A 103,958-nucleotide genomic window follows, 5' to 3' on the forward strand; every position below is an offset into this window, starting at 1 on the left:
ATGCATCCCCAAAATGAGATCCCCAGAAAAAGACAAAGACCCTTTTTAGCAAACCCTCCTCTCCCTAAAAGTTTCAATCAATCTGTCTGCTCTGAAGTCCCAGCACTTTATTTATCTATTTATTAAGAAGTTAGACAGCTTCACATAGATAGAGGACTGCGTACCAAGCGCCTTGCCTCCAGACACACACAGGAAAGATTTACAACACAAGAGAAGGAAATAACTCTCAGAGCACAGGCGGGAATCGAACCCACGATCTCCGGCGAAATGGGAAGATTGGGCGCCGACTATTGGGCGCCCGGAACGTTGGGCGCCGGGAACTTTGGGCGCCGAGCGTTTTGGGCGCCGGGAACTTTGGACGCCGAGCATTTTGGGCGCCGGGAACTTTGGCCGCCGAGCACTTTGGGCGCCGGGAACTTTGGGCGCCGAGCACTTTGGGCGCCAGGAACTTTGGGCGCCGGCAAGCGAATTTTGAAACCCTCTCAATTACAGTGCATTGGCGAAATTCGGAAGCTGCCAAAATGGTTGTCGAGAATTTCGCAGTGATAATTACAGACAAAGGGGTCCCCAAAAATATATTTCAATGGGCCTCTTAAACCCATAAATCAGCCACTGAAAACTAATCTTCTGGTAACTCTGAAGTAATTTGAAGTGAATATTTACCAAATACTTGAACTACCTATAATCTGTGAAAAGGTAATTGTTTCTTAGTCACAGTAATTATTACAATTGGCTAAAATCACATTGGTTTGCTCAAGACATGAATAAGTACAGAAATTCTTAATTTCTTAGTATTCCTGAACTGCTAATACTTCGTATAAGCAGGCTTGTCATTTTGAATTTTCCCAGGGTTTGAGGGGTGGGAGAGGGTGTTTACTCAATGCAAATTTTATTGAAGAAACTACAACCCCTTATATGTAACATTAATTTCTCAAAGCTAGGGGTGAGGCTTATGACCCTCCTAAATGACAGGCCTGCTTATAGAAAGTTTAAATTTTGACGGGGTCAACAAGAGGCCATGTCTGCCTGGTGTAAACCTAACCGGCAGCTCTGTAATGCTGTGATTAGGATTTGCGTAGCCTTCACAATATTCCCAGGTTAGATTTGCCCCAACTATAGTGGGCCTAGCTTGGAATCTAAGTGATATATTTATGGAGGGCTGGCAAGCCCTAGCTGACAAGGGGTCTACAGTGACTCCCAAAGGTCCCAGAATTTAAATAGTAAAACTTCATGCCATTTAAATTGAAATCTGTTTCTTAATTCAAAATTTTATATCATTGGCAACCTAATTGTAATAGAATCAAATTTATTAATTTTGAAAAAGGGCATAATGAGTTGTCAAAATTTTCAACTTAAAATGTATACTTTTTGTATAAGACATAGAAAAATAAGAATATTTTTGTACAAAAAAGATTCTTGGGCTCACAAAGGCCTGTTGAGTCAATGAAGTTTCAATGCCATCAGAATATAAATATGCAAGACCAAGACCTATATAAATTAAATAAATTAAATTGAATTGTGGTTTTCTACAAACTAAAGCTTTTGTAATCAAGGATTGTAGTGAGGTGATAGTGTTTCTAATGTTATCCTTATGCATAAAATTTAGGCCTCTTTTCAGAATTTTGCTACATAATACTAAATATCTTGCATAAAGACTTGGACACATCCAAATGGTATCGAGAATATTAGATGTGTCCCCTTTCAAAAATAAACATAAAAAGAACAAGGTATTTCTAAAAATTAATCGATTGATGGTTGTTTCGATTTCCAAGTTTTTACTGATGAGTTTAGCATTAGTAAAATTCAGTGCACCTTCAAACATTTATACTGCAGTGGGCAGGTAATTGACAGTATCTGCAGAAAGTAGTTTTCGAGATATTTGAAGCAACTTGTTTTGTATTCAATACTATCAATAGGGAAATGTTGGAATAAGACGTTTTTTTGCACTTTTTCTCAGCATGAAACAAATAAGCAAGCTTGTAAATTAAAGCTAACCTACAATAGGTGACAAAAATACAAAAACATTAAAAATCTTCAGATGTTACCCATAACTTGCCCACGGCAGTATACTTCTCCTTTGGGAGTTCATTGAAAAGGGAAAGTTAATGGTCTTTTGTTAAGTTGAAACTGCCATGGAAGTAACACAGGGTAATACAGCATCAAGAACACTTCTCTTTTGCAAACTCTCCACAAAAAAGTCATTTCTTTTGCAAAAGTGTGTTGTAACGAGACTTTTGTTTTGGGAAAAGTTTTACCAAACGTATATCTAGTGAAATCTAAATAATGAATAAAATTCTATATCATTCATATATTCTAACGATAGTTAATTTAATTGAGAAAGTAGCGCTTTAAGTGCTCCTCCTCATGAGCAAATGTAAAAAATGACATTTATTAAATTTAAAAAAAAGACCCAATTGGTACTATATCCCAGCGAAATCTAAAGAATAGATGAGTGTACTCATGCATGCACATTCAAATATATGCACCTATTAAATTAATATTTTTTGACACCTTTAAAATGTTTTACAGAAGTCTGGTACTTTCAAATTCAAAAATTTTGTATGTGATAGTTATTTAACATCTGTAGGGAACTCTGTATTGTTTTGAAACAAATGATGTTCGCAATAACTACAATAAAAATAAATACTGCAGTTAAAGCACTGAGGTGGTACAATTCTTCAAAAATAATACAGTAAACTTCTGATTATCAGCGGGTCGGTTGTCACAAGTGCCGCTGATAATAAAAATCGCGGATAAACCCCAAGAAGGCTAAAATGAGGGACAATAAGGTAAAAATTGTCCTCCCACAAAAATATAGTTGCATTGATGCGTCAATACTTTCTTCAAACTGAAAATTTATACAATAAAGTAAAAAAGTTTAGTATTTTTGCACAACGGAACTTGCATAAATAAAGAACAAGTGTTATGTACTATGTAGAAAGTATTGTCTGTCTTTCACGAGAAAAGTTCCCACCGTCAAGTCTGAGCCCGTCTACTGATATAGAATCAGACTTAGTTCATTTTCTGTAAGGGTTAGCAGGATGGCTTTCTGGGGCCATTTCGCCTCTCGTCTTCTCGCCTTTATGCAGTCATACGAGTTCTACATTAAGCTTCTCTTGGGAAAATGAGACGCACCTCGTTACTAGGGCAGTAGACAGGCGCAGACATTTCGGCAGTGGCTTTTCTCGTGATGGTCGGACAGTACAATAAATAAATGAAACAAAAATAAATGAGTTTATTTACAATTTTTAGACAAAAAACAGTCGTTGTTTCTACTTCTTACTGCAAAAACACGTTCCTGTTTGTTAAATGACTCGCAGATGATAGAGAGTTTATTGTAGTTTAATTTTTCTGCAAAAAATAGAAAAAAGTTAATAAAGCAAGTTTTGGAATAGTATTAGAAAAATTTCTGAATGGGTTTAAAACACTAAAAACCCACTCATTAGATATGACCCTGAACTAAACCCGCAGTGAGAATTTAGAAAGGAAAGGTTCCCCCAGGAGGGATGGTACATACCATTGCATTTTATAGAGAAAAAATTCAAAATCGATATTTCCAAAAGCTGGAGGGGAGCAATGACAAGCCCCCTGAATACACCCTTAAATAAACAAAATTAATTAATCATAATGCAGGGTCTTCCAAAAAGAATGATCTGCGAAAAATATTGAACGTCAACACTTCATATTAATTTTAAACTATGTAGATAATGAACCACTTTTTTAAAACCAAATTAAAGTGGTTGAAGTGTCCACGTTTTCGTTTTAAAAAACTAATGAAGCAAAATCAGGATTCTAAGATAATTTGATTTTTGCCATACTTTTTAATTAGTTTTTGAAAAGTTTTTAATGCACAGATATGTATTCAAAAAGTACTTTATTTCAGTGACTTTAATTACAGCACAACTTTTAAAGACAATTACATTGTTGAAGAAAAACATGTATGGAACAATTCAGCAGTAAGTTATCCAGGGCTAAGGTAGATATGCAATATACCGACAGCCTGGTTATGACATCTAGAGACTACAGTTTCGTCATTGTTATGGACTCATCAGTCTGGAACAGTCAATAACTAAGCTGGAGGCAGATGTCATCTCATTGATGCTTAGAGTGCCAACAGACTGGTAGCTAAATTAAAATTAACACACCAGCGAGAGTCCCCAGCAATGGTGCAGTTCAACTCGTCAATTGAAAGCAAAGCATGGGTAAAGCAGTTTACCACCTTTTAGCCAGGGCTAAGGTAGAACTACAGGCAACATACGGAAATCATCTCATTCAAGCTGAATGAGTCTCGTATCTGCCTCTCAACCTCGGTTCTTGAATATTTCAGACTGATGAGCCCATAACAAGGATGAAACTGCAGTCTCTGGATATCATGACTGGGATGTCAGTATATTGCATGTAGTTCTGCCCTAGCCCAGTCTTAAGGACGGTAACTTTCTGCTTTATACCCATGCATTGCCTTCGATTGTTTAGTTAAAGCACACCACTGCTGTGAACCCTTGTGATTTGCTCAATTAAATTTATTTACCGGTTTGTTGGCACTCTTAGCTTCAATGAGATGACATCTGCCTTCAGCTTGGTGATTGACCATTCCAGACTGATGAGTCCATAACAAGGATGAAATTGCAGTCTCTGGATGTCATACATGCAGAATTGACAAATGTGTAAAAAAAAATTTTTTTCTTCAAATCTTGCTCATAATCATCATTAACTTTCAAATTGGAAGCAGAAATCAAACAAAATGTTAAGTTCCTGTCTTGAATCTTGAAAGATATGCGGGCCTTTCTTGTAGTTTTCTCAATTTTTTTTTTGATGCCATATCACTTTGATCTGTTTGATTCTTATTTCACTGTTAATTAGCAATTGCAAAAACTTTTTGTTTCGAAGCAACTATCATTAAATGAAATACACTTACTAGCAGCAAGTTCACCAATAAGACAGGTAATTTAATTGATTTAATCTGCCATTACTAATAAGCCAGCTAGTGTCGAGAAAACAGGTGGTAACCAAGGCTGAGGATTTGGAGGAAAAATGACTCCGACTCTTTGACTTTGAAAAGATTAAGGTTTTGTCAAAATGTCTTCTGTTGAAAGGTTCTTCGTTCATAAGGGCGTAAGGATTGGTAGGGGCACCATGGGCTCTCACAACCCTTTGCATTGAATCTTATTCAGCTCCCTATTCTGCACAAAGTATGAAGTTGAGAAGACGATTGAATGTCATGGAGAAGCGTGCCATATCTTGCGCTCACTTAGGCTTCAGATCTGGCCCTTCCCCCAATTTTCCTTCCACTTCCACCGTGCCATGAATTCAAAATTAATTATAATGCAAGAATAATTAACTGCAAGCTCCTTCTGCAAACTTATATGGATTGCTTTGAACCTAAAAAAGAAAAACATGGGTGGCTCACATGTTGTAGGGTGCTTACTTTGGCTCAAGAGCCTCCCCCCCCTTTCCCCCGACTACCAATTACTTCTGAAGTGCTCCAAATTCAGAGTTAATTACAATACAATATGAATAGCAACCCCTTCTGCAAGTTTTCCGGATTGCTTCACATGCCATGAATGTAAGGGAAAAAAACGGAAACGAACAAGTTCAAAGGGTGCAAGAATGCACTAGCCAAGGCACTCACTTTGGCTCCCCTCCCCCCTCTAACTTAACTATCACAGGTGCTATGAATTCAAAGTCAATTATACAATATTTGCTGTAAACTCCTTTGATAGGGAATATTTTAATATAATTAAGATTTTGGTGCAATCTGCAAATTGTTATCAATTATCAGTTCATTCAGGCAAAATTAACAAGGCCGAAAAAAAAAAATTTTTTTTAGAGCTCTGAATATATTATTATCATTAGCATACAAATGAACTCACACCTATTAGACTATAATGATTTAGTACAGTTAAGGAGTGACACAAGCTCGGAGCATGAAACAATCGAAATGGAAAAGCTTACAGTTCCTGGGGCCAATGACTACTGATTGCGAGTAGTTGGTGGTAGCCAAACGTGTCATTTCAATTTTTTCTAGGAAATGGGGGGGAAGGAGTGTGCAAAGGCTAACACTGGTCGCTCAAATTCTCACGAGCCCCACAGAGCATATGAGCAGTGACTCAACATCTTTCCACCCATCCTTTCCCTTTTTATTTTTTCCTTTTTTTTATAAAACTAAAAACTGAGACAGATGAAGGTGAAATTACAAATTAAATGAAAAGGATTATATTCTTTCCTGGGATAAAATGTATTTCTTAAATCATTAAATGGTAGTATTTTTTACAGATTTTCTCACGACATTTTTATTGTTAAAAAACTTTTTGAACTAACTAAAATCTTCAACATTGTTCAGATAAAACTAATAAATTAAAACATCAACAACATAAGAGAAGTACACTCAGATCGTATTTCAGTTACTATTCTCAAAAATATAAAAAAAAAATCAACAGTCAAAGAAACTCATTTTGAAACAGCATGTATTATCTACCATGTTTAAATCTGTTCTGCGTCTCTTTCAATGTGAGTTTATTGCGAATGTTTACAGCAAGCAGAATTTTCCAAACATAACAACAATACAGACGTAAATTAAGATTCAGAAGAAACCCTACGAAAACGGAAATATTTCACAACACAAAAAACAGTAAATCGTGAAATTAAAACGAACTAAAACTTTAAACAGCAATATTTCGCATTGCAATTTCTACCTCACAATTTAAAGGGGCGGCTCTGTTTACATTTTACTCGGGGTTGCTTTAATGTATCCAGGTCACCATGCTGTTTAATAGAACGCGCTCGTTTTTATTTCTCATTTCCCCAATGTACTGTAATTGGTTTTGTTCGGCGATCCTAACCGGTCGACCACTGAGTAACCGGTTGCTAACCGCTGCGTGATCATTAGATGTCACGTGATCGATTAACCGGTAGCTACCAGTTGAGCTCGGCGAACGCAAGCATTCCTTGCGTTCTACAAACCTCACCGGTCGACCGGTTACTAACCGCAGCGTTCTATGATCAACCGGTTACCGTTCTAAGCAGTTGATTGGAGCACGTGATCATTAGCTGTCACGTGGTTAACTAACCGGTAGCTACCGTAACGTAAGCATTGAGAGCGTTTCAAAATTCGCCGCCGGGAACATTGGGCGCCGAGCAGTTTGGACGCCGGAAACATCGGGCGCCGAGCATTTTAGGCCCTGGGAACACTGGGCACAATATGCTCGGCGCCCAAAATGCTCGGCGCCCAAAGTTCCCGGCGCCCAAAGTGCTCGGCGCCCAAAGTGCTCGGCGCCCAAAGTTCTTGGCGCCCAAAATGCTCGGCGCCCAAAGATCCCGGCGCCCAATCTTCCCATTTCGCCAGTTAAAGCATTATTACGAGCAAAATTAGGACTTTGCAGCAGACATTAATAAAGTAACTGTCATGCAAGGTCTAAATTCAACTAGCATTGTGCTTTAAGTTTCCATGAAATCATTCATCTTCTCGCTATTCAGGATCAAACAATTGACATCTTCGTAAACTAACATGGAATCCTTCTGAAAAACAGATACATTAATAAACGAAAAATGTATTCATAATTCACAATACAAATTGGACCTTCAACTTTGGGCACATTGAAATAATTATTTTTATACTTATATCCACAGGAAGTTTGTGCATCAGATGAACTTTAAAACTGATTGCTGACTGCAAAGCATAGAGCCACCATTTCAAAGCTTCTAATGGTTGTTCTTGCTCATTGAAAGATCTAGTTAACGGTCTAGGAAGATTGGGCGCCGGTAACTTTGGGCGTCGAGCATTTTGGGCGCCGGTAACTTTGGCCGCCGAGCATTTTGGGCGCCGGGAACTTTGGGCGCCGAGCATTTTGGGCGCCGAGCACTTTGGGCGCCGGGAACTTTGGGCGCCGAGCATATTGTGCCCAGTATTCCCGGGGCCTAAAATGCTCGGCGCCCAATGTTTCCGGCGTCCAAAATGCTCGGCGCCCAATGTTCCCGGCGGCGAATATTGAAACGCTCTCAATGCTTACGTTACGGTAGCTACCGGTTAGTTAACCACGTGACAGCTAATGATCACGTGCTCTAATCAACTGCTTAGAATGGTAACCGGTTGATCATAGAACGCTGGGGTTAGTAACCGGTCGACCGGTGAGGTTCGTCGAACGCAAGGAATGCTTGCGTTCGCCGAGGTCAACTGGTAGCTACCGGTTAATCGATCACGTGACATCTAATGATCACGTGCTTAATATTAATACGAAAACCGGTTGATGATAGAACGCAGCGATTAGTAACCGGTTACTCAGTGGTCGACCGGTTAGGATCGCCGAACAAAACCAATTGCAGTACATTGGCGAAATGAGAAATAAAAACGAGCACGTTCTATTAAACAGCATGGTAACCTGGATACATTAAAGCAACCCCGAGTAAAATGTAAACAGAGCCGCCCCTTTAAATTGTGAGGTAGAAATTGCAATGCGAAATATTGCTGTTTAAAGTTTTAGTTCGTTTTAATTTCACGATTTACAGTTTTTTGTGTTGTGAAATATTTCCGTTTTCGTAGGGATTTTTCTGAATCTTAATTTACGTGTGTATTGTTGTTATGTTTGGAAAATTCTGCTTGCTGTAAACAATCGCAATAAACTCACATTGAAAGAGACGCAGAACAGATTTAAACATGGTAGATAATACATGCTGTTTCAAAATGAGTTTCTTTGTTGATTTTTTTTTTATATTCTTGAGAATAGTAACTGAAATACAATCTGAGTGCGCTTCTCTTACGTTGCTGATGTTTTAATTTATTGGTTTTCTCTGAACAATATGTTGAAGATTTTGGTTATTTCATAAAGTTTTTTAACAGTAAAAATGTCGTGAGAAAATTTGTAAAAAATACTACCATTTAATGATCTAAGAAATACATTTTATCTCAGGAAAGAATATAATCCTTTTCATTTAATTTAATTTCACCTTCATCTGTCTTAGTTTTTAGTTTTATTAAAAAAATAATAAAAAGGGGAAAGGATGAGTGGGAAGATGTTGAGTCACTGCTCCTATGCTCTGTGGGCCAGTTAAAGCATTATTACCAGCAAAATTAGGACTTTGCAGCAGACTTTAATAAAGTAACTGTCATGCAAGGTCTAAATTCAACTAGTATTGTGCTTTAAGTTTCCATGAAATCATTCATCTTCTCGCTATTCAGGATCAAACAATTGACATCTTCGTAAACTAACATGGAATCCTTCTGAAAAACAGATACATTAATAAACGAAAAATGTATTCATAATTCACAATACAAATTGAACATTAAACTTTGGGCACACTGAAATAAACATTTTTATCTGCATGTCCACAGGAATTTTGTGCATCAGATGAACTTGGAACTGATGACAGACCGGTGAAAACCCGCAATATCAAAGATTTAATTCATTGCTCCAACAGTGATGCTCACTGAAAGGTGAACTTATACTTCAGGTTTTATTGACAAATGTACCAGATACCCTACTAATTTAATAGAATAGTGTTTAATGCTTAAATAATTTAGCTCTCAGCAAACTACAAAAATCTTTCATTTGTTGCTGGACAAAGCTAACAGTTAAGTAGAGATTAAAAATGTGGCATATAATTTTAAGTAATTAATTAAACAGCTAAATAGTTTCAATTATTTAAGGATTAGGAAATAAGTATTTTACTCATAATAAACATTTATTTGTTACACCTCTATAATGCTGGATAAGAATAATACCTAAAATTCATGAATTTTGACAGTAAATTAAACAGCATACTGATTTCTGACACCAAGAATATGAAAATTAATAAATGTTCATTTTTAGCACATCCAGGAAGGCTAAAAGGGAGAATATTCAACAAGAAGAAAAGATATGATGGCTGAAGAAGTAATCTTAACAGGAAGAACCTTTATAGAGTTAATTTTTGAAAGAAATATTTTGCCAGGAAATTGAACAGCTAAATAGTTTCAACTATGCAATAGGAAAAGAAAATAAATGTCAGAATGAAGTCATTTGATGCTGAACTACACAGGAGACAGAAAGAATCCTTACTTAAGACTAGATATATCTGAAAGAAAGTTAATTTTGGCAGAAAATTAAATTTGCTTTAAATATTCCTAATTGTTCAAGGAATAAAAATGCTTAGTGCAATATACAATAGCGTTCATTAGAAGCACATCTTTGCACGCAAACGGGAGGAATCTGTCCTTAAGAATAGATGACAGGAATAAATCTAATTCTAGCAGTAATTAAATATAATTATACATCAAAATAGTTTTACTTAATCAAGGAAATTAAACAATTTACTCACGATAAGAGATTTCTAGTTGACGCAGATCTATACACGCTAAAGGCTGATAGGAACAATTCTGACAAAAGTCAACACGTCTGTTAATTTTGGATAATTAAGCAACTCAGTAGCTTCAATTATGCAAGGAAAAGGAAACAACTAAATGTTTCACAAAGGATAAACGTTTAATGATGTGAACATATTCATGCTTACAGGAAGAATCATTAAGGACGCCTGAAACAAATGAACGTTAATTTAGGCGGGAAATAAAAAGGAGCCTTACAGTTTCAATTATGCAAGGGGGGGGGGGGAAGCTAAAATCTCAATCACACGAGAAACGTTTATTTAATGTACACCTATGCAAGCTAACGTCTAACAACAATTTCCCAATATTAGATTAGATATCTGAAAAACGTCTAATTACGGCATAAATAAATATAAATTTTGCTCTGGATAGAAAGTACAGATGCACAGGATGGTAATCTAGAAAAAAACCCAAAGGCCTAGCCATAATAAATCTTAATACATGCTTTTAATTTCATGACCGTTGTAAGCATAAATAAAGGAACATGCTCTTTAAAAAAAAAAAAAAAAAACATACAACTTAATATATTCACATCACACAAAAAAATGTTTCACTTACTTTCATGCATATTTAATTGTAAAAATCTCATCATAATAAAAACAAATCACTCATTACTACATTCTTTCGAGCCATTTTTTAAACCACGCACGAGGTACAGGAAGAATCCTTGTCGCCAAGTCTGAGAATGGTATCATTTAGCGCCAAAGTATAGGGTTGCCTCCCGTTTATCTGTCAGGATCGTTCCTGCATTGACCGATTTCCTTCTCACACACCCTATTTGTTTACGTCATGTGTTTTACCGTTGCGGTCATAGTTAAGTTCACTCATGAGTTGTAGCTAGAGTGCCTTGAGAACAGAGTGGCGACGACAGCGGTGTGACTTCAGCTTCAGCATTTCGCAGAGGCTACTGAGTTTCTCTCCATTCTTTCTTTTCACTTATCCGCCAAAAACAATATCATACATATGATTTCTAAGAAAAACGAATTTGAAAATGATAAGCGACATCACCATTTTCTTTACATATTATGTGTTATGTGTGCGTGAATGAAAACAAAGTAAATGACAAATTTTAACTTTCACAAGAGAAACGAATCAGAGAACAAGACCATTACTTTTTTTCCCCTTCTACTAAGTGAGCTTTAGCCACAGCGCCCAAATAAGTGTCAAAAAACACCTGTTTTTTCATTAGTATTACAATATCTTAAAAATAGCTTTTAAAACGACCAAATAGATTGGCAAATTACTTGTAGAGTACAGAATTCTGAACAAAATGAGTACCTACAATCTGCATCTTTGTTAAATATTAAGCTCACAACTTGACTTCAAAATGTGGCTTAAATCACTAATCAAGCGCTTCCAGCCAGAACGCACCCTTCCAACTCCCACTAGCCATCCTCGAGACCTCGCGGACAGAAGACCGTGACGCTAAAATGCAGAGACGTGTCCAAGGGGAGGGTTTTAGGGTTAAACCCCTCCCATAGTGGAAACATAATAAAAACCAAAGAAATGTGTAAATTTGACTTAAAATTAACTTTAATGTTGAAGTTTGTTTATGGTATTTAAAAAAAACAAAACATTCTCATTGAAGTTTCCCAGCAATTTTTTCCTTTTTTCTAGTTTGTCTGAAAATAATACAATCTTCTTCAAAATGCTACTCCTCCACCCCCCCCCCCGTGCCAACAGCATTACGGAGTATTTCAAACTTTGGTTTCCAGATCTTCAGTTTCGCAAAATTTACCGAACAACATCGCTTATTCTATCAACATTGCATAAAATTGCATTAAAAAATCGCCGAAACTCAGGTTTGGTTTTGTTTCAGTTTTGAAAGGGCCCTAATTTTATTAAATATGGTTGTACAACTGCGTTTTTGAGACTCCAGTTTCAGAAAAAATGCGAGCAAGAGTCCTCGAATCACCTTCCTTTACTATTATCAAAAATTAGGTTCTTCAAACAAAACTTACTAAAAATTAAATTAGAATAACCTCTGAACTCCCCCTCCTAATATCTTAGAATACTGCTTAAAGTTTTAGAACTTTTTAGGAAAATCCAGGGGACAGCATCAGAATCCCCTCCTCGTAAAAATCTTCAAAGTTAATCTGCAATTACGTTTTTGGAACTTCAATTTCAAAAATTTGAAAGGGAGATTAAAAATAAATTTTATTCTATTTTTCAAGAAAAAAAACGATTAGGGAGAGTCTCTGAGCCGCATTCCTTGCCATAACGTCAATAAATATGGCCTATAATCGCGTGTTCTACGCCTTTAATTTCTACAAATTTCCGCGGAGCCAAAGACCGTCTAAAATTCCGTTTACAGTACTAAAAATTTCAAAATTTTCCGGGGGAGGACCCCCGGCACCCTTATCAGATTAGATTCTTTTTCAACATGTCTCCCTTAAAACTTATTTTCTAGTTGCACCACTATTTTGCACTCACAGTTTTAAATTATTATTTAAGTAAATATAACCGTATTTTTAACTGTACAAGTTTGATCCGGATAAACATGAGCCGAATAAAAACTAGGCATATCTACTGTATATAAAATATACATTAATAGAATTAGTAATATCACTTGTAAACACATCTTCTGAGAATTTGGACCCCTCCCCCCCCCCTTTTCCCACACACAGCATTATGCCCCTCATTGTAGGCGTTAAACAGAACTGCATTATTTTAGCCACTGTTGTGTTTTTCTGACAGTGCAGGTAAGAACGAAAAAACATTGCAACCAAAACCGCTCCCTTTAAGAAATTCTGGACACGGGCCTGCTAAAAAGCATGCCTGTTTCTTTCCTACCTACGGATGCAGCTGCTACAGATGCTAAGTGATCATCAAGTTGACATACTATACCATACCATAAACTGAAGAATTTAAAAATTACTATAAAAGCAAGTAAGTTAAGAAATGTAAAATTCGCTTCTTGGAATATGTATGGTGAAATTATACCCGATTCTTATTTAAGATATATTTTCGCTAGATCAACAGTATTCATAAAAAAAGCAATCATCTTTCTATCTAACTATTGACGGTAAATAAAAATTCAGACTTATTTCAATGGACACTCAACCTTTGCATTTCAGCGAGTGCAAAATGAAATATTGAACAAATTTATACACAGTTAAGTGTAATTGAAAAAGTACTAGACACTTAAATTTTAGAAAATATATGTAATTACGAAAATTTGAGGTAGCAAGGGCAACATTCTAGATTTCGAAACAGCTCTTATTTTCTTATGTTAAATAAAGAAAGACATTTGATATAAAAAGTTAAAAACAATATATACAGATGGGTCACCTAAAATGATACGCTGAGCATCGCTAAAACAATTGACAACATGTGAAAGTTTCACAATATGTGGAATGGTGATAAAAACTACATTAATTTTCTTGCTTAATTTAATTTAACAAAAACAATTTTGTTACACATAAAATAAACAATTAAATGAATTTAATTTTTTTTCTTGCTGCTAAAAGTGTGTTGCAAATGTCAGTGTCAGTTTGGTCATTGTCACTTTCATTATTTTGAAAATGATCATATTGCTCCTCCAATGAGACAACTTCTTCTGAAGTTTCCTCCAGCATATCAATTTCAGCTTCTAGGTTTAGTTAAGTTTCAAGAGCCGTCATCCTCCTCCGGAGAGTTGGTACATGTGTGCCCTCTGCAGCTGTAGCATATTGCAAAACAGTTGATGTACGCTTTTCTACCGCTACAGGCCAGAGTACAGCCTTTTTTGCACTTACACGAAATCTTGGAGAGCAATTCTAAAAGAGCTGGTTCTTTGCGGGTTGTAACTGGGAATAACCCATGCTTTTTTGTTTGTTTTCCAACCCCAATCTAAGGGACTTTTCGTGAATCCACTTCTATTTTGAATTTGCAAATATGTACGGAAGGAGTGTTCACGTGCTGCTGCTGCAGTGGGAGGAAGAGTAGCTAAATTGAAAGTACTTTTCATTAGGAATTTTTTGAAAAGTTTAAATCTCAAGGAATTTAATTTCTCTTCACTGTCCTTTCCCTCATATAAGGCTATCAAAGATTTCTGCCCTGCTTCATCAATGCTATCAGGGGATGCATTTTCATCATAGAAAACCTTCATAGTTTGTTGCAACACTGTACAGTTCAAGAATTTGACAAATTTCTTCTTCCCTTGTCGCCCACTATGGAGTACCTAGAGTCCCTATATGAAAACGTAGTTTTCAGAGTTGCGACAACAGCTACGCTCGGAGAGCGCAACCGGTTTCCAGGGGAAGATAGGGTTGCCCCCGAGCTGCAAGATTGGCTCCTTGTTCGCTTTCGAGTTTCATTAAAAAAAATAGTCACAAGCGGGGGCGGGAAGAGTGGCTGAAACGGGTTCTGAAGGATGTAAGCACGCGGATTCGAAAATGCATGCTGTCAATAAATGAAACGCTCGATTTTGATTCAAACATTAGAAAAAGACAAAATGGCCCTGTGTTAGTAGAATTAAAAGCAGATTTTTTTTCTTTAACCTTATTCTCTTTAATACAATTAATTTTAAATTAATCAAAAGATTCTGAGACAACGAAAATTATATTATAGTTTGAATTGATTCAAAATGAATGAATAAAAACTGATTAAGAAAATGAAAATAAATAAATAAGCAACAAATAACGAACATAAAAAATTGCTTGTTTTTGCTACATTAATTAAGTTTTATAAAGATTTTTGAACATCGAAATATTTCTTGAATTGATATCAAAAGCATTACTTATATATTTTTTTTCTATAAAAGGAAGAAAAATACAATTTTCTGATTTAAATGGAAAAGTTTAGCATTAGCTTAAAAATTCCGAAAGGAAATATATGCCTGGGATGTTCACCTACGGGGGGGGGGGGGCACCCATGTATATGCAAAGGAAAGTTTGAAAGAGTAATACTAGAAACATGCAGAAGCTTAAAACAAGGTATCCTATCCAGGCCCGGATCTATATGTTTTGGGCCTCCCTGCAACAAAATCTCTATAGTCCCTCCCCAGAGGCCATCAGTGTATATTTGTAACATTAAATAAGTCTTCGTGCTAGGTTTTTTTCAATTTTTTTTCTTCAATTTCATAGGCCGTTGGACCCCTTATGACCTGGGACACCCCACACTGCAGGGATCCTATCTCGCTCCCCCCCCCACTCCAAAAAAAAAAAAAAAAAAATTAAGAACCTCTGAATATTTCAATGGTTTAGTGGACACACCTAGTTAATAGATTAATTTGTATTTAGTTGAAAACGAAATTATATTAATCAGAGGTCATTTTTATTTGAAACTAGATGCAGATAGAAATATTCAGAAATGAATTGGGAAGTTAAGGGGGGGGGGCGTGTATTTTGACATATATTTTTTTTAAAATTCGTATATGCATAAGAAACAGATGTCTCCATTGTTTTACATTTATTTCTTGAAAGTACACTATCTATTATTTAAAATTTTCAACAACATTTTTATACCAAAAAAATACTAGAATGAAAGGTAGTTAGGTAGTAGACATTTTTTTAATGAAACAAAATTAAAACAATTCAGAGCACCAAAAAAGGACTTGTACTTATTTTGAATTTTTATGAGAAAACAAAAACTAAAAATTAAAAACAATTTAGCATGAGGAAAACTCATTTATTTCATGCTAAGTTTTCAGATCAATAGCATGATCTTATTGTTGTAATCTAGTTGTTGTTGTAAACAACATACATCTCTGTTGTTCAATTTATTTTTTGGTGTTATTGTATCTATAAACTTTATTTAAAACACAAAATTTCCAGCATTTTCATCCGAAAAAGAAAACATTAGTTCAATTAAAAACTTCAGTCACTAATGGGCTAATCTTCAAAAAGTGCAACTTTGCTGTCACATGCCTTTTACAGTTAAAACTAAGGAATAGTTTATTATTTTTTAATTTCAGCAAAAATACATCCATTTAAATCTGCCGACAGTTTTTTTTTTTTTTTTTGTAATAATTTTTATCTATTTATTTATTTATTTTTGATAGTTCGCAGCATGTGAATTCTTACCTCCATGTATTAGAATTTAATTAATTCAAAATAAATGAAGTGATAAAAAAAAAGGTAAGAAAATGAAAATAAATAAATGAACGACAGATAATGCACATTAGAAATTGCTTGTTTTTGTTTCGGAAAGGCAAGCGTTATAAAGAGTTTTAAATCTAAAAGTATTTCCTGTAACCATCTAAAAAGCAATATTACTAATAAAAATGGTTTGCTATTAAAAAAATTGCATGTTTAAGTTTACCCTGTACAATTTTCTGATTTAAATGTGATTAAGTTAAACATTAAATTAAAAACTTGAAGGGTAAATATGCAAAGGAAAATTTGAAAGCTTAATACTAAAAATAGGTAGATGGTTAAAACGAGGTAACCCCTCCCCCCCCCCCTCCAAAAAAAAGAAAGAAAACCTACCAAGAAAAAATACCAAGAACCTCTAAATATTTTAGTGGTTCAGTAGGTAATCATGGTTAAAATATTAATTTGAATAAAATTTAAAATTATTACTTTAATTTGATGTAGATAGAAATATTCAGAAATAAATTGAGGAGTTGAGGGGGTGTAATTTTAAACATTACTTATTTTCAACTCATATGAATAAGAAACAAATGTATCTATTGTTATTTATTTATTTCTCTGCATCATACATCTATTACTTAAATTTTGAACAATATTTTCACATCAAAACAATATTACAAAGAAAAAATCATTCACAGCACCAGTAGAGGACTTGTACTTATTTTCAATTTTCGTGGAAAAGCAATGTTTACATTTAATTTTGACAGATATTTTAAATACAACTTAGCATGAAGAAAACTCATTAATTCCATACTAAGTCTTCAGGTCATTACCACATAAAAATTACAACCAAAGTCTCTAATGTTCAATTTATTTTTTGATTTCAAACACAGAATTTCCAACATTTTTACACAAGGAAAAAAAAAGAAACAAAGACATTTTTCTCAACTAGGCAATCAAACTCAAATTCAGGGTACCGAAACAGGATTTGTAGTTTTATAGATTTTGGGACAAACTATTACAGTAAAACCTGTAAAGTTGACCACCCTTGTAAGTTGACCACCTGTATAAGTTGACCGCTCTTTTCAGGCACATAATTAGATCTGCATTATATTATTCAACCTCTATAACTTGACCACCTCTTTAAGTTGACCACTAAAGTAGGGCACCGCAAGTGGTCAACTTACACAGATTTCACTGTATTATCAATAACTGCTTAAGTTATTCAAATTCTGTCCTGTAGTTTAAGTGGGGAGAAAAATCTTTTTTTGAGTGGGGGGGGGGGGGTCTGGATAATTACAGGAACAGAATAAGCAGAAATAAACTGTTCATTTAATGCTGAAATAAGGTATAACAATAAACAAACCTAAATACACCTTTCATAATTTAATGTATACCTAAATTTTTTAGCCTTGCCTTAAATACCAAAAAATTTATTATAAGTCTGATTTGAAAACAATATTTTTACATGACAAACAAGCATAAACCTAAAGAAAGCACTTGATTTACAAAACAAATTCAAAGCTCTAAATTTAGAGAATCAAAACAGAATTCCAGCTACTATTTCAAAATTTCGGTTGCAGAAGTATTGTTTGTTTAACCTCTTTACATTTCAATATTATTATACAAATGAATGATAATAAATTTGATAATAAGCGTAACAAACCAGAAATACAGCATTGTCTGTATGAAGAAGATCAAAATTTCATTTAATTACACTATTTAGCATTTAAACACAAAATTTTCGTTGGTTTGTATGTCGTTGTTGAAAGTCCAAAGACCATTTCGGCAACAAATTTCCTGAAGTTTTCAACATAACAAACATGAATGGCATATTATACATGGATTTTTTTTTTTTTTAAACAACTTCATTAAAATTAGTTTTGATAAAGCTGTCAAGCTAAGAAAACTTCGTAAATGATTTCTGGACATCCTTGTAAAATTAATACTGGAGATCATTCTATTATACAATTTTTTAAGCAAACAGTACAATATTATCATGAGTTTTCTAGAACATCTGCATCAGGGCTACAATTCAATTAGTAGTTGAGCTTTCTTTAAGTTGCAGAATATCTGGAAGAAACTTAAAAAACATTAAGGGCAAATAACTTTAAAAACTGAAGTAAAACTCTTCAAATGTGCGAAATCATCAATACGACTGATGTTTTGAATTGGCAGGAATGTTTTTTAAAGTAGTTCATAAAATTATAAATGGAAAATAAATAAACACACTTTAATTGAAATAGAGCTGTATTTCAACAACTTTGCATTAAGTGTGTTGTAAAGTTTGATTTCAAATAACAGGGTGTTCTAAAAACACATGTAAAAGTAAAACACATATTACAGGGAATATTTTAATTCATCAATCTCTTATGACTAGCATAGATTGTGTTTTTCATTCATTTATGTACATAATATTATGTACATATTTTTTAGTGTGCATCATCTTTGCTCTTAAGAAGAGAAATCATCAGTTTATGATGACTAAAATAAGTAATGATTGTTCGTGATTCCAAATTTTATAGGAACTGTGAGAAAACTTGCTTGTTTTTTCTGCATTTCACTTAGGAATATCCACAGCAAAATTGTAGGGGTAGGTGGGGTATGTTGGACAGTGGGGCACGTTGTTCAAGTCCCAATTATTTTAATTATATTAATATTTTTTATTTTATTTTCTGACCAACAAATAGCTCCTATGGTCCTACAAATCCTAACACGAAATCACATGACACAGTTATATTGAACAAATTTTTTTCCAGAAAGTGTTATTCCAGCAGTCCTGAGTAATTTTCAGAAAACTATAAATTAATTTTTTTAATGGTTTCAGTCAAGATTGAGGAGAAAAAAATTAAACTCCTGTCTTAAACTTTTACGTGAATGCTACTACCTCATCAAAGAGCTTACTTCTGCTTGTGATTGAAAAAATGTGAGTGCATACTGTAGAAACTATTTATAAACTGTTCTTGTTTGGCTTTAACATATAAATTTAAGTGAAGTAAAAATATAGAGAATGCAATATAACTGATGCTTAAATTTAGATTCTTTAAAATAAAGCCACATTTTTCAGTAAATTCATTTATCTATACCAGATATTTCAGCTGGCCACATGAATCAGTTTTGAAAGCCGTATGTTGGGCACCATTGTTTTAGAGCATTTGAATCCCCTTTTATTTCAATGTTCTATTTCCTGACAAAAGTATTAATTATCTAAAGCCTTTAACAAATTAAGATAATCTCTGATAAATTGAATATTTGTTTATTTATACATTTATTTTTATGAGTGGTTGAAATGAACTCAGATGCAATTGAATTACCTTCTGAGTGGGTGAGGCGAAATCACGAACATGTAATAAATGAATATAAGTAATGAAAGAAACATTACTTTTAAAGTGGATGCATTATAATAATAATAATATAAGAGAAATAAACAACTCTGATTTAAGGAAGCAGTTACTAAAGAATTTATTTTGCATTGATTGAAAACATCGGATAAATATCAAAATATCCAATATATATCAACATATCGGATATTTTCTAACCCTGATCTTTATGGATAATCTCAAAAACCTATTATGACAGCCTTTATTTTAAAATGCTACAATAGTTAAAATTTAACTCCACATTAATCCAGATAGGATTATTTAAAAACCTTTTTTGTACCAAATATTGAAATTTTTAAAAATTGATGTGGGCGAAATTGAGAGTTTCGTGTACTTTATTTTTCTGCTGATCTAGAAGAGTAGAATTCTTCTAAAGTTTGATTCCAAGAAACGGGTTGTGTCATAATGACACACGATAGACGCGAAACATGTTAATTGTTCATCAAACACTTTTGAATAGATTGTATTTCTTATTCATTTTCTTATATAAAATTATATACATGTGTCCACTTATAATGATCATCTTCTTCCTTCTTAAGAAGAGAAATGATCTGTTTACGATAACTAAAGTAAGTAATTACAAATGTACATATTGATCTCCGCGCTGCCTAAATGTAGTACATGCAACCATACAAAATGAGAAAGAAAGCGAGAAGAGCGCAAGGTCTCACTTTCCTCCAATATCTGAAGGCAAGCAAGCCACTATTTTCCTTCTAACCGACATTGCTTATCCCCACCACTTTTCATCACACAAAAAGTTTGGATATAACTTCAAAGCCCTTGCATAAAAAGTTTCACTTCGAAAATTCTTTGATTCAGCATTTTATTATAAAAGTATTGATATTTCAACCCGCAAAACTTAAAATGTACCTAATTTCTGACAAACAAGAGCTTTGTGGCTGGGAGGACTTTTACAATCTCAAAAACCCATGATAACAGTCCTTACCTCAAAGGTAATTCAAAACTTGTTAAAACTTAAGTATGTATCAATAATGGCATAATTATTTAAAAATCATTTTCTCAATAAAAATAGAAATTTTTACGAACCTGAAGTGGGGTGATAGCATGCACTTGATTCTTCAGGTGATAAAGAAATAGCAGGTAAAGGAAATAACAAGGCAACCTAAAAATTAGTAAACCCTAATTAGAGCATAATAAAATGTACCAACACACTACTTGAACCGAACTTAGAACACCTCAGTTTTCTGTTTGTGATGGAACACACAGCGACTGGCATGCTTGTTGAATAAAAAAGAGTAAATTACCAAAATAACCAAAACTACCTACAATTCATTAAATTTTTAATAAAATAATACATTTTAAATTGGCTCGCTCAACCTAAAAAATTGATAAAAACTGTACTGTGTGTCAAGCAAGTGTTGTACTTCATATCCACCACAAACGCTTTGACAAATTCATGTGGTCACATTAGTTTCATAATCGAATTGACATTTTTTTAAACAAATTTTAACTAATAAACATTTAGCAGAATATCATAACAAAACGTTTCCATAAATCAAAATGTTTTTAAAAGATACTGCCAGCAAGCACTGAAAGTCCTATAATTTATAAGCATTTTATTTCCTCTGCATCTCCTTTCAAAAAACAAAAATTTGACACTGCAAATACTTACGTTGCATAAAGTGAAGATTGCTTGAAGGAACATGAAAAACGATACATTAGTCAATTTTTGTCTAAGAAATGATCAGGAAAAATAAAAACCTTAACATTAAAACATAAGTTAAAATGGGTTTTAATATCAAGTCACATTCATTTAAAATAAAAATTTCCGCAGCATAAAGCATTTATAATACAAATCACAAGTTAAGATTTCTTCACATCACAAGTATATGTTTTGTTTACTTTCACTCGTCGCCAAGCACGAAATTGATCGCGCCAAACTGAATACAGGGATCTATCGTTAAAAAAATTAATTTACACAATTTTAACATTTGCCTTGTCTTAAAGTGTTGTTTTTCAATAACGTTGTGATTGGAATCATCGATTTCACAGAAAAAATAACTATAAAAGACCCAAATAAAGTGTCAGGATGGAATTTTAGCACACCGGAACACATGTTCTTGATATAATTACGCAATAGTTAAAGAAATAGGAATGGACTCACTCAAGTAAAGCTACACACGTATAATTTGAACATTGTAGAACAGTAATATGAGCATTAAAATCCTGGACTCACCTTTAATTTTTCATATTCTGGGTTTTTCCACAGCACTGTCATACGCTCCATGTTAATCCTACGGGAGAAGAAGAAACCTTGCTTCAGGCGGTCTTCGACCAATAGGAAAATGATACCGCGTTGTCGCAACTCTGAAAACTACGTTTTCATATAGGGACTCTAGGAGTACCTAGTAATGAGATTGCAGATTACCTGGCCAAAAAGGGCCCTCTGGTCACGCAAAGTATTCCCCGACCAATGCCTTTCTGCGGTATTAAAAAACTTGTTAAAGATGCAGTTAGGGCCCGTGCACGAGACGAACTTATTACTCGCGTACTCCATAAAAACTGGAGAGATGCTGTTCTGATGTTGCGTAATGGCCCAAGACGCAGAGCAGTTTCGGAATTCCGCCTGGCCACCGACCTTTGACTGCCTGCGAAAACAACTTTTCAGAATCGGAATTGCTCCTTTTCCTTCTGGTAATCTGTGTGGCTCTGGAGAGGACATGGACCGCGCCCAACAACTGCAATATACCGCACTTCGCAAGACCTCCCTCGCTGAGCGTTATTGGGAAGCTAGAGACAATATGGATTAATGAATTTTGTTGCAATATTTTCTGTTCTCTGCTCCTATTTTCTTTTTTGTTTCATGCTTTTATCATATTGTAACTGTTCACACTCTGCCATTGGAAATAAAAAATAAATAAATAAATCATCTTCCCTTGTCTGAAAAGAGCAGATGTAATATCACAACCACTGAAAGCTTGTAGAAATAAAATATTGTTTCTTATTATGGAGCTATGTTCAGAGTTGCTGCACAATATAAGGTGTCTTTTACGTTACCTCTGCCTGGCTTCAAGAAAAAAATATTTCTCGAAGTAGAGGATGCTGCCATTATTACTAAAAGGTCAAAGTCTTCACCCACAACTATGACACATTCAGACTCATTTTCAATTTCTTTAGCAGTTTTAATTACTAGGCAGTCGGCATCTTCATCCGCTTGCTTCACAACAAAACCCTCTTTTTTAAATTTCACACACAACATATTAATAAGCTGTTGCTTGTTTTTATCATTTGATAGAAATTTTTCTTGTGGCATAGTTGCTGACATCGATTCATCAAATATAACGTAAGCAGTATTGTGTTTCTTGTTCGTCTATTGCGTTCTACCGACTTGGTACTTTTGCAACACAATCATCAGGGACCATTAAAAACTATAGGGGGCCGTGCACTGAAGTGCCTTTTGATGTAATCAACATATTTTTGCAGAATGGAGGAAAATGAATCCCCTTTTTGCCACATTAACTTATGTAAAAGAAACCCACCATTGACCACATGACGTGCTGAATTCAGTGGAACAACATCAGTACCCACTCAGCATAATGCCGTCGCCCAGGTGTCACTGGAACGTCATCTGCTGACGATAGAGGCGTCCTGGCAACGTCACTCCCCGGCGTCCTAAGTCTGCCCCCATGTCCGGGTTCAATAACGGTCTGCAGACGTCCCCAGAAGGGCACCGTCTGCCGTCCGGGAGACGAACTGCGACTATTAAGCGACGACGCAGAGACATCTCAGGATCGCCTGAGGGCGGACTAACCCACATTAAAGCGACGGTCTCACGGCGCCCTAGGGTCGTCCACAGACACACCCTTCGGCGTCGGGTGACCGTTTATAGTGCTTTATATTGTGTAGAGTGAGCTTTATTTGATTATTTTATTTTTTATTTCAACTTATTATTTTTTTTAAATTCAGTTTACTTCATTTTGTAGCTCATTTAGTTACGAAAATTTTTATTATTACAATTATTTTTTTTTCCCTTAAAAATTCATCAGGTTTGCAGCCCCAATGTTATTTGACAAAATGAAGCAAACTAATTTTTAAAAAATATAAATTAAATTAAAAAATAAAAAAGCCAATTAAAGCAATTTTAGTTCAGTATATTTATCATCACTATAAAATACATATATTGAACGCCTTTCAGTTTTTTTTTTTCAGATCAATTTCACTCTCAGATAATTTAAAAAGTTGTCATTCATTGTTTTGGTGCATTGTATTCTATTGATTATTTCTTCCAAACTCTTTGGAGAATGGAAAGTCCAACAATCTTTTCCTAAAGCAGCTTGAAAAACACAAAAATACAACTTAGGCATATTGCATTCCTTGAATGAAAATTTTTATTATCATTTTATGTACCTTCTTACTTGTCTATTTATGTTTATGACTTTCCATTTTTAAAAAAAAATTATTAATATAAGAATTTAATATAGCTATTATAAGAATTTAAAATGCAAAATTTTAGTTCACTGTGATAAAACTTTAAAGAGGTAGCCCTTTCATTAAACATATAATTGGAGATTTTCAAGTTTTAAGCAACAGCTTTGAATTTTCTTATAGCAAGTGGCTTGAAAAAATCCTCTTAGTAATGCAATTTAAAACTACTTGAACTAGCTGTTAATAAAATATCTTACCTACAATGGAGCAGCCCCTGCATTGCTTATACATTTTCACATGTATTTTATTTATTCCTTTCAATAACTTTCCAAAACCTGAATATACATAGTACAACTTCTAGCCCAGTACATAATATTAAGATTGCAATCAAATTTTGTTTCCAATTGAAAAACAATTCAAAATTCATATTCGCGATATAAAAAGTTGTCTAAATGAACATGTACATTTAAACAAGTTATTCTCAATTTATTCCCTGCATGTAAGCAATCAATATTAAACTGAAATACAGTCCCCCCCCCCCAAGTTGATAAAACTAGTGCACAATTGGTTCTTATCAATACACAATGAAATTCTAACTGAAAATAATTAAATACATTAAGCCAGGACTTAGTTTTGCAAAAGAAAAAAAGAAGTACAAGTAGCACAACATTCTTATATAATTTACCTGAATTTCATTTAATGGATTCCATGAAGTTTGATACAAAGAGCAGTACTAAAATAATACAATGAAACACCTTTATTGACAAATTTTGTACAATAGATTTCTTTAATTGTTGGCTGTTTCCCTTATCAGCTAGTCTGCTGAATGCTTCAGCCAGGATTTCATTTTCCCTTGGTCATCTGCTACCTTCATTTTTTTCCAATACCATCTGAAAAAGAATTAATGAAGAGAAAAAATAAGAATATTTTCAAAAACCACAAAAAAGGACAGCACAATATTAATGGGTTGGGGGGGGGGGAGAGAAAGAAAAACATTACTTGCTCAATACAGGAAAAAGTCATGCGATTTTATAAGCTATTGTACAAAGAAAATTCTTATTCCTGGCTTGTCAAAATATTGTCCTATTCCTTTAGTCCCCACTGTAAAATGAGTAATCAAAAGATTCATCCCCCTTCTCACAGGGGCGGATCCAGAAATTGTTGTAAAGGGAGTCATGTTTCAATGTCGAACGTTGTACCACCTACGTAAAAAAGTATTAGTTATGTCCATCCCCCAAGGATGATGGCGCACCCCCTCACATGCTACAAGGCACCCCCCTCCCCTAACCCAATGAGATCAAAATCCTTTCAATTATGCCCTACCAACCCCCTATTTTTTTCAATTTCGCAACCTGCACCATAGATCATAATTTTTCAAATTTTCATCATAAAAGTCATATTTCTTTTGGCAGATAGGCTGATCATGCTACCACAAGCTTTGAATATATGGCATTAAATTTATAAAATATCAGAAAAGCATAGACACACATGTGGTTTGAGGTGGAAAAGTGCTCTGAAAAAAACGTTGAACTCATTAGTCATGATTGTTATTTTGAAAATGAACAATTAGAAAACTCAAAATAGCAATAACCCCAGTAAACGAGCCCAGTCACTCCTTTGAATTATGAGGCCCTGAGAAGAAATACCTTACAGAACGGGGACACACACACGTTAATATTCATTCCATGTACTATTTTTCACATCGAAAAAAATGAAGTAATAATAATCACAACAAATTACTGTCACACGGACCCCTCCTGAATCTGCCCTCCCCCCTCCCACGCCATTAACATTGCAAAAACCTAACAGGCACCATCATCAATGTTAAACTCAAAATCAAATCAAGAATGTCTTCCAGTTTAAAGCAAAGGCAATACTTACTACTACAGGGGGGGGGGGGAAACAACGCTTAGAAATTTCTAGCTTAATAGCCACTTTAGAAATAAATCCGCACCAAAAATTTTCAAAACTACTTCTTCAAAAGATGGTTTTTATACACTTTTCTTGTTGAAAACATTTCTATTACTATTTTATTTTTTATTTTTTTATTTATTTCGCAATTTCATTTGAAAAATGAAATTATTATTATTGAATAAGAATGTAAATAAGGTGTTTTATCTGCAGTATTTATTTTTATTGCATTTATTGTAAACATTTCTACAGAACAATGCAACATTTTCCTTTGAATTTTGAATACCAAACAAAAATACCAAAGTTCTTTAAATTTGAAAGTACCAAACTCTTTTTACACATTTTATAAATGTCATAAAATAGAAATGTTAGAAGTATTACTTCATATGTGCTTCAGTGGCGTGGCGAAGGGGGAAAGGGGCTGAAAACAACCCTCAGAAGCATTGGTTTTAATGAAAATGCAAATTATAATACAGTAGTTTGTGCATATGAAAAGGCTGTTTTGATGGGGAAAAAAACCCCTTCAGAAGGTATTTTTGATCAAAAAAACCCTCCAGAAGGTATTTCTGGCTGCGCTAGTCATCTGCTTAGATGAGTAAAGAGTAAATACATCTATCCTTTTGAGCGATTAGAAAACTTAGATCAGATTTTTTTTTTCTTTCATTGAAAGAAATACATTGTATTTTCACTTTTCATGTTAATGCTCTTTAAGTATCTATTGTAACAAAAAGCAACAGAACACAAAATACGAAGTCAAACTTCATTGATCATATCGAATCTGCACAAGAAATATGTTTGGTAAAATTCTCCTTGAAACAAAAGTCTGGGTACAGCCCTAGCACATTGTGTACAACACGCAAATTATTTCTTATTTAAAAGATGATTTTTATGGTTACAAAAAATATATATATACATAAAAATAAGCAATCAAAGTCGGATGAAATGTCAATGTCTAAATAAAAAATAATCCATAAATAACCAATAATAAATAAATAACATTTACACAAATAAATGCAAAATTAAGTTAGGAAAAAAAGAAAAAAACAATCACTATTTCAAAAAATTAGTTATTGGAGGGGGGAGGCGAGTGGGCGGTTAGGGGTTTTGACGACTTTTTGCAGGGAAGTAACAATTTCAACATTAAAAATAAAAAAAAGGCGAGAAAAGTAGTACAGAAAGCAAGTACAACTCAACAACACTCTGTTCAATCAAACATATACATCTTGAAAATAATAATTGGTGTAAACTGTAGAAAAATTCTGTAATGCATTGAAGGGGGTCCTGACCGAATGGGAATGGTATTATTGAAACTGAAACAAACTACATCTTTGAATGCTTTTTTTTTTGGGGGGGGGGGGTCGCAGCTTAGGAGGCAATGCACCATTTCCCTTAAGGGATGGTCACCCCTTGAATATTCACTCAGTTTTATATAATAACTGCTTTCTGAGTGTAAGCTATTCAGAGTGAATGATATGGAATGCATTATTGTCAGTTTGTTCACCAAACCCCAGCCCTCTCATACTTTCCAACTAAGTCGACAGACTCTTGTCAGCCCTTCATTTAAACCTGAGAACCCCCCTCCCCCAACAGTAAGATCTCTAGTAATTCCTCAGAATTTATTCATTGAAACCAAGCTTAACCCAGACATGAGCATGCACTTGATTGACAACATAGTTGCTTTTGTGAGAGCATTAATTCAAAGTCATGGAAAAATATAAGTAGCAGATTTGCTACACTCACAATTATGTGCTAATAAATATTAAAAAAAATACAGTATAACCCCGATTGAATAATTGTCAAAGGACTGGAGAAAGTTTTCGTTAAATAAAGATATCTTCAAATCAAGGAGCTTATACATTCAATGCAGTTAAATTCGGACCAGTGAAATGTATCGCTAAATTCAGGAAATCATTAAATCGGGTATCGTTAAAATCAAAGTTACACTGTATTTAAAATGATTTTTAAATATTCATTTTGGAACATTTTATACGATACTTATGACTAAAAAACAGCTCTAAACTGAACTATAGGAAACTTAAAAAATAATAAAACAATCAAAGGACTTAATTAAAAATTCAGTTGCATGAAAAGGGAGAGATATGGGGGAGGGGGGAGCAAAATTAGAATTGTAACTCCCTTAGTTAAAATTTCAGTATGCATACATTAAAACATTTGTCACAATTTGATCTTCAAGAAAAGTAGCTCAACACATTAGCAAAACATAAGTCAATCGATGGAAATAAAAGGTGAAAAGTGAGGTTAGATTTATATAATCTGACAAATAAAAACAAATATTATTTGCATTTGAAAGAAAGAAAATGCATGAAAATTCAATACAAAAAGATATTACCTTTTAGACTTTAAAGTTAAAGTAGAAGCATTTCCATTCTGCTCCTCGATCCCTTTAAGTTTTCTTCCTTAAAAAAGGGAAGAAAATAATATGTAATGACAAAAAGTACAATAGTATGTTAATATGTATTTGGTACTTCATTATAGTACCCCTTGAATCTTCTATATATGCTGCGTTGATATCACAATGTAGACAATTTTACATAGTTTATGAAAACTGAAAACAGGCCATCACTCATGCAGTGCTACCTACTGCTTACATATGGGTTAGAAAAATAATTCACTGGTTCAAGGGACCAGTAGGCAGAGCTTTATTTGGTTTAAACCACTGTAAAAAGCCGGCTTTTTAAAGAAAAATAATTTTTATGGTATTTTATTGTAATTTAATCAAAATGAAAATTGTCTTTGTATCTTTAATGCAGTTACGACTGTATTATATCAAGTTCCATTAAAAACTAATAAAATATTTGGTAGTTGTTAAATAAAGTCGTTCACAAAAACAAAACCTCGCTCTAATATTAAGAATATAGTCTAGTTCAATGGAATTTAAACGTTTATAAATAAATTTTAGTAAAATTCAAAAAATCACATGACACTGCTGCTGTCATACCAATCATTTGGTTCAGACTTTAAATAACAATGCATTACAATTTTGTAATAAAAAGGAGAAGAAAAAGTTTAATTTCATACACTATATCATGCATATGAATGCAAGGGCCACCGAGACCCAAAGGCCTTGTTAGCTTGGGACAGGCATCCCCATAAAAATCGCAACATGACTCTGATTCCGAACCATGCCCAGTCAACCAGTTTTCGATTAGGGTGGCATGGAATCTTGTCAGCGCTGGTCAAGTCCATAAGAACGATGGCAAGCCTCCCTCTTCTCCTAAAAAGAGCAGACTAAGACTCCTAAAATTTCAATGGCTCTTGGTGACCTCGCAGACAAACTTTATGTAAATACTACTGGAGAAATTCTCCAGAAAAAGAGCATGATCATTGCATTAGTAAATTAAAAACTATACATGATTTTTTTTTGCGAATGACAAAAATAAAAAGGAAGTAAATCATCCTGAAAAATTTAAAACAGTTGAATGCAATAAAGTAATAAAACGATGCATAACAGCAAAATCTTTTCAGGTTTATTTACTCTTAAAAATTTGGTGTAATACTTTAAGGGAGTAAAATTACAGAATCATGACATAAACAACTTTAAGGAGAAAACCAAGCATGAGATAAAGAAAAATAATTTTAAGCTTTGAAAAACAATAAAATCATTATTTTTATACATCATCTGCTTGCATTATAATACAGAGTATACGAATTTGCTTGCAATAAAACACATTATATTAATGTTAATCACAACTGTCTAATTTCATACCATAAAAAAAAATATCGTTGTTAAATTTAGTATCAACAGAATCTGCAACAGTCGAAGTATAGGCATGATTGTGTATTTACATTACGTAACGAGCATCCTTTTTTCTTTTTCTTTTTTTTTTTTTTTTTTTTTCACATGCTGCAGGGACACGCAGAAAACAAAACAAAAAAACATAATGCTTTTCAATACTTCAAGAACGTATTCCTGTAAACATTTACACTAAACTGCCACAAACACAACGGAAAAACAATGGAACACATCATATAGTTAACACTACATTTTAAGTAAAAACGCACACGAATATACATTAAAAGTTTGCTTTTTTTCTTTCGGTGACGTTAAGGATTACTCTTAAACAAACATCTTTAAGAAAAGATGCACAAAACGTTCTTATTGCATTTCTATACGTAATAAACAAAAAAATATTTTTACTTACCTTTCATGCTTGCAAAAACATGGCCGAACGGCGAGCGGGAGCTCAGAGAGACAACGCTGGTTTAGAATGCCGCGCATGAATATCTCAAAATAGAATCAAAAATAAAATTACCGTTGGAAGCTTAAATTTTTTCTTAATTTTATTCATGTTTCTTCGTTACAATGTGTTTCGAAACAAAAAGACGCGATTTTAAACCTTTGAATAATTTATTTATTTATTTATTGCTAAGGAGTATATTTTTACGCGGAATATCTTGATGAAGTGTAAGTGTAAAAAGGTTCGGCGTCGCATAGACGGCATGAAGTCCGTCGCCAGGACGACCCAGGGACCAGGGTAGAGGGCTGGAACCCGGGTTGAGTAAAAGGGTCCTCAAATGGTCACTGTTATGTCGTCCCAGGGACTGACTAAACTGACGCTATAAGACCAATCTGAAAAAACACGGTTTTAATTAGTAATTAAACTTTTTTGAAGTAAAATATACGTTTTTCATCTATTTTCGACAATTTTATCATCTTTTGACTCATTTTCTGCGCTAAATTTTACTAAAAATAAAATTAGAGGCGTCCTGTGGACATCATATTGAAGCGCCCTCCAGACGTCAAACATACGACCAGTATGGGACGTCTCGCCGACCAGTTCTGCTGAGTGGGTAGTAGCAGAAAACAAATCATAAAATACTGATTTGCTTGTCTTAAGTAGTCCTTCTTCATCAAATACTGACAATGGGAAAGGTGCCAATTCAAATGCAAAATAGTTTTGCAACTCTTCATCAGACTTTTTTGGGAAGGAATTCTTCTAAAAATAGTGTCAGGATTTACAGGAATAAATTCATTATGAACTTTTACCTTACAGCTGGAACCACGAATAGGCATTACTCGGTTTTCCCGTTTAAGTTCAACATCGGCAAAGTTATTACTAACAACTTTTTGACAATGAATCAATTCCAATTTCGTAAGCGTTGTGGCAATTTATGCTTTCATCTGCCACAGTACCGTTTGATATTGACATGAGATGTCCAGTGTTTGGAAATGGGTCATGGGATGAGAACCAGTTTCTGTACATCTGCTTCATCTCTTGCGATTCTTGAATCCCTAGCATCCGCATGCTGTTCAGTCGAGACGAATGATAAGTTACAAAACTCCTCAACTTTCTGAGCAACTTCTACAAGAATTGGCATGGAGAGAATCCATTTGGCCATTGTACTGTCAGAAATACCTCGTCCTCGAGTCAACCCTCCGGTAGACTTCATGGATCTCATTAGTGTTTGCTCTATCGTCATATCTGTCCAATGACCGCACCAAAATTTATCCGAGCGTCTAACTGTGAAAAACCCTTCAGTAAAAAAACTTATTGTAGTCATTCTGATCAAATCTGACTTTTAGATCGATCATATCTTGCAAATGAAGGTGGCAGGATTTTGCATATAACAAATGTCCACTCGAATGAAAATAGAGGAGCATCATTTGTATGGATTTTAGATGCAAATCCCAGTTTCCACTTCTTTTTGCAAATATAAATTGTTTCATTATGGAAACTATGCGGTGGTACTGAACCCATAGTTTAGAAGTAGGTCCATTTTTCTCAAGCTCACTCAATTTTTGTGTGCACTTTCCAATCAAACTTGCGATAGTTGGGTCTGATGTGTGAATCGTTTCAATATTGCAGAGAACTTTCTCAATTGATGCATGCTCGTCTGTTGTTATAATCATTTGAAAGAGAATTAATTTGGTCATTGCCAGATGAACCGATATAAGAGCCCTAACAGCTCTTGAATAGGCGTGCCCTGGCAGCATTTTGTCAGTAGATCCAGCTGCATATATGATGTTGAATACCATCCATTACATAATCAATGGTGCCCAAAAGACATGATGAGATGGAAACCACCAAGCCTCAGTACAACTGAACTAAACTCAAGATTTGAAGCAACAATTTCTCGACCTTTCATGCATGGACGGACTGGGACCCCTAAAAGGGCGGTGGATAAGCAACCCAAGAGCGCAGTTTCTAAAAAAAAAAAAAAAAAAAAACAAAGAAAAAAAAAGGTTTATATGCATATATATATATATATATATATATATATATATATATATATATATATATATATATATATATACTTTTTTTAAATAAAGCTATATTTAAAAAATAAAAAAAGCTTTTTCATATGCATTTTTGGGATGGTTTCCACCTGGAACATAAGGTGTTAATACCCCACATGGAGAACTCTGGAGCCCCTTTCTGCCGCAGAAGAACAAGCACCGTAACGTGGTACGTCTGAAATGTTTACACCAAAATCTTATTTTAAAACATTTTTTGAAGTGGCGAAAAAAATAGTCACCAAATATAATTTATCCTGTTAACGTCTATCTCATCAAAAACAACCCTGTTGTAAAATTTTCCCCCGCCAAGAAAACCTTTAACACTTCCCTACAAAAAAGAAGGCCTTCACACACACACACACAAACATCCTAAACCCAAACACCTTCAGCCTTAAAAAGTTATGATATCTAGTTTTCCCGCCAAGTATCTGCCAAACTACCATCCTCCCTGTTTTCTTCTTTCATCACAACTATTTTCGCTAGAACCTGCCCCATCACGAACTCCTTACCAGTGAGGATAGATCCTTTAAATTGTTTTCAATCATGTTTAACGGGTAGCTTTTTGCTCTCGAAAGAGCTACCTGAGTTAACAAAGTTCATTCAGCCCCGCCAAACAGCATTGAAAACAATTTAAAGGATCTATCCTCACTGGTAAGGAGTCCGTGATGGGGGCAGGTTCTAGCGAAAATAGTTGTGATGAGAAAGAAAAACAGGAGGATGGTAGTTTGGCAGATACTTAGCGGAAAAACTAGATATCATAATTTTTTAAGGTTGGGGGTGTTTGAGTTTAGGATGTATGTGTGTGTGGAGTGTGTGTGTGAAGGCCTTCTTTTTTGTAGGGAAGAGTTAAGGGTTTTCTTGGCGGGGAAATTTTTACAACAGTGTTGTTTTTGATGAGATATCACATCTTTTTGCATAGATATTATTACTTTGTCTGTATTTTTAGAATTAAGAATTGTAAGTCATAAATTTTCAATTGAAACAACGTATTTTGTGTTTTTAAGGAACAATAATGGCAAGCTTAATTTTACTTCACGATATCTTCTGACCTGTAAGATTCTATGTTCGTTTGGCGAGAATTGGGTCGTTTAAATTTTATTGCAATCTTTGTATCCTCTATGTAGCAAAGAAAACTGCTTGGATAACAAAATACTATGTTTTAAATTATTTTGTTTTCGAGTGTTTTATAATTTGGTAATAAATTCTATTAGAGTTTCTTTATTTGACGGGTTATTTTTATGAAGTTTTATTTTTAATGTTTTACAGCTTGCGGGCTATTTTAATCTAGCTTTTTCACTTTAATGACTTATTTTCTTAAATGAGAGATTATTTTGCATTTTATAGGCTAATTTCAATTGTTTGGTGATTTATCTTTCTTTTTAATGCAGCTCTCAGTCTTGTCTAACGTATGTTTTTGTTCCTTAGTTCAAGACAAAATAACGTATGGTATCGCTAAACAAGTAATGGTGGCAATGAATAAAACAAAAATATAATCTTCGAAAGGTTAAAAATAAGCCAAATCACGAACCTGTAGCGGAAAAGTACAAAGCACGGTACGGCAAAAGTATGGCGGGGTTACTTTAATCGAGATTTTCACTTCACTTAATGGCTTCTTTTCTTACATGGCGGATTATTTTACATTTTAACTGTGGTGAATCATTTTTCATTTTAATAGAACTCTTTGTCTTGTTCAATACCTTGTTTTGTTTAAAAGTTCATTAAGACGACGAAATAACGTATGGTATCGCAAAAAAAAAAAAAAAAAAAAAAAAAAAAAAAAAAAAAAAAACCCTCTAAGCCATTAAATATATTAAAATTGGATGCGTCAGAAGATCTATGCAACTGTTGGACCTGTTTTAGTCTTGATTGAATTTCCTTTTTCTAAGACAACTTTTGAATAACTATTAGATATATTTTAGCCTTGTAATTTCAGTCAGAGATGAACAAACCTTATGAGCTGTAAGTAAGTAAAAAGAATTTAGGGGTAATTAGTGCTTTTCAAACTTGAATCACTCTGGCCCATGATGTCCCCGGGGACTGAATTTTTGTATATGGCCTCAATGATCCCTCAATAATATTAATACAAAAAATCATTAACAAAGATCTCCGGGGGGCTGTTACAGACCCCCGCGAAGATTGGGGAATAGAAACGAAGGGGGAGGGGGTCAGATGGCACAAAAGGCACATCAGTAGGGCACAAGGAATGTGTGTGCGAAATTTAAGCTCGATCACTTTTCGTCTAGCTGTAGCCCAGTCAAAGAACACGAAAAAGTTTTCGACTAGCGATTTTCTAATTTGAATTCCTCCTCCCCTGATGGCCCTGGGGGATTGTATTTTGGTATACCTCATCAGGGGCCACACGATATGGAGTATACCAAAAACCAACTTCGGGGGTCTTCATGGGGCTAACTATCAAACGGCACGACTTTGACGGTCACAAATCTGGACGAAATTCTAGATTTAAATCAATTTGCACTAGATATGAACCCAGCTAAAGCGGTTTGACTGCATAGGCCCTAGTTTGGCAGCAATGAAAGTCCAAATTTGCTAACCGAGTCCAGAAAAGCAATGGCTTTTCCTTTGAAACTTAACTTTGCTTACCCTTCTCTTGCAAGTACATTGCAGTATCAGCCAACAGAATGCATTCACAAAAAAGAATCCCCCCCCCCTTACGTTGCACTGACAAGAGACGCTAAATATGTTGGGGAAAGCAAATACTGTGCCAGAGTTTCAAATTTCAATGAAAGTGGCATTGCATTTCAGGAGTCCTGGTTGGCCGTCTGGTTCAGACGGCAAAACTTGAAGGTCACGAATCTGAATAAACTTCTGGATTTAAGTCAATTCGTACTAGATATGAGCCCAGGTAAAATAGTTTGAGTGAATAGCCTCTAGTTCGGTTCCAAGCGTTAAATCGAGGTTATTCGTAATATCGAGTGTGAAATGTTTTTTAAAAATTACAATTACCTTATCTAAAACCCAACTAAGCAGCTGCGCAAAAATACCCATAATTAGAAGGAGTTCACTTTTTATTCAGCATTCAACGACTTATTACACACTAGTCAATTTGAAATTTTAAACTACTGCCTAATAGATGTTTCACAATTTACTTGATACTTGACTCGAAATAGTTACCTTTCGACTTCATGGAAAGAAGAAAGTACTGTATCATTTGCAGTCTGCTGCATTAGATATGTTTTTAGATTCCAGGGAATGTAAAGCTTTTGACAAGGTAAGTTTTGATGGGAGTTTCATTATCGCTTTCTGCAGCAGAATCACTATTCGTTGGTTGCCCCTTGTCCATTAAAAGTGGCTGATTCCAAGAAAAGTCTTTTTCTGCCTCGGACAATATGGAAAACAATCTAATATTTCTTAAATTGAAAAAAAAAAAAAAAAAAAAGTAAAATCTGTGACCTACTTCCCCCAATTAATTCTAATTTGAATTCTGAAACTTTGAATTCAAATTATGTTTTTCGCAATCACGAGTTGCGACAAGACCCTACTGATTAGAGTTATTGTTTCTAGAAACGGCTCCCCCCCCCCCCAAGCATGTCCATGCTCCTGGGTGGGTTACGTGTGTATAGTTGTGTGTGTAGGCTTACGTGTGTGCACGTAGGCGTGTGCATGTGTGTAAAGGTGTGCGCACGTAGGGGAGTGTATATGACCATGCGTGTGTAGGACATGGACGCCACCGCCCAGCAAAAGTGGATTCCAGTGGACAGTGGTCAGGACCAGCCGCGCCGTCGCCGGTGGACGGTGGTGCTGCAGCCCTGGTCCAAGCTGAAAAAGGAACCGTAACGTCAAGGACAGTCAAATGAAAGCAATAAGCAATCGTGATTGCTCAAAAAAAAATTCGGCTGTTGAAATAATTCGGTAAATAGGGGTTTTGTGATTTTCTTTTTATAACAATAAGGTTTAACCTTGTTTATTTTTGTTAATATACTGTGTTCTTCTCCTTTCTCATACCTTCTCTGCACTTGCTACCATCCCTTTTGCAACTCCAATTTTGGACAAATCAATTTTCTCAATAGCTGATTTTAGTCATTGGTCTGCTAATTTCTGATCAAGGTTCGAGTATTAACAAGCAGCCCAACGGGCTTTAAACAGCTGTCTGTGGATATCTGTGCTGGTTGTAAACATGTGATGACAACATTAACATGTTACAGCTTCTGTGTAAAGAGATTATTATGTGCAAACGTCAAGTCTTTGAATTTCGCACCATGAAGCAGCACCACAGCTAGCAACATAGAAAATCCACCTGAAGTATTTTAGTAGATATTTAAGATCATGACTTAAATAATTTAAAATGCAGCATTTTAAATGCAAATGTAAAATTTAAATAAAACATTATGTGTATGATTGCTTAAATCAAATATCCTTCGAAAAAATCAGTAACAATTGGATAACCTAATCTATACATATAATAAAATAAGATGCTTGTTCGTTTGTGTGTGTGTGCGGCGCGGTTTCCGGGAAAGCGGTAAGGCCTAGAGAAATGAAATTTGGTATACAAGTGCAATTTTTACCAACGTTGTGCACCTCGGGCTTCGATTTAAATAAAAGTTTTTTAATGTTTTATGTGATTTTTAGCATTTTACAGCGCTTTTTACCTCACAGACCGCGAGCCAATCATGGCAGACATATTTTTTGTAACTATAGTGAAGAAAATTTAATTTTAAATATGATGAACAGAAAAACTTTGAAGAAAGGGCGGTTTATGTATAATTTATGAATTTTTGAAGGAGTCCATGTTTTGCATTTTTTCCTTGGGTTTATTTTTTTTTTCTAAACTCATCCCGCGAAAAGTATATAAGCATTTCGTCTCTTCAGAAAAAAAAATTAAAAAATACGCATTAGTTTTTTTTAACAATATTTTTAATGCAGAAAACGACGCGAGCTGTACGCTTTGCCGGCTGATTCCAAACTTACCTCACGAGGTCAGATCACGTGATCTAACTGAAATCGTTTGCTTTCTCTTTACTTCATTTCTCCCTACGCTCATGGATTTCATTTTTTTATTTTTCCAACTTTGTTTTCTTTCAGGATGTTTTGCTATACTTATTTTTTGTCAAATATTTGCGCGCATTTTCATTCAATGGGGCATGCTTGGGACAAACTTGGTCACTAGGTGGCGCAACATGTACAATTGGTATTCTTTACTTCCGGTTATTCCGTTAACGTGCTTGAGCGTAAGCGAGGAAGAAATCTAATTTTTTCCAGTGTTAAATACGCGATTTTCCGTACGCGAGGAAGCTAAATAAATTTTGAATTTAGTGTATAAAAAATAAAAAGACTGCTCTGTTTCAATTTTGAGAGAAAAACTAAAAGTTATGGACGTTAAAACAGAGGTCTAAAGCTGAATTAAGTACCAGGAAGTATGGATAGTATTTAAATGATGGTATCAATTAAAAAAAGATGATCTTTCACTAATTCTGCTGATAACATAAAATTTTAGCTAAATATTTTCTCATTTAGCTAAATATTTTTATTTATATTTTAGCTAAATATTTTCTCACATTTTAGCTAAATATTTTCTCATTGTAAAGAACAACTATTTAGTAATTATTTATTTGAAAAAATATTTATATCTTTATTTCGACGTTCAAAACTGCAATCACTAGAATAAATTTTTATATGCTGCTGTCTAATTCTTTTGCAGAATGTACGTTTCTCTAGTTGACGGTCAAAATGTAACGTGTAAAAAAACCTGAAACGTTACCGTTCTCGTATTTTTCAAAAATTTCATTTCTTTTCTTTCTTTTTTTTACATTCACACATCGAACTACATAACTTCCTAACAATTAATCGTTTTTATCCAAATTATAATTCTATTCTCCCATGAAATATGCAAAATTTGACAATAGAAGATAGAATGACAGTTTTATTGTTATATCAGATTGAAAAAGAATTAGATATGAAAGCTATGTTAGATTTTAATACCTTATCAAAGACTCTTGTTTTTACTTTTAAAATTTGACAAAAAATAAATTATTCAAAGCAGGTATGCTGAAGAATATCAAGCAAAGGGGTAGCTCTACCGAAGCACATTCAAATTAAATACAAAGGTCACGTGCTTTAAAGAAAAAACGTATTAATGACAGTAGCTAAGTATAATAACATTGCAACCATTTTATAAGGATAAATTTCATATATTTTAGTTAAAACACAAAATATATTTAAAGGTTATGCAAACACTTATACAGACGTGAAATATGTACCAGAAGTATACTAACAATATAATACATAAATAATTTTATGCACTGTAGCAGACATAAATTACTTTTTTTTTGGGGGGGGGGGGGGGTCTAACAGGCCTCACATGCAAAGAAAAAAAAACTACCGTACTGGTATTGGCCATGTATGCTAAGATGAAAAGCTCTGTATTGTTGACCCTCAAATTCACAACTCGGTGTGCAACTAATATTATGTATTTAATTTTTTTTAAGTTCGGTGGAAAAGAATTTTTAGCACCCGCTCCCAAAGATGGCTAATTTATTCATTAATTTATAACTAAGACTATAAACTAAAGACAGACAAAAAGTAGTTTTAACTGCTAAAAATTTATTGGTATTATTATGCATATGATTCTGATTTCAGATGATTAAGAAAAAGAACTTAATATGTACGTAACTAAAATAGAACATTTTCAAATACTAATATAAATGCTAAATACTTTCTTTAAAGTTTAAATTTCAAATTAAGTAATACAAATATTCAGATATTAATTCAAAATATTGATAAAAACAACTAGGCAAGACACCTTTATCTTCAAACTAAATAATGCAAATGAAAAAAAAAAAAAAAATAACATAATAATAATAATAATACATTATTAAGATTTCAAACATATGTACACTTCTGTCCGTAAGGTGTGGTATAAATGGTATTGCTATTCATTTCATCTGCATGCTATATAAAACAATAATATTTCTTTCCAATCCTAAGAATTTCGATTTACATTCAGTAGAAAACTATAAAACGATATGGACCTTGTAAGAAATATGCCCTTACATACCCCCCGATTATTAATAATATGCCCATCATATTATCAATAATCAGTTTTTATTTTTGTTCGATGCATTTTTTTTTTCTTAAAATGTCAAACATCGAAAAAGCATGAAATGCAAAACATCGATGTTAATCTTTTCGAACCTGAATTTTTAACTTACTTCACCTCTAACAGCAAAAAAAAAAAAAAAAAAAAAAAAAAAAAACAACATTAGGTATAAAATTATTAAGTTTCCTAATATGTATGCATATTTATCTGTACATAGAAAAATGCACATTTCTTCCAGAGTAGAAATTCTTATGCTATTCCTTATTTGTTTGTTAATAAGCGATTCACGCTCAAAGCTTATTGTACTTAGTGATACTTTCAGCTATTTCAATCGGAATTGCGACAGGAAGGGTATTACGTCTATGGTAAAAATATATTGATGTTTTGAGAAAACATTCACATAACTCTTTTTGCGAAAAAACAAATTTCGTCGGAAAAAAAAAAAAAAAAAAAAAAAAAAAAAGAGCATCGTAACATTGAAGACGCAGCGAAACTCCTCACAGCTTCTATGGCAAGACGAGCCGGCGGAATAGCCGGAAGTAATTCATACCAACATCCGCCCGTGCGCGCTAGGAACTATGGGAGTTTTAGCATGCCCCATAAGAGCAGTGACTTTTTTTTTCCTGCACACATTAACGTTATATATTTGCGCATTCAATTTCATAACAGCAGTGAATTTTTTATCTTTTGCAAGCCCTACTTTTTGCACACTACGGGGTACGTAGAGCTTTTTTGTTTTTTGTTTTTTTTTTTAGGTTTGTTTTTTTGCGAGCTATTTTAATCAAATAAAGACCGCGGGTTTTTGCATTATCTTTGTTTTTGTTAGGGATTGGCGGTTAGGTTACGTAGATTGATATTGAAGGGTCAAATTTGTTTTTTTTTCAAATCGATACCTATATACAGAGAAAAAGATTATTAATTACCGTCAGAGGTAGATATACATATAGAGCGTATAGATAGATAGATAAATAAATAAATACAGAGGTCGATAAACAGTACGAAACAGACAGGCCTGTCACTTAAGGAACTTTAACGGGAGTTCAAAGCCCCCCTCCCCACCTATAATGCTTTCACATAAAAGTGGCAGTGCTTTTCGTATTTTCCGACAAAATTTGCATTGAGTACGCCCTTTGCCCTCCTCCCCCTCTTTTAGAAAAACTCTTTTCAAATGACGGAACTGGAGATAGGATTTAGAAAATATCTTATTCAAATTAATATTGATAAAGATAGATTTTGATCGATTAATACCGCCGCCAACATATTTAAGCAGCCACCGAAGGTGGCAACCTTGGCGTAAAAAGCGAATGACAAGTAAGTCAAACAGCCACCCGGTGGCTGCTTGCATAAAAGGAGAATGGCGCTTAAAGTCGAACCAGATGGTCGCCGCAGGCGGCTAGGGATTAATAAAATCAAGATTGTAAATAAATATATAAATACAAACTAAAAATTACTAATTTATTAGTTATCAAAATAAACAACAAAAACAAGACAGCATATGTCAAACTATCGCGCAAATGTCAAAAGTAGTAAAATATTTACAACATGCAAGAGGAATGAAATCTGAAACGTGGGAAGAACAGTTCGTGACGTAAGTGAAAAGTGTTCGCATGATTCCAAAAATAAATTTTATCATTTATAAAAAAATAATCATAAAATAAGTTAATCAAAGACAGCATATGCCAAAATAATTTCCGATTGTCAAATATATAAAATATTTACAAGATGCTAAAGGATTGAAATCTAAAACTTAGGAGAATATAATAACAATGATGAACTGTCGCGGCGAAAAGTTTACCAAAAACATTCGGCTTTAAAGGGCTTTAACAGTGATGTTAGCTTAGAAATGATAGCGTTAATGCTGTGTTTAATGGTGAATATTCTCTACTCATTATTTCTAATCATGATTACATCTTTGATCCTTGACTAAATTTGCTGAGCCCATAGCATATCATATAGCAGGGTTTGTTTCCAGAAAGTTGTCCCGTACTCTAAAAGTGGTTGTTATATGCTGATGCTGTTACTTCCACTGATCCCTATTTTGTTAAGTCTTTAATTTCTTTCAAAGCTAGAGGTGGATTGCTGCATCTATCTGTTGATGTGTTCAGAATTTGTAGAACTACAGAATCAGTTTTTAGGAAAAATATCCAAGCAGATGGAGGGACATTTTGCTTAAGAAACGTGGTATTTTGGAGACTGAAGCCAAGGTATTGCGCTCAGTTAAATGCATCTTTGTTTCAAAATCTAAATAGTCATTTTTTTGATCAAGGTTCATTTGAAAACCCCGCTGCCCATTTAATTCGTGCATCAATAGAATAATATTCAAATGTAAGGTTTAAGTATTGGCGGGAAAATTTTGAAGAGAAAAAAAAAACGCAAAAGGCATTTTTGCCAGTAAAAGTGAACAAAATGGCAGAAACAAAATTAAAGAAAGTTGAATTGAATTCTGTTAATTAAAGAAAAGGAATGATATAAACACAATGTAAATAAAATATTTTAGCTGTCAGTATTATTAATTATATTTACTTATAAAATTCAAAGTTCGGATTTAGTAATATAAAATCAATACTTTTAAATCTTCTCTACAACATGCTGCAAAACAACCTAGTAAAAAATTTTATAAGTCTAATTCTTTTAATAATAAAAATTGAGATAAGTAAATTTTTTAAAAATTTGGTTTGCATATTTTTGCTACAATTAGGAAAAAAAGGTAAAAACTTATCTAGCAAAAATATTCTGCCCATATTTGCCTTAGTGGCAAAACTAGATGTGCTTTTGTTATGGGGATAGGATGTAACTAGTTTAATATTATAGTAATTTCAACTGTATTCTAATAATTTTTATGCCTAAAATATGAAATTGCATTTGTGAAACTAATCCACCCCTTAAAAGCTCAGAAATAAAGAGTAAATATATGCGTAAAAATTTCTCTTTGCAAATGGCTTGAGCAGCATATAAATCTTGAACTAAAAGGCAGATTATTTTTGAACAAAACTTTTCGAAGGGAGCTCTTGACGAAAAAAATGTAAAAGAAAAAGTTGAATTTGGTTATTTTAAGGGAATTTTTTGAGAACTCAAAATTTTTGTCATACATTTGTTTTACTTTCAGTACATCAACATTTATTGTGTATAATAAAGATATTTTCTGTATTTTGTGCATTCTGTAGTTCTTTCAAACAACGTTCAAAATTTAAGATTAAAAGAATCCACATTTTAAAGTATAATTTATGTGTTGTGTTAAAACACTATTTAAAAAAGACTGTGCCTAATTCTAACTAAACACTCTTTTAGACAAACGTTTTCATAAATGAAGTTCATTTAAGCTTCTGAAATCGTGTGATATTCTGAAATGGGGGGGGGGGGGAGAATAACTACTCTGTATTCCAAAAATGCATTCACTAGCAATAAAAACGAATAAAAATAAGAACCCCCTCCCTTAAGTATATAGTTGTATATAATTAACAGGGTTCATACACATTTATAAAAGTGAAAGTTAAGGACTTTTTAAGGACTCTCAAATATTTATAAGGACTCATCGGAAATAATTAGACAACTTTATGAACACCATTTCAAAGCTTTCGGGGGGGGGGGGGGGGCAAAGTACTTAATACATATTAATATACACGTACACAAATGCTGTGATGCCACATTATCAGAGATTTATATTTTTGAATTTCATACATCACAGGGATTAGAGTGGTCAGAGAGCAAAAAGGAGGAAATTAAAAATTAAAAAAAAAAAAGAATTTTTAAAATCACGCAGAAAAGGAAAGATCAAAATAGTTCCTGGAGTCCATGACATTCCAAAATTCAACAAAAAATGGCTAATTTACCAGTTTCAAACATAATACGAAATTGTTTCCCTGTTGATTAGGTTTGAAATAATTGGGTAGTAATTAATACAATACATGGCACATATTGTTCTTAAAGCATAGTATTTATTTTCAAAATTTAGTTGTAAAAAATATCAGGAAAATGGGGATAGTTAGAAAATTACTTGTATATTAAAGTATTATTTTTTAAAAAAATTTTTAAGCATACATTATTGGGGTGAGAGGCAAATTGAAGGAAAAGAACTAAAATCTCTTTTCTTCAAGATATTTAATCTAAGGTCTTCTTATTATTGCTTTTCATTTGTTATTGTTACCAACATCCTATTTCGTATACATTTGCAGCATTGCGCCATTTCTTGCAAGTTTGTTTATTTCCATATAAGTTTAAATTTTTAAAGAAAGAATTTCTACCCCCCCCCCCGAAGTCCTTGAATAAAGGGTTGAGGAACCAGAGTTCAATCTTGGCTGCATCACTCAATAATATCAATTTTTCATATTTATTAGACAATTTTTTATACTTTTTTAAAATTAAAAACATTTGATTTTAAGATATTGAAAATGAGAACGTAAATTTTAAATTAGGTTTATTTGTAAGATAAAAATTTACAACAGAGTGAAAAATCCAAGTTTTCCTCATGTGGTAGAACATACTTCTCACAGCGAAAATTGAAAAAATATATATATATATATATACATAAATAATTAGTTATCCATTCCTTGCATTGGAACTCAAAGTTTGGCTTAAAAAATTTCATAATACTATTTCAGGATCAAAAGAACAACTTGACGTTGCTTCATTAAATCATGCAATTCCAAAAAAAAAAAAATTACAGGCTGTAAAGCCAAAACAATTAAGAGATTCACCACAAAAATTTTGAACGCTTTCTTAAATACATAAAAAAAGTAACCATGCCAAGTTTCAATACAATCCGAGACTGGGAAAACTTTTTAAAGTTTTTTAGGGACCTTAATTTTGCTTGATGAAATTAAAGGTTTTTTAAGGGTTTAAGGAAGTACGAACCCTGGATAAGTACTGCATATTTTTTACGCTCCGACAATAAAAATTATGGTAGTTCCGATACATTTATTTCTTTTTCTGAAAGTTTCCCCTAGTGCTCCACACACATTGCACACTTTGGTAGACTTTTTCCCTCCCTTACCCGCCTCTGTCCACGGCAACAAGTTTACGGCTTTCGGCATCTCCTCTCCCTTCTATCGTCCTTGGTGGGAACGCTATTGGCCGAAAAATACATAACGCAATTTTCGTGATATGAATATTTCAACTAATGAGTTCAAAATCTTTTTTTCAACTACTATCCCAGATGGCAACAGTACTTATGAACCATCACACTTCCGAGATTATGAAGGCTAAAAAGGGAGTTTTAAATTATAAAAGCTAAAAAATGCTATCTTGCACAAGGAAAAATTAACTTTAAACGAACAAATTCTCAATATTTTGATTCCAAACTTTAGTACAGTATACCCCAATTTAATGATTGTCAAGGAATGGAAAAAGTTATTGTCACATCGAGAAGCATAGACATTCAATGTAGTCAAATCTGGACCAGTGGAATGTATCACTGAATTGAGGGAATCGTTAAATCGAAATTATACTGTATTATTTTTCTTTGCTTGCTGTTAAATTTTCTGAAAGTTGGTTTTGGGGACTGAAAACTGCATTTTATGAGAAAAAAACTTTTGGTATTTTTGAAAGAAATGCATGTATCTTCATGAATTATGTAATACTTTCACGAAAACATAATTCGTTGTACACAGTAAATTAACTTATTTCTGAAATTTATAGTTTTTTCCCAGCAATTTCCGATGAAAGATGATCAAAAACTTTGTCTCTTCAATATGTTGCTGGTCCCCTAAATAAATAGGCAAGTCTATATTTACAGGAAAATGAGAGCTAGAGCATATCGTTTATATGAAAAAAGTTACAGAACAATTGGTACCTCGTTTCTCGAAAAAAACGGTAAAAATGTGAAATTTTGAAAGTTTCACAATACTTTTTGTTGTAGTGTATATGGATACATTATATATTTAAGACTAAGAATGCATGTTGATGACCATATTTCTGAGCACTCTGCTGATGTATTTTTAGTAAGGATCCAAGTGTGTAATCGTGGCTGCATTGCTCAATAGTATCCATTTTTCATACTTCTAGATCAAAGTATCTGTATTTTAATTACGAGCAAATTTATTATGGTGTCGAGAATAAAAACATATTATTTTTCTTCGTGAAGTATAACTTTGCATGAGTGAAAAAGTAGGGGTTTTTGTTTGTTTATTTTTTTGAACTTGGAGGAACATCTCTTGGAGCAATAATAATGGGGAAAAGAAATACACATAAAGCTTAGTTATTTTTTTTTTCATTCTCAGTTATATTCCACTCGGCGAAGAGCGCAAAGTTAGATTTTAAAATTTTTTCCATAATTAAAGGATAATTTCTTGACTTAGTGCAGGCACTTTAACAGGCTGTGAAACCTATGCTGCTTGAGGCTCATCAAATGAGTGTTAAATCACATTTTCATGCTTAATTTCACTCAACAACTAAATTCAAGTTAATAAATAAATAAATTACTGAAACAAAGAATAAAGTAAGCTTATTTTTGGCAGCATATCTTAGTGTTGTTCCTGGGATTAGATGTCTTAGTGTTGCTCTGAGGCAACGATATGTTGAAATACCAACTAATAGGATGCAAAAGGTGTGAAGTATGTGTTAGTGTTGGCTTGTTTCCAAACATACGTTGTGTTTTTTTTTTTTTTGCAGTGCTTGTGGTGGCGCTAGAGAGGGGAGGAATAGGAGGAGCAAGGAAAAGGAGACCACAAAATGTAGGAACAATAGGAATTTCTCAGAATTTTGAAGTCAAAAATCCAAACCTGCACAGCAGTTGCATTGTTATTTTTTTGGATGGATGTTGAATTATTGCTTTTTTTTAAAAATCTTCAATCATAAAAATATGCGCAGTTAAAATTATCAAAATTGCAAGCATCAGCATACACTGTTAAAAAAAATTCAATTTTATTATTTTCAATTTAAGGCATGTACAGTGGAATAGAACAGCAGCTTTTATTGCTCTTTTATTGTAAGCATTCCACATTTGCTGACTGGAAATTCATTAATTTGAAATGATAAAGTATGCCTATAAAATTATTCGGTTAAAAAAATTGACTCATTTTAACATGGAACTGTGCAGCAAGTCATTTTTTAATCAGGAGAGAAAAAATAATGGCTGGCATAATTGAAAATATTAAGCTTATAGAAAGAGACATATATACATATATATGTGTGTGTGTGTGTGTGTGTGTGTGTGAAATTGTGTGTGCAGTTGACTTGTATCATAGGACATTCACTACAAAATCCATTTGTAAACTTATAGGGAATAATGAATGGCAATATACATAGCGAGCATATGCTCACACATAAATACAATACAAAGGGGGGGGGGGGGAAAACAAGCTCACTCAGTAGGTCATTTGTCTCCTGCATTCTGTTGTGGGCAGGTAGAGGGCAGTACCGTATATACTCGCGTATAGGTCGATCTCGCGTATAAGTCGACCCCCCCTTTTTCAGAGAAAAAATCCAGAAAAAATCTAAAACCCGCGTATAAGTCGACCCCTATACTTTCCAAAAACATCGGGAATTATTTTCAAAGAAATTTCAAAATAATGAACACATTTATTTACAAATAAAATAGGAATTAAATAGGAAAACATTTCTAAAAGCCTTCGAACTCGGATTCCGAGTCGGACGCAAAAAAAAAGTTCACTAAAGTCCGCTTCCGTCATCGTATACATCGGCGGCTGCAGAATCGTCAATGATATCACAACCTCAATGATCACAACCAGGCAGAAGTGCGCACGTGCTTTGAAAAGATATGATTAAGCAAGTATGTTGCCACTCTTAAAGCAAAAAGTATAGCAGTTAGTTATTTGAATGGCGTGACTGTTGACGATAAGTATTTTCATACGTTTCACGATATTTGTTAATCGCTGATTTGATCCTTAATAAAGAGGAATAAAATTATCTTTATTTATGTGTATTATTTAGGTTTTTTTATTTATTATTTTTTAATAAGTTTACTTTTTCACACGATCAACTTATAAGCAACTACCTGTAACCGCACATCGGCATTTCTCGTAGCTTCCCAGCTCTCGTTGATCGGAAAAAAAATTTCGGAAAATTTGACCCGCGTATAAGTCGACTCCCCTTCCTTTGATCTCATTTTTTGGACAAAATTTCTCGACTTATACGCGAGTATATACGGTAACAGTTAATTTTTCATTTTTGTCATCTGTTGTATGTTAGCTGTATTTTACAAGCTTGCTTATCTGATTCCTGCTAACAAAAAAGTGCGAAAAAAGTTTAATTCCAACATTTCCCTATTGTTTGTATTGAACCCAAAACATGTTTCTTCAAATATCTCGTAAACTCATTCTGCAGATACTGCCGTTTACCTGCATATGGCAGTATTGTACTAATGCGTAGAATTTCATTTCTACTGGTGGGATAATTGCATAGAACAGGCTTTGAATTTTATTAAACAAAATGTACATCTTTGATAGCTCACTAAAGATTAAAATCAAAATGTGGGGATTAAGTTTTAAATAAAATAACGAATATGTCAATAATTACTCAAAATATTCTTCTTTCAGAAGAAATTTAAAAACTTAGTGTGGGTATCCACACTGTCCAATGACAAATAGCAGCTGGTGAAATGATCAAGATGATAGATTTACTTTGTGGTTCGTCTTGATGGCTCCGAAGCTGTTGGTGGTGGTGGTGGACCTTTTCTGTCCAATGTATCTATGTAAGACATAAGAAGTTCACGTCGTTCATTTTCTATACACTGCAAAACTAAATATCTTTTGTCATTCTGCAATATTTTTTCGATATCATGAAGATGATCCGATTCCTCAATCAGTTTTTTCGATTTGTATGTAATAATTTTTGTTTCTTTCAAAAGTTCCCTGAAATCGGCTTTGGCGGCAACCATTCGATCTTTTAAATACTCTTTAAATTCCTTCTCACATTTTCGATCACTAGAAGAAAATTTAGAGCACCTAGGATCATCTTTAATTAATTTCTTTACTTCTTTCCAACTTGAAGTAAGTGTAATTTCAGGTGTTTCATCTAATAGTTCACGAAATTTCTCTTTTTTCTTGCGATACAAAAAGCCTATATGCTCATCGAATACTCTTTCCCTTTCTTCCCTGTCTAAAGAACCAACAGTTTCCCAACGGTGATCTTTCCTAAGTGTTTTCTTTACTTCATACCAAGATACATCAGGAGTTCTCACTAAATCAGTTAACAAGGCTTTAAAATGCTGAACAGCTTCTTCGTGCTTATGGAGTTCTCTTTCTTTATCTCGCTCCCTAAGATGTGTAGATAAAGTGCGTTGCACTTCTTTTTCTCGTTCCCGAATACTAGCTTCAACTCTTTCTTGTTTTTCACGCTCCTTCATAACCTCATCTTCCACATCACGAGACAATTTGCTAAAAAATTCTTTGAACCATTCTTCACGCAATGAGCTGCTCTCAACAGCTTTATAACGAGCATCATCCATAATAAGTTTTTTAACATCTCCCCACCTGCTATATTTATCAACAGTTTTCTGTTCTTTCAAAAGATCAACAAAATCTTTCTTGCTCTTTTCTCTTTGATTTGAACGTTCATCTCGCTCTTTTTTTCTAATATCTTGCAAGAAGTCATTAAACATACTTTCGCGCTCTCTCATTTTTTCAATCACCCTGAATCGTTCATCTTTAGCATATTTCTGAGCAAAGTCACTGAAAGTTGATTTGGCTGATAAATTGGCTTCCTCAAGAAGTTTTCGATAATCATCTTTACGCTCTCTCATTTTTTTCCTTTTTTCATTGCGTTCTTCTTCAGCTCTCTCTTTAACATATTTTTCAAACACTTGCTTTCGCTCTCTTGATGTAAGTAACAAATATCGAGAATCAAAAACAATTTTATGCAGCTCTTTTTCCCACGTAGAAAAGGCAGAGACATCTTTTTCTACAAGCATGTCACGAAATCTTTTCATACGTATTTCTAGTTGAATCTGAGCCCTTTCTTTTGCAGCACGTAATTCAGCTTCAATTGCAGATTCCTTACCAGGGTTTATACTATTTTTTAATGTTGCAGTATCATTTTCAGTCTTAACTTTAGACTTTTCAGTATCATCCATTTCTTCAAGTTTAACTTTCTTTGTTTCAGGACCATTTTCACCATCTGATTTTTCAACTTCTTTGCTTCCTGCTTCATTACTTTGTGTTGGAGGAACCTGAATAAGTTTTTCAACATCAGCACGACCCTTTAATTCATCTGGCTTTTCCCAAACTGATGTTCTAGAACTTGGATTAAAAAAGAAGACCCTATTATCACCTGTCCATACAACGCACCATGGTGTACCAGGTATAGGCGTGCTTGATATTGGACGAGACTTGTCCACCTGTTTTGGAGGACTTTCTTCTAGAAGTTCAACTGTACACTGCTCTTTGCTTTCATTAACCTCTGCTGGTTCATCTGTGACAATCTTTTCACTATCAATATCTGTGCCATTTTCCTGAATTTCAGGGATATTTGTTTCTAACACTTCGTCTGCTTCTAGTGGTTCAGATTTTGTTTCAACAGACTCTTCCACTTCCATCGAAGTTGTCTCTGAATCTGCTGCAGAAGCTGATACATCTGTTGATGAATCAGGGACTTCTGTTTCAGTTATTTGTACAGGCTTACTTTCTGAAGCATTTGCTGAATTTTCATCATCAAGTAATGCTTGTGGTTTTTCCCATACTGATTGATTTGTCAATTTATTATAATAGTACACTCTTCCGTCAGCTGCTTTATATTCTGCCCAATCATCTTTTTTGGCTTCAACAGAAGCATTTTCTTCTGTTTCTTTTTTAATTTCTGAAGAACTAGATGTGGTAGCAGCTGAGGTACTAGTTAGTGCTTCCGCAGTTGTAGCAATTGATGTTGGTGTTGTAACATTCATTGTTCCCCCTGGTGGAAATCCAGGAGGTGGCATTGCAAATGGAGGATAACCAGGAGCTGTCATCATTGCAGGAGGAGGCATTGCAAAAGGAGGAGGAGGCAAGCCAAATGCAGGTGGAGGGAGCATTCCCATGTTGGGAGTGGGCATAGCTCCAATTCCTGGAACTGGTCCCATAGGAACAAAAGGAAATTGATTTGGTGCATTTCCAGCAGGAGGTATCTGAGTATTGTTTTTTGGTCGCTCATTCTTTTGTGAAACAGCAGCATCAGGCGGTCCCGTGGCTGCAGCTGCCATAGCTTCAATTTGTTCTTGATTTAAAATTTTTACATTTTCAGGCTTACTCCAAGCAGATTCTCTAGTCCTTGCATTATAATAATAAGATTTGCCTTCTGCAGTCTTTGTTTCAACCCATAACTCTCCACTGAGATCTATATTGGATAAATTTGGGAGCGGTGAATTAGAATTATGCTGAACATGATTGCCTGATGGAGGGCCAGGATGATGTGGTCTATTTTGCGATCCACCTCCTCCAGAGAACCCTGGTGGAGGAACTCCGAATGGAGGAATCATGGGAGGCCTTTGATTAAAATGACCTTTACCAGGAATACCAGGTTGAGTAGGGCGATTGCTACCATACTGACCTCCACTCATGTGTTGAGGTGAATTTCCTGAAAAATGCGGTCCAGGAGGGCCTCTTGGCATAGATTGTGGACCACCCATTCCAACAGGAGGCATTCCATGGGGCTGAGAATACTCATTATCAAACATTGGTTCACGAGGACGAGGTCCCCTAAAATTTGGTGGTGGAGGTCCATTATCAGGCATCATTCTTCTTCTCATCCCTCCTGGAGGGCCTCTCATGTGTCCAGGATGGCCAGGTGGACCACCACGATTAGGTGGTCCATCAAACCGTGGTTTTTCAAACCGCATGTTCCGCTGCGGCTCCGGAAAGTAATCAAAGTCTTCATTGAACATTTTCAATGATGTTGAAAAACCACAGGTTTTGGCCTAGTCTTGAAAACTAATTTTTTCTTTACTAGTGCTAAAACTGTATACTCTGTACGTACTGCTTTTTTGTCAGTACTTGTTTCAGATTCAACATTAGTTGGTCTCCTTTTCTTCAAAACAGCAACATATGGATCTGATTCAATAACTTTTCCATATAAAATATTGCATCCAATAACAAGTATTGGTCGAACCTAAAAAGAAAGAAAAGCAAATAAGATTAACTGGACGAGAAAAAAAATGGGGGGGGGGGGGGGGTCTCGAATTATTATAGGAGTGGGGCAGAGAGAGAACAATTACAAATTAATATGTCCTCGATAACTTACGATTTTTCATTCAATACACTGTGGTAAACATGTAGTAAAAAGATAGAAAGGTACATACAATTCAACTGAGGAATCATTCAAAATTATTTCAAATACTGATAAAATCTACAATAATTACAATAACATTTAGACATATTCTGATTCCACTTTCACCCACATGACTCGCTCGCTCTATACCCAGCAGGATTCATGGGACGAACCATTTCCATTGATCCTGACAGTTAAGTTTTTTGAAACACCTTTTGAAGCAGAAAAATTGCTATTTTCGAAACATACAAATGTGTTTTAGCAGCATCTTTGCAAATATCAATTATATAAACCAATCAGGGTTTGAAATAATGGTCGGCAAAAATCAGGGATTGAAAAGCTCAGGATGCATGGTTTTTTTTGGTGTGTTTTCTGCGACCTCTCCCCAGCCAGTTTTTTCTGTGGTTTTTTCAAGAAATAGGTGGAGAATTTTTTTAAGTGAAAATGGAAAGGGCATTTATTTAACAAAAATGTCAGTACCATTTTATTTTTCAGGAAAAAGTAAATTTAGTATCTTCCATAGCTCAGATTTTGTAATTTCTTCTACGATTACTAACGATTTACACATTAAATTACTTCTAAAGAAGTAAAATCTACTTTCTTGTTTTAACCAGTGAGCTTTAAGTTGCTTTTTCAAACTAAGCAAGTACTTATTTTAAAACTTAACAATGTCTCACTCTCAACTGAAGTATATACAGGGTGAGCCTTAACTGTTCAGCACAACTTTAAGGGGGTGATAAAGATGCATCAAGACAAATAACATTAAATAAAAACTAAGGGTCTCAAACGTCTTCCGAAGTAGATGGGCGACATTACAGTTCAGGGTCCAAAATTCAAAATGATTGTAAAAACCAGTAAAAAATGTCAGATCCTTTTGCAGTTTCCGATAAAATGATTTTTTTGTCTTTTAAGCTCAAAATCTGAATAATACAGAACCCAGGCTCCCAAACAGAATGCATCAAAAGTAGAGAAATGGTAAAAATAAAAGTTTGTTGAAATAAAAAAATTTTAGAATCTCATTGCAACATGTTTACAAAATGAGTATTATTAATAATCACTGGCATATTCAATACAAATTTGGAGTAAAGAAAAAAAAAGAGAGATTTACCAAAATGCCGCAAAGTATCCATGATATCAATAATGTAAGGGGTGTGCGCCAAATAAGGTCATGTAGTTTGTAGTAAGTTACCGCCCTAAAGCCAGGGATAAGGCAGAAATACTTCAAATACACCGCCAGCTCAGTTATTCCATCCGAGGACTGCAGTTTCGTGCTTTTTAGCACTCATCAGCCCGGAATGGGAATCACATTACCTGGAAGCGATAAATCTCTTAAGGGAGCCAAGAGAGCCAAACAAACTGGTAGCTAATGCAGAATCAGCAAACCAGATGAGCGACCGCAATAATGGTGCAGTTCAACACAAAGATTAATGGCAAGGCTAAGGTATTTTGTAGTAAGTTACCGCCCTAAAGTCAGGGCCTAAGGCAGAAATACTTAAAATACACCGGCAGCTCAGTTATTCCATCCGAGGACTGCAGTTTCGTGCTTTTTAGCACTCATCAGCCCGGAATAGGAATTCAACCTTTAGTTGAACAGCACCATTGTTGCGGTTGCTCATCTGGTTTGCTAATTCTGCATTAGCTACCAGTTTGTTTGGCTCTCTTGGCTCCCTTAAGAGATTTTTCGTCTCCAGCTCAAGTGATTCCGATTCCGGGCTGACGAGTGCTAAAAAGCACGAAACTGCAGTCCTCGGATAGAATAACTGAGCTGGCGGTGTATTTTAAGTATTTCTGCCTTAGGCCCTGACTTTAGGGCGGTATCTTAATACAAAATACCTTAGCGTTGCCATTAATTTTTGTGTTGAACCGCACCATTGTTGCGGTCGCTCATCTGGTTTGCTAATTCTGCATTAGCTACCAGTTTGTTTGGCTCTCTTGGCTCCCTTAAGAGATTTTTCGTCTCCAGCTCATGTGATTCCTATTCCGGGCTGACGAGTGCTAAAAAGCACGAAACCGCAACAGTGGTGCGGTTCAACTCAAAGATTGATGGCAAGGCTAAGGTATTTTGTAGTAAATTACCGCCCTATTATGATTATTCTTATTATGATTAAATTACAATATTAAATCATAATAAGAATATTTTTGTACTTATTTAAAATTTATGAATGGAAAAGTTTACATTTTTCATAAAAGCTATAACAGTGACATAAATTTTGCAGAAAAAAAGAAATAGCCATGAAAAGAGCGAGGTTCTTAAAACGCAGCTACAATAAACAAACTCAATATTTACACCAAGTTAATAACTGAATACATATACTACTTGATCTGACGTTTGCGCACTTAATTTTAAACAATTTGATTGTTTACTCTTTTATGAAGCACTACAAACAAGTTCAAATTAAAATTTTCAATTTAACAATAATTTTCTGAAATTTAAAAAATTGCATAATAGAAAATCCTTGAGACTTTTTTATAACATATTATTAAAAATATGATGAAAACAAAAATAACTTATTAATTGATTTTATTTAAATACATAAAAATAGTTACTTACAACAGAAAAAAAATCAATCGCTATTAATGTTGCAAAAAAGATGGCGCATTACGAAATATATGCGAAACAAGTACAAGAAATACGCAAAATGACATTTCTTAACCAAAATAAATAATTGCTAAATATTTAAGAAATGGTTGAAACAACAAGGGTAGGTTACGGGGGTCACCCTCTGATTTTGGAGTAACTCACAACATAAAAACTTCGGCCCCCAACCTGGGCCTCATTTTTTTAGTACAGAGCCGCTAACACCAAAGCCTCTAAAGAGTTTCTAAATCTACTTCAGAACTTCCGAAGAAAAATTCAAAAGTCCTTTTGATTTCCGAATTATGTCGCCATTCAAAACGTCTTTAATCAGTTTCTTACATTAATGCTCTAAATACTTTGACGTGCAGTGGCAGGTTTAAAATATTGCAAATCTTGCAATTGCGCGAGAGGCCCCATAACCATAGGGGCACCATTGGAGTTACAAAAATGCTTATGATAAATGTTTTATAACTTCTGTGATAGAGAAATAGGGCCCAAAAATGTATTTCGACGGGCCTCAAACTCGTAGCTCCGTCAAAGGGGTACACAAAAAACTGCATTACTGTGATTCATATTACAAATATCGAAAAATTAAAAATTACCATCGGTTCAATGGGGATCTAACAAAATGAAACAAAACCAGTTTCACCATCTCATAGTTGTTTTCATGGTCTCCAATTGGCAATATATCACCAAATGATCATCAGTCTGAGACGCTATATTAGTTTTCTATTGAAATAAGTAATAGCCACAAAAAATGAGTAAATAGGCTTTTTAGAGCACCCGATCGAAAACAAAAGGGAGGTGCACAACTGGAACGTATGCACACCCCACATACAAAAATTAGCCTTCTACAGCTTGCCATATTTGAGTTATGACTTATGAGAGATGCGTACATCTAGCCTCAAGAAACAACGCAATAATTAACTTGTTTGGTACCTGAATGCAGTATTAAAAACTCTTTCAGGGGCTTTTCGATGTTTTTAAGGCCGATCGGCTGATGTTTCCTGCAAGTTAGCATCGGCCGCCGATGCCGATGGTTTGTTGAACCATAAATTGTTGAACCATCGGCGCTGATGCATTGGTCGAGTCTTAATAATTTTCTCTGAAAATAACGTTTATGTTGGCTAAAGCCATTAGTTTTATGTTCTTGGAGAGATTCAAAAAAAGCTAGGATGTATTTTAATATTGGAAAACTTACTTGTGAATTCAAACTATTTGAGAGAAATAGATTCCCGGTTTTAAAAGATGTAAATACCCGGCGAGCGTGTGTGCGGAAATCCCCAACGTCTAAACACCCAACAAGTCAATCACGTGTTTTGCCCATCGGCGGACGTGACGTCAGGCCTCAAGAGTTGAGAATCTTTCTGCTGATAGCAGTGCAGAAAAAAATTTAAAAATAGCAACAGTTAAAAGATTAACTGAGTTGAGTTGCTATGAGATGCAACATATGCAAATTTAGACCACGTCATCTCATTGTTTAGGGGAAATGGAAACTGCTTAAACAGCAAGTCAATCAATCCATCTCTTATGATTTGGTTCCATTCTGCAGACGGTTTGTTTAGAAGTGAGCATGTGAGCTCGGATTGATTTATCCACGCAGGGGATGTGGAAGTTTTATTAGAGAAATGTAAAATTGAAAATCATTTTGCATCCTAGAAGAGCAGGAGGTATTCTAAAACAGTACCCAATGTTTGGAAGGCGGTTTTTGTTAAAAGGAATTTAGAAATACAGAGTTGGAAGTATTGAGAATTAGGTTTAACAGGGCCGGAAGATCCGATATGGCTCATATTAGGTTTCCGAGCTGGTCGGACCGCACGGGATTCAGTTTGGGGTGAGGCATCTCTCATAGACTGTGTGTCCTCTAATAGGTGAGGTGACCTTTCATAGACTGTGTGTCCTCTACTACTGAATGTTTTCCTGTTTTGCTTGGAAACCAGGTAAATTTCCTGTGCTGTATACGGTGAGGAATTCTCTGCCGTGGCATGGGTGTGCCGGGAATGGAGTGACCATTGACAGGGTAATGTTCTGTCGTCCACGAGTGGACGTGTTTTTCCAACTCAACAGTACAATCTTATAGGCGGATGTAGCCTTCATGTTTTTGTGTGTGGACTCCCAGTGGTATGAACTTTTTCCTAGACAGTACCAACAATGTCGCATTGTGTTTAGGGTCATTTTATTAAGGACGTTTTAGAACTGAAATTTAGAGAAAACGAATATGTGATATTTCTTGGTGATGTATGTATGTTTGGGGGGGGATGTTGTTTAATTTGTATATGGGGATTTGATTTTATAAATGTTTGATTGTCTTTTCCTATTTACACTTATACATTTGCTTCGAATAAATTTTTATTCAAATTGAAATTTAGTTTCCATTGCTCATTTCTCACGGACCGACCATTCTACATCAGTTGGTCATTTTTTACGGGTCAACAGTTTAAACATCGCACCATAAAAGTGCAAATATTGCAAAGTTGATAAAATGATAGCTGCTCAAAAGTATGCTAAAGATAAAGCGGTGTAGTCTAATCAATTCACTCTTTCAAAGTCCTAAACTTATGATATACAATCTTTAGTACAATCTTAAGTCAAGTAGCTCCAGATTTTATGACTGTTTAATGGTGATACTTCGGTTACAACGACACTTTGAGCCGCTTACACAGAATTGAATTTTTCTTTGCAGTTGAAATATTTTCAGTAAAATGATGAAAACATTTGAAAAAGTTTATTGTAGGAATTTCAGTCTTTGACAAGAGATAAGGGACATGTGTTTTATCATAGACCATCACACATGCCACCTCAAGAAATGTGGGTGCAAGTAAGATACGTTCTGAAAGCTGCAGATTTCAGAATTTGACAAGAAGGACAATCAAAGGGAATGCAAAGCAGGTGGATTTTAATAATGGACTAGGGAAGCAGCAGGAGAAGAGAAAGGCCATAGCTGTAGGTGGTCACTATAAGCTTCTCCAATGAAAGGAAAAGAAATGAGAGCTCATCAATAGATTGAAAAGGAACCCATAGCTTTAAAGTGAGAAAAAGAATTAGAAAGGGTTTTTCCACTTTCGAAAGGTGGGGTTTAGCTGTTAAAATCTAAACAAATTGTGACCAAAAGTGCAGATTCTTCTTTGCTTATTTCTTGCTGATAATTACAGGAAACCCTTTTCTATTTACTTAATAATCAACTTCGTGGAAAGTAAGAGTGTTAAAAACATTATTCTAAAACAAAGCAAACCTTTGGAAAGCATTTTAAAATTAAAAAAAAAGGTATGTATTTTCTTTTCTTGTAATTTTAGTTGAACCCACCAATAATTCAAAACTACATTAGTTAAATCAAATTAAAAACATAAAAATACTAAATTTTTTCATTAAATCTGATATTCTATTATAAACTAATGTTTAATTACGAATTTTCAAATTATTCTGGTTATAACATCGCTCTGGCTATGACGACACTTTGTTGACAGTCCCAAAGGTGACGTGATAACGTGGTTCGATTGCAGCAATTTTTCAGTTTTATTTTATACAAGAAAGTTCACTGTTTCTGAGTATATGCGTGCAGTAATTTTCTGCATTCTTCTAATAGTTTTATTTTTAAAATTACAAAACCTGTCCAGAAATTAATTTGTCCTCTCTGTTACATATTTTTAAATAAGTTCACTTTATGCAAAATATTAAAGATTCCCAATTTTAGATACACAATTTCAATTGTTTCCCGGGGGGGGGGGGGAGTTCTTGATACATATTATATATACACAAACACAAGTGCATAACATTGTTTCCAAAATCCAGGGAGAGGCACAATCGATTGCGATGACTCATTAACAGTGAATTATATTTGTAAACTTTTTATACATCACAGGGACGATAGTGGTAGACAACAAAGAGGAGAAAATTTAAAAAAAAAAAAAAAAAATTAAATCATGCAGAAAAGGGATGAGATCAGAATGACTCTAGAGTCCATGAAATTCCAAAATTCAACAAAAAATGGCTAGTTTACCAGTTTCAAAGATAATACAAAAGTTTTCCCCTATTCACTATGTTTGAAATAATTGGGTAGTAATTAATACAATACATGGCACATATTGTTCTTAAATCATAGTATTTATTTCTCAAATTTCAGTTATAAAAAGATCCGGAAGATGGGGATAACTGTAGAAAATTATTTGTATATTTAAAGCATCATTTTTTTAGTTTTTTTTAGCACACATTATTGGAGTGAGAGGCGAATTGAAAGAAAAGAACTAAAATCTCTTTTCTCAAGATATTTAAACTATGGTTTTGTTACTAACATTTTATTTTGTACAAATTTGCTGCATTGCACCATTTCTTGCAAGTTTGTTTATTTCTATGTAAATTTAAATTTTGAAAGACAGGCAGGCAATTCTAACTCTTGAGTCCTCAATAAAGGGGTGAGGGGGACAGAGTTCAATCTTGGCTGCATCACTCAATAGTGTTGAAGACGGAAAATATTTCTGCCCCCCCCCCACAACCATGCGTTCTTAAGGAAAAATTTAGGTGCATAAATGTTTTAGAATTTAACTATGCCAGTTTTGGGATGTGTGTTTGAATTGAATTTTAAATTTTTGATTTTCCCAACAGCATGAACTTGGTTTAAATTGTAATATTTAAGCGTTTTGACATCGTAATTCCAAAAACCGCCAACAGCCGGGTTTCTGGGGGTTCTCCCCCAGAATTTTTTTTAAATTGAATTCCAAAAAGCGCAATAGTAGGCCATTTTGGTTAAAGTTCAGGGAAAGGAGGGGTTCAGGGATTCTCTTACATCAATTCTTTCAAAATGATAGTCCCAGAATCACAACATTGGGCGACCTTCAAAAATATTAGAGAAAGAGGGGATCGCTCTGGACTCCCCCCGAAATTGAAGCTTTAAAAACGAGATTGTACTCCATCTTTCATAACGTTTATACGCTTTTTGAATGCTTTTTTGAAGGGATGGAGTTCAGGAACTCTCCTTCGGCAATATTTCGAAATAAAAGTTCCAAAAAACGCAATTCCAGACGATGTTGGATAATGTTAGGGGTAAAAGCGTTCGGGGTTCCCCACCATTAGTGTTTCGCTGATCGTAAACATTTTTATTGCAGCAATAAATCGCTTGGGACATAAGATTTTCACTTTGGCAACTTAAATCAGTTCTGATTAGAAAGTCTACCCAAGGTAGCGCCAACAAACCAGAAAAGAAGGAAAAGTGGGGTAAAGGTATGGGCGACTAATGATTATGAACTGGCACCATTCCCCCACACAGTCTTCATTTGAAAAATAATTCTTTTATAAGAGAGCAGGTGGTGAAATTAGCCATAAAAACCCCCACTTCAGTGAAGTAGATACCTTTTTTAAACAAGGTACACTTTCCAATATTCATTAATTTAAAAAAAAAAAAGCAATAGCAGAACTGAATCCTCACCCCCTCGAATCACATCCCTCTTAAGGCACTCAAATATAGCGTAAAGTGGTGTTTTAAATATTTCAGCATCGAAAAAGTTTCGGAAGAGAACCCCTTCCTCTGAGTTCACCACAAGTATCCTAAATTTGAGTTTTAAGGCTTGAGTTTCTAAATTTTTTTCCAAAAAACAGTGCCCCTCCTCCTGACTTATGACTGCCTAGAAGTTTTAATATTTTAATTTCGGAAACTTTTTGAAAGAAGTTGAAAGAAGCTTCCTACTCCTTTCCCCCTTAGGTCATCGAAAGATACTCTTAAAATTTCAGAAACGGAAATGTTTCGGGCTCGCCCGGCGAAAAATACCCCCTTCCTCCCCTCATCGTGTTCATTAAAGGCAGTGTAAGTTTGTGTTTAAGATTCATTTTTCTGTTGAAAGAAGAACTCCCCTCCCCACATCGCCAAAGACAAGCCAAAGTTTTAAGACTTCCATTTCGAAAATGTTCCGAGAAAACCCCCCGAATTCCGCAACTCTTAACTCACTCAAAAATATCCAAAATAGCATTTCAATACTTCAGCACGAAGAAATTTTCGGAGGAAACCCCCCCCTCCCCCGCTCTTCAAACTTCTTCCCCTAATTTTACGAAATTTGACTTAGATTTGCGGTTCCCCCTTTTCATCACCGAAGTTTTAAGAATTTAAATTCTAAAATTTATTGAGAGAAAGTCTTCGAATTCCCTCTTCTTAAGTCCCTCAAAGATACCTAAAGATGAGTTCTGAATAATTCAGCTTTGAATATTTTTCGGGGAAGGAGCCCCGAACCCCAAAACGGTCTAAAGTTGCGCTTTTAAGACTTTTTATTTTCGCCTGAAGAGAGCCCCCCCCCCCTCTTGACATTGCCAAAGACAGTCTAAAAGTTTTAAGACTTCAATTATAAACACTTTTCCGGAGAGGGTCCCAAATTCCCTTTCTCTTCAGAAGTATAGCCTCAAATAGTTTTTAATACATCAGCTACAAAATATTTTCAGGTTAGAACACCAAAACCATCTCTCATCAAATTCACCAAAGATTGCCTAAATAAGTGTTTTTAAGACTCCTGTTTGTGATTATTTTTTTTTTAATCTCCCCCTCCCTATTTTTACATCATTAAAGACAGCATAAACATTTTTGACTTTTTTCACAGGAAAAGTCCCAAACCACACCTAGCTTTAAAATTGACTTTCAATTCAGTTTTTCGATATTTTATTCTGGAGTTTCGAGTAGTCCCCCCCTCCCCTCTTAGATTGTCCAAAATACAAACGTTTTAAGACCTCAGTATCGTGGGTTAATTTGCGTACTTACCCACTTTGCAAGAACAGCGTTTTTTCTCAAATTCGTGCTGCCGTTATTTTTCTCGTTTCCTTCTTTCTCTCCCCTCCCCATATTTCCATTCTAGCGAGTGTTAGATTAAAAGACATTGGAATTTGGTGATTGCTCAAGTCTTAGAATATTTTACCAGAAACATGACAAAAATGCAGGAACTTACCCATCGGTGTTTCAAACCAGCTTGAAAATTTTCCCGATTCTTTCCAAAATTCCCATTTTCAATAAAATCTTTAAAGTACCTGATAGTTCCCATTTTGCCTTGTATGTGGTCGCCCTTTGCTGTGGCATAAACATTTCATCTCGTCAGCAATCACTCTCAGTCGGTGATTCAACTCTAAGACAGTTTAAGAGCGCACATTTAATTTTCATTTATGCGTGTAAAGTTTGCAAAAATAAAAAAATTAAAAAAAACCCGCAAATGAAAAAAAAAAGGGAAAGAATGATCGAAAGTAGAAAAAGAAAAGGCTAAATTTTCAAATAGAGACAATTAGTTAAATCAGGGAGAATAGTGAGAAACTCCGCGGTCTGCAATGCAGTGAGTTGGAAATAGCATAGCAACCTAAAAAAGTCAAATGGCTCGAGTGTAAAAGACTCTTAACAGGGGTCTGGCCAGAGGATAGTGGGGTCCGTTAACGGACCCTTAACAAAAATCCGATCAACCAAAACGGACCTTTCACAAAATCCCAATCAAACAAAACGGACCTTTCACAAAATCCCGATCAAACAAAACGGACCCCTTCACAAAATTCTGATAAACAAGATCGGATCTGTCACAAATTGTTTATTGAAAGTGCAAATCTGAAAGCAAAATAACGCATATTTCTGTGTATTAAACCGATAATTTTTGGAACCTTTTTTTAAGTCAGATTAGAGGGATCAGCTTATACAAAATCAGCTAATTTTGAAAAAAAAAAAAAAAAAAAAATCGGCACTCTTGCGATAATGTTCCTGCAAGCGATAAATAATTGCTACTGCCAAATAAATATAATGGTTGTTTGCTTTATCACAGCTAATTAGCAGCGGTGTTGTTGTAAACTTTTCTGAAAAGGCATTGGTAAGCACTTTTCTCCGCTTATGATTTAATAAACAATAATAATATATATCTGCGAAATGAACTTAGAACTGCAAAGGGATACTAAGGGTGAGGAAAAAATATGATCGCTTCAGATAGGGTTACCAACTTCAAAATTTTCACCACTTAGTGTCTGGCGTTGAACCTTTATAATGACTTGATTAGAAAATATTCTCATCATTTTGTCGACTTGTCAATATTTGCGTTTTTACGGTGCAGTGCGAAGCGATGTTTAATTGTTATTTTGGGGAGAAAATTATATGGGTTTTGATTTTTCGATGCTAACAAGGATGATTAACTTTAAATAAACTCTTTTAATTACCGTTTTTTTTTCTTTAGATGTCTACATTTTGAAAAATGCAATCTTTTAACATCCGATATGAGAATCATATTTTGTTCTTTTTTCAAGCTAACTTCGCTTTATTAGGATTCAAATAAATAAAAAAAAGTCTCTTTATTTCAGTTAGAACTCTCATTTCAAGTTTTTAAAGCAAAATTCCATTTTCTGTTATGAGTCAAAAATTAAAATGCTGAATAGATGGTTTATTTTATTTTATTATTATTATTATTTTTTTTTGGGGGGGTCAACTGTGTTCACAGATATTGATGATATGTTATCATAGGACTCTAAAATGCAATTTTAAAATAATTTTATCAAAAATATTTCTTTTACAAGCCGTTTTTATACTTTTGATGCCTTCACTTTGAGAATTGCGATCTCTCTGCATCCGCTATGGGAATCCGATTTTTCGAAGTTTTGATGATTATTGCGCTTTGTTAAGAGGTAAACAATTGAAATATCTTTTTATTTTTGTTAAAATCACGGAATTTATAAGTTTTAAACGAAATTCTGTGCTTTTTAAGAGTGTCTTGGGTCAAAAAGTTGAATGCTGAACCCTATGCTGAATTTTGTTTTATTTATTTATATTTTTGTTACAATTATTTTAAATACTATACAGAAATATATCTAGTATAATTTAACATAATTCAGAATGGTAGATAAATATTGATACTTGAAAGAACGATGCCCCCCCCCCCCGCGCCAAATATCAGAAAAAAAATCCAGAATGATTTTCTCGTCATAGAAGAGGAAAACAATCAACTTAAAGTTTAATTGATGCAGTTTGTGCCATCTCTAAATTCTAAAATTTCGTTTTAACAAAAAAAAAAAAAAAAAAATTTTTTTTGCGAAATTCTTTGATTTTTCACAAAATTAATTCATTTTTCACAAAATTATTTGATTTTTCACAAAAAACGGACCCTGTGAAAAATCCTGAACAGACCCCTGCTTAAAGCACGTTGCAGACAAAACAAGTGCATGGCGGAAAATCGAGATTGTTGATGTAAATTCATGGTTATAGAACGCTCCAGTAATTAAAGCATATTTTTCACTGTTTTGTCTTTTTCTTTCCGTCCCGACTTCCGTCTCGAAAATTTTGTCCAAGACGGAAATCCGTCCTGAGACGGAAGGTCTTGCACCCATGCTCAATATCAATTTTTAATATTTTTTAGAGAAAAATATCTTTTTTCAATTAAAAACATTTGAATGTAAGGTATTGAAAATGAGAACGTACACGTGAAAGTTATTCCTTATGTGGTAGAACACACTTTTGAGAGGAAGAATATAATATATATATATATATATATATATATATATATATATATATATAATTGATTATCCCTTTCTCTTGCATTGGAACTCAAAATTTAGTTTAATACACTTCATAATACTATTTGAGGATCAAAATAACTTGAAGTTGCTTCATTTCATCATGAAATTCCAAAACATTTTACAGGTTGTAAAGCCTAAACCATTAAAAATTCGCTTTAAATATTTTAAAAGTTTTCTTCAATGAATAAAAAAAGTAACCATGCCAAGTTTCAATACAATCTGAGATTTTGGGAGTTAGACTACATTTTTTGACTGACTTTTGCATTTTTTCTAAAATAAACTTAAGAAATAAAAAAGATTTGAAATAATGAAATATGATTGAAATATTTGCAGGATGCAAAAAGATTGAAATCTCACACAAGGCATGCAAGTTTTCGCGAAACACGGTTTGACATCATTGGCATGTTTAATAAACATACGTTTTCGGCAAATATCGCGGAGGATGAAGATTTGAGAGGGAAAAACAGAAAAAATAAGAAAACGTTGACCAAACTTAATATACAGTTGACTCCCGCTACAATGCGCTCCTACTTACACAAAATGGCTATAACGCGAGATTTTCAGGAGCAACGAATTTTAGAGCTAAAACGAATTTCTCGCTCTCAACACGAAAATATTGATTACTGAACATTGACTTTGTGAATGTACTTTCATCCTACTAATTGCACAAGTTCCCACCCACTGCACTATAAATATAGCTTTATTAGTTTGTATATATCATCACTCCTCATGTTTTATTTACTTATTCTAAATATGAAGGTGATGAAATATTGTGGCACCTCTAGGCACACTGTTTCATCTTAAGCTTGAAGATGGAAACAAAAAGCGAAAGTCTACAACAATTTAAGAAAAGGTAAAGAATCTTGATAATCTTGAACAACTAGAAAGTGGGTCGAAGGTAGCACAACAATTAGGTATGGGGGGAGCGAATCTTTCATCCGCATAATTTAAAGTCAAGAGAAGGCAATTCGTATAAGTAAAGACCTTAGTTTTAATATGAAACTCACTGAGTAGTGTTTAAGCAAAATGCAAACAATATGAAATTGGAGTTCGCTCGTGTTGTAGATTATAGACCCTGAAAAAGGGGTGTTACCATAGATGTAAACGTTATAAAAGTCAATGCAAAACTACTGTATTTAAAAATATATTAGAATGACACAGTAATTGCACAGCATAAATCATCATCTTCAATTTTTTAGTTATTAATGTAACTTATTGTATATTCTGTATAGTACTCTTACAGTGCAGTGCTTTATTATTACTACATACTGTACGTACCATATTTTCTTTTTTACGTCTCTCCTATTGATGATTGATTTTTTGCATCGTAACAGTATTTTATGTTGAATAATGCAGCTTTTTTAAAAATACGGTAAAAATTCAGCTCTTTATGTAATAAATGGTAATATATAGTTAAAATATGGTCTAAAATGATTGGGAACGTTAATAAAAAAAAATCATATACATACCCTTTCCACAACGCAAAATTTCGACTTACGCAAGGAGTCTTGGAATGCATCCCTCGTGTAAGTCGAGATCCGACTGTAGTTCAAAAAAATTAACAAAATTTTCAGAAAATGAAGGATTTTTTAAAGTTTTTTTTAGGGACCTTAATTTTGCTTGATGAAATAAAAGGTTTCTTAAGGAGTTTTTAAAAAAAAGGAATTTTTGATTTGCTGTGCTACAACACTGTTTATTATCCCCATTTTGTAAGATTCTTTGAGTATTAAGTTTATATGATTTGTTTGCTGTTCTTACTAAAACTTTGAAGTTCAAAAATGGGTATGAAACATTTTTGCTGTCATTCTCCAGGACAAAATTTTCTGTGTCAAATAAAAGAAAAATAATAATTCTACTCAAAGTGTCTTCAATACATTAATCAAGTATGTAATTACATTTTATTTATAAACTCTATGGCTGTACTGAAAGTTAGGAGACTCATAGGGGTATTCTCTTGTAAAATAGTTCAAAAATAACCTAAAACAATTGTCTTTTTACTGCTTTTTAAACTTATTTTTCTGTGCGAAACAGGAGTATCCGAGTCACTCCTGTGAGTCCCATGCCCGAAAACGTTTTAATGCAGTAAAAAAAAATCTTGGAAGCATTGCACGTTGTATCGGAGTCGTCCAGCAGATCTTCAATAAAGAAACTTTCGTATTATTTATATTTTCTCAAGTCTCATTCACAGATATAATTAAGATTAAAAACGTAATTCAGTATGCTGACAATGTAATATTTATTTATACTTATACTTAGGGAATGCACTGCCCAATTGTTAAATCAATTTCAAAATCACTGGCCTTTATTGCGATGGTCGGTTGGTTGTTGTAATGCATTTGTTGGCCACAAAGTTCAATAAATGCATCAAACCTCTTTTAAAAATTAAAATCTTTTGTAATGTCGTCTGTAGTTATTAGTCCTGTTAATGTTGTCTTTGTGCTAAAAATTAACAACATATTTCAAATTTGTCAATTTGTGACTATGAGCGCATGTAGCACGTCAGCATTGTTTTTGCGACCCTATGTCTCTGTGTGATTCTTTCTTGTTATCGCCCCTTCTCACCCCGTTCAAAATTTGGCCTCACATTTTCTGATCCCTCTCCTACATTTAATTCAGGATTTAACACAGATATTTACAAAGCTGTTTTTTTAACCAATTATGTGGTTAACAACTTCTGCCGAAAACTATCAAGATTTGAATATAGTTGCAAAAAAAAAAAAATGTTGCTTGCTGTTAATATGCTTTATATTTTGGTGTGAAAGTAACACATCTGACAGGGTTTTGTTTCATAAATTCAATTAGTAAAAATTTGCTTATGGAAAAATAAATGTATTTGCTCACTAGAGGATGTATTTTGTTTAAAGCATATTTTTTAAAAAAAGCATTTTCCGCCAATGCTTTTAATATAACTCTAACGAAGGATTAATATCACAAAAAAATTATATTTGTGCCATATTCTTAAACCATATTAATGATCAGTGTAGAATTTTTAAGAAGGCAGATTAAGCAGCCGCCAAAAGCTTTAAAAAGCACTAAAAAAATCAAGATATCAGGACTATCACCAAGGAACTCAATTTTGCAACCTTTCGGCCACAGGCGTTTCTAAACAGCATTAATAAGATGTAATGCCAATGGTTAAAAAAAGTTCCACTGGTTTTGATTAATCGATGTTCACATGAATTTTGTTTTTAATTTTATCCAATTCATGGCGGAACCCCTACCTTTTTTCGGCGGAACCCCACGGTTCCGCGGAACACACTTTGGGAAACGCTGAGTTAGATGATGCTACGTAAACCGAAGCATAAGATGACGGTACATGCGCACACGCGTTTTTTTATGCCACGCTCGCTATAAAGCTGGATTTCCATGCACCAGAGATGTGAGACATTCATCACTGCCCGAGGTCGTAATTTCGAACACCTACTTTGATGACGATTGTTGACCCCTTAATGCTCTTTTTTCTTAGTTTTTAGCTGTACTAAGGATAATAAACATGTATTCTTCTCTTATTCGTGTCATCTTTTTGGCGATTTATGTCGTCACTACTGCACCAGGAAAGCATTTCTGACTATGCATTGCTATGTGATTTTCCATCGTGTAGGTGTACTCTATCTGCTCTGAAAGTCTGTAAATGCTGTACTGATGCATCTTTTATAGTAAGTATACATAACCAATTTGCTGCATTGCACCATTTCTTGAAAGTTTGTTTATTTCTATATAAATTTAAATTTTGAAAGAGAGGCAGCAATTTCCAACCTCCGAGTTCTCAAATAAAAGGTTGAGGAAGTTCGAGTTCAATCTTGGTTGCATGACGTAATAATATCAATTTTTCATATTTTTAAGAGAAAAACATTTTTTTTTTTTGATTAAAAACATTTTAATTTAAGGTATTAAAAATGAGAACATAAATTTTGAAATTAGATTTGTTTGTAAAGTAAAAATTTACAACAGAGTGATAATTCTAGGGTTTCCTTGTGTGGAGGTAGAAAATACTTTTCACAGAGAGAATTGAATATATAAATAATTGGTCGTCCTTTTTCTTTGCATTAGAACTCAAAATTTGGTTTAAAAAACTTCATAATACTACATCAGGATCAGAAGAACAACTTGAAGTAGCATCATTTAAAAATGAAATTCCCTAAACATTTTACAGGCTTGTGAAACCTAAACCGCTAAAGACTCATGATATGTATTTTGAACTCTTTAAATAATTGAAATATTTGCAGAATGCAAAAACAAATGCAGTTTTGGGCGAAACTCGTGTTTGACATCGTAGGCATGTTTCTTAAACACACGTTTTTGGCATATATTGTGGAGAACGAAGATTTGAGGGGGGGGGAAAACAGAAAAAATAAGAACTGGGACCAAACTTCAAATAGTTTTTAAAAAATTAAGGAAATTTTCAGAAAATTAAGAGCTTTTTAGGGACCTTAATCTTGCTTGCCTAAAATTAAGGGTTTTTTTAAGGACCTTAATCTTGCTTGCTAAAATTAAGAGTTTCTTAAGCATTTTTTAAGGGAAGTACAAAACCCTGAACAGTCAATGCGTGATCTGAAGACTAATTTCTTTTAATATCTTTCTCTATTTAGTACAATACACAACTTTTTTTTTTTGTTATATTAGAACTTTCTATTCAAAAATTCTTCTTTTGGCCCATCCTAATGTTGACTGCTGCCCTCTAATCCAAACTTAACAAATAGTTGTGCTATGGAGAGATGGCATTAAGCAGAAACTGAGCACTACATTTTGCAGTGCGTAGGAAGTGAGAACACGCAAACAACAGATATTTGGTTCTCATATAAAAGCTTTCAGTCGTAATCTAAAAAAAAATTTCAGTAGTGTTTGGTGCTTATCAGTAGTCCATAATACCTGACAAATGCAGACCATTTCATTTCATACTTAAAAAAAATACTTAGCATCTTATTATTTGAATTTAATTAAGACTCATAAATATTAAAATGGGTACACTTATACTGTCCAAACGTACCCCATAGCTGGATGTTTATAATTTTGTTAAAATCAACGGTAGTTGAGTACCTTTTTCTCAAATCTGAATATTAAATCATTATATTCATTAAACAAGTATTTTTTCTTTCTTTTTTTTTAAACTTATAATTTTCACATTTTTTCAAGTTTGGGAAAGTTCAGTTCATAGGTGCCTCCCTCTCCCTTACTTGTTTGAAAGAAATAAATAAATATAATACGGCTACAAGAAAATAAAAGGCAAAACTTTATTGAAATTCATTCAAAATAAAAATAAGTTAACAAAAGCGAATTTTGGATGCTTATTATTTCAAGCAATCATGTACAATATTATTCCATGAACTCGGGAATTTAACACAGATTTTCATCACATGATACAAAATAATTGTACACTCATTTTAAATCTTAACATCAGAACAATCAATACTGATGAAGTTTCAGTTGAATAGCTAAATATTTATGAAACAAAATTTTCTTCCAAAGATCATTCAAAATTTTTAGATGTTATTACAATTGAGATAGCATAGCCTTCAGAAAAATATCCTGTTTAAGTTCCATACCATTAAAAATCCATACATATATGAGGGATTAGTCCAGGATTTTTCAGGGGTCTTTTTTTCTTTTCCTTTTTTTTGTTAAAAAGCAAATAATTTTGCAAATTTTGTAGGAATGAAATTTCAAAATTTATAGTTATGGGCAAAATTATCTCAAATTAAACTTTTTCTCAAAAATTCAAATTTGCTTTAAAAAATTGAATGATACCTCATTTTAAAGGTGAAAGCTTGCAGATTTTGAAAATGTGTTGATAATGCTTATACTAGCAAGAAATTTTTGGTTTTGAGTTCATGTTTAGGCATCTATCAATTGGTTAGAAACAGTAGTATGCAATGGTAATAAGTTAGACTACAGTGTATTCAAAAAGGAAAATATCAAATATATTTTTTCTTCTCACCAGTCGTATTTGTATAATATTCAAAGGTTCTGAATGATTTCAAAAAGCTTTTTTAACAATAGATTTAATGTGTCTAAAAATGCTTAGGTATTTTTTTCTAAATTACTTTGGTACATCAGTTACTAATTTCAGTTTAAAAGTATGGTATTAAATTATTTTTTAGCAGAAAACTCCCAATTTGTATGTTTACTCTTTGTTTCAATAGATCAACATTATACAAAAAAAATAATTGATGAAAATAATTGGGTAAATCAATGGTAACGGACGTAACAGTACGTGCAACCAAATTTAAATTTTCTACAGCATACCGTTTTTGAGTTACGCGAGAGGCATACGCACATATGGAAGTCACGAGAAAACTTGTGTAATCAACTCGGGGATCTTCAAAATGGATATTTCGGGCGTCGGTCTTACTGGTTTATCCGAGGAAAGCATTTGATTACGTGGGGATTATTATCATTGTGTCAACGCATAAATATTCGGTTCCAAACGGTTTTATTCTTTAAAGTGGGGTATTTCTTAATCCGTTGCCCGACTATGCGAGGGCCGACAGTAACATGAAAAAAATATGGTTTAGAAATCAAAAAGTGCAGCGGGGGACATGAGTTTTTAACTAGGTAAAATTTCAATAATCGTACTTAAAAAGGAAAATATGTGCTTTTTGTAAATTTTTTGAAATTTTTTTAAAGAAAAATGTGTGAACTATCATTTGATGTTTACATTAAAATTTGGAATGACCCGTATATTTGATAAAACTGAATTTGAAACGTGATTGACTTATGATTACATTTTAAATATTTCAGGAATTGAAAAAACAAAACAGTATAGGCCCCATTTTCCTTCTCTTTTAAGCTATATTGATTTGTATAGAGGCCTTTTAAATCTATTTTCAAGTTACCATAAAATGAGTTCAAGTTTAATGCTTTGAGAATGTTTTAATAGAATAAACAAGAGCAACAATTGTATTCTGGAGATGGGTGTAGTTTTAAAATAAGAGGCAGATTGTTAAGTTAACGCAACTTTCTTGGAGGCTTTGCCCTTAACATTGCTAGTAAATTTGCCCCCTCTCCCTGCAGATGACATTAACAGTTGCTGAAAAGCAGTGTCATTATAGGAAACATGGGAAACTAAGTTTCTCACACACAAAAAATAAATTAATAAAAACGATGATAATATTATGGGAAATAATTTATTTCAATTAAAAGTCAAAACAATTTAGTAACAAATTAAGTAGAACTGCTTGACTCTGTCTGAGCAGCTTTTAAATTTTTTATTAACAGCGTCTTTTATGGCTTGCCCAGCCTTAACCCTAGAGAAGTCGCGCTTCAGTCGATTCCTCGCCCCATTGTCAGATATTTCGCCTCTATCCCACCTAGTGATGTAAAATACCTGGGTATTTATTTTTAGGGGTAAATACCCAGGGTATATACCCGGGTATTTATTTCAAAAATTTATATTCAACTAAAATACTTTTCTGTCTGTATTCCACTATCTATGTATATATATAACCAACCATATACAAAACAATAAATTTTTGCCCAAAAATTGTATTTTGATCACATATTTAAAAGAATTATTGCGTGAAACAACTTAGCAATCTAATATGCTATTCACATTAAATGTGTTGGATATGCCTAATCAATGTCCCCATCTTTCTTTTTTGTTTTTCACTTTTCAAAGCAAAATTTAAAGTTTTACCAATACAAATACAAAGTGAGTGACAAACTAACGCCTCCTAATACTAAATGCCTATCGCGTTCTTCCTTTTAACATAGAGCAAAATGATCCCAGTAGGCATATTTTCGGTCTTCTGGCTACTGCCAACTATCGCAGGTCAAAATCATTAGAAATTAAAAGCTGAGAAAACAGTTGGTTAACCTCTAAATTTAAATTTTAAAATTAACCAATTAATGATTTGAATTGTTTGGATCCATCGTCATAGCAACACCATCCATGTATTGCTGTCAGGTAGTAGCTTTGTTTGTGTACCGGCGGAGGATCACTTTTAAAGCAAATGTGATAGGCATTTAGTATTTAGGAGGCTTTGGACAAACTGATTACAACTCAAAGCCAAAACTAACTAGTAGCATGATATTATGAAAAATCAATGAAAAGTTGTGCTAGTGCCATCTATGTGTCAAAATTAAACTTAAATCCCTTTGCTTTACCCCATAAATATATATATATATATATATATATATATATATATATATATATATATATATATATATATATATATATTGCTTATTAATGTGAAAACTGTTTCTATATTTGCCATGTTATCACTTAAACAGCAATAAAATAAATAAATAACATCATAGACTTAATAACTTCTCAGTAAATTCTTCCAAGCATCCCTCATGCTTCCTTTTTTTTTTCATTTTGGATATGACTAACCTAGATTGTGATTTTGAAATCCTAAATTTCATCATTGAATTGCTTATTACTTGTCCAACTATGACATTGAAAAGAAAGATTCTTTGGTTCACGATATGCTTCTTCCATAATTTCATCAAGTCTTCCAATAAAAAAATATTATAAACTGTATAATACATATGTATGTATCAGTTTTACCAATTATTTCATACTTAGATTTAAAAAAAAAATCAGACTCACTTTTTGCTTTTTTTTTGTAAAATACCCAGTTTTTGGGCATTTACCCAGACCTTGGGTAAATACCCCAAAAATATTTACCTACCCACTGGGTATTTACCCGATCCACATCACTAATCTCACCACTCCTTATCCTAATAATGGGGCCCATCTGTGTAGCTGAAGGTCAGACTCTCCCCAGCCCACACTTAAGTTCAGAGCATTTTCTTCGGTATTTGAAGGTTACATAGCTTTTGGAAACGTATGTTGGTCATTATTGTTATGTCAATTGCGCGTGATCCTAGCCAGGCGTTATTTTCTCCCTGGCACTTCCTTTCTTCTGCTTTCGTCTCACGGATTTCTACGGCAGGGAAAAGACCGAAGCGTGAGCACTAGCGTAACAAAAGGAAACGCAACTTCTCTAGGGTTAACATCAATAATGCATTTACATTTGAATCGTAGTTTTTAATTTCATATTCCCCCTTATCTATCCTTGCCTCAGCTGAATTAAAGCTTTCCTTAAATATTTTCAGGGTTTATCCTAAAAAGATATTTCTGTTACAGCATTTGATTTAAGTTTTATATTTTTCCTTCTTATTTCTTCCAGATTGTTTTTCTTTCTGCTCCTTATATTTCAAGTGTGTTGCTTTGCACAACTGAATTTTATTTAATTTACATCAACATTTTCCACGGTCTTTCCCCGAGTCTTTTATCACTCTGAGAGCAACAATTGTGTCTAAACTTATGTTTGGTTTGTCACTAGTCGATTCTTTTGTAGTCTCTCTCCTCAGAAGTTTGGCCATGAGAGAAAGTCAGGATAGCCTGAATAAGTTTGGTCAAATTAGGGTAGTGCAGCTTTTCATCTTTCAGGTCAAAGATGAAATTCTAATACTTATTGACGGGTTAGCTGCTACATTCTTAGGAATATCTTTGTCATTGGTGTACATTAGGATATATCAAAAAAAAAAAAATCGTTTTTTCAAGTTGCACACCCTCTAATATCTTTCCTTTTATGTCAAAACAACTGTAAAAAATTTTCATATTATTTGACGCCAAACCCAGCGGACTTGCATCTGAAATTTTGAACCAGTGCTTATGGGTTATTCTCCTGCAATGTGGAATTTTGCATCCTGAATTTTTAATTCTTGAACTTTTCAGGAAGGATGCAGTTTGGTATTTTTTAGAAAGACAAAATATGTGTCTTGGTAATACTACAATAGTTCATGAAACATGTACATTTATTTTGCAGACAATGATGCTTTAGTTTGTAAAAAGGACAAAAAGTGCCATTACTATCCCATGTTAAAAAATCATGTAGAAATTTGAAGGAAAAAAAATAGTGGTTTTAAGTTTTACAATAAAGTACTAGTAATAGCCGGACAGAAAATAAAAACAAATATACCATTCTAAGTCTTGGTAAATTTAAAAAAAATTGATTTTTTTTAATATACTGAATGCATTACATCATTCATTATCACTCGTTCAAATTAAGTCTTATAACCCAAAGCAGATATGCTTTCTAAAACACTAATAGGACTAACTATTTAAAATAAATTTAAGAGCTTCATTTTTGATGAAGCAGGGCATAACTTTCTATGAAAGGTCACAATTCGTTATGCATAAGGTGTAGAATTCCTCGGGTACCAAAAATATAAGCTTCTTTTTGACCTTTTTTGAAAAAATATAGGATTTATAGGAAATGTAGGATGACTTTGATACCTGAATAAGCTAAACTAAGGCAAAACTTGAAAAATAATTATTTCCTTCAAGTGACGTGATAAACAACCACGGTTGCAGCGGAAGGAAAAAAAATGATAGAACAAAACTCCATACAAATAACTCAAATTTTAAAATAGAAAAATAAAAATTTATACCAAAAGTAGAAAAATTAAAATGAAAAAAAAAAAAAAAAAAAAAAACAAGTAAATATAGAAAGGTCATATCCAATAAAAATATAGATATCAATTTGACTCCTTGTTCAAAAAACCGCACACTTTAAGTTACAATCCACTATGTTGGTTCAATGTCTCCTACATCACCAGGAGACAGTGAAAAGCAAAGAGATGTATACAGATATACATAAAATAACGTTTTCACTGAAAATCATTCCTCTAACACCAGCAATAATTGAATTCTTAACTTTTATGAAAAAGTTGCCACTTGCAGTTATTAAATAACAGTACAGCATGACTTTGATTTAACGAGACCTGATTTAAAGATTTCCTCAATTTATTAACATGTTTCACTGGTCCGGATTCGACTGCTTTGAATGTCTATGTTCCTCGATTAAACGATATCCTTGATTTAACGATAATTTTTTCCAGTCCCTTGGCAATAATTAGATCGGGGTAATACTGTATGTGTGTGAAATTATTATCAACTTAACATTTAAAATTTTGAGTCTATAAATTAAGTTTGAAAGATATGAATATAGCAGCAAAGAATTTAAATACTATAATTTCAAACAAGCTTAGTATTTTAAATAACAAAATAGTAGGGTTTGTTAATTTAAATTATCATAAAGTAATGAACGAATGAGTAAATGAATAAATTTTTATATATATATATATATATTTCTTCCTACTATAGGGGGCTAGACCTCTCTGATCTGTTCCAAATTTGGAACATGGGTCCTTTATGAATACTACCCTATATCGATTTCCGAGCATTTGGAGAAGATCGTACGAAAACTGGATTTTTATAAGGAAAAAACCCCAATTGTGTTTGTGTGTCCTCCATAGCCAGAAAATGTTATTAAATAACCATACTATGGCGGGAGTTTCATCGTTGGTGACATCAGCGTTACTCAATCAGTGAATTGGCTATTATATATATGAGGATAGTGAATTTTCATATAGGTTTACTTTATACATGAAGGTACATTGCATCTGAGTATATGTGCTGGGATTTTCTTCACTCAATGATATATACAAGGGGGAACATAAAAGAAACCAGACTAATGGCACGCTGACAATTCTAGATGGAGTGTTCTCCACCTAGATGGTTCAAGTGGAGAGCTTCATAAAACAGCTGTGAAGGTGGCATCAGTGCAGTTGATAATGTCTGATCATAGTGTTGGTTTTTTCCAGTGTTATTGCTTTCCGCCTCCAAACTCATTATGGCACATTTGAAAGATCAAAGTTAGCTTGATTTTTTGTTTCTTGCGTGAAACCTTGGCAACGAAATAGCTTACTCAATGCTTCAACAAGCTTTCAAGAACGATGCTATGAGCCGTACACAAGTTTTCGAGCCGTTTGAGCGATTTAAACGAGGCGAGATGAGTGTTGAAGATCATGCTCGTTCTGTGCGCCTTTCAACGTCTTGAAATGATGAAAACATTGAAATAATCTGCCAAAAATCAACGAGAATCCTCGTTTTACGTTTGATGAAATTTCAGGAGAAACAGGAGTGAGCTGAAACACGTGCGGGCAATCAGAAGAATGGTTCCTTCACCACAATAACGCTCCAGCACACTCAGCCCTTCGAAAATAAAACCAGGAGATTCCGCAAGAGGTATATAGGTGATTCAACAGTGACATATCTTTACAACAGAATTATTAAATTATGCTTTTAAATAACATGGATTTTTTGTAGATGTAAGCTAACTGGTAGCAGCAAGAAAAACATACTGCAAAGGAAAAACCACATAATAAGGAGTGATGCTTAAAGGTTTGTACATTCCCCAGTCTCTACCAAAAAAGTAGCTACAAAAGTTTAATTACTAAAATTCGGAAAAAAAATCAATATATAATGAAAATAAAATGTAAAATAAGTAGGTATAGAGTAGCACATGTTAAAATAATTTCAAACTCACAAAATCATTGAAATACTTCCAAGATGCAAAAAGATTGAAATCTGCAGCAATTTTCCGCAAAGCACGTGCTTCGTTGAACATGCAATGTAGAAAGCTTCCAAAAAATTAATTTTTACTAACTGAGTTATTAATTGAAAATTTCTTATTCCCTGAGATTGGTAGACTAGAAAAGGGCGCCATCTATTGAGAAGAGAGTGAACCTTTTTGATGATTCACTGAAAAAATTGCAAAAAGGGGAGAAAATCGTAAAAAAACGGGAATTTAGGAGATGGAAGCAAAAAACAGGAGTCTCCCATTAAAAACAGTAGAGTTGGCAAGTACACACTATTACCCGCTACTTGGCCTCTCAGGGGTGGCCAGTCGTTCCTTGACCCCCATATTCACCAGACCTAGCCCCCTGTGATCTTTTTCTGTTCCCGAGGATGAAAAAAATTCTGAAAGTCAAGTGTTTTGATGATATAGAGGCTGTCAAAACTGCTTCGCAGAGGGCAATGAATGTGATCAAAGTTGAAGAGCTCCAGAGGAGCTTCGAACAGGGGGGAAAAGAAATTGACAAGTGTCTTGCGTCCAATGGCGAATAATTTGAAGGAGACTAATGAAATTTGGTCAATAAATATTTTAGAATAAAAATCTGAGGGGTTTTTTTTTTTTTGGGTCCTCCCTTGTATATACATTTTTGAATTAAAAAGCTGCCTAGAAATTTATTTGTGTGTGCCTTCTGCTACAAATTTTTAAATAAGTTTAGTTCATTCAAAATGTTAAAGACTCTCTCACTTAAAAATAGGTAGAAGGAAGGTGGGCACAGTTAAACAGGATATACATTAAACATATAAACATGGCATGTTTTACTAGGATAAAGTCAAGCAAAATATCTTGAAACTTTCAAGTAATGGCATTACCAGTCCTACTTCTTGGCCAAACTTTTAGAGCAAGGAGACAATTATTGTTCCTGTGGTGACAGCTTCTTTGTTTTAGCAAATTCTGATATAATTTTATCCCCTTCTTCTTCACGTAAAAAGATCGACGACGCTCATTATAACGACCACACATTATAAAGACCGTCCCATTGTAACGACCAGTCCCAACTTTGTTCCTATAAACTCTATGTTAATTTGCTTTCGTTATAACGACCGTTCTGTATCGTCTAATCCAATACAGCGACCGAATCAGCGGATGCTATTTCTTGTGTTCTTTCCAATAAAACAAATTTGTAGCTTGGAATGACATTATTGTTTACGGACATCTGCCTGAAGTTTCCAATGTCAAATCCAACTTTAAGAGGGGTTGGGGGGGGGGGGGATTACCATTCACCACAGCTAGCACAGAAAAAATAATGGGAGGAAAAATCGAGAAATTTCCAGATTCCTAAGAAAAGGGAGTTGACAGATGTATTGGTAGTTTGGTGTTTGAATTTAGTGGTTTTAAAGATTTGGGGTTCTCGAGGGACTTTTAAATGTTTCTTTGGAAAGCAAGAGAAACACAATTTATCACCTATATCTGAAACAGAAAATAATGTTTTGCAAACATCACGTCTGCTAAAAAGGCAGACCTCTGTTTCTGGTTTTATCTTCAGAAATTGTTGTAGTAGTAGTAGCAGATTTAAAAGTGTGTAACATTTTCCTCCCTTTATTTTCCACTTTAAAACTTGTTTAATATTCTGTCATAATATTTTGCACACGACTTTTCTAAAAAATTCCTATGATAAAAAAATTTGGGCATTTACTTGGGCATGCATGATGACGGTGTATATTTTTTAAATTTATACCTCTTATAACGACCACTCGTTATAAAGACCTTTTTCTCTGGGACAGAGATGGTCGTTATATCGAGCGTCGACTGTATAAGCTAACTAATAAGCTAAACTTAATTATTGCAAAGTATTATACAGGGTAGGGCGTAAAGATCTCCCTAAATTAATGCTGTCGCTGCGGATATTATCTTTCCATAGTCATGCCATTTCAGTTCACAGTATGTCTTGGACTACTGAACATTGTCTGTTGTAAATTATATTAAAAATGCGGATTTCATCATTCAAACACAACGATTATTTTATACGCACTTTAGAGTAAGCAGGCATGGAAAAACCTGACAGGAAGAGAATATCCTAATGGGTTGCTAATTTTAGAGAAACAGGTTCATGTTTGAAACGAAAGTCGCATGGTAGACCATGTCATGTTCGTCCGTAGAACGTGTCGCCAGCAGTAAGAGAGACGCTAATGCAGTCACCACGATGTTGAGCTCGTAAACAAGCTAGTGCCCAGAGCTAGATAATGTAGACACGTCACACTCCGTGCGGAAACATTCCCCACGGAGTTGCATGTCGTCCGATGCAAAGTTCTTAAACAAAAGATAAAGATTAGATTAATCTGAAATGAATAAGAAGTAAAGATAATATCTTTACTTCTAATTCGTTTTAAATTGATATTGATATTATTTATTTAGATTGTGAAAATTATTACAAGATAGTACATACATCCGCGTCTTCGGTGCATGTATTCGCTGTGTGCACGCTCATCTCGTGATAATCTTTCAAATTACTACTGTTTACTTCTAATTTGTTTTAAACTGATATTATTTAATTAATTTGTAAAAGTTATAAATAGACCCGCCTTTTTTTCCTTCTGTTAAAAAATTACTAAAATGTTAATCCTCCCTATTCTCCTATGCATCAAGTGTTGACAACTGAGCAATTCTTTTCATGTGGCTTTGGTTTGTATTTCGTTTTCTCCTCTTTTTTTTCTGTTTGCTCACATTAAATCACAAAAGCACCTCTGTGGCTTTAAAGCTTATTATATGGGGCCAGCAAGTTTGCAAAACGCCTGGCGTAAGCGCCGTGCTTTCAATTTAACAAACAACGTAAAAGAAAAGTTGTTTCTATTAGTTTTTTTTTTTTTTGTAGATATCTGGAACGTAATTTAAGGATTAAATATTTCAAAAAAAGAATTTTCTTAACTACTTACTGATAGTTAATTACCCCAAATTCGCGAACCACGGACTTTGCCAAAAATTTTTACATTGTGCATGAAAAAACTTTGAACGATTGCCTTTATGGATGTTTAAAAAAGTTATGAACTTACTTTGACATAATTACAGGATAAATTTGCTTAAATTTCAGCACCTGAGTCCAAAAAACGATGCTTAAAGCAGGGGATTGACTTACCACGAAATAAGAATTCCGCAAATTTTCCCGATCTTTACTCAAAATTTTGGACATTTTTCGGATTTTACCTCAATCCTTTTAACTAAAAACTAAAGACTTAAAACTCATTCTGGCATAATTTTATATTATCTTCTTGTTAATTAAAAAAGACTTAAATTACAGTAGAAGCTAAATTGCGAATAAGGCGGGACATGCTGATTATTAATTCATCAATTTTTTGCATAGTTGATTTTTTGGGGAAGCGGGGGGGGGGGGGGGGGGGGGGGGAGCGTGAATAATGCTACCGGTAATTCAAAAGGAAAATTTTGTTATTTTTTATTCAAAACACATTTTGAACACATTTCCAATCATTTCGAAGAAAAATCCAAACATTTCATTTTCCTTCTTTTCAAAATAGCTTATTTTCCGTAAAATGTTGTAAATTGGAATCCTTGTGTGCATTGGACTATTTAGGGACCAAAGGCATATGGGGGACTTGCTCCTAGTGGGTATCTCTCATCTTCATAAATAACACATTTGCTACTAGATTTATTGCACTTGTTTTTGTGCCCTCCCTCAACAGAGCATTTCCAAAAAGCAGCGAATTGCTAGTTTTTCTTTCCTTTCCAGAAATTTGGGTACCCTATTAGGTACCTACATAATTCTAAAAAATATGTGAGCTTACGAATGCAAAGATATCTGTTAACAGAAGCTTAGTTTTAAAATTTGAAATTTAGCTTAGGTCTTTGCATCCATAGGTTCACATAATTGGCATGAAAATTAGTTCCTTGTAACTTCAAAGCATATACCTGCAAGTACTTATTTCTTATGAGTAGTGATGTAAAATACCCAGGTATTTATTTTTAGGGGTAAATACCCAGGGTATATACCCGGGTATTTATTTCAAAAATTTATATTCAACTAAAATACTTTTCTGTATGTATTCCCATTATGTATATATACAACCAATCATATACAAAACAATAAATTTTTGCCCAAAAATTGTATTTTGATCACATATTTAAAGAATTATTGTGTGAAACAGCTTAGCAATCTAATATGATATTCACATTAAATGTGTTGGATATGCCTAATCAACGTTGATAGCCAAATTTCAGATATAAAAAGCCATTCTACAAAAAAGAAAAAAAGCTTAATTGGTTACAAAAAAAAAAGCAAACATCAATTTTTTAAGGTCCTAGTCTTTTATAACCCAGTAATATATCCCTGCATGACATCAAAATGTATTGATTTACCTATATCTTATGCAGAAATTTCCTCCAAACTTAGTTCAATTGTTCAGGTGTAGTCTGTATCACACACACACACACACACACACACACACATACATACATATATATATATATATATATATATATATACACATACACACACATAACATACATAAACATTTAAAATTTTTAATCTTTTATTTTGAGGTTTATGTTTAAAAAAGAAAATAGTCACCTTTTAATACTACCTAAAAATTTTTTGCAAAATGCACAATTACTAGGGGATTTACCCTGCCCTCGGATAAATACCCAAAAAAATATTTACCTTCCCACCATACAGGGGAACAAATGCAAATGAGCAAAGCAACAGAAAATTTTGCTTTTTTTTGCTCATTAATGTGAAAACTGTTTCTATATTTTCCATGTTATCACTTAAATATCAATAAAAAAAATAACACCATCCTGAAGTTCATAATGAATTGCTTATACTTCTCCAATTATGACATTGAAAAGAAAGATTCTTTGGTTCACGATATGTTTCTTTCATGATTTCATCAAGTCTTTCAATAAAAAATATTATAAACTGTGTAATACGTATGTATATATCAGTTTTACCAATTATTTCATATTTAGATTTTTAAAAAAAATTCTCATTCACTTTTTTGCATTTTTTATAAAATACCCAGTTTTTGGGTATTTACCCAGGCCTTGGGTAAATACCCGGGTAAATACCCAAAAAATATTTACCTACCCGCTGGGTATTTACCCGATCCACATCACTACTTATGAGTAAAAATGTTTTTTTTCTTTTTTACGTGATAGACAATGCTTGCAGATACTTTTGAGTTGCGTGTGCAGATACTTAATTTTATCTGACTCTGCTAGTGCCCTTGGACTATACTGGCGCTTATCAAGGAGAATTATTTTACACGAAGATCTGCAGGGCCATCCACACAAAATGATACACAAAAAGATCTTTCTTTTCCTGTACCCACCTAATGTGACTGGCAAAATCAAAAGAATTGTTACAAGATGCACTTTTTCGTACAGGCAAACTTTGTAATTAGATAATAGCAAAAATTGTTACAGATTGTAACTCATCAATGGCATACATTATTCTTTCTGAATGTAAAAATAAGGTACGTTTTTAATATATATATTTATTGACCTTTTAAAAAGGAGAGATCTTTATGCTCAGAACCTGTATGAACATGCAAACAAACAATGGTTATTTTCCTAATTAAATTAAGAATTCTTTATTGTTGAAAGTAAGTTCTAAAGTAGATGGGGCACTTGCGAATACAACATCTAGAGGCACAGGGCTCGAAATTAACAGTGGTCCACTGGCCTGAGACGACAAAAATATTGATTGGACCCGTAAAAAAATAAATTTAGTGGTCCATGGGACAGGTGAAGCTTAATATTCTTTTCCTTTCAAAAAATTGTAAGCATGATTTTTTGAATCTTGTTGAAAGTTTGTACCTTTATTTACAATGTGTAGGTTTTCGTTGTAAAAAAAGATATAGTTTAATAAAATTATTTGACTGTTAAAATATAAGTATTTAATCCCCCCCCCCCCGGGCAGATCACTACAATTTTTTGTTGGCTTGCGTCAACCAGTTATTAGTTCCTTGAACTTTGGGTAGTTTTATCTGCATATTGTGGGCAAGACCAACAAAACTTTTGGTGAGGTCCTTTTCAGGCTTTTGGAGCAGGCAGGCACAATTTGGCCAAAAAATTATACTATTGGAGCCATGGTTCGCCGATATATATATATATCAGTCCATATATGGATGCTTCACTTGCTTAATCAATCGACTCCAAAAAACAAGAAGTCGAGAAAATTGATGAAGAAGGAGTGAATGGGCAATCGAATTTTTTGCCACTGCAGGATCAGAAATGTACTGAACCAAAAGTTTAACATAAATTCACATTCTAAGCATTGATTAAGCACTTTTAAAGCAGAAATGAGGATTTTTTTAAAAAGTGGAGTTAATCGATTTGGTAACTGAGGCATCCATATATCATGATATATATCCGATATTTATTTTGAAAATATATTTTGATATTTTTTTTTCAACCATATTTCAATATTTTCAATATAAAAAATTTTATTTACCATAGTAATAGTGTTCAATTATTATTGAAAATAACCAAAATTTATGTAGGATATTTTTATGATGTATTTACACATCTTTAATATAACAAAGTAATATAATATTTGTTTTTTACTTTATTTTAATTCATATTAAAAGTGCCTAATATTGAACATTGGTCAGAGAAAAAGAAAATGGCTAATGACTGTGCCACAACTAATGCATATTTTTTATTTCTGAATCATATAACTGTGTAAAAGTAGCTAATAGAAGAAAAATGAGTAAAACAGCTAATGCTAAATTAACTTCATTTAAACTGATAAAAATGTAAGATGAAATATTAGGTATGAATAATGAAAGAAACCTTAATTTTTAGTCTACATATTGTAATAATAATGTAAGAAATAAAGAATAATTTGAGGATTCATTTACTACTTTGAAGACTTTAGTTTGTGCTGATTGAAAATATCAAGATACATATCAAAATATCCAATATATATCAAAATATTGAATATTTTCAAACACTTGTTGTAGCAGGATCGCACAATGATCCCATTTTAGCACAATAGGGAAGTTGCAACCTATTAAATGTTCATATTTTGGCTATTGGATATTGTTAATTGACCCTCAAAACCAAAAAATTCACCATTGCCGAATTTTAAAACACCGCGATTGATTTTTAATGAATTTTTAAAAATCCACACGCAAAAGTGCGCTCTTCTGAAACGTCACGAGCCTACGTCACAGGGCGCTAATGGGCAGCCTTCCGCCAAAGACCCCTTGTTTTTGCTAGGGACATTTTGAAGGCACTGATATTTTTATTTTTTAGAAATTCAATAATCCTTTTGAACACACTATGGAGGCTGGATTCGTTAAAGCACAATCCAAATAATTTTCCTCAATTAACATCAATGATGATATTCGAGTATTTACGAGAGGATGAGAGGTTTAATGTTCCAGCAACGCGAGGAGATAAGCCTTTTACGTTTCGTCTTCGAAGTCGAATGCACGTCCTTCAGCTTCTCCCTTATCGGAAGAGCGCATGACGTCACAAGCGCTTGAACTTTAAAAATTAATTAAAAAAAACTATTTATCGTATCGCAAAAATTTTTTCACCTATGATGTTCATACATGTTACTCTATCATATAAAAATATAATTGAAAAATCGAAAACTTCCCTATTGGCACACCCCAGCAATTAATACCATATACCTGAAGTAAAACATTACAAAAATACTCTAGCTGAAAAAACAAAGAAGGACAATGGTTTATCTGCACCTTAAAAAAAAATTCTATCCTTACCTCTGGAATTAAAAACTGATCTCACATATCCAGGTGGGTAAACACAGAACATGTTCTCATTAATTATTAACATTCTCTAATGCTAAATGTATAAGGGTATGGAAAAACAAGTTACCTTTGAGTAAATTAAATGGCCAATAAACTGTCCCTCTATTGAATCTCCAGAGTTAGTCTCTATATGTCCTTGTAATTCTAAGATCGCCCATTCTTTTTGGTTGCTTGGCTCGCCATTTCTAAATAAAAGTGTTCAATATCAACTAACAGAAAACTTAACAAAAATTGGGCTACATTTACAACCAAGATATTGAAGAAAAAAAAACAAAAAAGTTTTGTTGAAACAAAAGTATAGAAATCTATATATTTTTTTAAAAAGAATAATCTAATTTAAAATGCAATTATTTAACTTTTTCTAAGTAATAATAATCTTATTGCTACTTTCCATTTTATTTATATTTAATTCATTCAGATCCTGTAATTATTATCATTACTTACTTGTACTATTCATAACTGTCTTACAATTTTTTCTTATGTTTAACCCATGAAATACATTTTACAGGACAGGATTCATAGATATTCAGGGTGTATCAGTACAGCGTTTACAGACTTCCAGGGTAGATCGTGTACAACCTATACAATGGGAAATCACATAGCAATTCATGATCGGAAATGCTTTCCTGATGCTATAGTGTCGAAACTAAGCACAAGAAAGACAGGAATTTGTTTTTCCCCTTTAGCACAACGCTTTGCTTATCAGCTTGTGTGAGGGGGATAATGTATTTACAAGTGTTTCTTAATGCAAGTCATGTTGCAAGATTATATGAGAAATCGCCTGTTGGGCTCTTTTTTGGCAATAAAATTTTATTGCTGGCACTACTTTGAGAGACTTAAAATATTGGCAAAAAAAATGTAATGCAATAAAAAATGTATGCAGTCAAAAATAACTCCCTTTTTTAAAGTATCTTAATAAATATTCTTTTCTGCAAAGATATTTTTACGTAGTATTATTCAATTTTGTCCAAACCATATGTGTTTTAGTTTGGAGACAAGTCTAATCTGGCAGCAACTGTGAAGCGTCACACGGCTCGACAAAGCAGCATCATGGTTTGGGGCGCTATTGCGTATGATAGAGGTGGAAAATCAAAAATTCATTTCTGTATCAGCTTTGTATCAGCTAATTTTGCAGAACGAACAGATTTGTATCAATAAAAACAGTTTAGTATAAAAATGATCAGCTTAATATCGAATGGATTCACGATTTCGTAACAAAATCTTTAATTTTTTACACTACTGTCCAGGGTTGGCGAGTTTCTGCCGAGGTGGTTAAAACCACTGGTAGAAACCGGTTAAAACCGGCATGGCAAAAACTCTTTCGTATGCTGATTTTTTATCCTTTGTTAAATTAATCCAAATACTATGAGCCTCTGTAATTGAAAAGTTAAAGAAAACTAAATCAAGGGCACTAGCATTGAATTTTATGTTTTAAAATGATAAAATGATGTTTAATTTTTTAGTTGACTTAAACAAATATTATTTGCTAATTACTTGAGTTATTAAAGACACTTTTAAGTTTTTGCCAGTTTCGGCCGGTTTTTACTGGTTCTAACCAGTTTCTGCCGGCAAAAAGTCAACCCTGCTACTGTCGCTACACAGTTTGAAGCAAATACAAAACATTTGTAGCAAAAAACCCAATTTGGTAGCAATTTTTAAAAAGTGTGCCATAACTACTTTTACTAAATGTACAATTATTCATAAAACTAATCAAATTCATACTTAACTAGAATCTAAATTTAGTTCAGCGGTTATGTGTCAAAAGTTGATCTGTCAAATTTGACCATGTTCTACTTTACAGATCATGATATGCGTTTAGAGTGGTATTTTTCTATGCCAGAATTTGTTGAGTAGAAAAAATATGAACTACCAAACATGGTATAATAAAAACTTTCATATAACTCAGCACCAAAATTTGATAACTCTACATATCATGTTTTGTTTTCACTCTCCTGAAAAGATGACAAATTCGACAAATCAACTTTTGGTAACCAACCACAGAGTTGTTTCTTAGCAGTTATTGCAAACATTTGTCATACATTTTTTTATAGCAAGACAAGGACAATAACTAAAGGATTTTCCAACTTAAAAATGCCTTTTGTATATTTATTACACACAAAGCTAAAGAGAGAGAGAGAGAGAGAAGAAAAAACATATTTATAAACAGTTTCTAATTGCTACAAAAAAAAAAAAACGGGCGGGGGGGGGGGGGAGGAGGAAGGAGATACTAGTATAAAGATGGGAGATTCTTTTTTACTTTGGTATAAAAGAAAAAAAAACTTTTTTTGGAATTGATTAGCTGACTTGAAATAAAGTTTTGGGTACAAAACACATCTTCAACAGAAAGATTTGAAAATAAAATTAAATTTAAAAAATCACATGAATTAAAGATTTACTTAGAAGAAATAAAAGTTTTTATGCCTCAACATGTCATGAATTTAATTTAGAAACCATTACATGGATAAGTTACTCACACATACATAACCAAACTTATACACCTGTTTAAATTTTATCATCTTGCATCAATATCTGAAATTTTACTTTTAATACTTGAATTAATAGGTCCCCCTTGCACTGACAAAAAAAAAAAAAAAAAAAAAAAAAAAGAAAGAAAGAAAGAAAAAGGAAAAAAAATGAATAAATCAATATGTTAAAGTTCCTCAAGCTTTAGACTTTCAGTATTTAGACCTTTGAAAATTTTTAAAATCCTTAAAAAAGAAGACATAATTACTGAAGATATTATTTATTTTTAAAAAAGAAAGCTTTACATGAAAAAAAGCTTACTGATTCTTCAGGCAATAGATAAACATTACTTTTAACTTTATTAAGCAGGACTGAAGTAACATTTCATTGGTTGAACAAAAAAAATTACATATATATAAAAAAAGGATGTGGACTTCATATCACAGTCTTGTATGTCGATTTCCATGCCATGACCCCCCCCCCCCCATATTTGCATTATATTAAACTTCACTCAATGTTGATGTGTCACTTTTGATTAATTCAAATTTCACCAGTACCAGAGAAAATTTTCTTACTTAACATCGATAGTATCTGGTAGGGGAGACTGGGAATACTTGATCCCCACTTTAGTTTGCAAAAGTACATGAACAAAGGCAATTTTTTCCTCTATCTGACAGTATTTTTTTTAGTGGAAATTAAACAGATAGTTTTGGTAAAATAATTTTTTTCAAAAATTTCATAAAGAGATCATGTATTCCCGCATCAAATGATACATGATCCCTTCAGGGGGGGGGGGAACTTCAGGAGGGGGAACTTGATCCCCCCCGAGAAAATACAGACTTTTCATTAGTTTGGCAATTTATATGTGGATTTTAGTTTTCTACGTAATGTTTCTTAAAAATAACATTTCTAATTTTCTTTATTAGATTATTAAAATATGAACACAAAATCCTGCTTAAATGCATTTTTTTTTTAATTTTTAGTATTTTTATGAACTTTTAAGACACTTTTTCTACACATTATTGCCTCAGAGCAACAGTAAGTTATCTAATCCCTGAAATAACACTAAGATAGCTTATTTTTGCTCTGAGGCAACAATATATTATTAAAATATAAGTAGTGAAATAGTTAAGAGAACTTACTTTTTCAAAATGAACTACAAATTTGTTCTGAAAATTACGGTACATAAAGAAAGAATTTGAAAATAAAACCTTCATTATTATTTTTTTTTTTTTGGCAGTAAATTTGAATTTTCAAAAAAGGTGCTTTTTTTTTGTGGCAAAGTGAAAAATATTTTTTTTCTAGTGAAATACTTTCTTTTTTACTGTCAAAGATATTATTGATCAAATAAATGAGTAAAATTAAAGAAAAGAATTAATGAAAAGGAAACAAAACAATAAACAAATAAGTAAATATATGAGAAAAAGTAAATGAAGGAATAAAATTATGAATTAATAAAAAAAATATGTAAATGAATGAATAAGTTAATTATTAAATGAAGGATGGCAAAAGAAACAATCAATAAATCAATACGTTTTATACGCAAATGAAACAAAATTTTTCACTTTGCCCATCCGCATTGCCCCGCACGCACTTGACTAACTGTACAAAGCACTTAAAATATAAATAAGCATAATATTAAGCAAAAAATACGGCACCGAATATTAGAAGGTGTAAATTAATATTTAAAATGTTAATAACAAGAACTTCATCATATAATGACAAAACTAATTCTTGACTAACAATTATTACAAAATGAGTATCAATTTTTGAAAATGGCATGTATTATCATATTCTTTGAATTTTAGAGGTAATGCGTTCTTGACTGGCGTAGACTACATATGTTACAACATAATTAAAATATTACTAGATAGATGGCGCTAAAAGCAGAGCAAATATTTCCCCATTCCACTTTTACCCGCTATTTTACTTTTCTCCACATCTCAATTTTACTCAAAACATGAAATAATCATACATACAATAAGAAATAAAATAAACCAATTTAAAGTAACATAGGGGAAAATAACTTCCAAATTTCAAAATCGTTGGAAAATTTACAAGCTGCAAAAGGATTGAAACTTAAAGCACGGTACGAAACTTTCGGCGGATATAAGCAATTCCTAATCCCTTTTTTTACTTATATGCGCCTTTTTAGCTTTGAATGACAAAAAGTGAATGCAACAGCTATTTTTTTCTTGTCGTGAATGTTTTTAAATAATAAAATTGCATTTTAGGTGCAAAAATCGCGAACTTGGCCGTTTTGTATCAGAATTCGAAATTGGTGCAGTTTGGCAGATTTTCCACCCCTGCACATTACCTCTAGTTCCAGGCTGAGGACTGCTGATGGCCTTTGAAAAAAGTGAGAAAGGTGACAAATTTGAAAACAAAGGTGACTAAAAGGTGACAAAAAAGTAACTAAAAGGTGACCAAAAGCAATTTGTTAAGAACTCAAAAAACAGAAAAGGATTATCCCTTTTTACTGACTTTTACCAAAATAGCCTATATATTTCTTGTAAAGATTTCTTTACAATTTTGAAAATGAATATTATAAGGCTAGAAGTAGTAAAATAAAAATTTTAAGACATTTTCAAAAACTTTCAATGTAAGCTCTATATAACCTTATTATATATATATATTTAATCGACGTAATAAAGCTCGAAATTGTGAAGTAAAGAGCAAGATGATGCATTTCTTGAACATATAATTTATGTTATTCAATCACATTTTTAGCATTGTTTTTTTCTTTTTTTAGCTTGTCCAAAAATTATCAGCATTCTTTCGTTTTTCTTAGTAAATACAAAGCATAAATATTAAATCGGAAGTCTTGACAGTAGAGAATAACTGGGAAAACCAATTTGAAAAATCAGACTTTAACAAAATGTACTTACAATGCAAAAATAAAATGATGTTGAAGTATGAAACTGAAAATATCATTTCATATGCCTGAAGCTGTTCATGATTTTTTCTTTCTTGTTTTATTTATTTTTTAATTTTTTTAGCCAGCTCTGAAAATATTCCATGACATGTCCATGGGAAGTAAAAAATGTAGTGTTAAATCAAGTTATTAATAATTACAAATACAAATACAAAAGTGACGACCAGCAACAGACTCTGGGCCCAGCTGGACTGGTCCTAGTCAATTTACAATACCCAACTTATCAGGCTTAGGAATAAAAAATAATGCCGAATAAGCAGGAATGCTGTCATGGTCTCTTCTGATTTGATCAAAATAAGGGTGATGCAGATAATGATGTGAGGGTATTTATGTTTTTTTTTTTAATCGGGACTCATGTTAGATGCGTTGGTTGGCAGTTTTTTTTATTTCTTTTCTTTTTTTTTAAACATAAATTTATTCCTTATTGAATCTAGGAAAATAATATCTCATTTATCAAAAATACTGTCGTAGTGCATTTTGTTTCAAATAGGTTTACAGCAGTTGTTTTGTTCCAATTCAGTAAATAAATAAACACAAACCGCCACTTCTATAATCTTTGGATTTTATAAAATCAGCAGCTTTTTAAAATGAATGTGGAAGAACCAAATCATTACATTACCAAACCTTGTTAAAACCGTACTTTAATAAAATCAATCTTGCCGTTACATAAAATAAAGCTTTTAGCTAGCATCTGCTTCTAAAAGCTTCATTTTTACTGGAACTAGCCATATAAAGCATTGAAACCTAAAAAAAAAAAAAAATTCGGAGATTCTCTGAGACACACCAAAAAAAGAAATGTTAAGAAATGTTTACACAGACCAAGTTCACTTCCCACTTGCGCAGCAAAAATAAAACCCAAACTAACCATTTCTGTGCAAACACAAAGTGAAACTATAAACACAAACCAAAACTTTTCACTATTCTGCGCTCAAAGAAGACAGCTCAAAGAAGACATCCAGGCACGCCTCTTTAACTCATCACCCCTTTTTCAAATCGAACCGCTTGTGGCTGCTTAGTCGCGACTTTCGAAGTCAGTAAAAGTAAAACAAGTAAGTAACGCGCCTGGCTAGAGATGAGCGTGAGATTCCGTGAGATTCAGAGACTTCAGATGATGTCATTTGATAAACACGGAAGACAACTTGCATTCGATGACCGCTCAATCAACAAAGTGTGTAGAAACAAATTGCACAGCTGAACTTTAGTCGAACAACACTCTATGGCCAGAAACACGATAGGAAACAAAATGGCGTTTAGACAAGACTTGCGGAAAATGCGTCTGACGGTTGAAGGGGGACAGAAAGACCGATTCTGCTCATAGGGTGCAATTGCAAGTAATAAAAAAAAATTCCTGGATTTTCCGGTAGCATAGCTATTTTTCTTAAACAACAAGGGGGGGGGCATATTTAATGCTACTTTTTTAATTAATTTCACTGATAAAGCTATCATTCAGGTACTTTTCAAGGATTTAATTATTTTTTAAAAAAATCCTAAGACATTTCAAGAAAGGTGAGAAAGGTGACAAAAGTTGCAAAAGGTGACTAAAAGTAACCAAATTTTTAAAAGGTGACTAAAGGTGAGAAAGGTGACCGACTCCTCGGCCTGTAGTTCGTATTCAGCGCACTATGACGGTCAAACAACAAGACATATGTGCTACAGCCGGTGGTACTCCTTTACCTTCAGGGGGTGCCCAATACAATTTTACGGTAGCATAATGCCCGACCACACAGTGCTCGCACTCCCAACGTGCTCTTCAAGGTGATTGGACGCCGTTTGCAAACTCTGTCCCTGACAAAATCTAAATTGCTTCATATTGGAGTTGTCTTTTTCCCCTCTCCCCAGTTTTTAAAACTTAACTGTTGCTATTTATTTCAGTAGAAATGAGATTTTTCCGGAAACATCACAGCTTTCAAACAAATGGCTAATTAAAGAGCACTAAATTTATTTGATCATGAAAACTACAAAAACAAAATAACTTTAACAAGGTGTAAAACTAAACCGATTGAGATTCTTGAAAAATTACCTTTAATGCTTTCTAAAATGCATAGAAAGAGCAAAAATATGCAAAATTTTATGAAAATCCGATACTAGGTGTAAGAATTTTTTTTTTATTTGGCATGAAGGAGCAATTAAAATAATGTAACTAAATAAATAAATTTCTGAAATAATAAACACAATTTGGGTTGCATATAATAAAACACTTCAAAACTTTCTAAGTAATTGAAAAACTTTTCTGAATGCAAAAGGATTGAAATCATAAACGACACGCAATTTTCGGTAATGGGATTTTTGGAATGGTCAATGTTGGCATGTTTCCAAAATATACGTTTACGGCAGGAATTGCAGTGGATGAAGATCGATTGGGAAAAATAAGGTAAAGGGGAACCAAAAACACTTAAGAAAATACAGAATTTTTTCACATTTTTAAGAAAAATAGGATAGCTGGGAAGCTTTAAGAAGTAAAACCAGGAGAAAAACTTTACAGAACAGACGGAAAAAGCTGGAATTCCGGGAAAACCAGAAAAATCTTATTCCTGTACTGTGCTTTTAAGGGCACAAAGCAGGTTGTAGGCAAGGATGATTTTCTGCAGAAATCAGCAGCATTTCTGCAAATATCTTAATTTGGTACAAATTCTGCAGATGTTTTTAAATTCAAAGTAAATCAAAAGTTTCTGCAAAGGACTTATCGAATTCAACATGGTGAGCTTTCTGCCAAATTATTATAATTTGCGAGAATTTTGGATTTTCTTCTTATTTAAAGAAACTTGCAGAACTTCTGAAAATTCTATTGAGAGTTGGAAGATATTGGTAGGAAATCTGCAGAATTCTATAGAATTTCTGCAGAAAATTTGTCAGAGCTTTCCTCTTTGGCCAGTGGTTAGGGAGCGAAAAAAGGTTGAATACGGAAGTAATTGGTGGAAAGCTGGAAATTGCTTTAATCTATACCGTATGGATCTGGAACGACCATACTAAGTTTTCCCCTTCTACTAAGTGAGCTTTAGCCGTTACGGCCAAATTAGTGACAAAAAACACCTGTTTTTTCATTTATATAACAATATCTCAAAAATAACGCTTTCAATGGCCATACATATACACAGATTACTTGTAGAAATTAAAATTCTGAACAAAATGACTATCTACAATAAAAATCTGTTAATTACTACGTGCACAACTTAATTTCAAAGTTTGGGTAAAATCACTAATCAAGCACTTCAAGCCAGAACGTACCTTTCCCACTCCCACCGGCCCTCCCCGAGACCCCCTGGAATAGAAGGCTGCAACACCAAAACACACAGCAGTGCTTTCCTACCTACGGAAGCAGCTACACAGGTACGTTTTCATGAAGTTGACATACTAGATGTTGCTGAAAACTATTTAATTCATTACAATGTATCAAAGAAATGAAAAAGGATCCACTTTCCACTAATTACTTCCGTATTCAACTCCCCAACCACTGGGCAGAATTGTTCTGCAGCTCTGGCATCTATTCTGCAATGCATGTCTCAAATTTAGTAGCATTATGCTTTTGGGTAGACAGGGTATGGAACAGCCATCCCTGTCAACTATTGTTGATTATGTCAGGTGGTCCTACACTCTTCCGACACTGTTCTCGTTCTACAATCTGAATATCGGTTAGAAATAAAGATCACTTACTGTTCCTTGCCGTCTGTCTTTTTGCCAAATTTCATTCCTTCCAGACCACCACTTCTTGGTGTTGCATTTTTAAAGTCAAGCAGTATATACAGGGCCGGATTTAGACTTAACGGGGCCCCTTTTGTAGTTTGAACAATGTTTCTCTCGGTGGTGTAAGAGGCATTACTTTTTTTCTCTTTACTATGGTTGTCTCTTTCCTCTGATACCTACAGCAATGCTTTTACTTTGTTGATTGTGTTTTAATGTGTTTTTCTCAATGGTTCTGTTTGGATAGACCTTAACAGGGGGAATAGTATCCAAAAGGGTGACTCAGGACTCCCCTTTAAGCAGACCCCCCTTTAGAATATTCCCCATTTTCGGGGTTCCGGGGGTAATTTTTTGAAATGGATATAAAATCCTGCATTTTGAAGTTGTATAAGATATAGTTGGAACTACAAAAATATCAGGACAGAAATAGGCAAACAAAACTTTTTTTTAAGATAACACACAGTAAAAATTGTTTTTGATTCGACAAATCAATGACAGCAGCTGACAGAGAGAAAAAGCGCAGAAGAGAAAAGACAATATGTTGTTACTTGCTCACATTGGCTTTTGATGCAATTAGTTTTCAATTACCCCTCCAACCCACCCACAAATACAACAATGAATTAAATATAAAATGGTGTATAGTTTTAAGAAAATATGTAACAAGAGAGTAACATACCACCCATTTGAATAATTCATAATGTATAAACTTGATAAGAAATAAAATTGGAGCCCACTTTGCTTAAGATTTTTAAACACTTATTAATAACTTTCAAGGACTCTAGAACAATTGAAATTATTGAACGCAGTTCATTTGTACTTCAGAGTCTCTGATATTTTAGTACTTGATTGTAAATTTTTAGTCCAGTTCTAACTTTGTAAGAAATTCTTTTTTAAATTTAAAAGAAACTAAGACTTCTCACGACAACTTTACTTCAATTGCAAGTGTGGCAGAAAACGAAAAGAAATAGAGGTAGTTTTTTTTTTCCATGCTAAACAGATCGACAATATGCAGAAGTAAGCTAAAAGCAGGCAATAACAAAAGAATTTCCAAAATATTGCATTTGGAATTATATAAATAGCAAGATATGAAACTACGAGTCTTTCTAATATGTTTCAGAAATTTGAGAACCATGGTTTTTACATTTTTGGTGCAGGATGTAACAAGGAGCTGAATTTGACACATATTGGCATTCCTTCTCCCTAACCCCTCCCATTTGTGGTTTGTAGCCACAATTTCCAAATGTTCAAGCAGTAGAAAATGAAATTTCTTTTTTTAAGGATTTTCTTTTTGTACTGATTCATGCTAATTTCCAGAAGTTGGGGGGACCCTAAGCTATAGTTTACTTAGCTTGTACGTAAATCCAGACCCGAGTATATAAAGCTTATGTAAATGATATTTTAAACTCTGATTTATAAGAGAGAAGAAAGTCCATTTATGTCTCTCTCTGAAAGAATCATACTACTTTTACAAACAAGATTTGCCACCTGCCTTGTCTAGTATTCAGAGGAAACCGACTACGACAGGAAAGTCCAGTTTCAAATCCCGGCTCGAGCGTGGACGTACTTTCTCTCTCCCGTCCTTGTTCTTTCTTTGCGTGAATGCGTTGTTGTGCTGTGAATGGTTGCCTACCCCTATAAACGAGTCCTTATGGCATGTACGTACCTATAGAAGACTGACTTCACACCAAATTACGGTACATTTGGAAAAGTGACGCAGTGCACCCCAAATTGCCAATCTAGCTACCACACAACGACAACCAGATTTATAAAGACAAATACAACTTGCAAACCTGAATGAGTGACACAAACTTCTTCCATCGAGGTTTCCAGATACAGATACCAGTTCTGAAGGAAACAAAATAACTACTACAATTTAGAACTTATTCAAAAACTAACGGTTTAATTTGGAAATAAAAAAACATATGCTATATATATATAAGCCGTGGTAAATACTAAAAGAAAACCTTATTTGGAATCAAAGTAATTCTCAAAGGTTTCAAAGTAGAGAAGAGTTAAAACAAGTCGCTTTAGGACTTAATTGGTAAAATCAAGTTCCCCCCCTCCCTCAGATTGGCAATTCAGTTGCTGAATGGCCATACTGCTCCTCTGCAGATAGGATGGCAATATGCATGTACAGGAGGGGGAAAAAACGTTTTTCTTTCTTTCTAATGGGGCTGTGTCAGGTTGTTTAGCTTTTTGCAGAATTAGTGTGATCCTCCAATACGGTATCCATTCTTTTATCTGCCACCATTAAGGCACAGATGTAAATGACACAGATAATTTTGACGCCTGTTTCACACCAGATGGAGGCAACCGAAATTTTTACAGAAGTTGCAGATTCAGGCCAGAAAAACAACAACGCTCAAGCAGATAAAAATTATTTCAGCAGAAATGAAAAAGAATGGACCAAATCAGAACATTTCACATTTTCAACAGCATGTACTGCAATAAATTGTTTATTGGAAAAAATGCACCTTACCTCAAATGGAATAGACGGGACAAGAACCTTACAGCTGATGTCAAGAAGTGGCATAGATAACTGAGATAAACTTTTAAACTATATTAACTGAAATTGTAGAAAAGACGGAATTAGCCAACTTAAAAATACGACCGTCCTCGGAAATAGGTAAATATCAAATGAACATAATATTTTGTTTCTATGATAGCAAAGCCATTTGATGCACAACCAAAAAAAAAAGGCTCTACAAAACAGCAAAAAAATTACTGAACATTTGCAGCTGTTGTACATACTTTGATAAATTTCAAATACTTTGGAGTCTGAGGCTAAACACTTACCTAAAAATACAGAAAGATCACTTAGGCTTTGAAAATTAGAGAAGGAAAAGTAATCAAAAAACACCTACTATTTACTGCCAGATTATATCCTTGGATACGTCCACCATGGTCAAAAACATAATTGCATTTCTAGATTTGTTGTCATTTTAGGAATTGAACATAACATGTTAAGGATTGCAACAAATGTAGTTTCACTCCAAAACGTGGAACAAATAAAACTGTTGTTACTTCCCCTAAAAAGGTGCTAAATGCAGCGGCCATTAATTAAAAGAACAAACAAGAAAATGAAAACAAAGATCAATGATGGAGATGGTAGAAAAGCAATTGTAAGATTCTTTGTTAACAATTTGTTTTTATATGAGCAGTTTTGAGTCAAGTTTGGATTGTTTAGGACTGGAAAGTTTCGACAAACATGGGTTTTGGGGTTACAAGTAGCACCTTTTATTATATAAAGGAATTATTTATTTCGAATATCTGCCAGTAAAAACTAATTTAACTGTAAAATTTGGTCAACAAAATATACAAGAAATGAAAAAATATCATGGTGCAACTAGTAACTATAAAAGCACAACATAATTAAAGCACACAATTATTGTACAGTCTGTGTTTTTATTATATTAATGATTTTTTCAAAATATAATTTTTTCAAAATATAAAAAGTGAAGAAATGTTGAATACTACTGCCAACTGCGTGCAACAATTGTGATGAGTAGGGAACGAAAAAATATGCTGCACTCCAAAATTTTTGGCATATCAAAATGTACATAAGTAGCAGAAAAAATGATTTATAAAAACGTAAAAACATGACAACTAGATGTATTACATATTAATCCACAATAATAATATAAATGTCACATCAATTTATCGTAAAAATATTTGAACACCAATCACGAGCAAAGGAACAAATATCTAAAAAGATGATTCTGAGAATCAAGGAGTCTCTATTATATTGAATTTGAAACAGTTGTGATCGGAAAATGAGTCGAGAAGCGCTACATTTTAGATATTCGGACAATCGCTTAAACTTTAATAACGTTATCATTTGTAATAAAGTGATTATTGAAGTAAAATCTTCGCGTCTTGAGATTTTTCATAAGGGATTCTCAAGATTCAACGCAACTCAGCTGAAAACAAATCCTAGCAGACTGACATCGAAAAGTAGGTAATCAAAATCGGCAGTTTGAGTATAAAATTTAAAATGTGAGGAAACTTGCATATGCATCATTTTAGCTATGAAAGACACGAAATGCACGTTAAGACAACCAAATAGCGTCTGAAATAAATTGACGACGACATATTTTTGCGATCGAGAGATAACAAAACAACGATCTGCAGAAAAATATTTTTTATAACAACGTGTTTTCAAAATGGCATCTTTGTTGATAGGAAAGGACCGGCGTCTCGCAACATTCGGATCTATACGTATTTTACGGAACAGAGTGACATGCCGTATTTTCCGGGCCATATCATACGATTGCATTAAATGTAGAAATCATGGAAACAAGCATAAACATATATGTTAACATGACCAACATTGGATATCAATGGTTAACCCTAACATGTTTGATGCAGGAAGATACACATGCAACAAATGTAAAGGCTGTGAAAAGGATACCTACATTTTTACCAATATCTGCACCATTGTTTTACTGAGCGAAGCATTTCTTAGTAAGAATTGATAACGTCAACAGTTATAATAAACAACATTAAATCAAATTTACTGCCCCGGTTCCGTTTATTGAGCATTGAAAAGTTGAGTATTGACCACCCGCGGTCGGAAGTTAACTTTAGATTAACGGTGATCATTGCCGTAGCCTACGAGGACCTGCTTGTTATTTTCCCTCGAAAACGAGGGACAGGGGCAGGGTTGCCAACTCCTCAAAACGTTCTTCCTAAACTCAACTCATCAAACCCATAAATGCGATTGGATAGATTCCTGTGACGTCATAAAGTCACGTGATCTTTTACTTGACGTCACAAATGGCAAATTAAAAGGTCATGTGACCATTGTTATTTTCGATGCTGAGAGCGAGTTAAGGCATTTTTTTTTTCACTTTTATGTTATTTCTAATCAAAAGAAATGGTTCAAAAAGCTTAGAAAAATGTATGTAAGTAAAAAAATGAAATAAAGCAGTCGAACATTGCTTCTAAGGCAACTCAGGTTAATCTCCCTTAACGCACTTGGAAATGAAAAATAGAATCCTTTGAGTCACAATAGCGCGAGAAGAAAAACCACCTTCGAAAATGAGATAAGATCCGGTATATTAAATATTTCAGTTTTGTTTAAACGTACGAAATCCAAGGATGCCCCCCCTCCAAGTTCAAATCTCCCCCCCCCCTCTTTTTATCAACCCTCTTTTCCTTTTTATTTTTTAGCTTTTTTTTTCAATTTATTTGTTAAAAAAATTTTAATATTTATTTATTTATTAGTTTTTAATTATTATTATAATTTTATTAGAAAAATTCTGTGCTACGCCAATGACATACTCACACTCACACAGACACACAAACTAAATAAATAAATAAAATATAAATAAAATAAAATAAAATAAAAAATTAAAATAAAAAAATAATTTAAATAAAAAAATAATTTAAACAAATAAATTTAAAGAAATTTAACCCCTCCCCCCCCCGCAATTAAGATGACGTTCCCCCCCCTTATGGACACCCCTGACATACATAATAATCTGAAGAAGCATATAAGTGCTTGTATTGTAAGACTATGATAAAAATATGTATGACCTTGAGGGAATTCATTTCAATGTGAAAAGAAACAGACGGGCGGAGGAGGGAGGTTCTGGCGCAGACAACACTGAAATTTTTGGAGGTAGTATAAGAATTTTATTTGATTTCACGTACATGATTTAATCTAGTTGACTGTCTCACTCCCCTGGCCCCGCTTTGAGTTTCCCTCTCTGCTTTTGTTTCACATTGAAATTAATTCTCTCAAAGTCATACATCTTTTTATCAGAGTCATAAAATACAAGCACTTGCTTATGCTTTTCAGATAGTTATTTCCGTCAAAGGTGTGCCAATGAGGAGACGGGGGAGATGTAGCACTGAGTGTAACATTGAAAATTTCAGGGGGGGGGGGAGCAATTGAAAAAGGTTTTTGATCTCGTTTCGTGTAGCCTCATTGTTGGGGGGAGGGGGCTCCGTGCAATGGAAGGGGTGCGTCATCGTTCTTGGGTATGTGAACAACGTTTTGCCCCTTCAAACTCTATGGAGCGCCCCCCTAATGCCAAGACTCCCCAAAATGAGATCTAAAAAAAAAAAACCCTCTAAAATTACTCCCTATCAATTTCAGTGAAAAAGACTGCACTTATACACCCCTGTGTGGTACACAAATTAGAAATATCCCCCCCCAGGATAAAGGCACACACCCTAAATGCTATAGAGCACGCCTCATTAACGAAGCTCGGCAACCACAAATAAGATCATAAAAACTCCTAAAATCCCCCCCCCCTATAACATCAATGGCGCAGTCTCTGCCTTGAGTCCCCATCGCAGCACTCCTATTTTATTTCCACACAGAAATGAACTCTCTCAACGTCATGCATCTTTTAATCAGAGCCATAAAATACAAGCACTTGCTTATGCCTTTTCAGATAGTTATTTCTGTCAGGGGTGCCAATGCCAATGAGGGGGCGAGGTGAGGTATAGCACAGATCTAACATTTAAAATTTCAGTGGGGGGGGGGCAATTTAAGATTTTTGATTTCATTTCGTGCAGTCTCATTTGGGGGGGATGTCACCGTTCTTGACTGCATGGACAACGTATCGCCCCTTCGAATGCCATGTAGCGCCCCCCCCCCCCCAATGACAAATCCTTTGAAAAGGAGATAAAAACCCCTCTAAAATTACCCCCTACCAATTTCAGTGGAAAAGACTGCCCCGGCACTCTCGTGCGCATCCAAATCAGAAGCACCCCCCCCCCTCCTCGTGACACTCCTATCTTCTATCCACACAGAAATTAACCCTCTCAAGGTCATACATCTTTTTATCACAACCCTACTCTTCAAGCACTCGGTTATACTTTTTAGCCTACTTGACCAGTAAAAGTCAGAGAAAGAAAAATGCATGAAATAAATGCATCTTAAAAATATCGTGAAAAGCAAAAAAAAAAAAAAAGTGAAAAATAAATGAATAAATAAAATAATTAAACAAATATCGAAAAAGCAGGGAATTGAAATGGGGAAAATGTCTGTCGGTCTGTCTGTAAAAAACTTTACTTTTGTTTGTAATAAAACTCAGCGAGGAAAATGAAAAATGTGTTATTGCAAATGAGCGCAACTTCTCCCCGAATATAGTAAAATGAAAATTCAAAAGTCATTGTAAAGAAAGTCTTCTAAAATTACCACCTATCAATTTCAGTGGAAAAGACTGTTCTTGTACCCCCGTGCGCACCCAAATCAGAGATATTCCCCCAGGAGAAAGGCACACACCCTCAAATACAAAATAGCACGCCCCCGTTAACCAGACCCCCCCACCCCCAAGAAAAAGAGAGTTTAAAAACTTTTAAATCCCTTCTCATAGTATCAATGGAGCAATCTCTGCCAGGAGTTTCCATCGTGGCACACCTATATTTTCTCACACAGAAATGAACTCTCTCAAGGTCATACATCTTTTTATCAGAACCCCTCTCTTCAAGTTTTTTGTAATACTTTTTAGATAGTGTGTGATATGTTAGGAGTGCCCACTGGGGGAAGGAGTAGCTGAGATTGCACTATTAAAAGCCCTTAAAACTTACCCCCCTCCCTCCGAAAAAATAAATAAATAAAGATCAATGAGACAGTCTGCGCTAATAACTGCCTCGCTTTAGGAGGTCTCATTTTAGGGGGTTTGGCGAGCCCCCCCCCCCTTCGAGCCCCCCCCCCTTCTTTGGGAGAGTTCCATAGCAATTGAGAGACGCGTATTGGGCGGATGGGCTTCGTAGTAGCAGTAAAATGAGATCGAAAACCTTCTAAAACTACCCCCCCCCCCCAAAAAAAAAGAAAAAAAGAAAAAAAAAACGAAACAGTGGTGTGGTCTGCGCCAAGAACTCCCGTCGAAACCATGTCTTCTTTTTTCAACGCAGAGATGAGCTTTCTTAAGATCATAAATATTTTTTATCAGAGGCCATGCTATGAAGCACTCATGGCTTTTTTTTTTTCAGACTAGTCGTGTTAGGAGTGTCTAGGAGAGGGCGCTCATGGAGCCAACTTCGCCATTGTAATTTTTGAAGGAGGATAATTTTAGAGGGAGGTAATTCCATCGTTCCTAACTTCTTAACGGGGGGGGGGGGGGGATTCCTGTGGCCATGTGTATGCACTGTATAAAATTGCTAAATAACCTCGCATATAATGCTTTGATAGAGGCTTCCCTTTAAGCTCCAAAACAGGAGTATGCGTTTAAATTGAAAACATTTTCACCACTTTAAAAACATTCCTTTAATTTGCTTCCCAAACTGTGACTTCATTTTATCAACTCCTTCATATTTAATTAAACAATGCGATTATCAGCCGATCACTTAGGGGGGAGCGAGAGGGGATGATAATCCCCCTGGCTTTATGAAAAGAATTTATTAGAGAGATTTTATAGTTGCTTTTCGACTTCCCCCACCCCCTGAAATCGGATCTGGCCAGATAATCAAAATTTTATTTATTTATTTATTTTTATTATTATTATTATTATTATTTTTTGTGAGAATCCATGCCAATCATGGGTGCCCCCGCCTAAAAAAAAAGAAAAAAAAAATTCTACCCTCTTTTCCTTCTTTATTTTTAGCTCTCGTTTTCTATTTTTTATATATATTTTTTTATCTTAAATATTTTCATTTACTTATTAATTTATTTTTAATTACACTGAAAAACAAACTTTAACGAATTTACTGTTCCTCAATGAACTTTGAGTGTTTCTTATAGATTTCAAGGTGCTGAAAAAGAATATGTTTGCAAAAATTTTCTATCACCCTCCAATTTTAAGAAATTTCATTTATACGTTTTGGCTTATATAGGCTATCTTATAGCAGTTATAAATTTACTACATTTTTCTTTTAGCTGCATTTAATCCATGGACAATTTTTTAAAATCATCACAGCAATAGAGTATGTAACAAAAGAGAAGAAACCTAATTCACTTTGATAAGTTTTAAGTTTGCGACCTTAAGCAGATGGCGCTAGGCGTTCCATATCATTTTGGTTTCATACAAGATCACGGTAGTTGAAGTTGTCTTTCGGTGCGTAGAAATGCCCTGCTATTGGTTCCCATAGCATTTTTTTGGATATTGAAAGAATATTACGACAATATGAAGATATTGCTTCATGAAATCGACTACTCACATCATAATTGGAACATATGTCAACTTTTCAAAGTAATTGTCATTCTCATTGGTCTGCAACTCGATTATACAAAATACTGATATTTTATGTGCAAGTGGGACAGCAGGGCAAAACATGAACATTACATCAAAAAGAAATGGCCAGAGTGCAAACAATATATTGCACGTGAAAAGAAATCTCTAAAATGTTCCTCTAATTGATTAAAAAAAAAATAATAATAATAATCTCCCGGCTTCACACATAAAGTTGGGATTGATGAAGAATTTCGTTAAAGCAATGGATTAAAAAGGGTGTAGATTTCGATATTTGCAAGAACAGATCCTATCACTCACAAGGAGGGTATTTTCATTGACCCATAAATTAGAAAGTTTATGAAGGATCAAAATTTTTAAGCTAGTTTTAGTGATTTAAGAAAAACAGCATGACTGGATTTTTGAAATGCCGTGACACAATTCATAGGAAATAATAAGTCCTAAATAGGAAAAAAAGAATTAAAGACTTGTTAAAAGGCTGATCAATGCTATTGATTTTTTTTTTTTTTTTTTTGGCATCTCACTTAAATTTTTCCCTTGAAAGTATGGGAGCTGTGAGCGACGAGCATTGAGAAGCGCTTGCACCAGGATATTTCTGCAATTGAAGCACAATAACAAAGACAATTCACTCCTAATATGCTTGGGATTACTGTTGGAATCATATTAGAGAAGATTGTGATAGGATCTATAAGAAAGTATCCGCAGTTAAGGCATTTTCCTTAAAAAATTTTTATTCTTCTCCAACTTTTTAAAAAGTTTATATTTTTTGTGTTTTATGTTAGTTTTAAGCTTTGTAATTGTTTATATAAAATGGTAAAGGACAAAAATATTGTACATGTGTTGAATAAATGTCATTAAATTGAGATTTTAAAGATTTTTTTTTTTTTTTTTTTTTCAAAAATCTGTGGGTGATGGGATATTTTTATGGTCATATTCTTTTTCAACACCCCCTAAAATATAAAAGTTACCACTTACTTATTGAGGAACAGGAACCTTGTTTACCAGAGTTATTAGTGACATTAATACTTTATTAGAATAGTTCTGTGCAACGCCAATGACGTACCACATACACACACTAAGACTCGACCGATGCATCGGCCTAGCCGATGCATCGGCGCCGATGGTTCAACAATTTAGCCATCGGCATCGGCGGCCGATGCTAACTTGCAGGAAACATCGGCCCATTGGCCTTAAAAAACAACGAAAAGCCGATGGAATTGGCTGATGTTTTGGAAAAAAAAGGACTTTTGTTGTTTTACTTTTTAATACAAAGTAAAGGGAGTTATTTTTTTCATGTAAAATTGTTTACTTAAACTTCACTATGAATTTCTATTTTAGTCACCGCTGAAAGAGTTTTTAATACTGCATTCAGGTACAAAACAAGTTAATTATTGTGTTGTTTCTTGCGGCTGGATGTACGTATGTATCTCTCATAAGTCATAACTCAAAAATGGTAAGCAGTAGAAGGCTAAATTTTCGCATGTGGGGTGTGCGTACGTTCCAGTTGTGCACTTCCCTTTTTGTTTTCGATCGGGTGTTCTAAAAAGCCTATTTACTCATTTTTTGTGGCTATTAATTAGTTATTTCAATGCAAAACTAATATAGCGTTTCAGGCTGACAATCATTTGGTGATATATTGCCGAATTGGAGACTATGGAAACAAATATGAGATGGCGAAACCGGTTTTGTTTCATTTTGTTAGATTCCCGTTGAACCGATGGTAATTTTTCGATATTTGTAACATGAATCACAGTAATGCAGTCTTTTCTGTATCGCTTCTGCGGAGCTACAAGTTTGGGGCCCGTCGAAATACATTTTGGGGCCCTATTTCTCTATCGCAGAAGTTGTAAAGCATTTATCATAGCCATTTTCGTAACGCGTACGGTGCCCCTATGGTTATGTGGCCTCTCGTGCAATTGCAAGATTTGCTATATTTTAAATCCGCTACT

At 33.8% G+C, this 103,958-nt stretch overlaps 2 protein-coding genes and 1 long non-coding RNA gene across 3 annotated transcripts; all 3 read right to left on the bottom strand.

Annotated features, from left to right (window-relative positions):
* Positions 1 to 24,876: 24,876 nt before the first annotated feature.
* Positions 24,877 to 30,235, bottom strand: LOC129218510 (uncharacterized). Its single transcript, XR_008580332.1, has 3 exons — positions 30,209 to 30,235; positions 28,396 to 28,462; positions 24,877 to 25,024 (listed from the first exon to the last, which is right to left on the bottom strand). It is a non-coding gene; the product is annotated as an uncharacterized LOC129218510 (long non-coding RNA).
* A 17,232-nt stretch (positions 30,236 to 47,467) lies between these two features.
* LOC129218521 (transcription elongation regulator 1-like) lies at positions 47,468 to 51,167 on the bottom strand. The gene has a single exon (XM_054852810.1). It carries the CDS (start codon positions 51,165 to 51,167, stop codon positions 47,931 to 47,933), a length of 3,237 nt encoding a protein of 1,078 aa, XP_054708785.1. The 3' UTR covers positions 47,468 to 47,930.
* Positions 51,168 to 51,169: 2 nt separating this feature from the next.
* LOC129218522 (chromosome transmission fidelity protein 8 homolog) lies at positions 51,170 to 97,437 on the bottom strand. The gene is made up of 3 exons (XM_054852811.1): positions 97,279 to 97,437; positions 83,855 to 83,972; positions 51,170 to 51,391 (listed from the first exon to the last, which is right to left on the bottom strand). Exons 1-3 carry the CDS (start codon positions 97,299 to 97,301, stop codon positions 51,170 to 51,172), a joined length of 363 nt encoding a protein of 120 aa, XP_054708786.1. The 5' UTR covers positions 97,302 to 97,437.
* Between the last annotated feature and the right edge of the window lie 6,521 nt (positions 97,438 to 103,958).

This window comes from Uloborus diversus, chromosome 3, assembly GCF_026930045.1.
Source record: "Uloborus diversus isolate 005 chromosome 3, Udiv.v.3.1, whole genome shotgun sequence".
Taxonomy (NCBI): domain Eukaryota; kingdom Metazoa; phylum Arthropoda; class Arachnida; order Araneae; family Uloboridae; genus Uloborus; species Uloborus diversus.

What these genes read in the sequence shown, in the direction of transcription:
- LOC129218522 (XM_054852811.1), bottom strand. Translation starts at nt 97,301, where the DNA reads ATGGTGCAGATATTGGTAAAAAT. An exon ending in GTGCAGATATTGGTAAAAAT is followed by an intron (nt 83,973 to 97,278) that starts GTAGGTATCCTT and finishes ACTTTTATTTAG; the next exon opens with AAATGGCGAGCCAAGCAACC. An exon ending in GCCATTTAATTTACTCAAAG is followed by an intron (nt 51,392 to 83,854) that starts GTAACTTGTTTT and finishes CTTTCTTTTTAG; the next exon opens with GTTCGACCAATACTTGTTAT.
- LOC129218521 (XM_054852810.1), bottom strand. Translation starts at nt 51,167, where the DNA reads ATGTTCAATGAAGACTTTGATTACTTTCCGGAGCCGCAGCGGAACATG.